At 37.2% G+C, this 144,179-nt stretch overlaps 2 protein-coding genes across 19 annotated transcripts; both read left to right on the top strand.

Annotated features, from left to right (window-relative positions):
• The first annotated feature begins 62,106 nt into the window (after positions 1 to 62,106).
• On the top strand, positions 62,107 to 99,132 carry FMR1 (fragile X messenger ribonucleoprotein 1). 18 transcript variants are annotated; one of them, XM_081126558.1, is made up of 17 exons: positions 62,107 to 62,473; positions 70,660 to 70,712; positions 73,961 to 74,054; positions 76,678 to 76,749; positions 77,027 to 77,175; positions 78,116 to 78,209; positions 78,295 to 78,411; positions 80,497 to 80,667; positions 80,762 to 80,840; positions 85,308 to 85,417; positions 86,092 to 86,226; positions 86,731 to 86,793; positions 89,103 to 89,189; positions 91,654 to 91,849; positions 93,372 to 93,554; positions 94,234 to 94,316; positions 96,342 to 99,132. In XM_081126558.1, the coding sequence occupies exons 1-17, from the start codon at positions 62,423 to 62,425 to the stop codon at positions 96,501 to 96,503; spliced, it is 1,899 nt and encodes a 632-aa protein (XP_080982684.1). In that variant the 5' UTR covers positions 62,107 to 62,422; the 3' UTR covers positions 96,504 to 99,132. The 18 variants fall into 18 exon arrangements, with proteins under 18 accessions (XP_080982684.1, XP_080982701.1, XP_080982698.1 ...); XM_081126575.1 differs by having other exon boundaries at positions 62,140 to 62,473; positions 93,447 to 93,554; positions 96,393 to 99,132; XM_081126572.1 differs by having other exon boundaries at positions 62,140 to 62,473; positions 93,408 to 93,554; positions 96,393 to 99,132.
• Positions 99,133 to 109,772: 10,640 nt separating this feature from the next.
• On the top strand, positions 109,773 to 128,698 carry FMR1NB (FMR1 neighbor; the record flags this gene model as incomplete). Its single annotated transcript, XM_081126344.1, has 5 exons — positions 109,773 to 110,094; positions 111,631 to 111,750; positions 115,462 to 115,602; positions 116,944 to 117,040; positions 128,527 to 128,698. The coding sequence occupies 5 exons, from the start codon at positions 109,773 to 109,775 to the stop codon at positions 128,696 to 128,698; spliced, it is 852 nt and encodes a 283-aa protein (XP_080982470.1).
• Between the last annotated feature and the right edge of the window lie 15,481 nt (positions 128,699 to 144,179).

Here is a 144,179-nt window from a genome sequence, read left to right as displayed (position 1 = left end):
CCCTCTAACTAATCTGGGTTATGTGGCTCTCCTATATGTTTTCTTAGCAACTTACTTCACCTATCATATTCCTTACCACTCTTTACTTTGTTTGTTTAATTTGCCTGTCTGTCTGTACCAGCTTGTAAGGTCCGTCTGGTTCACAGCTATATTCTTACCATCGAATATCAAGCCTGGTGTATAAAAGCCAGTACAGAAATAGTTTCTAAATGAATGAATAACATGCCTGGAACATTTTTTTCAATTTATAAATTACTTCATCTCATTTTTACTTCACCACCCTGTGAGAAAGATATTATCATTTTGAAGCAAAGTTCTGTGACTTTTACATTTAAGTTCAACATAGACTACATTGGTGAAGTTTTATTTAACTTAGGTAGTAATTATCTGAAATACTAACATCAGATTTTAGACAATTTTATAGGAAATTTGACTTCTATAAATCTTTCAAAAATAGTGTAATAATAACTAACAGCTAATAAAATGTCCCAAAGGAAAGGTCACCCTGTTAGATGCCCTTTAACAAATACAGGACACTCTGCTGTGCGTAGCAGAAAATTTTTGCATTCATAAATGTTGTGCTAAAGTCCCACAAAAAGCTTAATAGTCTTAAGTGGATTAAATACACCTCCTATGATCTGATTTATGTCATGAATGTGCCAAGTAAAACCTTTCTCCACAGAGAAATCAGATTGTAAACTTTAGCTGAACTCTGATAAAATTATCATAAACTCCAAAGTAGTAGAGCCCAAATTAATGAGATTTTGCTTTAAGCTCTTCTCATGAAAGGGCCAGCCAATGTTTTTTAAACATTTTAAATGTATCAAAATTGTTAAAATGTGACTACTAGAAAACTTAAAATTCCCTATTTGATTCCTATTACATATTTGGTGTAGTTCCCTGTTCTAAAACATACTCTACTGTTCAATTCAGATAGGACAAAGAATGTACAATTTATATAAAATTATATTTATGATTTTAAAATGTCTTATTTATCCCAAATAGTAAATTAAATTATTTGGGCTATATGGTTTCTGAATGCACACACACAATTCTAACATGGTTAGGTGTAATTTTTCAATGCACAGAATATCAGCTGTAGAAAATTAAAAGTTAGTCTTTTGGGTTGGGGCTGGGGTTGGGGGCTGGAATACAAGGGGGATTGTGCACCCAAAGAGAAGAGGAACAAGGGAAGAGATGATTGCAACTGGTATCTCTGAGTAATGAAAGCAAGCTAGAGAGAGAACTTTACAAAGCAGGTACCAGAATTCACATAGTGTGACAGGCTGGGGCCACTAAGTATAGGGATGAATTGTTCCACATGTCTTGATAGATCCTGAGGAGAGCTCTGTGTCACTGATGCTCATATTCACCCTCGTGCTTAAAAGAAAGAAACAGTGTGGTTTATTCTGTTCAATGTAGAAGGCAGAGGAATATACAATTCATTTAAGCAAACTTTGGTACTTAAAGGGTAGCTCATTTCCTACCAAAGTTTAACAAATGAGGTGTTACAAGGAAAAAAAGAAGCCTCCATGAATTACAACATATAACTAACATGCATCTCCCAACAGTCAACACAGGCTTGAAAGTATTCTGTGCCTATAGCCTGTGAACTTGGCAAGTGAACACAAGACTTGCTCCATAATTCATTCATTCCATACGGCTGTAAGTTGAGTCTGTGTTCTGACAAGTATTTCCTGAATCAAAGCAGCTGTCTAGAAACTAAGTCCAGATCGCTGTATAACTGTGGAATTGTATAATACAACAGACACATTTCAAGGCTAGAAGTTGCAGCAGGGAAGTGGGGAGGAAGGGGTGGGGCAATCATGGGAGGCCCAAAAGGGAGACCAATCGGGAATAGAAAAGTAGTAGCAGGGAATGTAGTAGCAGCTTCTTTGCCAAGAAGAAATCATTGTGGGTCCTCACTTTTGGCCCTGGAGCACACCAGACCACCACAGCTATTGGTGTAGAAGGAATGCGTTCAAGAAACAAAATTTCCTTCAGGCAGTGCTTATTATTCTTTCCCACTGGTAGTATTCTGAACATGTAGGCAATATTATGCAACCTTTAATATGAACCATATTAGAAGTGATTAAAAACAGACTTGGGCATTTCTCTTTCACTAGAGTTATAATTCAAAACCTCTCAGGTGGTACAATATAAACAGGAGAAAATGCATTTGGTAGAAGGATGTTGGCACATAATGAGCCCTGTCAATTGGTTTCCATAATAAAGCTACTGTTCTTTGGAGTATGACCACCAGAACAGCCTAAGAAAACTGTTATTATATGGCCACAGTGGTTGCATTGATTTTCCTTGCATATTAGTTTTCATAGTATATATTGAGCATAGGGTTAAAATACCTTACGTGGTATGTTTAAAGAATACATGCAAGGGCCACGGTGAACTATTTCTTATGGTAAGATCATGAGACTAAGAAAAAGATTTGTTGTACATCTTTGTGTAAGTTGGTTTGCCAGTATCCTCTTCTAAAATGACAAGATTCAACACAATGACCTCTAAGTATCTCCTGTTATGGCTCTAATAACACCTAAGATATGGTGCACAGAAACTTTTATGAATAGCATTAGGCAGAACTTATGCCATCATTGATCCCAATGACACACTTTCAGTCACTAACACTAACATTACTACATGGTGTTGCCTTAGAACAGAATGTCCTTTGTGACTGATGGCAATATGCTGTCTGGATATCTAGATGTGGCTGGTAACATGCCAACTTTTAATGGACTGTTCAATTTTTCTGATGCATTTTATGAAAAGATTAAGCATATCTTGTTTCAATGCCTTCCACATTCCTTTCCCTAGAAGCCCCCTGTTACCTCATTTAGGGACAGTCTTACTTCCCATGTGACTAATATCTCAATCATAAATTCAGACAGGTCTCTTCATATGTGAGTGGTGCTTGGTGACCATTTGAGAATGAACCAAGGATGGAGACAAAAGATACTTATGGCAGTCACCCTCTTTCTTATAAAAAGGCTGAGATTTCATTGCAGTTTAGGTGACAGGATACAACCATTGACTCATTTTTAACTCCCCTTTTCCTGACAGAATGTCCTGCCTCTGCCTTGAACCCTTCCTTCTCTAATTCTACCAAAATCATATTTATGTTTTTCAGTACATTACATTTTGGTTTGCAATAAAATTTTCTTATTGTCATCCCCAAATCTACTTTTCTTAATGTCCTCAAGTATATTTCTATGACTTCCATGAAATTTTTTTTTTGTTTGGCAAACATTTAGTTTATTATTAAGCAAGAAAACAGAAAATACAGAGAAATAAAATTAAAAATAACCCTAATCCTACCACCTCTGGAATTTCTACTGCTAACATTTGGAAAAGTTTCTGAGGATGATTTGAATCATTGTAAGGCTTTCCTCCAGTTAACAATGGCAGGACTCAATGTACGCTGCTCTATCTAAACATGGCACTTAACCAACCATCTTTCCAACAGTTGACAGCACCAAGTTTATCTCTGCGTCAGGACTTTTGCACTACCCATTTCCTGTGCTTCAAAGACCTGTCTTACACTTTCTCGATATAACACTTATCATCACCTGATATTTTCTTCTTTATTTCTTTAGTTTTTTATTGTCTGTCTCCTTAACTAAGCTCCATGAATACAGAGACTGTGTGTGTCTTGTTCCTCAGTAGACTCTCTAACACCTAGCATAATACTTGACATATATTAGGTGTTCAGTAATAGTTTGAAAGACACAGGACAAATCAGCCACAATACTGTTTCTCAAGGAGTTCACAAGCGTGCACTGTGGTTAAATGCTCTGAGTGAAGTTGTATGGGCTACAATTCTTCTGGCTGAAAGTGACAAAAACTGAACCCATACCAGCTTGAACATAAGAGTTATAGACTACCTCTCAGCTCTGGCTGGGTGGCTCAGTTGATTGGAGTGTTGTCTCGATATGCAAGGGTTGTGGGTTCGATCCCCAGTCTGGGCATATAGAAGAGGGAGTGCATGGATGGGTGGAATGAGTTGATGTTTCTCTTTCTTTTCTCTCTCTCTCTCTCTCTCTCTCTCTCTCTCTCCCCCCCCCCTTTTCTCCCCCTCTAAAATCAATAAGAGAAGAGAGAGGGGGGTAAAAAAGACTGCCTGTCAGAATCAAAGAATGATCTTCAGAGATTTGGACTGGAAGCTTCTTGCTGTTGAGTTTCCAAGTCTCTTTTCTTCTCCAATTCCTGCTATCAATCACTGATTTTTGCTTGACTCCATTCTGTTCTAACGCCAGTAGAATTCCTCCTTGTTATAAAAATTAGGGTTTAATTAACCCTCAATTCTAATCCTTCCAACTTACCTCTGGACCAATCAATGTGTCCAGAAGAATAGGGTATTATAATTGGCTTGGTTTCAATTATGTACCCACCTATGAACTGCAATGAAGGGAGAAAAAATTCCCCAAAGGAAGGTGAGGACAGGTTGCTGGAGAGGTATAAAGAACAAATATCCAAACAAAAGACAGCAGGTGTTGGTGATGCTAGAGAGAAATTGAATGCAAAATGGTGCAGCTGCCATGGAAAACAATATGAATGTTCCTAAATATTTAAAAATAACTACTATATAATCCAGAAAGCACACTTTGGGGTATTTATCCAAACTAAGTAAAATTAGGATCTCAAAGAAATAAAAGCAAGCACTCCCATATTCACTGCAGCACTATTCAAAATAGCTGAGATGCAGAAACAGTGTAAATGCCAATCAACAAATGAATGGATAAAGAAAATTTGGTATGTACATACAGTGAATATTATCCAGCCTTAAAAGTGAAGAATGAACCATCATAACATTATACTGTGACATAAGCAGTCACAGTAAGACAAATACTACATGGTTCTATTTATATGAAATGTCTAAAATAGTCCAATTCACAGAATCAAAAAGTAAAATGGTGGCTGCCAAAGGCTTGGGAGCTAATGTCCTCTAAAACAGTAATCTGATATTAGTCATATTACATTATGCTAAATAATCCAGTATTATTAATAGGAATATATTTTTATTATATCACTGGCAAATTTCTTAATATTGAAACAAGTGATATATTCCTCTTTCTGGCTTTCTCGTATAGTGTTTATATGGGAGAAGCTAGAGAGAAAGCCAGAATTTTTAAAATATCCTGGCTATAACAAAGTCAATATCAGATTTTTTATGATTTAGAAGTCAATTAAAAGGTATAAATGATTTTAAAAGGTAGAAATAGATAAAATTTCTCTTAAGAAACTTACTCATAGCTAAAATCAGAATAACTGGTTATTCTTTCCAAAATCAGTCATAAGCCATCCAGCTGATCATGAAGAATAATGTTGAAAAATGTTTATGCCCAAAAGGTGGAACAAACTTTACAAGTCCAAGAAATAGGAAAAACATCCCATCACCCTAGAGGCATTGTTGGAATTTGATAGAATCCATTATAGTTCTGACAAAGATTAATATAAAGCTTCATGTAAAACAACACTTAAATAAGGGAGAGCCCAGCCAGGTGTGGATCAGCGGTTGAGCAACAACCTAGGATCCAGGAGATCTCAGTTCGATTACTGGTTAGGGCACATGCCCGGGTTGCGGGCTCAATTCCCAGTCCAGGACATGCAGGAGGCAGGTGATCAATGACTCTCTCATCATTGATATTTCTATCTCTCTCTGTCCCTCTTCCTTCCTCACTCTGAAATCAATAAAGATATATTTAAAAAATTAAATTAAATTAAAAAATAAGGGAGAGACTACTTGCCTTCCTAATATTCATTCTCCCCTTCATTTTAATAAAAGAACCCTACATTTAAAAAATTTTATTGATTGATTTTAGAGAGACGGGGAGGGAGGAAGAGAGAGACAGAGAGAGATTTTAGTTGTTCCACTTATTTATGCATTCATTGGTTGATTTTTTTTTATGTCTTTATTGATTTCAGAGAGAGGAAGGGGGGGAGAGAGAGAGAGAGAGAGAGAGAGAGAGACATCAATAATGAGAGTCATTGATCAGCTGCCTCCTGCACACCCCCTACTGGGGATCAAGCCCACAACCCAGATATGTGCCCTGACCAGGAATCGAACCACGATCTCCTGGATCATAGGTTGATGCTCAACCGCTGAGCTATGTCAGCCAGGCCATTGGTTGATTCTTGTATGTGCCCTGACCAGGGACTGAACCACAATCTTGGCATATTGGGATAATGCTCTAACCAACTGAGCTACCTCACCAGGGGAAAATAATCCAAATTTTTAAGTTGGATACATTTTTCTTAGCTAAGAAAACTACATTTCCAAAAACTTGCTACAGCATGGAATGGCCATGTGACCCAGTTCAAGACAAGTGGAAGTCTGGTATGGTATTTTCAAGAAAAATGGAGGTGACACCCTCTTTGTTCCCTCCTCCCCTTTAATGCTGCAGGGAATATAGATGCAACTACTGGAACCATCTTCTCTGAGGGAACTTTGGGAATCTAAGCCAAGCATAGGTGAGCAACAAAGTAAGAAAAGCATCTTATGGTGGCAGCCTGGACAGGACTCTTTCACACTGGGTGCTGACCATGGGAAAGGCTGTCCCACAGTGTATGGCTCCCAAATAGAAAGGGGCCAGAGGGCTGCACTAAATAGCCACATACAGGGACCGTCTGCCTTCCTGTAAGGCACTGTGTAGAAACCCAGAAAGCATTTGATCTGTGTGGTGCAGGGAAGGAGAAGAGAGCTCTCCCACTGCCAAAGAGGGTCTGGAGCCACCAGCAGGGTGGATTGGGACTCAAGCCACCTGAGCTGCCTGTGAAGCAAATTGGGGATCTTAAACATGCTCTGAGGCAAGCCAGGATAGCATAAAAGGAGCTGCCCCAGCTTTACTGAGATCAGCTGTGCAGGTGAGCTGCGTGCAGCTGACTTCGTGACCCCTCCTGCTTGGTACTGAGGCACGGGGGCGAAGGGACCTTGCAGGGCGGGTTCTCTGCCTGTGTGTTGATTTGTGTGCTTTTGTGTTTTTGATAGCTGAACAGGCATCCACCTTCCTGGCTTGCACTGGGGAGACAGAGCAGTGAAAGCTGAGATTTGTGCCTGCATTGTGGAGAGTTTGAAATAAGTGCCCTGTGTGATCAGCCAACCAGATCTGGGAAAGAAGGGTCGGAGCACGTCTACCTCTCCTGCAGACTAGGAGCACCACCCCCAACAGGAAAGGGGCTGGTTCAGCTCACTGAAGCCCCAGACACACCCTCAGGGCACAGTCTTGAGGGGGAAGGGAGAACAGCTCAGAGGATGACAAGAATAAGACTGTCAGGGACTATTGTTTGGGAACTGGAGGAAAAGCTTAAAATCCCTTTGGAGACTGGGAAGGCAAAGGGCTCACCAGAATTCTTTTGTAACTGAACACACTGAGCCCAGGCTGCTGAAACTGCCCATACAGAAAAGGCAACAGACTGAATTCAACCTGAACCTACAGCAGGCCATTGTATGGGGAACTAGAATTAGAGGATAGGGTAGAGCCTGAGGAGTTGGCTTTGAAGCAGGCACTAACTTCTCCACAGTGAGTGCCTGAGCAAAACCTCTAATCAAGGGGAGCAATATCCGGAGCTACAGTAGCCATCCTGCACCCTAAAGACTCTAAAGAAGACTCTGGTGTAAGACCAGGCAACCACAAGGGGGAGGCAAAATAGCTGACAAGTGGATGTGATCCACAAAGAACCTCAGATTAGCCAACAACCTAAGGACACCAGAGACAAACCTAGACAGTTCCTGGCACTGGCTGATACACAAGTACCTCCCAGAAGAACTGAAATCAGCATACAAAACAGTGAGCCTCAGACAACATAAGCTGCCTAGATGAAACTCACTTGATTGACTTTTTCTTTTTCGAAAAAAGAGAGAAAAGAAAATAATTTTTCTTTTTAAATTTAAAATGTTTTTTTAATTTTTAAATTTTTAAATTATTTTTTAAATTTGTTTTGCTTTGCTTGTTTTGTTTTTTTTTCTGTTCTTTTTATCAAGATTTTCTTGAAATTCTCTGCTTAATTACTGGGATGTTATCATTATAACCAATAATTTACTACTTTTCTCTATTGCTTCCCCCATATCTCTTACTGAACTTCCTGCTTGCCCTTGCTTGATCTCTCTCTCTCTTTGTCCATTGGCATAACTTTTTTTTTCTTTTTTTCTCTTCTTTTTTTCCCTTTATTCCAAAAATTTATATAGAACCAAAAAAGACCCCTAATAACCACAGCTATCTTGAGAAAGAACAGAGTGGGAGCGATCACTTTACCGGATATCAAACTGTATTACAAAGCCATTGTCAACAAAATAGCCTGGTATTCGTATAACAACAGCATATATAGATCAATGGAACAGAACAGAGACTCCAGAAATCGACCCATGCTATTATGATCAGTTAATATTTGACAAAGGAGGCAAGAGCATACAATGGAGTAAAGACAGTCTCTTCAATAAGTGGTGCTGGGAAAATTAGACAGGTACACGCAAAAAAATGAAACTAGACCATCTACTTACACCACACAAAAATAAACTCAAAATGGATAAAAGACTGAAATGTAAGTCACAAAACCATAAAAATCCTGGAAGAAAACATAGGCAATAAAGTCACAGAAACCTCACATAGTGGAATTTTCACTGACACATCTCCTAGGGCAAGAGAAACAAAAGAAAAAATAAACATATGGGACTACATCAAACTAAAAAGCTTCTGCACAGTAAAAGAAATCGGCCTCAAAATCCAAAGGAAACCCACAGTATGGGAGACCATATTTGCCAAGGATGCATCTGATAAGGGGTTAATTTCCAAAGTGTACAAAGGACTCATACTACTCAGCAAGAGGAAGACAAACAATCCAATTAAAAAGTGGGTGAAGGACCTGAATAGACACTTCTCCGAAGAGGGCATACGGATGGCCAAGAGACATATGAAAAAATGCTCAAAGTCACTAATCATCAGAGAGATGCAAATTAAAACCACAATGAGGTGTCCCTTCATACCTGTCAGAATGGCTCCATCAACAAATCAACAAATGACACGTGCTGGCGAGGGTGTGGAGAAAGGGGACCCTGGCACACTGCTGGTGGGAATGCAGACTCCTGTAGCCACTATGGAAAGCAGTATGGAGGTTCCTGAAAAAATGGAGCTGCCTTTTGACCCAGTGATCCCACTCCTAGGAATATACCCTAAGAATCCTGAAACACTAATCAGAAAGAACTTATGCACCCCTATGTTCATAGCAGCACAATTTACAATAGCTAAGATCTAGAAACAGCCCAAGTGCCCATCAGTAGGTGAGTGGATAAAAAAGCTGTGGGACATTTACACCATGGAATACTACGCAGCTGTAAATAAGAAGGATCTCGTACCCTTTGGGACAGTATGGATGGACCTGGAGAAAATTCTGCTAAGTGAAATAAGTCAGGCAGAGAAAGACTAACATCACATGATCTCACTTACATGTGGAATCTAAAGAGCTTAAGAAACTGATGAACAAAATAGATTCAGTGACATGGAAGCATGGATCAGACTGATGAATCTCAGAGGGAAGGTTGGGTGGAGGGATTAACCAATGTATTTATATGCATATATGCATAAACCCAAGGGCACAGACAATGGTGTGGTGAGGGACTCAGGAGGAGTGTGTGTGTGGGGTGGAAGGGGTCAATGGGGAGAAAAGGGGACATCTGTAATATTTTGAAGAATAAAAAAGGAGAAATATAAAAATGAATCTAATATTTTATGTCAGCTCTTTATTGATTCATTGTATAATTGAATACTTTAACACCACTTTAGATGAGTCAGCTCCTAACAACCTAGCTCTAAGAGGTGAATTTATCTAATTGTTCTGTCAATGCTTATATATTTTATGTTAATGTTGGAAGGCTCTTTCATGAAAGTATTATGTTCTTATTTTTAATATGCTGGCAACCCTCCTGAGGAGGTAATATAGTTTGCACCAATGACAACAAATGAATGGAAAAACTGGAATTTTGGAATTTTTTATTGAAAAATAGTGATACTGCTAAGACTATGACCAAGTTAAACTTAGAAAAGTTACCTTCACTTTCTTCATAGATCAAGAAAACATATATAACAATTTCAGTGAAGGAGAGAGTATGTATCCTTCAACAGTGTAGATGGGTTTAACTTATGTCTGTACTAGATGGTCAAGTAAAGTTGACAAAACAATGATTTGACTGAATTCAGTGAACATTTTTAGTACATTGGTGACTCATTATTCATTTACAGTCACCCATCCAGTGTACTATGGGTACTTACTATGTGCCAGGCAAAATGATAGCAGTTAAGTGTGTAAGGATAATACATGAAGAAAGACAAATAATCCAGTGTGGCTGGAGGAGATTTTTCTATTCACTCATTCAGCACACCAGTTAATCAATCAACAATTATTGAATATCTACTGTGTAGCAAGAAAGCAGTTGTGGCTACAGAATCAAATTTAAACATAAATTTGTCCTACAAAGTATTTAATGGACTAGAAAGCTGAATATTATCTGTGTTGTAGCTAAAATATTGTCTATATATGAAGAGGACTTTTTCATACATCTAAGAAGGAAGGTTCTTGGCACTTATAGTATGTACAATAATGATAAAAAATAACTATTAATATCATTCCTCTCACATAAGGGCTAATTCTTCCTGCACAAATATGTATAGAGCATTATTCTCAAGAATACAGGCCATCGTGTCATTCATTCAATAAGTATTGATTATCAACTATGCAAGGGGCACTGTTTTACACACTTGGGGTGCAATGAATAGTGAACAAAACAGACAATGATCCCTTCCCTCAAGGAGCTTACATTATAGTGGGGAGAGAAGCAGGTAATGAATAATAAGCAACAAAGTATATAGTATATTTTAAAGTGATAAAATGTTATGGGAAAATAGAGAATAGATAGGGAGGTGGGGAGTGCCTGGGTGGAGGCTGATCACACTATTAAAAAGGATAATCAGAGAAAGCTTCACTAAGAAGGTGACATTTGAGCAAAGGTTTGAAGGAGTTAAGAAAGCTAACTATACAGATAAATGGTAGGAGAGCAAAGGCAGGAGTATTTGAAGAAGAGCTTGAGTGATTGGAAAGATGGAGTTGCTCTCAATGGAGAAAAGGAAGGATGAATGTTGAATTTCTGATGGCAATAGTCAACCATTTGGAAATATTAAATAGAAAACTGAGCCTGGAATTTGAGAGTTGTACAGGCTGCAGACTTTCCTCCAGTCTATGTTATTTTGTTATGGCAGACATAGCAAACTCATGTAGGGGGCTACCCATCTATCGGTCTTGTGGAAGATACTGGCTTGCCTGGTATTACATAGTTTACTTCCTTCTATTGCTAGATTAGAACTCGGTTAATGTCAGGTCTAGGTTTTCTTCTGCTGTTGGGTGAGGAAGCATCAGAGTCACTTGTGTCCACTGAAGCACCTTTTGTGGAGGCCTTCTGTAATCTCCTAGAACTGCACAAGAGTATTGGCTTTATTTGAGTGCTTGGCAAATAACCATTGGTGGAGCTCTGACAGGATTTGATGTTACCAAATATTGACATCTGTTCAAATGATGAGTATAAGTGATTCCTGAAAATTTCTCCTGTCTTTGCCCTTAACATAAATTGTTAAAGTGATATAATTAATTCTAGACCAGAGTCAACCTGAGGAGTGTGTCTGGGCTCAATTACATTCCAGCTTTATACTTTGAGCAAGTTCCTTATTTGTCTGAGCTTCAGCTCTCTCTGGTATTTAATGGAGGTGACACTGTATGGGGTTGCTGAGAACCACAAATGATATAAATGAATGTGTTTTATACTGGAAGAACATTCACTATAATATTAGCAGAGGTTATTTTTTATTTTCTTTACTATGTTCATCTATACTCAGATTTCAACAGAAAGCTAAAAGAAGAAAGAAAAAAAAAGATGTCCTAAATTATAATGCAAATATTAGAAGTTGTTTCTATTTAATGAATTGGGTTAGGGAATCTAATAAAATAGTATTTATACAGGGCTAATTTGGGTTTGGTACACCAGAGGGAGTAGGTATGGGGGTGAAGGCTTACTAATCATATATCATTGAATGAATCACTTAACCTCAGTGATCCTCAGTTTTATCATCTATAAAACAGTAATAAAAATTCCTATCTAAGAATACTTTGTGATGATTACGTGAATTTAAAAGCACCTAGTGCAGCACTTGACACATAGTAGGTACTCAATGTCTGTTCTCTGTACTCACTAGGAGGAAGGAAGGAAGGAAGGAAGGAAGGAGGGAGGGAGGGAGGGGAGGGGAGGGGAGGGGAGGGGAGGGGAGGGGAGGGGAGGGGAGGGGAGGGGAGGGGAGGGGAGGGGAGGGGAGGGGAGGGGAGGGGAGGGGAGGGGAGAAAGACAAAAGAAATTATAGCTCCATAAATCCACTCTCCCTAACTTAGTGTAAATACTTTTTAATTAACAGAGAGAGCTCTAATTGAGAATGTATAAAGCATTCTAAATCTGTCAGATAAAAACACGTGTCATCTATTTCATGGCTCTAGGAAAAGTAAAATCAATATTTGAATTAATGGAATAAATGAAATGGCTGCAGAAATAGTTTTTGAATTTAACAAGTTTTAACAAGAGAATACTTGGTAAATGATGATACAGAGAACACCAGAGCACTTGCCTTTAAAACATTCTTCACAGCCCTGGCCGGTGTGGTGTAGTGGTTAGAGTGTCGGCCCTTGAACTGAGGGGTCACAGGTTCGATTTCCAGTCAAGGGCATGTACCTGGGTTGCGGGTTCGATTCCCAGCCCCGGTTGGGGTGCATGTGGGAGGCAACCAATTTATGTCTCTCTCACTTCAATGTTTCTCTCTCTCTCTGTGTCTTTCTCTCTCTCTTAATTCCCCTCCCTCCCTCCTTGCCTCCCTCCCTCCCTCCTTCCCTCCCTCCCTTCCACTCTCTCTTAAAAACAAATCAATGGAAAAAATACCCTCAGGTGAGAATTGACAAACCAAAAAAAATCATTCTTCACAAAAGTTCAGAACGAAAAATCAATCAATCCCTTGCCTGGTAGGTACACAGATTAGCAAAGCTACTAGACCCAGGGGTAAAGCCAAGTGCCATTACTCACCTAAAAGTCAAGCCACCTAATAAAATGTAATTTAAAAAATACCTGCAGATCAGCACTTTAAATACCACTGAGCTGACTGGGTTTAGTCTTTTTGTCTGGCTAACACATAAAGTCCTAGCCAGTCATTGCTGAAAGAGCCCACAGAATAAATTCAATTTCCATAAGTTTGACATTAAAAGTCCACCATAAATCTATAGCCCATCACTTCTCAAAATACATCTTATTTTCTAAACAAACTGTAGATACACTGTAGCTATCTGAGCATGCTTTGTCAACTCCATGCCTTTTTCCATGCTGTCCTCTCTACCTGCAATGCTCTACCCTGCAGTCACTCTGTGTCTCAAGAGGCTTTGGAATGTCAGACATAAGATGTTCTGTCTGCTTCAAGAGCCAGAAATCAAAGCACACTAATAGATACATCATTTATGAAGTCCATGAGCCAGGCCCCTGTAGGTTGCTCACATTATAACACAAATTCAGCATTGTTGATGAACCCAAAATATTTGGCCTGATGATTTATCTCATATATCATAGAAATAAGAAGCCCAGCACTAATTTTCCCAACGTTGACATTGAGCCTAAGGAGGGTGTAATTGGCAAAGGGAGACGTTTTGCCTTCAGGTGAAATGTAATGTCTATATAATCTTCCCTGTGTTGTGAATTCCTTTTTTCCCCACCTGCTTATGTTTCCAATGTTCTCTCTTTTGCATGTGAATATATTGTTACTTATTCTAGGAATACCACAAATGTGTAGAAAACACTCCAAGATGATTGTGAATGACAAATATGGAAGGAAATAATTGTTCTTTGTATGCTTTCATGTATAATTTTGCCTGATGAACTTTCATAATTATAGTATTATCTATAAACAACAGAAGACTTACTTCCAGCTGGATATAATCTATTTATTTGAAGAGCAAAGAACCACTGCATCCACATTTCGTGCATACTAGAGATCCTCAAGTGGTCAAGTTCACAAAGAATACTCTTAGGGCTGGATTCTCTGATATACTTTGATATCTCTTTATCAAATTGGGAAGAACTATCCTACCTCTTAATATCTAATTCTCAATGGAAGTTGAATATCATTACTAAGTATTAGTTTGATTTTAATAATCATTTGCACCCAAAAGAAAGATCTTTCCCTTGGGGCAATCCTGTAGAAGACAAAATTGATTTTTATTTTAAGCATTTCAGAGACTTTTTAAGGTCTGCAAAACAAATACTAGAATGTATATGCCCTGTCAGTGTGGCTTAGTGGTTGAGCATCGACCTGTAAACCAGGACATCGAGTTTTGATTCCCGGTCAGGGCACATGCCGGGGTTGTGGGTTCAATCCCCAGTAGGGGGCATGCAGGAGGCAGTGGATCAATGACTCTGTCATCACTGATGTTTCTATCTCTCTCCCTCTCCCTTCCACTCTCTGAAATCAATAAAGATATATTTTTTAAAATACCAGAGTGGACTCAGTGCCCTTAAATTGAACTAATCTAAATGGCATGACAAGGAAAATATTGTCTGTTAAATTGATTAAAACTACATAAAACCCAGGATAATATCAGCAAAACTCTCTCAAGGTTTTTAAAAAAAAAAAAGTGGGAAGAACTGAGATATGGGGCCTAGCGCCAAAAGCATTATGATCAAACTTTGAGAGAGAATGCAGGACTGTCTGGCAGAAAAGCAGCACTGCTACCTGGAGGTTTCTCTGATCCAATTTTTCCAATTAATACTCTAAGCATAACCTTTAGAGAGGAAGAACAGAATTGCCTGGCCTAGAAATTAGGGTAGGAAATCCATTAGACCTTTATCAAGCATCCACACATTAAAATAAGCTGAGTTTCATATGTTATTTGGCGAAAAGTACCCCAAAGCCTGCTGCTGTATCGTAAAAACTCTAAAGGATATGACATCCTGTTGGCTTGCTACTAGCTTAGTCTTCCATCTAATTATTAACTTCACACTATGCTAAAGTGATTAGGAAATTTTGTGTATAGTGATGTGTTTTCATAGCAATTATTGCTATTTATCTTGGGCAGACCTTGGATATCATAAAGTGGAACTGATTTACAGAGCTAATAGTATTAGTTTTGCTTCAGTCTCTTCAAGGCAGTAGATTGCACTAATACAGACTTTTTTTTTTTCCTGCATTAAGGCAGTTTCTCAACTGGATATTTCCATTTTTATCTCTGGTGTATTTACCTTTATTAAGTGCTTTTAAGTAGAAATCCCTATTTTCTAATGGTGAACAGAATTATGGGAAAACTAATTAATAGATGAGATTTTTCAAAGTACACTCATTTTGAGAAATGCATTAGGAGAAACTACTCATTTGTCACAGACAGAGTGAAAATCAACTCTCACATTACAATCCTGAGACTTAGGCCCGGCTGGCGTAGCTCAGCAGTTGAGCATCGACCTAGGATCCAGGAGATAGAGGTTCGATTCCCAGTCAGGGCACATGCCCGGGTTGCGGGCTCGATCGCCAGTGGGTGGTGTACAGGAGGCAGCCGACCAATGACTCTCTCTCATGATTGACATTTCTATCTCTCTCCCTCTTCCTTTCTCTCTCTGAAATCAATAAAAAGATATTTAAAACAAAAAAAACAAAAAAAACTCCTGAGAGTTGATAATTGCCTCTCTGTTGCAGTTCAGAAATTCTGTGCAGAGGATGGTAACTCAAAAATTGCCAGAAATGGTTGGAAGAGCCCTAGGTAAATCCCATTCCAGCATCTTTTGGGAGAGGGTATCATGGTAGCCACCAGGAATCTACAACTAGGGAACAATAAAGATCGGAATAAGGTAGGAGGCAACCCCACTCTATGTAGAATGAAGAATTCTGTCACACTCTCACACCCCTACCAGTAGAGGGCATCACAGCATTGAGTGATTTAATGTAACCTTTCTAAGTAAGACTAAAGCAAAGAGTTAAGAAAAGCTAAAAGGAGGATGTGAAGGGTCATTTTCCCTCTTCTGTTTCTGAGCTTTGACCTTGGAGAGCTAAGAGAGAATGAGGTAGGGCCCAAATAAGAGATGGTAGAATTCCCCAAACTGGCTATAGGCTCTGAAAGATACACAGAGAGAAGACAAGGATGAGCTTTAGGTTGCCCATCTCAGATCATCAAAGAAAAGCAAGTCAAGTTTCAGAAAAAAAATATGGCTCAGTAATGAAAACATACTTTGCTAGCATGTCTTCTACATGTGCTCACTCTCCCAGAAGCCTTAAGTCTGTGAGTGCCAGATGGGGAGCACCATCAATAGAAAGAGGGCTCCCCTCCCCAACAGCCCCACATGCAGGTAACGCTCACCCTAAACTGTACCCTTGTGACCTAAAGCTCAACCTGGGGCTTGAACTAAGAAAACAATGCGAGCCTAGGAAGAACAGAGAGTACTTTTTAAAAAATATGTTTTTATTGATTTCAGAGAGAGGAAAAGAGAGGGAGAGACAGAGATAGAAACATCAATGATGAGAGTCATTGATCAGCTGCCTCCTGCACGCGCTCTGGCTGGGGATCGAGCCCGCAACCAGGGCAGGTGCCCTGACGGAAATGGAACTGTGACCTCCTGATTCATAGGTTGATGCTCAACCACTGAGCCACATCGGCCAGGCCTGCAGTATATTTATTTTGCTGCAACAATATAATTCCAAAACTAATTCAATAACCCTATACACAGCAATTATAGTTTTTGAAAAAAGCACAGGAATTTTTTAAAATAAGATTTTACTCAGTTTCAAAATAGCTGTTACTGTTACTAAACTGTTACTATTACCCATAATTCCTGGAATTTGCACACAGATTTTTTTCTGTAGAAAGTTTCCATTGTGCCTGATATGTCTAAAAACAAAGGGTTATTATGAGATTACAAAGAAAATTATTCATGATTGGTCACCAGCTCAATCTGAGACCTTGATCTAGTTGCTGAATTTGTCCTTCAACTTCACATTTTTAAGAAATGTAAAAAATGCAACACAAATTGAAGAGAGACTCTCACAAAATGTTGAGGTGGATACACATTAGGGTTCAAATTTGTTACAGCACTCCCCATATTTTTAAATCTATTTTTCTTGCCTGGTACTTTTATCTGAATAGTAATAAATGCAAGGTTATTGCAAATCATGTGTTCAGTTGCCATAGTGCTTTCTATTTTAAAGGAGTAAATGGAACTCCCTCTTTAACTAAAACGTTTTTCTCTAAGGAATTGGTAGATACATGAGGTACTACACATTGCACTGGGTAATTCTAGATGAACCAGAAGGAAGGGAAGGTTTGAATCTCATTGCCTCCCTTCTATTCCATCAGTTGCTACTGTCTTATACCTTTCTTAGAAACCACGATTAACATTTCTTTAATTTTCTGGCTTCATGTAAGTATCATGAAAGCTGTTTGTTTTTTAAAGAAAATATATGTGGACATACAGAGAAAAGTCAAAAACAAACTTGTGTGCTGATTCTTGACCTAGATTCTTTTTCTTAGTCACCTTGCCTGAACAAGGCACCATTAGTTGCCCTTGGTGGCAGGGTTTGCATGGCTCCTCTGCTTTGAACATACCAATGAAATCTACTAGTTGGCTAGGGAGATGGTGTCAAGGTAGTCAAAATCCCCAAGATGCCACACTTTAGTTGTCCACTCAGTCTGCTTTCAGCATTCTGAGCTATCCCTCCCAGACCCCCAACTCAATTTCTTTGAGGGAACAAGAGATGCAGAAGTCAGAAACAAAGTAAAAGTTTGTATTTTGGTTACACAAAGAAATTGAAGGGTTACTGGTTGGAAAGGAAGCAATCTCCACCTCATGCCATCATATTGGTGAATGAGTTCTTTGCATATACACAGGAATCGCTGAACCAGGTCAAGGCAGGCATCTAGAGTGTCTTCCTGAACCTTGACCGTGAGTATGTACATTAAGGCAAACTCCCTCTCCTTCAGCAGGGTGCAAACCCAACCAAGATGGGGAGGACTGAGTCTTTACTGTACACCCCCCAAAAATTAAAGATAAGCTTTCTACATGATCCATCTGCTGGGTCTTTGCTAACTCAGCTTGCTCTGCCCTTAATTTCTCTGGAAGATGATTTTGGAGACTCTCAAGGCACAAGATCATGACAGTCTTTCTTTTAAAGCCAAACATCTGGATATTTCTAGATGTTCAGAAAATGTTCTTGAAATTCCTGTGTTTTCAAAACTATTTTGAACCAAAACATGAGTAGAAATATGCCATCCCTGTCCTTTCCCAGCACTCTAGCCCTGAGACTTACTGGTCTTGATCCAGCTGTCCCTGCAGGGGAAAACATGTCTTTGGCTATAGTTGAAGAGTTGTCTCTCCCCAGCCCTACCGTGGGTCTGGAATGCAGGTCTCATCAAACCTATACCTTCTCTAAAGCATCTGTGGTAGGCAGAATAATAATATCTCCCTCCCAAAGATATCCATGCACTAATCCCCAAAACTTGTGATTATGTTAGGGTACGGGGAAAAAGGGACTTTGCAGATGTAATTAAGTTAAGAATCTTGACATGGGAGATTATCCTGGATATCTGAGTGAGCCCAATGAAATAATTACAAGTCCTTATTGAGTGAAAAAAGGTCAGAATTGGTGGAGATGTGAATTTCAGTGATCTGAGGAGGGGCCACAAATGTAGGCAGCCTCTAGAAGTTGGAAAAGATGAGAAAACAAATTTTCTCCTATATCCTCCAGAAGGAACCAGCCCTTGACTTTAATCCCGTAAAATCCAATCTGAATTTCTTACATTCAGAAATGTAAGAGAATAAATTTGCATTATTTTAAGCCACTCAATTTGTGGTAGTTTGTTACAGCAAGCAGCATTAGGAAATTAATGCATACCTAGGCAGGCAGGTGAACTTGGGAAACATACCTGCTAACAAAGGAACCAAGATAAAGGAAAATGCTTAATGCTCATTGAATACCAATTTTGTGCCAAGCATTTTACATGCACAATCTCATGGTCTTTTTGTAACTAATGAATTAACTCTATTACTCAGATGAAGAAACTGAGCTTTAAAAGTGAAAAAACTTGCTCACAATTTTATAGTTACTATGTAGTAGATCCAAAATTTCATCACCTCTGTCTGACTGCAAAGCCGGCTATACTATACTATGTTTCATCTTGAAAAATGAAAGAAACAACATTCGTACATTCCACAGATGTTTATTCAGTGTCTACTACATGGTAAGCTTTGCATTGCCCATTGGGAATGCTATAATGAACAAGACACAATGTAGTTCTTGCCTTTAGTGGAGCTTACAAACTAGGTTGTGGGGGACAGAGGAAGGCAATCAAATGCACATGTATATAATTGCAATGGTGAGAATGGCTATGATGGAAAGGAATAGCGTACTATGAGAATATGTAATAGGAACATAATTTCCTCTGGGTAGCAAGTGACTTGAAATCAGATCTGAAGGATGCATAGGAGTTATTCACTGTGATATTCCCTAGCTAATATTATTTTCATCCATCCACTTTCCACAGTTACATCATGGGATCTGGGAGGAGAGGGCATATAAGTTTTAGAACACAAAGCTAATGGTCCTATTTGGTAAGAAAAAATCCCACAGAGGTACACACTCCTTCCAAGGTCAGATAAGGTCAGGCATCAGCCCAGGCCCAGGTTGAAAGAACTCTGGTTTATGCTGGATGGCCAGTTGGTGATGCCCACCTCCTGAAGGCAGCTCACCTCAGTCTTACCCTCAGCCTCATGTAACTCTTGTTTACCCAATCATTTAGCAACCAGATAGGCATGCTGGCCTGTTTAGCCCAATCCCATCCTTTTCCACCAATGAATGATCCTCCTATATCTGGAATAAATGTCTTCACTAACCTATTGATGCAGCTTCCAGTGGGATCTAAATTGAGTGAAAAAGAACAAAAGCCAATGCCATGAGTGGATTCTCCTGCAGCAAAGTGAGGACCTGTCTTCACAATAACAAATGGGTGCCTCTAAAGAAAAGCACTGAATGTTTAAACCTAAGAATGAGTGTAGCTAGCAGTGTAGGTTGATATGAAGAGCTTGGGTTTCAGATCTAGGCTGACCTGGGTTCCAGTTCCCATTCTGCCACTAATTAGTGTACAGTCTTAAAGCCTAGATGGAGCCAACTGTCCTTTCTTTTACCCCCTTGGTCACCAGGATAAAGTAATCATTCATAACTGGCCAGACAGATCTAACTAGTTGGACATTGCATTCCCCTGTTTTTACCCCATTTGCGTCCTTCTGGAAACTCCACTAATATATCAAAGAAAACAATTTTCTCAGATATAAGACTCTTTATCAGTCAACAGTGGAAAATACTTTATTGGGCTACCTAAACTCGCTGAACTCTGGTTTCCAATTTATAAAATGAGAATAACACTGTCTGGCAGGCCTGGTATGAGGTTAAAATGAGAGGATATCTAAAGGGTCTTTTATCTAGGAAGTGCCCTTTATAGTCAGATCTTGTACTTACATTTCCAGCAGAACAAAGTGGATTCCATGGATCATTTTCTACTTCAAATACATACCACCACCCTGACAAGAGCTGCTCTTCTGGAATGCAGTAAATAGAGGAAACCTGGGAGGGTAGCTGTTGCTAGTAGGTAGAAAGGCAGTGGTATTTGCAGTGTTATACACAGGGAGTCACAGGAGGACAAGCCCCACCCTCTGAGGTTGAAGCTAGTACAGATCAGCATGTGGTAGAGGAGATAAGACTCAAGAAGAAACATCTTGCTTACAGCTTTAGGGATTTCTAAAGCATCCATTAAAAGCTCAGACTATCTTGTGGGAACTAGAATATAAATGTGAAGATGTAATTTACTCAACTGCATGATGACTGAACTGTCTGAAGCAACCATGTGGCAACAGATGGGTAAGGCCTGCTTGGAGTCAAGCCAAAGAAGCCAAAGAACCCAAAGAGTTGAACCAATTCTCAGGTCTGCAGCCTTGTGCAAGCCTGGGGGTTCTGGTCATTGACAAAATAATTCTCATCTCAGTACTAATATATCAGAAAATGACAGCTAATGATACTGAACCATGGAGGCCTCGGGTTCCCTCTCTTCTGAGTCTATGCACATCAAGTCACCTTCATATAGAAGCTTTGCTACCTTGTGTATAGTTTCCTAAATGACAGAGATTGGGGCTATATTTCCCAACTTAAATTACATTGTAGTAGGGGGATAAATGGTGATGGAAGGAGATTTGACTTGGAGTGGTGAACACACAATACAGATTATGTATTCTAGCATCACACATCTGACAGCTATGTAATTTTATTAACCAATGTCACCCCAATAAATTCAATTTAAAAATACATTGTTGCATTGCCATCTATACTGTTAGGGTCTCTTCAACAAGAATTATGTTTTTGTTTTGCGCTTCACATTTAATTCTTGAGTATCTTGGTTCAAAGCCACTCTAGTTACTATTTCTTCCCTGTTGTCCTCCTGGACTTCTGCATTTCTTTAATCAGGTGTCATTTGTTGACTATTTGTGGTTCTTTTATCCTAAAATACTTTCTATTCCATCTATTTGATACTCAGGAGTTCTGAAATTCTGAGAATTTGACTGATTTATTGATGAATGGTAGAGAAAGACCCATGTCAATCACCAAGGTGAATGAGAAAGCCCTATTCCTTACACAAAAGTAGTCTGAACAAACATCATGCAATTATTAAATGTGAGTATCATTTGGAGTTAGGTAGGAAACATTAACAGCTGAACTCCCATGGCACCAGAGGCACCAGTCATGAACTGGTTAACGTTGAGAACCAGACCTGGAGCTATGGTGACCCTACTAAGAAATAATACCCTGTGAGGCTGACTCTCTCTTAAATTTTATTCTTAACTACCACAGGAGAAATTTAGAAGGGAATCCTAGGACCCACAAAAGGGAACATTAGGGTTTCTATAACATTGAATGCAAATACTAGAAAGGATCTCACAGGAGTACTCATTCCAATTTCATACATATAGAATCTGTAACCCGGGAGTGATGTAACTTTCCCAGGGTCCTAGGGACTTAACAGCAAAGTTATCACTTAAACTCAGCTGTCCTGGATTTCCAGTGTGCTTTCCATATCATCACAGTGTCTCTTGTGCTCAAGTATCTCTGAGTGACCTAAGCCTGAACATATTCCAGAAAGAGGAAAGGAAGAAGTAACAGTAGGAGCCTGCAAACCTGGGGACCTTTTCAACCCCTGAAATAGGGTTTGCTTAAGCAGTGTCTTTTTTTTTTTTAATTTAATTTTATAGTATTCTACATTTTTTTAAAAATTATTTTTGTTTAAAATATTACAGATGTCCCTTTTTCTCCCCAATGACCCGTTCCACCCCGTCCCACACCCCTCCCCAGTCCCTCTCCCCACCACTGTCCATGTCCTTGGGTTGTGTATACATGCATATGAATTCTTTGGTTACTCTCTTCCCCTCCACCCACCCACCTTCCTCCATTTGAATGACAATCTCTTTCATATTGCTTCCTAGTCCCTGTGTCTCTCTTCTTGTTGAGACGGGGTCCTTGAACAGGCGACCACTAAGATGTAACTGGTCCTTCCTGGTCTTTTGTGTTTATATTCTCACCCCTGGAGCCCATTTGTCACAACCTTAACATCCCTACCTACAACCACCTCTTTGGCCTGACCACAGGCATCTGTTGATGTTCTCATGTGTAGGACAACTGGAAATTTCTGGATGTGCTGCATACCAGGTACAGGCCATTGACAGCCAAACTCATGAATCTAATCATATTCCTCCAACACTGCTGAGCTACCATATCACTTTCCCACTACCCCCAGGTTCTAAACAGGGAGTGAAAAAGTTTCTTTGCTTCTACCTTTCCCTATGTAATACCCTCCCAACCCCAGTACTTGAGCCTACAGAGAAGATGATCAGGGCTCATGTGCCTCACACTGCCTTCCTCTATATCAGTCCCCTTTCTCTTCCCAGAATCCACTTAGGTAACAGGGGTGATATTTCTTTCTTTTGTGGTAGAGACTTCCCTTATGTATAGTAGCTTCCCTTATATATAGTAGACTCCTTTTTCTGGGGCACTTAGGCTAACAACTAAGCCTTAATGATGGAAGGAATAACATTTACATATTATGAAAGAAGTCTCATCAAAGCTAGAAAATGGCCATGACTGGGCAACGGTGGGGAAGGAAGTCCCTCTCCTTTCTTGTACTTCAGTTTCCTCACTTGCAAAATAAGGAACATGAACTAAATAATTTTGTAATCTTGTCAAATGTTCTGTTTAATCACATTTTTTACATTTTTAAATTGTTTTCAATTACAGTTTACATTTAATATTATTTTGTATTATGTTAATCAGTTTTAAAAAAATATAGACCCAGAAAAAAAATCTGCTTAGCACTAAAGCTCCCCTAGGCAAAACTGTTCCTTTTCTGATGGGTCAGGAGACGCTGAGGATCTTCAGTGCCTCTGGGTCATCAATAGGAACATCAATCCTCACGTTCTAGAGCTGCACCAAAATGTTGACTTGTAGGAATTTCCAACTGATTACATGTCAGGCAAATCAGCTTTTGCAGCAATAACCTATTTACTTTATCCTGGGATTATTTTTAAAAGAAATTGATATGGTTTAAACTAATTTGCAAGTTATGCCCACAAAATTCATTTTCTTTTTCTTATCCTGTATCTTTTAAAATTTACATATGTAGTTATGATAACAAAATTAATATAAAATGAACTTTTCCTCTGAGAATGTTATATGTGAAACCCCTCTGTGGAAGAAAAGAAATACTTCAAATTGTCTTTGATTTGAATGTTCAAGAAGTAAAATCTTTCCACAATGAACACCTTATTTTTCACTTTGAGATTTTATTTTGCTAAGGCAAGATGGACCTCTGAAGTTGATTAGAATGTGTTTGTGGCCTCCTGTGGGGAATGAAACAAAGACACTTGCAGGAAAATAACAATTGAGAACCTTTTTCTCTGTAGCAAAAGTTAACCTTCATTCTAATCTGTAAAGGTCACTCCTTGTTGGAAACGGTGTATTCTTATCTACAGTGAGATAGCAGCTCCCCCATGAGGCCTCATCCAGAACTGAGAGAAGAAAAAAACATTAATAAAGATATAAGCAGGATTTTCTGCCTAAGATATCACGGTGAGTTTGTCCCTTGAACCTTGGAATAAATGTGAGTGTGGGGTGGTTAGAAGGGTGAGTGAGGGATCTGATCTAATGCTTCATTGGAAATAATGCTATTCTCTTTCTTGTTTCACTGTATGAATCTATGGTTGAAAAGAAACTTGTATTCTGGTAAAACAGTAATAAAAAACATATTCAAGCATTTTAAAATTTAGACTATCCATTAATTTTAGCAGTAATTTTTATAGGGAATTGTAATAAAGAAGGGAAAGAGATGGGGGAAGAGGCAATGAGTGGATGAGAGAAGAGCAAGAGGGGAAAAATAAGAGGAGAAAAAGTCAGAAGAGAGATTGAGAGAAAGTGGGAAGAGAAAAAAGAAAGGGAGAGAATAAAGGGGGAGAGGGAGTGAGGAGGGAAGGAGAGAGGGAAGAAGGAAGAGAGGAAGGAAAGTGGGGGGGAGACAGGGAGAGAGGGAGAGGGGGAGGGAAGGAGAGGGGAAGGGAGGAAATCCTTCCTGAGGTGGGCTGAGCTGCACAGAGTAATGAGCAGTCTGAGAAATCTAAATTGGATCTTGCCTTCAATACTATTATGAAAGTACATTTGTCAAAACAGAAGGATAGAACATATTTAATTTAATAGTCTGTTAGTGTGATTTACAACTTTTAAATGTTTAGATAAAATTACACATGGGCCTCCATTTGTAATCTTGTCCCAGTCTCTGCACATGTTAGGAGTGGGCCTTCCCTCATATGGTGAGTATAGGTGACTTTCAAAGAATGATATCTAAAAAGGATTTTTAAATTTTTTTATTGTTGACTCTATTACAGATATTCCCTATTCCCCCCTTTGCCTCCCTCTACCCTGCACCCACCCCACCTAGGCAGTATGTCTTTCTTCAATCTTTTTCATATTTGAAAACATCTTCACATCTAAGAACTCTATAGGGGCTCTATCATGGGCTGTTTTGGGGGCTTGGCTATAGCAGACCTCACAATCTAATACAGGCTCTTAAAGGAAGACATTAAATGTAGAAGTCTTCAGCATCCTGCCATTTATATACCCCACATGGAGAAAACCTGTCTCAGCCAAATGCAGCATAATTTTCTTCTTTTACTTTATCTGAATTTCCTGTAATGCCATTTTCTCTACATTCAGCTCCCTCCACTTGGGCCTTTACCACTGTCATTGACCTCCCTGCTTTGGACAAAAAACAGTGCATCTTTAGGGCATCCAATTGCTTCCTTGCTCCAGTGATGGCAAGTAGTTAGGTGTATGGTTGATCAACTTCTAGATTCTGTCCCATTAACCTAACCTAAAATGCTTCCCAATAGGAAGACTTGCAGCTTTTCAGATCAGGAAACTATTTGTTACTGGGAATCTTTTTGTAATTTAGGTCAAGGGGAAAGCTTTAGTCAGCTTTTTCTTCGCCTTCCCTCACTTCTGACACAGTTAAAGTTTCAAAACATGTCACTCAAATCTGGAAACAAGCTGCTGACCTGACTAGATGTATCTCTGTCTGAGTTTTCAAGAACAGAATATCCAAGAGAATTCATAATTTGTTTTGCCACTTTGTTGGTTTTCAGGTCTGAGTAGATTTTGTGTTAAAGTTTAAACTTTCAGGTGCCATTCTTTCTGCATTATTTGACAGTGCAATTCCTAATTAATGTTGTATCACCACTTGTCCTTTAATTCATTTTTCTGTCAAGTGATCCTCTTTGTGTGTGTGTGCATACACAGTTGTATACACATGCATACACACATGCACACACACATACCCCCTAAACAAAGCAAGTATATTCAGAAATAGAAGTGGAGGACTATGATATAAATGGTATTCCCTAGACTTGTTCAGTGTCCAACCTGCAACCCATATGAAGAGGCACTACAGGGGACAGAGTGATAGGGAGAGGAAAAAATGTTCAGGAGTTCAAGTTCAGGACTTCTGAGCTGCTGACAGGGTTACAACCTAGGACCAACCAGCCAATGCTAATATTAATTATATTTTTCACAAGCTTAAAATTTAACCAGTGGCAAAAAGATAATGTTAGCTTGAAAAACCATCTTTACTATAAAACTATATCTTTCAATTAAGTATGGGAATATATATACTCATATTCAGTAGGATTATACCATGTTGGACAATTATCTAGTCAATTTAACCAAAGAAAAAAATCAAATGTGGTGATTTAAATGCAAAATCACATTTGTTAGAACCATAATTAATTAATGCACAAACAATGGAGTGAAAAGACTGGTTTTGAAGCCAAAAAGACCAGGATTGAAATCTTAGATATTCTACTTAATATCTGTGTGTCCTTGAGCAAGTCACTTCCTTGTGCAACTTTATCCTCACACCTCCACTCAAGCTGATGGCAGGTGAGTCTTCACTAAGCTGTTGTGAGTAAGTAGAGAAGATTGCAATATAGGAGGGAAAACTGTTCTCTTCATATGATTATTCCCATGGCCTAGGAGAAAAGCACTCCAAAAAGTTAAACTCTTCACAGAGTTCCCCATCTTGGATATTCCCAGTTCCTAGCCTTTCTGCTTGCTCCACAGGTCTGTCCTCCTGGACTGTCAGCACAACAGCCTGCATGGCCTTTGACCTCTAAACCTGTCTCCCTTGCTCCAAAATCTTCGTGCAGATAGAAAGTGAAAAATGAGGAGTCATTCTGGTCATCAAGAAGGCAATAGAAAACCAAATATACACTACTTTCCTCCCTTACAAAAAACTCCCCCACATACTATACTCAAGTCATATTGAATTACTTGAAGTTGCTCTATATGTGTGTATATGTATATGTGTATATGTGTGTGTATATATATATATATATGCCTCTCCTGCAAATTTCCTGTCTTTAACCCCATCTTTACACTTGTGTTTACATATGCCTCCCTGCTCCCCCATACTATACTTCAACCATATTGAATTATTATACGCCCAGCGGGGCTTGGCTCAGCGGTTAAGCGTCGACCTAGGATCCAGGCGATCAGGGTTCGATTCCCGGTCAGGGCACAGGCCCAGGTTGTGGGCTCGATCAGTGACTCTCTCATCATTGATGTTTCTATCTCTCTCTCTCCCTCTCCCTTCCTCTCTCTGAAATCAATAAAGATATATTTAAAAAAATGAATTATTATACTATGCTTCCTATTGCTTATGAACCTTCTTAAATGCTGTTTTTTTCCCCACACAAAATCCTGATTGGAAAGAATTCAAGGGAGAATGAAGGGAAAGGCTGTAGGGAAAAGACACTGTCATACATTGCTAGAGGGATGCATGTAGTACAACCTCTACAAAGGGCTATCCTACAAAATTTCAGTGACTCTAGGACCTAATTTATTAGTTATACCCCCACATGTACAAATTACACACACACATACACAGAATACCTATACATATCTCTACATATATTCATATATCATATATACAATCAAGATACAATCTGAGCAGGAAGAAAATTTCCCTAAATTAAATATGGTCTGCACATATTTCTGTCAATACCAGGAAAAATCTGTGAAGGGAAAGGGGAACAATTTCAGAGTTATTATCCATCTAGCAATCACTCCACAAACAACTTCCACAAGCTTTGAAATTACCCCTTTCCTGTACCTAAATGTCACCAAGCTATTTTCTCTAATATGAAGGGGATTAAAATAAGAATTTATGATACTCCTGACTAAATGCACTCATCCAATTATATAAGTAAAGGAGCCACTATAGCATCAAGCTCATAGTAGCCATTCATTAATAGTAGCTATTATTATTGCAATGGCCTGACTATCACCATAAATTGAGAAATAAAAGAAACTTGTATAAATCTAAAAAATATAAAAATAGGCAAAAGACATGCACACACTGACAATGGTGGGGAGAGGGACTGGGGAGGGGGATGGGACAGGGTGGAACGGGTCATTGGGGAGAAAAAGGGACATCTGTAATATTTTAAACAAAAATAAAATTAAAAAAATAAACATGATTGTGGTCTAAAAAAAAAGACATGCACAGACATTGCACAGAAGTGGAAAAGAGAATGGCCAATAGAAGATACTCAATCAGATTAGTAACCAGGGTAATGCAAATTAAAATTACAATGACATACCATTCTTTCCCCATCAGAATGGCCAAAAGTAAAGTTTTTGCTGATGCTAAGATGATAACTAAGTGGAACCAATGGAATTCTCATACACTGCTAATAAGAGTAAAAATTACTACAATCACTTTAGGGCACAATGTGGTACTATCTAGCTAAATATTCACATATTCTATTAGTCAGCAATTATACTCCTAGATATATTGGTAGGTAACATTAAAACTGTTGAACAAGTGAGTCATGGATACCAACCAATCAGAACGAACACTGGTCTGTACCCAATACTAGTATGGACCTACTGACTATCAGTGTCAACATACCTGAGAGAAACTATTGCACATAGGTACTAGGAGACATATAGAAAAGTGTTTCCAGAAGCATTTTTTGTAACATCCACCAACAATTAAGTGAATGACAATATTGTGGTATTTTCACACCATGGAATACTTTGCAATTGTAAAAATGAATAAACTACAGCCACAAGCATCAATATGGATGAATCTCAAAAATCCAATATTAGATGAAATAAACCAATCTCAGAAGAACAGAAGAATAGATGTGGATAGAATGATTCTATTTATATAAAGATCAAAACCAGGAAAAATTTTATTTCCATCACTGCTTCCAGGAAAATAAGGCCTAGTCCCTGACCTATGGACCTAGAAGCTCCAAACTTAAAGAAGACTTTTGGAGTTATCCAGCTCACCCATGCCATTTTTTGGCATAGGAGGACAGGGGATGATGAAAGCATTCTGGTTTAAGGGAATAAGTACAAGACTTGAAGTCATAAAACTTGGATTACAGTCTTAGCCCTACACACAATAGCTGTGCAATAATAGCTTTGCGACAATGGAGAATTTACTTAAGCTCTCAGGGGATAATAATAGTTGTCTTCCTTATAACTACAATTACCAATATGGGATATTTCTACAGGGATAATAATGAGCATATAATTTTAAAAAGTTTATTAAATGTTTGGTAGTAACTGCCTTGACATTATAAAGATGTGCATATTTACATTAAATAGTATATTCTTCATACAGAACATTTCACCCCAAAGCTGCAGAATATACATTCCTCTCAAGTGCCCATGGGTCATGCTCAAAGATAGACCACATGTTAGGGCACAAAACAAGTCTCTATAAGTTCAGGAAGATTGAAATTATATCCAGTATCTCAGATCACAAGGGCACAAAATTAGAAATCAACTACAGTAAAAACACTCAAAAACATTCAAACACATGGAGGCTAAATAGTATGTTATTAAACAATGAATGGGTTGCCAATAAGATCAAGAAAGAAATAAAAAATTTCCTGGAAACAAATGAAAATGAACACATAACAACCAAAATCTATGGGACACAGGGAAAGCAGTCCTAAGAGGGAAGTTCATAGCACTGCAGGCCTACCTCAAAGAGCAAGAAAAAATTTTAGTAAACTATCTAACCCTACAACTTAAAGAATTAGAAAGCTCCCCTGTGAAGCCATCTGGACCAGGGCTTTGTTTGCTGGGAGTTTTTTTTTATTACTGCTTCGATTTCATCAGTTGTTATTGGCCTATTCAGGTTCTTCCTGATTCAGTTTTACATGATCTCACTCATATGTGGAATCTAATAAACAAAATAGACAGAGGAGCAAAATAGATCCAGAGACAAAGAAGCATGGAACAGACTGAGGGATCTCAGTGGGAAGGTGGGGGTGGGGAGTGGGTGGGGAGAGATTAATCAAAGAATTTACATGCATATGTGTATAACCCATGGACACAGACAATAGTATGGTGAAGGCCTGGGGGGGCGGATTTGGGGTGGAGGGGATCAATGGGGGGAAAAGGGGGGATATCTGTAATGCTCTCAACAATAAAGATATATATTTTAAAAATAATAAAAATAAATAAATAGTATACAATTTAGAGACTACTGCAAATCCAAATTGCACACATGACCAATTTTGAAGGCACATGCTATTATTCAATTAAGCAAATATCTTTGTAAATGACATAAAGTAACTTAATGGACATTCTGTAGTCAGAGCTCTTTTGGTCTCACAGCAAATTCTCGCTCATAGATGAGGAGGGGAAGCAAAAAGGTATGGCTCTGATAGAAATGAGAGCATAAACTACATAGTTAGAAGCCAAGGCAACTGGTCCTAGGACAGAAATAGGTACTTGCAGATAAGGAACTTGATTCCAATCTAAGTCTGGGAAGAGCAAGTATGGGCAGGAGCCAGGCAGGACTGGACCCCTTACACACATAATATAGTCACTTCCTGTTTGAATATACTACTGTATGTAAGTCTTCATGTAACTACTTATATAGAAGGAACATTACAAAATATGCTAAGATTAAAGCAAGGTTTTTCCTCTACCAAAGAAATGTTCTAAATCCTGAAAGGATTAAGAGCTTGTGAAAACTAGTAACCATGATAATAAATAGCATTTTGGAGTACTTGCTATGTAAACTATAAGTGCTTTACATGTGTTATCGCTTTTAATCCTCAAAAAAATTCTAGAATGTAGGTACTATAATTAGCTCTAATTTAGAATGAAGAAACTTGCCTGGGGTCATAAAGCTGGTATGGGAGCAAATCAGGATTTGAACCTGGCCTGTATGACTTCACACCCGTGTTCTGAACCATGATATACTACTGAAATGGTACTTTTGATAGTCTCAATTTACCATTTATAGCCCCCATATCATGTGCTATTTGAAAATTAGATTAAAATGGATTAACTTTTTAAATTTTAATAAAGGTAGGTGTGAGAATATTAATATTGATAGTGAGATGTTTTCCTAATTACATTTCTGTTTAATAACATAAACATAGCTAAAATTTGAGCAAACTTGTCTTTGCAGGTCCTCTTGTGGTGCAAGTTAACTACTACAGTTTAGATCTTTTAGATATCTTATAATGTTGGAGATTTTCCAAAGCTCTGGAAACTTTACTCTGAGAAATATATTTTTCAGAAGAGTATTTTTAACTCACTTTTTAAGTAATTATATTAATAGCTGAAAAATATCTCATAATGTATCTGTCTTCTGAATGACATTTATATCTTACTTTCAGTTATAGGCACCATCCTGCTAGAGCCACACTGTCCAACATGATGGAAATGTTCTAGATCTATGTTGTCCACAATGGTAGCCACTTGTCATATGTGGCTATTGAGCACTTTAAATGTAGCTAATGCAACTGAGAAATTGAATTTTTGTTTTATTTTAGTGTATTTGTTTGTAGTTAATTTAATTTTCTTAATATTTTTTCCATTATTATTTTTTTTTTTTACAGAGAATAGATGGGGAGAGAGAGAAAAAAAGAGAGAGAGAAACATTGAGGTGAGAGAGATGCAGTGATTGGCTGCCTCCCACATGAGCCCCAGCCGAGCCCAGGGATAGGACCTATAACAGAGGTACAATCTCTTGACTGGGAATGGAACCCACGACTCTCTGGTGTGCAGGCTGACAGTCTAACCACTGAGCCATGCTGGCCAGGGCAATTAATTTGATTTTAAAAGCTGAAGCAGTGTAAAATATTTTCCTGTTAAATTTTCATTATTTTGATAGAACTATATTTCACTTTAACCCTAAAATTTTAGCATCCAAATTGAGATGTGCTGTAAGTGTAAAATACATACCAGATTTCAAGTACTTAATATGAAGAAAAAAATGTTAAATATCTCATTAATAATTTTGTATTGACTACATGTTAATACATTTCAAATATATTGCTTAAAATATAATATTAAAATTAATTTCACCTCTTTGCTCTTTGTTAATGTGACTAGATCATTTAAAATTGTATATGTGACTTATATTTCCATTGAACCAGTGCTGCTCTAAAACATTTAAATGTTAATGAGTTCCAGCAGACACTATTTTAAGCAATAATATATGTCTAGGACATTATACATGTAGCAAGGGTGACAGGCAGGCCTAATTTTCATCATAGCCCAAGTAGCATCTCTCACAGTTCCGTGTTATAACTAGTGTGCAGGGTGGTGGGGTTGGGAGCAGAACAGCATCCAGGCAGAGGCTTCTGGTTGGCACATCTCCAAACATTGGCCCCAATCTCTGTCTTCACATGTATTGGACACTTCTGTCCATGTGTGGCTAACATGATCTTTTAGTGGTATCTAAGGTGGCTGCATGTTGATTGCTCCAAGAATGCACTGCTCTAAGATGTTCTGCATTACTTTTACTAACTTGATACAAAAATATTCAATTAAATTCAAAAATACATTTATAGCCCTGGCAGGGTAGCTCAGTTGGTGGGAGTGCCATCCAGGGTTGCTGGTTCTATCCCTGGTCAGGGCACATTCAGGAATAAACCAATGAATACATGGATGGGTGGAAAGTCAAATCAATGTCTGTCTCTCTCTGTCTCACTCTTCTTCTTCCCCTCTCTCTCTAATATCTATAAATTAAAAACAAATTTTAATACACTTATATTATTACAAAAAAATTCAGAATGACATTTGTCAAATAAAAGAGCTACTGAATTCTTTATATAGGGTATCCAAAAATGTATACACACACACTTTGAATAATTATAAAGGCAGTGTTTATAAAACACATTTCATTTTCAAAATTGAGCTACCAGCTGTTATAGTGTGTATACATTTTGGGGGATACCCTGTATAGTTTCAACAATCTTACATTTTGAATTGCAATAATGAATTTATATTTTGTAAAAACTTTCTCATCAATGGCAATTATCCAGAATTTGAAGGGATGATCTTTTAAAAAGTCTGGATCAGGGATTGCAAGGAGTCTTTCAAGCATAAATTCTTTTTTTATTCCTTCCTTGCTTTCACAAATATGCAATGAGTACCTACTCTGCCCAGAGCTGTTCTAATGCATGGAATATACCAGTAAACAAAACAAACAAAAAAACCCTGTCCTCGTAATGCCAGAGGTTGAGATAGGCACAAGGACTATTGGCCACCTCTACTTGTAAATACACTTCTGAAGAGGAAATTCATGTTCTTATGATCTATTTACTGTCTATTCATCCTAGAAACATGCCCTGTATATTGTTTGGTAGTGTACATTTCTTTCATTGGTCAGTTTAATGATTTATGTTTTATGCTTTCAGTATTGAAACATAAATTGGGATGTTTGCTTCATTGCTCACAGATCCACATCCAGAGATCTGTTTTTAACTCCACCCCCTCAAATCCTTTATTCATTGAGAATGGGACCAAATCTCATTAAACTGGGACTTCCCTAACCTGGATTAGGAAAAAGTAAAAAATGTCAAACTGTACCTATGTTATTATAAGATCCTAAGTCATGATGGCTAGTACTGAAAAATGTCAAACTGTACTTGGTTATTATAAGATCCTAAGTCATGATGGCTAGTATTCAAAAATGTCAAACTGTACCTGGTTATTATAAGACCCTAAGTCATGATGGCTAGTACTCCATCTTCCTGGGGCACCCTTTTCTAAAGGTTGTGTTGTTCTTATCTCTCTTATTTGCCTTGAGGATCAGAATAAGTCTGAGAATTATGTGTTTTAGCTTCTTTTTTTATCTTCCCATGTTTCTTTATAAAAAGAAAGCATTTATAAATACATAGTCTTCTCCTCTCCACCCTTTCTTATACCAGATGTAGCATGCACTATTCTGTATGTGGTTTTATATACACTTTATAGACCATATCCTACAGAGTTTCCAATATCATCACATAAAGATCATCCTCAGCACTTTTTTCAGCTGCACCCTATTCTACCTTGTGTAGGTTAAATAAAGTTAGCGGTAAAGTATATATACATACATATATAAATTTTGTACATGTGGCATGTGGAACTAATGAATAGAGTACTGAAATTTTGTAGGATAGCCCTTTGTAGAGGTTGTACTACATGCATCCCACTGGCAATGTATGACAGTGTCTTTTCCCTACAGCCTTTCCCTCCATTCTCCCTTGAAGTCCTTTCTATCAGGAGTTTGTGTGAAAGAAAGAGCATTTAAGAAGGTTCAAAGCCAATAGGAAGCATAGTATATTCAAGTCCTTCAAATAATTCAATGTGGTTGAAGTATAGTAAAGGAGGCAGGGAAACAGATGTAAAGCAGTGTAAACATAAGTTAAAGGCAAGAGATTAGGCAAGAGAGGTGCATATATATACATGTACATATAGAGCCACTTCAAATAATTCAATATGACTTGACTGCAGTATTGTGTATACAGGAGAGCAGGGAAATAGATGTAAACACAGGTGTAAGATGTGGGTGAAACCTGAATAATACATAATGTACATTTAAATAGAAGAATGAAACCAAAGCTAAAAGCTAAATGCTTACCTATAGAAAGAAAGAGAGAACATGGTGGAGAGGACAAGAATAGAAGCAACACTTCTTTGAATATGCCTTGTTTTATAGATTTGATATTGTATGGAAATATTTTACATAATTATAAGATAAAATTAGTTTTAAGAAAGAACCCATAAAAAAACAAAACAAAGCAAATGAACGTAATTGCATACTGAGTTGGTGGCATAACTTGATAGGGAGGAACTATGTATTCTATTTTTTTGTACATTTGAAATTTTCCATGGGTCTGGGAGAGGGAAGGAAGGAGGGAGGAAGGAAAGGTAAAAGAGAGGGAGAGGAAGGGAGGGGGGGAGAGAGAAAGAGACAGACAGACAGACAGACAGAGATAGGGAGGGGCTTAACAGAGAGATGGGAGGAAAAGATAAAGAACTTGGATTCACAGAAAAAGATAAAGAATGTGGATTAACAGAAACAATTCTTTAAGCAGAAGGGGATAATCAGAACATTGGAATGCTGCCCAAAGGTCAAACAAGAAATGTGAAGTGAGAGTATATTTAAAAACAAAACAACACAGTATATGTGGTTTGTAGAGAGCAAATCTGTTTAAAACAAAATAGAAAGTGAAATCAAGAATGACCTGCATAATCAAGGATGTGTAGATGTGGTTCTCTTACCTGTGGTCTTCCAAGCTTTCAGATTCAAATCCTAACACCATTTATCTTATCTTCTCATAAGGCAAGTTTGACTCCATCAAAATGAGGGCAATGCCTTCTCTGAGCCTTCGTTTTTGAAGGCCTCTTTAAGTCTCTGAAGACATCAGAAAGAATAAAATCCATAAGATTAGACCTGCTTGAGATGCAGCATGATATGTTGGTGGTGGTGGTAGTATTACTTAACAAATATTAATATCATGCTTCCTAAGTACCAAGCAATATTCTAAATGTTTTATAAATATTAATTCGTGTAATCCTCTTAATAGCCCTATGAGATGGACACTATTATTATGAGTTGTTGCTCTGGCTCAATTACTTTCTCACCATGTGACACTGACCAAGTCATTTCTGTTTTGTGCCTCAGTTTGCTCTTCTGTACAATGGACGTTTTTGGCTAGGAATTTCTAAAGTTCTTTTCAACCTTAACATTCTATGAGCTGTGGTGGTGATAAATCAGCATTGGCCACTGACCTAACATGGTGGGAAGGACAATAATGCTGATCTGCCCCCATTATTTCCTTCTTCTCCCAGCTTAGAGTTCTATTAGTTATATAATATTGTTCTCCCAACAGAAGGCAAGAAGTGTTAAATACAGTCATCCCTCAATATCAGTGGAGCATTGGTTCCAGAACCGCCCCCCACCCCGTGGATACCAAAATCCACATATGTTTAAGTAGTACTTTCATATAACCTACACACATTATCCTTTTAAACCATCAGATTTACTCTCTAGATTACTTGTAATACCTAATACAATGTAAATGCTATGTAAATAGTTGTTATACTGGATTGTTTATGGAATAATAACAAGAAAAAAGTCTGTACATGTTCAGTACAGATGCAGCTACCCTAGGCCTAACTCCATAGTACACCAGATCCTCATTTCACTCAGTGTTGTTTTGTTATAATGTTGATAAGAAACCACAGGAACTTAACTCTTGTTTATATCAATTAGCCAGTGTTAAAACTGGTTTCATTATACATCATTTTGCTTAAATTTACAGGCCCTATTGATGACGTGAGGACTTACTGTACATGTCAGCAACAATGTAACTTTTTTTCAAATTAGTTTTGATCCACAGTTGATGGAACACATGGATATGGAACCTAAGGATACAGAGGGCTGCCTGTAACTACAGTGCCTGGTTTTTAGTAAATATTTAACAAATATTTGTGGAATAAATTAATGAATAAAGAATTAAATTAATTATCCTAGCCCCTATTTCTTAGAGACCCAGCTATAACACTTCTCCATGCAGAGAAGTGCTGAAAATATGGCTAAGGATGTGTGCACATGTGTGTATACATATATATGTGCCCATATGTGTGTTTCAAAAGCCATGCTAAATTCCTGTCTGTATTCTTGTTACTTAAGAATAAGGACTTTTGTTGCCATTTAAAAGCTTTCGGTAAAGAATTTTTCTGCAGCAAAAAACAAAACAAAACCCAACAAGGTCAGATACTAAAGGAATAGGATTTTAGAAATAGTCAAAAGTGACTTGAGGCTCTTTAGAACGGTGACTAGTCTAAACTCTAAAGGGAAAGCTGCATGTCAAACTCTGCTATTGATGGATTCAATTGAACAGCTGTTCCTTCAGGCTATACACGAGTGTGTTAAAGCATTCTTATGAATGTTTGCTTCTGGATCAATCAACAAATAATTAAAACCATAATCTCTATTCTTTCAATGTTCTCTTATAAAATTATTGAGGTTAAAGAAAAGTATAGGAGCCCTATGACTTAAAAAAACTGAAACTTACAAAATAGATATATTAGGAGAATATTCATTTTACAAAAAAAAAAAAAAATGTTCACTGAACACTTAAAACAGTTCCTTTAAATAGCCTGCTCCCTCAGTGCCCTTAAGATGTGAGTGGATTTTCCAAAATTGTAGCCATACAAAGCTTCTCAGGAACACACATGTTTTGTAAAGTGAAGCTCCTATGTATTTAATACATCATTTTAAGCTGCCACTATGTGTTCAAAGTGAGTAAGCCAAAACAACAACAACAACAAAACAACCTCATAGATACAGACAAGAGTATGGTGATGACCAGAGGAAAGGGTGGTGGGGGCAGGTAGAAGAGGGTAAAGGGGGGTAAATGGTGATGGAAGGAGACTTGACTTGGGCTGGTGAATACACAATACAGTGTACAGATGGTGTATCATAGAATTCTACACCTGGAACTTATATAATTTTATTACCAATGTCACACCAATAAATTCAATGAAAAAAAGAAAAAAAATCTGATTTTGAATCAAAATATTTTAACATTTATTTGGACAAAAAAAACACAAGTTGGAGAAGTAAAAAGTAAAATTTTCCCAGTGGAAGGCTTCCTGTAAACACAAAACACAAAGTTCACATTATAGGGGGACTCTAAAGTTAATTTTAGTGAATACTTTGTCATCTCATGTTAGAAGCATTGCATTTTATTTCACAGTTGCAAATTAGTTTCTGGGTGATATTTTCCATGACTACATTTCAGAATAATTCCTAGGTCGGGCAGGTTGCAAAACTGAGATGTCCAGTGTCAGACTAAAACAGGGCAGGAGGCTACACTGCTCAGTCAGTGGCACCCAGGCAGGGCAGCATAGGGGTCAGGGCTCTCACTCAGACTAGAAGGCCATGTTCGCAGTGTGGGTGTAACCCTGTGGTCATGCAACAAAGGGTGGAGTTTATCAGGAGGATCATGAGACCTACAGCCTAGCTTTTGGGGTACAGAGCAGCACTGAGAGATGATAAACAGGCAAAAAAAAAAAAGGAACACAAGGAAACCTGAACCTAAAAGAGAACACAAGGAACAGATGTTCAATGGCTAAGAAAAAATGGTGCAAATGTCAGTTGTCACAAGCACAGCTAGAACAGCACCAGCAGAGAATTGAGACCCAGCCTACCATTTTAATATTTCTTGATGTGGTAGAGTAAGAAACAATTAAGTCCAGTGGAATCAGGTAGCACAGACAGAACCAGGACCTAGAGCAAGGTGTGCCTGAGATGGTATGGCATGAACTTGTAAAAAGTTTCTCAAGTGACCTTCCCAGTGAGAAATGCCCTCCTAACAGATTCTACTTCCTCAAACCAACCCCATCCAGATGGCTCTTTGGTAGGTCAAGATTTCAGGTACAGGGACCACTGCAGCCACCTCCTGCCTGCGGCTAAACTCACTCCAGGAAAACTAGTGCCAACAATTCACTCTATAGGTCATAGTTTCCCCCAAGGAATGTGAAACCTGCTTCTGCAGTTTCAGCAAGATCCCAGGCTAAGTTCTCTTGCATTCCACTGGCTTGTTTATTAAGCCCCACATCTAAAACTGTCAGAAAATGTTCAAGCTGGTTTCTCATGACCAAAAACATAATCTTATAATCCTTAAAAAATATTTTGAACAGATAAACAGTACAGTGTAATATCCAGCATAACCAGGCACCTGCATGCCATCCCTTCCACACAGCAGTTTCCCCTCCTTAGTGGGCCTCAGCCAGTGCAGCTAACCCTTTCATGCCCGTCAGGGTTGCAACTGTCCGTTGGAACGAGGGCAATGTTTAAAATCTTTTCTGGAAAGGGTATAGGCTACATGCAAAGAAAGAATAAATGAATAAGGTTGTATGGAATATGTGTTCATTTCAACCAAGAGCATTGTCGGTAGACTGAAGTGCCAACATGGGGTACTTTGAAGGTAATAGTTTCCTGTGGTAAGCTCAAAAACAGATGTTTTAGCTTTGGATAATTAAAAGTTGAATATAAGAGTGTGATTAAAAAAACTCTCCCACTAAATGAAAGGTTTGGGGTTCGTTTAGGTTCATTTTTTAAATTAAATATTACCTAAAATTTGATCCTAGGTGGTTTCGAATTTTGAAATTTCACACATATACCTGAAAGGATGTTGACAATTAAACACGAGACCTTATGAAATATGGAATGAGTACAATATTGCACTTGCCTAATAGTATAATTTCCAGCATAATTAACCCACTGAAGTTCAAACTGGACCTTGAAAGTAAATGAAAATGTACCTGAACCTTTAATGAAACAGCTGCAACAAAGGGCATGCCTTTTTTTTAATATTTTTTAAACCTCACCCAAGGATATGCTTTTATTGATTTTAGAGAGAGGATGGAGGAGGGGAGGGGAGGGGAGGGGAGGGGAGGGGAGGGGAGGGGAGGGGAGGGGAGGGGAGGGGAGGGGAGGGGAGGGAGGGGGGAGGGGGGGAGGGAGGGGGGAGGGGGGGAGGGGAGAGACAAAACATGGATTGCTTGCCTCTTGTACATGCCTTGATGGGGAATTGAAACCAGAACCTAGGTATGTGCTCTGACTGGGAATCGAACCCAGAAACTTTTATTGTTCAGGATGACACTCCAATCAATTGAGCCATCCAACCAGGGCTGTACTTTATTATGTGGTAGACAAGGAGGCTACCCTCTGCCTTTTGAACTAGGAACTAATATATTTGAATTACGTGTGATATTTAACCAGTTTCCTTATTTGGTTTCTCCTGATTACCTTCCATTCTTTCTAAAATTACAGTCAAATTAGAAACAATAAAGGGGTAAAAGAACACTGTGAGAAATAGGTTAACTAAAAAAATGAACCCCAAACAGATGAAAGAAGTCACTAGAAGAGCCACAAGAGCCTTAGCAAACAACCCTCCACAGCTTAGTGGCCCCTGTATTCCCTGATTAGGATACAAATAAATACAATACAGGATGTTCAAAGGAGTCATCAAGAAATAGTTAAATCAGGTTCTGTGCTCTTTGTTGCACAAAGTACAGAATGTACATAACTAAATTTAGAAATGTTTCAAATTCTGGCAAACAAATCGGTAAACTTCAGTTATGTGGAAAATGCAGTCACAGAGAATACCCTGTTCCTTCACAGAGAACATCCTATCCCTTATAGAGCTCTATGATAAGCAGTAAGACTGGTTATCACTTATTGAGCAGCTTCACTCAGTGCTGAGCTAAATTCAAATCCAGAATTGTCAGGTTCCAAATCCTTTCCATTACTCAACAACTCAAAATTTAAAAAAAATACCCAATTAAAACTGGGCAAAGGATTTGAACAATCATTTCTCCAAAGAAGATATTGAAATGATGAATGGGCACATTAAAAGGTGTTCAACATGAACAGGCATCACAAGAACACAGATCAAACCCACAATGAGATACCACTTCACATTCGCTAGAATGGATATAATAGAAAAGATGGATAATAACAAGTGTTGGATGAGGATGTACAGAAATGTAAAATGTTACAGAAATTTATACAGTCACTACATGACCTAAGATGAATGACAACAAATATACACAGAAAAACTTATACCTGAATGTTTATAGCAGATTTAGCCAAAAAACGGAAACAATCCAAATGTCCATCAACTAATGAATAAGCAAAATGTGGTCTATCCACTCAATGGAATATTGCTCAGCCATAAAAAGGAATGAAGTAGTGATACATACTATACCATGGATGAACATCAAAAACATCAGGCTAAATAAAAGAAGCCAGTTACATGTCAAGATAGAATTGCCTTTATATCTCAGTACAAATATATTATACCATTAAATATAGTTACTATTGCTCTATTATAAAGCAATACAGAATCAGCATAGAAAATATGGAAAAAATGCAGAAGAGATAAGAAAAAAAGCCAGTCAACTCTATTCCTACCCACGAGATAACAACTGTTAATATTCTGGTTTATTTTTTCCCCGTGTTTTGCAATGCTTTTTTCCCTCCACATAATTGTGATCACATGGTATACTTCAGCATTTATCTACTATCTGCTTTCAAGACAGCTTTGAGGAACAAATATACTGAAACTTGGATCATACTGCTGATCTCAAGCTTCCTCCTCCCTGCCATCTTACCTTCTTTTTCCAGAAGCTCACCAACAACAACCAAGCCTGAAGACATTGAAGCCGTTAAGAAGAAAAGACACCAAACAAGGCTTGAAGAGCCCATCATCTTAAACTGCCCATCCATTATCATGAAGCTTACTATCTCTCCCAGGCTTAGACAGAATAAATCAATATCACATCAACAGTTCAATTTCATCTTTGCAAAGGAGGTCATGAATACAAATGGAGGTTCTAAGGAGACTCAGCTCTCATCTAAACAAGTATGTGACCCCCTTACCATCTCACAGGAGATTTGCCACGCTGTCATCATCTCTTATACAAATCACCTCTTTAATGTTGTTAGCAGAACAACACACACAGTGGCCAGTTCTCCAGAAAATGGAAGGCTGCTTCTCCATTTTTAGGGCATGATCATTAATAGTGTAGGATTATTCCAGGCTAAACATTGTATTTTTAAAGCCAGTGATACAAATTGCAACTATAAGCAGTATGGAGCCTGCTCAAAGCATCAGGACACAGATCCAACAAAGCCAAAGCCTCACAATTGAAAATGCCTTATCAAGGTAAGATCCACATGTGCACTGCAAGATTTAACAAGGCAGCACCTGAAGAAATTGTTGAGTTATTTGGCAGAACCAGACAAAAAGAGACCTGTTGCTAATACCCTCATGAATCCCAAGTCCCAGTTTTCTCGATTATGTGCTCATTATTAAAGTGTTTTAGCCTTGCTTTAATGCAGATGGAAATAACATACTAAAAAAGAATAAGACATCTTAAGCCAGTTGTTTGGATCTAGCTATGATCAAAACAACTGTTAGGACAAAAGCAGAAATTATGCAAAGCCTGTAACATTTGAGTCAGTAATAGCATCCTGTGGGAGAACCAAATGTAATAAGATGGCTACATAGTATGCTAAATTAACCAATCTTTTCAAGGCCTATTGTATGAAAAAAAGCAAAGTGGAAATATAATTCTGAATCCAAAGGTTGAAACTTATGAACAAAGCTCTCAATTCATGCAGTTTCCAAAAATGACCTTCTGAAGTAGTCAGTCCAACAGATAGGAAAATATTTGGTTAAAACATGGGAAGAAGCCCAACTCAACTCTTGAGGAAATAAGTGTCATTAAATAAGAGCTGGGAAGGTATAATTACTTAAATGGATGCTTCTGTAGTGTTTTCTACCTTCTCCTTGATGAACAAACAGTTCTGAAGTGAACTGCAGTCTCAAATAACAGGGATCATGGGTCACAAATTCTGACCAGAGGCCAGTATACAAGTGATTGAACACAAAGGTCCCTAATGTTCATCAAATTTGTTAATTTCTATTATAGCAGCCATGAGTCGGAGCACCCAATTAACTATCCAACACAGAGAACACAAATAAACATGGAGAAATATTGCATCATCATACAATATTTTTTTCAAATTTAGTTTTACAGTTTCAAAATAATTGAAAAATACCATAATGCTATGGGTTTTGATGCCAGGGGGTGGGAATTTACAGATTATTCTTTAGGCCATTCTGTAGTTTCTATTTGGAGCAGAGAAAAATAATTTGGGAAATTTGTTGTTAATTTCAGTTTGTTGTCTTTATCAAAGACAGATGGGGTTAGATGCAAACATATGGGAAGATATTTTTTCTAAGTCTAAAGTGTCTTGTATATTTGTATATTTTCTCATGATTATACAGGGCTAGGCTTTCACATGGCTTTAACCTTAAAGTAATTTCATCTCCAATAAAGAGAGCGTCAAGCCCTCGGTTAAGGCAGAATATAGGAAACAGCTCTACTAAGCAAGCTTTTTTTCCCCTCTACCCTTCATAAAAACTACTTTTAATTATATGATTATCTAACCACTATGCTGTACACCTAAAACTAATACAAAATAACATTGAATGTCAACTATAATTGAAAAATTAAATTTAAAAAAACCCTACTTTTGACCACTGAGCTAAAGGCAGTTCCAGTTATACTTCTCTGATGCCCCTCAGCAAATTTTGGACTTTATATCAGGATAACTGGAATTTCATACCACAGCTGCTTGCAGTACTGATCTCTGTGTTGTCTTCCCATTTGTATATTCACACTCACCTCTTATTTCTGAAATTCAGCCAGTATCTTTGTTTCATATTCTTCTCTCTAGTCAACATTTCTTGCCTTTCAATAGGCCCCTAAGAGTCTACTTTATCCACTATCTACCACTGATCATTTTAACATGAGATACTTTCTTGAAGAGTTGGCAGGACTGGGTTGTTTTCCCCATGTTCAGTGGTAGTAGATTAAATTTGTTTCCTGTTCCTCTGCACCCACCTCCATGAATCACTCCCTCCCTGGTCTCAGGTAAGAAGTCAAACAGGATAACATTCCAAGTTTTAAAATTAAAATGAAACCATGAAAGATCAAGAAGAAAGTATGAAGGAATATTCATTTTTTTCTCAGAATGGACCAGGCTTTTGTGTGCATAAGAACAAAAGAAGAAACCATAAAATGAAAGATGGAGGGCCCGAACAATAAAAAATATCAATCTCTGTATGTTGAAACAAAATTAAAGTGCAAACAAAAAAATTTGCTAAACAATGGGACAAAAAGGATTAATGTTGTTAATATTCAAAGAACTTTTACAAATCAACAAGAAAAAGGCAAACATTCTAATAGATAAATAGACAAAGAACCATGCACTGTTGATTATCTCACTCAGCAAGCATTCCCCCTTCTCTTTTGTCTGCCTCACTGGCAACTAGGGGTACTAATGTGAAACAATCTTGCTAATGTCTATTGGAGGAGAAGGGTATTTCTAGGAAAATTTATGTTCTCTTGATTTAAAGTACAGATTTCATACATGTTCCTTACCTCATTCTTCCTGCCTTGGACAAGGATGGCATTGCTGAAGCTAGGGCAGTCATCTTGCAAATATGGTATCATTGAGCTGCTGAACCAATACCACCAGCAGCTGGTTACTTCCAGACTCCTATTTGTCTGAAGAAAAAATGAACCCATATTAGTTTAAGCCACTGTTAAGGAGGGTTTTGGATACTTTGAGCCAAAAATATTCCTCATGGACGTTCCTCATATGATTAAGCAATTCATACACAAAAAGTGAGATGCAGGTAGATAAGTAAGCATATACATTGTTTCACATCACAAATAATAAAATATATTTAAAACAAAATAACAACATTGAAGACATTATGCTAAGTGAAATAAGCCAATCACAGAAGGACATATCTCATGATTATTCTGTATAAATGAGATATCTAGAATAGCCAAATTCATACACAAAGTAAAATGATGGTTGGTAGGGGGCAGGGAGAAGTGGTGTGGGAAATGAAGAGTTAATGTTGAATGGACAGTTTCAGATGGGGAAGATACAAAGTTCTAGAAATTAGATGTTGGTGATAGTTGCCCAATGACATGAATGTACTTAATGCCACTGAACTGTACACTTAAAATGATTATTGGTAAATATCGTTATATATACTTTACAACAATAAAATACAATATAATCAGAAAAAAATAAAATTGCAATGAAATACTATTTTTTCCTTTTTAAAAAGTGACATTTTTAAAATTTTTAAACTTTGTTAATGATGATACACAGGGTTTCTGAGTGTGGGGAAACAAAGAGTCTTACATGCTACCAGTGGGAGTATGAATTCGCCAAACCACTTTAGAGGAACGATGGTAAATTGTACCCAAAATCTTATTAACATTCATATCCTTTGGCAGAGTGATTATATTTCTAGGAATTTAGCCAATAAAATAATCAGAAATATGGAGAATGTTCTATGCCCAAAGTTGTTTATAACAGCATTGTTTATGATACCAAACAATCTGAAACACCCTGTGTGTCCAGAAAGGAATTTATTTAAACACACTGATGTCCATCCAATACTATATTAGCATGATGAACAATGGTGTAGATCAGTGGCTCTTAAACTTTACTGCATATTTGCATCGCCTGGGTAGGTTTTAGTTCCTAGTGCCACAATACCTCATATACATTCAATCAGGATTTCTAGAGGTGGGACCCAGACATCAGTACCTTTTAAAGTTCCCCCCACTGAATGCCCAGTGATTCCAACATGCAGCCCAGCTTAAGAACCACTGATTTCAATTTCTATTTATTGAAATGGAAACAACATAAATATGTACTAGAATTTGTTTTATGATAAAAGCAAATTATAGAACAGTCTGTATAGCATGAGCTCATTTAAAAATATAGATGTGTGGGATTTCTGAGTAAAGATGATGACTTAAACACCCACATCACATTTTCTCTTACTTCTTCCTGAAACTCTATTAAAATAACAATAAGATTTTTAAAAGGTACAAATTGACAAGGAAAAAATAGTGGTAGAAAACAGCAATACAATGTTGTAAGCTAGAAAGCATTTGAGTGGTGACTTCTTAGAACCATGAAAGCTGGATCCTGAACTCATAAGAAGAAAAGCTGAGAAATATAACACAGTTTATAATGCAGAACTCTCACCCCTGATGCTAACATAATTGGTCATAGCAAGTACCTGTGGCAGGTACTCAGCATTAACTGAATCTCTGCTTTCAGTTACAGTATCCCCTACTTAGTTCTCAGAGCTGTGGTAGCCAGGTTTATACATTCAAGCGGAGGTTTGGAAGAAAGCTGATCATCACAAAATGAGAGACCTAAAGGTACTTGTTATGTGTTCCCCTCAAAATTCATATGTTGAAGTACTACCCCAGCACCTCAGAATGTGATTATATTTGGAGACATGGTCTTAAAGAGGTAGTTAAGTTAAAATGAAGTCATTAGCATGGGCCCTAATCCATCCAACGATTGATGTTCTTATAGGAGTAAATTTGGATACAGACACACACAAAGGGAAAAGTATGTGAAGACACAGGGAGAAAATGATCATCTACAAGCCAACAAGGGAGGCCTCAGAAAAAAACATCCCTGCTGAGAAGTTGTCTTAAACTTTTAGCTTTCTCAATTTGGGGACAATACATTTCTGTTGTTTAAACCATCCAGTCCATGGTACTGTCTCACAGCAGCCCTAGCTAACTAGCACAGTACTAAACCAGACATCCAAAGATTATTAAACATCTATGGAACACTTTCAACATTTAAGACAGAATCCAAAACAAACAAATAGAAAACAAACAATATAGATGAGCCTTGAAAACATTATGCTGAGTGAAAAGAGCCAGACTCAAAAGGCCATATATTGTATGGGGCTGTTTATATACAATGTCCAGAATAGGCAAATGCATAGAGACAGAAAGCAGATTAGTGGCTGCCAGGGGGTGGAGGGAGAGGCAAAAGGGAGAGACTACTAATGTGAATATACTAAAAAAACACTGAATTTTATACTTTCAAAGGTTGAATTTTATGGGATGTGAATTATATCTCAGTAACCTTTAAAATTATATAATAATCTCTAAAATATATGAAAAGATGGGATGTATATGAAATACAAATAGGATACTATAAATAAGGAACATTAAAAAAAACATAAAAAGAGGTCCTTCAAATTAAATTACATTATGGTAAAAAAAAAAAATAATTCAATAGAAGGACTGGAATATAAAATTGAGAAAATCTCCCAGAAAGTGGAGCAAAAAGAGGAAAGAAAATAACAGAGGAAAAATACAAGAAAATTAGAGGACCGGTCCAAGAGATACAGCCCACAAATGATGGCAGTACAAGAGAGAATAGAGAGAAAACAGGGAAAGTATATTATCTACTGCTACAAAACAAATTTCCCAAAATATGGTAGTTTAAACAACAATAATCAGTATCTCTTCTAGTTTCTGTGGGACAGGAATTCAGACAGGGCACACTGTGGACTGTTTGTGCTCCACAATGTCTGGGTCTCCACTTGAAGGCTTCAAGGCAGGAGACTGGAATCATCTGATTGTTCATCCATATGTCTAGTGGTTGATGCTGGCTGTGGGATGAAGGTCTAGCTGGCACTTTCAACTGGTACATCCATGTGGCCTGGGCTTTCTCACAATGGCAGCTTGATTCTAAGAATAAATGCTCTGAGAGAGAAGAGAGAGATCCAGGCAGAAATCATATTTCCTTTATGACCTAGCCTTGGAAGAGGCACTGTGTCGCTTCTGACACATTCTATTGATTGAGGCAGTTACAAAAGCCCACTCCTGCTCTAGGGGAGGAAACATAGACTCTACCACTCCTTGGAGGAATGCCAAGATCACATTGTAAGAAGACTATGTAGGATGGGAGATATATTGGCATCATCATCTTTGGAAAATACAATTGGCCACAGGAAAAAATTTCAGAGAAACATGAAAATACAAGAAAAATTTCCAGAACTGAAGGATATGAGTTTCCAACTTGAAAGGATCCATTAGGTACCCAATCCAATGGATGAAAACAGAACCACACTAAGTCATCTTAAAGAGAAATTTCAGAACACTGAGGTAGAAAAAAAAAAAATCCTTCAATCTTTGGTTAGTTTTTTGACTCTCCTATGCCTTTTCTTTTTGGAACCTTTCACTGCTCTACTGGGGAGACTGCATCATCATATACCCTGCTTCCCCTACCTCAGGAGAATACACTTACTTGCCCCAAGTCAATCAATGTACCTGATACTCTTAAGCATGCTGGTTGGTTCAGGGATGGACACATTTCACAAATAAAGCTAAGTCTGGCTTTTTTTCAGGGACTGATATAGACATTGGTTATAAAAGGGCCTCTTCGGAGATTGCAAAGCACCAGAGACAATGTAAGCCTGGAGTTGCCAGGGGCTGTCTTTTCAGCCAAGTGTGAAAGGCCTGCTTGAGAATGAAGCCAATACTAATGGAAGCCAAGAGATGGAAAGAGAAAGAATTAAAGTGATATTGTTAGAATGCCTGGAACTAGCAGTACCCTTGGCCATCCATGGTTAAGTAAGCTAAGCAATCCCCCCCTTTTTCTTGCTTAAGCTGATTTGACATAAGTTTCTGTCATTTAAAACCACAAGTCCTGACTAATGCAGTAACTCATTGCATCAGTGTTTCAAAGAAAAATAACCACATGAGATAGTAATCACCAGAATATCCAAACTTTGTCAATTCCCAAGGGTAGATCCCAAAAATAGCAAGCATTCCTAGGACACTCAAAAATTCAAGTAACAACTATAAAAGTTTTTGGTCCCAGGATTTACTCACATTTCAATGAGCTATTTTAAGGAAACAGAGAAAGATCTGGCCCTGGACAGGTAGGTCAGTTGGTTAGAGCATCATCCAGATACACCAAGGTTTTGGGTTGGATTTCTAGTCAGGGCACATACAAGAACTCACCAATGAATGCATTGATAAGTGGAACAACAAACTGATCTCTCTCTCTCTCAAATTAATGAGTAAAATTGTTTTAAAAATAGAGAAAGGTTCTATTGGCCTATCAAGAAAATTTTATTTATAATTCAGCATTAATGATGTGTGTGCAAAAGTTAATTTTAAAACAGCAGTGCCATTATTTTCAGAAATGGCATATATCCTAAATGTGAGTTCTAAGATATATGATACAGCTAAAAACATGCTAAAAGGAGTTTATAATTCTGATTGCTATTTCATAAATCCTTTGGAATCTCTTTAATTTTCCAAACATTATTTTATAATCATTATAATTTACTACTCATAGTTCATATATCTGTATTCTCCTCAGGGTATATTTTCAGAATTAAAAGAGAAAAATATTTTCAAACACTGTTAATAATCAGATTAGTGCGAGGTTCTACTTTGGTGTTTTTCTTTTGGAAACTGAACATATTCATTTGTTAATGATAAGCATACTTTCAAATTTTCAGGTACAAAAATACAAGGCAGAGATTTTTGCTTCATTATAATTCTATCAAGCCTAGGTCCCAAATGGATGTGTTCTAAACTTGCTATAAACAATTAGAAACTCAGGGGAATGTATTTCCCCATGACAGTACCTCAGAAGAAAGAAACTTTCAAACTCAGTTACCTTTATCTTTGCAGCTTAATGTCATACAGTTTCTTGTTTATAACAAGTTTAGAACCTATCCATTTGGGACCTAGGCTTGATAGAACTATAATTAAGCAAAAGTCTCTGCCTTGTATTTTTGTAACTTTCAGAAAAGTTAAAATACATGAAATTATTGGCTTTTGTCACCACTTCTTAGATTTAAAAAAAAGGTATTTTAAGGCACATTTTCCCTATGATGCATAAGAACTAGACAGTTGCTCTTTGTCTCAGACACTGCTTAAGTATTTTACATATTTTAACATTTAATTGTCAGGAAATTCTATGTGATGAGTACTATAATTGTTTACATTTTAGAATGGAAGAAACAGAGGCATAGATTTATTAAACAACTTGCTACAGGCCTGACAGGTAGTAAGTAGGGGAACCAGGATCTGAACTTTCAGCATTATGGTCCCACAATCTTAACCCTCTCTCTAGTGCCTACAATTCAGAACTGGTTTGAACATGCCCCCTGGAAATAGATGAGCAGCCTGAAAAAAAATCTTAGTACATCCTGTCGGACAGAGAGCCACACTAAATATAAAAGTTGGAAATACCAGCCACTTAATAAAGTTTACTTCTATTCAATGAACATCTACTCAGAGTAAACCATTTATTTTTATTTTTTTAATATATCTTTATTGATTTCAGAGAGAGGAAAGGAGAGGGAGAGACAGAAACATCAATGATGAGAGAGTCCTTGATCAGCTGCCTCCTGCATGCCCCCTACTGGGGATCAAAACTACAACCCAGGCATGTGCACTAACTGGGAATTGAACCAAGATCTCCTGGATCCTAGGTCGATGCTCAACTGCTGAACCATACCAACTGGGCCAAAGCAAACCATTTTTAATTAAATTTATTGGGGTGACACTGGTCAATAGGGTCACGTAGTTCACTAGTGCATATCTCTGAGATACATGATTTGTTCATTGTTTTGTGTGCTCACCACCCAAAATCAAATCATCTTCTCTCACCACACAAACCATTTTTAAGCATACAAAATATAAGGAAATTTCATTGTTATTAATATCCAATTTATGAAAATAAGAAAACATTTGGGTCTAATTAATCATTATAATGTACTCTATCCACAATCAGCTAAGAATGAATTATGGTAATTCATGCATATTAGCTTATCACAACACAAAACAAAAAAGCAGCTTTCCCTGTCTCTATTTTTATTTTCTCAAAGTAATGAATGTAAATGGTAACAAACCAAAGGGTACAGAAAATCCTAGGACAAAAAGGCCGTAGACCTTCTCCCACCTCAACTTTCCTCAACCTTAACCCCACTTATCAAAAGCAATCCATTTTTACTATTTCTCCTTTTGGATCTCTGGAAATATGGATGATATTTTTAGACATCTATTTCTTGATTTGTATCTGTTGATGCCCTAATATCCCTGATACGAAAGAAACACTTAATTCACAAGATCCCTCTGGCCCTCTCTCATCTTCCTGATTGTTGATCTTTGTTATTTATAGTTCTCTCCCTCTGGTTACCTTGGTAACTTTAAATACTGTACTTAAAGCTCTTTTTCTAGTTCTAGCAACTTTTGATAGTATCTGATGGACAAAATGTAAATACAAGTAATAATAGCAATATAGAAGGTGGAATGTGGACAGGGCCTGTTTCCTAGAAGAGCTAAGTGCTTGGTTTAATGATCAACTGTCTGTGTCTTGAAATCCTCAAGATCTTAAAAAATAGAAAGGGATACCTTTTTCATGGTCAAGTGATACATAATTCAGTGTAATTCCAGCTGAAATACCAACATATTTTTTAAAGGAACTCAGTGGGGGCATTCTCAAATTTATATGCTCCAGGATATCCAAGGTACACCTTTGCTATATCAGATGTCAAAAGTTATTATAAAGCAACATTAATGTGATGTTGGTATAGGGATAAATAACTGAAAAATGAAACAGAATAAAGTGTGGAGAAATAGACCCATGGATATAAAGAAATGATATATACCAGGAGTGGTAATGAGAGATAGGATAGATTATTCAAACAATGATGCTGGACAATTGGATATCCCACCACATAACATACTCAAAAACCAGTTGCTGGTAGATTAAAACTTTACTAAGGAAAAACAAATTTTTTTCTATTATAAAACATAGTATAGGAAGATATCTTTAAAAACTCAAAGGAAGTAATTATTTTATTTTATTACTTTTTAAATGTATCTTTATTGATTTCAGAGAGAGGAAAGGAGAGGAAGAGAGAGAGATAGAAACATCAATGATGAGAAAGTCATTGATCGGCTGCCTCTTGCATGCCCCCCACCGAGGATCAAGCCCGAGACCTGGGCATGTGCCCTGACCGGGAATTGAACCGCGATCGCCTGGATCCTAGGTCAATGCTCAGCCGCTGAGCCACGCCCAGCCGGGCTCTTTTTTTTTTTTATCTTTTATTTTTTTTTTAATTTATTTTATTTTTACTTTATCTTTATTGTTGAGACCATTATAGATATCCCCCTTTTAACCCTACCGATCCCCTCCACCCCACATCCATCCCACCCCCAGGCCCTCCCCATACCAATGTCCACGTCCATAGGCCATGCCCATAAACATACAAGTTCCCTGATTAAATTTTTAAATAAGATGCTTGAAGCAATGACAAAGTTTGACTCAAAAAAATATTAATTCCTGTTCATCCAAAAGGAAAGTGAGAAGATAAGTGATAAACTGGAAGAAGATATATGCAACAAACATGCCTGATAAAATTTCTGTAAGAGAAGATAAATCACCAAACAGAAAATTGGGCCAAAGACATGAACAGACATTACACAGAAGAAAAATGAGTGACACATAACCATGTAAAAAGAGTTCAGCCTCATTAATTATCAGAGAAATATATATTATACCACAATTAGATCTCATTTCATATCCACTAGTTTGTCAAAAATTAAGAAATATGGTAACACCAAATATTTGTCAGGATGCAAGTCACTGGGAACTATTGATAGGAGTAGAAACAGGTATAAACACTTTGGACAACAATTTGGCACTATTTTATAAAGTTTAAAATTCACATGCTGTGAAGTAGCAATCACTCCTAGACATATATATACATATACGTTTTTGCATATGTACATCATGCTCATACCTATACAGGTCATAATGGCAAAAAATAAAAATGGAAAAAATCAAATGTCCAACAACAGGTGAATATAGACAAATGGTGGTAAATTCAGACAATGAAATATTATACAGCAAAATGAATTCACAATAACTACATGCAACAACATGAATGAATCTTATAAACACCATATTGAGTGGGAAAAAAACACAAGTGACAAGACTATCTTAGTATTTCATTTTTATAAAGCTCAAAATAAGCAGAGATTTATGTGAAAACAAACACAGAATTCAGGATAATAGCTACTTCTGGGGGAAGGCTTAAAAGATGGAAGAGGGAAGAAGCATACTGGTGGATACACCATCCAGAGCCCTGGATGAAACAACTTTTCTTGTTGCCTCCATTTCCTGGAACATGAAATTTCTAGATCACTTTTCATTTAGAATGCCTCAACTTTATGTGGATGTCTCAGTTCAACTGTCTACATTCTGCAGTCCCATGGTCTTATCTCCTGTTCTGCCAGAGTCATTGTATTCTAAATTTTGGTTTATCCTGTGGGAATTGCCCTTATTTTCTTTTGAGTTCTTATATGCTTCTGAGATAATGTTTATGATATTTATCCAACATCTTAAATCACTTTTCCAATCTCTCCCTTGAAATTGATCATTTCCAGTTTTCCAATTTTACTTTGGTCAATTTTTGTCATCATATACCAAAAAGAAATTATCAATTCTTCTGTTTTCAGATTTGCTGGCAAACACATGTATATAATACTGACATAATTTGATCTGTAGATGTTAGCTATGAATTTATGTCTCCTTTCTGCTTATGAATTTTACCAATTTTGGGGTTTTTTCCTACTTTTTTTCCTTGATCACTCTACCAAAGGGTTTATCTAATTTATAGGTATTTTCTAAATACAAGCTTTTGGATTTTTGTCCTATTACCATTTCTATTTCCTAATTTATGAAATTTAGCTTTTATTTTTCTTAATTGCTTTTCCTAGTTCCTTCTGGTTTCTTTAATTGTTCTCTTTCTAATATTTTTAAATGAGTACTTACTTAGCTTCTTTATTTTTCATCATTCTTTTAAAAACAGGATATTGAAGGCTATAGATTTCCCCTGAGAATACATATTTTAGTATGAATTACTTTCATTGCTTTCCAAATAGTTTTCAATTTTCTCTTTTCTTTGATCCAGAGATTACTTATGTGTTTTTAAATATCTAAGGACATAACAATCAATGTTATATTACTTATTTCATATTTTATTTAAACTGGATTCGTGAATATAATCTCTAAAGGAACTACTTTTAAAATTGTGTTTCAACTTTCTTTTTGGACAGATAGTATTAAATCTCCCATTACTTCCCACTTTATCTCTACAAAATAGTATGCTTACCAATCCACACATAGCTATTAACTCAAGTCTATTTATTGTTATTTAAGTATTCTATGCATCAGACAGGAATTGTGGTCATCTACTAGAAAGAGAACTAATACAACAATAACTTAAACATGATAAAGGTTTATTTTTTCTCACACAATAAAGCAAATTTTGCAATAGATAGCCCAGGACTGGCAGCCCTATGATATTATTAATGCACCATTTAAATATAATGTATAGTCTGATATGCTTGATTTTGTGTTGTGCATCTTGCTTTATATTTACTATTTTGTATTTCTGTTTGTTATATTTCCTTTCTTCTAATATAGATATTACTTTACTATGTATTTAAAATAAGATATCAAATGTTACCTCCATACAAATGCACATTTCCTTCCCTATTTCCTCCATGCCAGTAAGATTAAATATTTACAATACTTTCACTCTACCTTCTTCTCCATATCCTTTGAAAGGCCTTTATTTCTTCTCAACTCCCATCTTCCAGATTGACCCCTACATTTGGTGCTAGAACAATTCGATATCCATTTGAAAACAAACTGAAACTCAACCCATACCTCCCAGTTTATACAAAAGTTGTAAATTGAAGTGGATGATACACCTAAATCTAAAAGTTAAAACTATGAAACCTCTAAATGATAATATAAAAAAAAATGCCCCCTTGGTGTAAGCAAATATTTTTTTGGGTAGGAAACACAAAGCACAAGCTATAAAGAATAAATAAATAAATAAATAAATAAATAAATAAATAAATAAATAAATAAGTTTATCTTCATCAAAATTAAAAACTACCATTCTTCAAGAGACATATTAAAATAATGAAAAGACAAGCTACATACAGACTGGGAGAAAATATTTGCAAAACACATTTCTAGCAAAGGATATATATTCAGAATAATAAAAGAAACAAACAAACAACAATTTTAAAAATTGGCAAAAGATATTTGGGCAGTTTTCCAAAAAAGATATACAAATAGATAATAAGCACATGAACTCAATGTGCTATCATTACTTACCTATTACAATGGGTATCTTTACAAATACCAATACCAAATGCTGGCAAAAATATGTATTGCTGGTGGAAATGCAAAATAGTACAGCCACTTTCAAAAATAGGCTGGCAATTTCTTATAAAGTTAAGTACACATTTACTATATGATCCAGCAATCCCACTCCTGGGCCTTTACTTGAGAAAAATAAAAACTTGCATTCACACAAAATATCTCCACGCAAATGTTTACACCAGGTTTACTTATAATCTCCCCAAACAGAAAAACCACCTAATGACCTCCAAATGGCAAATGGATAAATAAACTGTGGTATGTGTACATACACACATAATATACTACTATTTAGCAATGTAAAGTAATAAAGCACTAATACATGCAACAACATAGGTGATTTTCAAGTGCATTTTGCTAAGTGCAAAAATTCAGACTCAAAAGGCTACTTATTATATGATTCCATTAACATGATGTTCTGGAAAGGGTAAAACCCCAGGGAAAGAAAACAGATCGGAGTGGTTTGGAGGAACTGGCTGTGAGGCAGCTAGGTTGTGGTTATACAACTTATGCCATTAGTCAAAACACATATACTGAAAAAAGTACATTGCACTTTATGTAAACTACACTTCAATAATAAAAACCAAAAGAAACAATTCAATTTTGCACACTGTGGTTATCTCATGATCAACACAGTGATAAAGCACAAAGTCCATTCCTTCCAAATCGTCTAGTAAATACAACTTATAAGAGACTCAAGTATGGGATATAGCTTTGCCAGAACAGTAAGAGGCCAACCATTCACAAAGCTCCAATGAGGTGCATACTATTGGACTTCCTCCCCCTAGTAAGCCCCATTTTAGAGATAAGGAAACTGAAGCACAGAGAGAGTGAATAACTTGCGCAATAAGACTGGCTAAGGGAGAGCCTCTTTTTCCTAATTCAGAAAACTTTAGAAATCTGTCCTTTGATCAGTTCACTCTTTGCCGCACTGGGACAATGCTACAGACCCCACCTCTTTGAAAATTGCCCTTTTCTCATTTAGTCACTGGCAGTTTGAAGTTACACAGAACCAACATTCCCTCCACATCTCATGTAACATATGTGTGTAACAAATGGCAATCAGCAAAGTTCTGGTCCTTGGTATTTCAACATTAAGACTCATGAACTTTGCTTTATTCTTTGAATAGGGGGGTGTCAGCATTACTCTTTCATTGTAGCAAAACTTATTCCTGCTCTTCCTAGTGTTTGTTTATTAGACTGATACCTTGGTTTTGTACCTCAGATTCCAAATAGGTTATAGAAAAGGCACCTTAGAAAGGCTTAATCAAATAGAGGTTATTTTTCTCACACAAGAAGTCTGGTGGTAGGTAGCTGGTAGCAATCATCACTGATGCCACTGTGATTCTCTTGGGCACCCTTGTCATTGTTTCTCTAGCTTTAGGTATCACATCCACAATCAAGGCAGGCATTAGAGAGGAAGAGGATATATCAGACAAATTTGTCGACTTTTCTCAGAAAAGCTTTTCCAGAACTTCCAATAAATTTGTGTTTATATCTTATTTGCAAGGGGAAAAAAGTCACAGAGGCCACTGTAGCTGCTGGGTGGCTGGAAACATGCATATTTTGGTTTTCCAAACTCTAGGGTAAGGCAAGCAAGGGACAATGAGGCTGAAATGGAAGCAGAGTTAGCCAACTCATTGCCTGCCACAGAATGCATGCTCATTTGTTCTTAATGAATAAATAGGAAATAATGTGATTATCTCATAATGAAGTAGATACTGAACTAATCATGATAGTTAGTACTTCTACTTGTGCAGGCTTATAGGTGATTTGGGGGCTCTGAATATGAGTCCTGACATTCAACCCCAAGGTACAAGAGAAATTCCAACTCTAACGTCTAATATCGAATGTCTACAGAGCTTAGAAGTTGTCTCTCCTAGTCTCACAATAAAAAAAAAAAATGTTGAAAAAACAGAAAAGCTATATATTTTTTTAGACACACAGAGCAAACTGCCAGCCAAAAATGTGGAGCAGAGTCAGGTGAATACAGAAGCTGCTGGAGCCAATTATTGGTAGGAACACTTAAAGGGTGGTTTTGATGAATTGCTTGAGGGTAGGCATGACCTAGGCTGAGGGTTCAAAATTCTTGGAGGACCAATGTTGGAGTGAGGCCTACACTTTCTTGGGTTTTGCCTGCAGGAAGCCCACCAGGTTCTCACAGTGAAGATCAGGGAAAAATTCCCTCATGTTTCCTCTAGGAGGTGGGCCAAACCAACTATTTTTAAAATATACCCAGTGTTTTCCATAATAAAGACTTGCTTTCCAAAGGAAATACCTTACCAGAGTCCTTCCAAAGCGAATTTGTAACCAGTAGACCTACCTTGCAAGAAATGTTCAAAGTTCTTTAGAGAGAAGTAAGATGACATAGGTCAGAAACTCAAATCTACATAAAGAAAAAGGGATAAATTTTTTTAAAAGTATAATTGATATCCTAAGAAAGGAGAGAACATACAATCATATAAGATCCTTATTAAAACCAGAGGAGGCAGAAAAAGAGAGGAAGATTTACAAAAAAAAAAAAAAAAAAGAACGAGTACAATAAACATAAAACAGTTACAAACATGTAAAGAAGAAAGAGGGAGGATGGGTAGGAGAGAACTGAGACGGGTACACAGCCTAAGGCTAACAAGCAATTCAAAGCTCCAACCAACAATATCAATAATCACTTTAAATGTGAATGGTCTCAACATATGAAATAAAAGATGGATACTGACAAAATGCATTAAAAAAGAAGACAAAAGTATATTTTGTCTCTAAGAAACCCACTATGAATATAAAGACACAACTAAATTAAAAATTAAAGGATGGAGAGATATAAAGCATGCTAACACCAATCAAAAGAAAGCTGGAGTAGCTATATTTATTTCAGCAGATTTATTAAAGCAGACTTCAGAGCAAGGAAAATTATCAGGTATTAAAGAAGGGCATTATATACTGATAAAGATGTAAATTGTCCAAGAAAATATAAAAAGTCTTACTGTATATGTGGTCAACAATAGTATGAAATACATAAGGCAAAAGCTCATAGAACTACAAGGAGAAATAGACAAACCCATTGTTATATTTGGAGACTTCAATACCCCCTTTTCAGTAATTGATAGATTGAGTAGGCAGAAAATCAGTATGAATATAGTTAAACTGTACAGTTCCATAAATCGACTTGATCTAAGTGACACCTATAGAGTACTTCTTCCCAAATTCACATGGAACATTCACCCAGAGAGACCACACTCTGATGCATAAAACATACCTTAAATTTGAGAGAATAGACATCATACAATGTCTGCTCTCAGAACACTATGAAATTAAATGAAAAATCAGTAACAGAAAGATAATTGGGAAATTCCTCAAATATTTGGAGATTACACAATGCATTTCTAAATGACACATGTATCAAAGAAGTTTCCCCCCCCAAATTAAAATATTTTGAACCAAATAAAAAAAATAGAACTTATCAAAATTTATAGGATGCAGCAAAAGCAGTGGTTAAAAGAGTATTTATATATCATTAGCAATGAACAATTAAAATTTGAAATTAAGAACACAATACCTTTCCCACCAGCACCAAGGAAACCATCAATGAAATCAAAAGACTACCCACCGACTGGGAGAACATATTTGCCAATGATACATATGATAAGGGTTAATATCCAAAATATATAAAGAACTTATACACCTCAACACCAGGAAGACCAACAACCCAATTAAAAAATGGGCAAAGGACCTAAATAGACACTTCTCCAAAGACGGCATATGGATGGCCACGAGACATATGAAAAAATTCTCAATGTCACTAATCATCAGAGATGCAAATTAAAACCACAATGAGGTGTCACCTCACACCTGTCAGAATGGCTCCATCAACAAATCAACAAATGACACGTGCTGGCGAGGGTGTGGAGAAAGGATACCCTAGTTCACTGCTGGTGGGAATGCAGACTGGGGCAGCCAGTATGGAAAACCATACAGAGGTTCCTCAAAAAATTAAAAATGGAGCTGCCTTATGCCCCCGCAATTCTTCTTCTGGGTACATAGGATTTCTAGAGTTAGGAAGGATAGGGAATTTCTGCTGGGATTGAAGCATGAAAAAGACTTGGAGGGCTCAACTTGAGAAAGAGCAGGAAATAGAACACAGAATAAATCAATACAAAGACAAGAGGCAGCAAATTGATGAAAGCTAGGAGCCAAGGCAAGGCTAGAAGTGCTGAAGCATCCTTTCAATATAGATAATTACAGGCATTGAAGTGGATTTGACCAGGGATGTGTCCTCAACACATATTCATTCAATAAATATTGAGTAAGTACCTACTATGTTCCAAGCACTGTGCTATAGCAGGCACTGGGGACAAGTAGTGAACAAAAGCAACAAAAATCTCTGCTCTCACTAAACTTACATTCTAGTGAGAGAAGACAGACAGAACCTGCTTGGTCTTTTCAAGAAACAGCAAAGAAGCCAGTGTGGCTGGAATGGAATGGAGGGAGGTAAAAGGTGAAATAGATGAGATTAATAGAGGTCAGTATGTGAAGGGCACTGAGGCCAGAATAAATAAGGACTTTGAGTTTTACCCTAAGGCATTTAAGGAACAATTGGAGAGTTTTGAGTGGCCAAGTGACTTGATTGATACCTGAATAAAGTTACCCTCTATTCTGTGTTAAGAAGATAAGAGTGGCTGCTGAGAAACCAAAGCAGTTGGTGCAATAATTCAGGTAAGAGATGATGGGGGCTTAAACCATGGTTTTAGCAGTTCAACTCGTGAGAAATATACTGTGGATTCTGAAAGGATTTGCTGATGGATTAGATGAGAAAGAGATGGTCAAAATGAGAGTTTTAGGCCTGATCAACTAATTTGAAGAGGGGGTTGCCAGTCACTGAGAGAGAGAATATGGAAGGAGCAGGCTCACAAGCATGGCTGAGCCCACCTCTGAATTCAGTAAAGCTGTCTTGAAAGGGGGCATTTCAAGAGCTGGAGATCAGAAAGAGGCTGAGATGCAGAGTTAAGTGGACAACACTGAGTCACGGTACATATAGGTAGCAAGGATAGGCATGTTGATTCACTGAACATTTCCTAAAATCAACCCCTTTGTAGGTGCCAGAGACACAAAGGTGAAGAAGATATCTTTCCTGACTAGAACGGGCCAATGAGGGAAACAGAAATATAAGTGATTCTAGTACATTAAGCATCATAGTAGAGGTATTCAACGTTTACTGAGTCCCTGCTATATGCCAAGAAGTACGGTGAAAAAGCAGAGGGTATGAATAAAGTTCTATAAGAGCATAAAAGAAACTCTTATAAAGGTTTGTAAAGACATTCACAAGGATTTTCATCACAGTGTGACATCAGGGAGTTAGCAGTAACCGAGACATCCATTACTAGGGAAATATATCAGTAAAGCTGTGGAATACTAAGCAGCAGTTAGAAGCAAAAAACAAGTGTACACACAGCAATGTGGATTAGCTCAAGAACATAGTGTTGAGTCGAAACAGTGGAAAACAGATTTACAGTCCAATATCATCTTTGTAAATGTAAAAGGCATACACAAATCAGTGCATGTCTTAAATTATCAAGGACCTATATCAAACACGTTGCAGTTGGTGTCTAGAAAAAGAAAGGGTGGGATTGGATAAGTCGAGGAAAAATAATATTAACAATATAAAATAATATCAATAAGAGAGAGACCTTGCAGTGACTGATGATAATGTGCTGAGAATTGAAGAGCAAAGTAACCTCAAGTCTCTGCACCTGAGGTAAAATAACTAGCTAATAGAAAGCCAGCTGATAACCCTATGGAGAAGGGTATTTCTGGGGGCCAGGGCAGCTATGAAGAGACATGAAGGCATGCAAGTGCATCAAAGGTTCAGGGAACAGCACCAGGTTTAGTGTGGCTTGCAGTGGTTGTGAAGAGCTCATAATAACTGAAAGCCCTAGGTAAAGGGAATAAAATCCTACACATGGAAGGTATTATTCTCATCAATCCATTCCGTTTTACAACATGGGGTTTAAAGATCATGATGTGCTCCCACTAAGTTTCTAGTGAGCTTTTATTTCAGTCCTACTGTGGCCTTTGGTACTTGTGACTACTGCAGAAACCCTAGTCCAATGAGCCATTCCTGTTTAATGTGGCCTCAAGGAATGTGACTCTTTTTTTGTTGCTTTTTCAAGTAATGGTGATGCTCTGGCTAGGAATGGGATAGGAAGGGAATTGGAGGCCCAAGGATGCCTCTCATTCTGGGGCACTTGCCTGGGAAAGTTCACCTTGCCTCCACCAACTCAGTGGTGCCAGTAAACTCTCACTGGTCATACTCCAGGTGGAGTCATTTTTCAGGTCAGACCACCGCTACCAGACTGGGTCCTTTTCCACTATCATAGGTGCAACTATCCTTCATAGATCTTATCACAGTTGCAACTCTACACTAACTTTTCTGATCATTTGATTTATGTTCATCTAGGCCTCTGGGGTCCAAGTTGAACGGTGATGATATTTTTCCTTTTTTCTTCACCAATGTTTCATTAGCACTTAGCATAATGCCTGGCATAGGGTAGAGTCTTAATAAGCTTCTCAGTTGGATACAAGACTTACAAAAGAAACTTACGTTAAGGTTGATCCAATTACAGTTGCAGACGCAGGAATGAGAAAGTTGGGGTTTGTTCTGTGGAGGGTAGGGAAAGAGCTGCAAGGTAACAGGGGCATGGGCTCCAATCCATGAGTCGCCTGACTGCTGCTATACACATGACCACCCCACCCTTTGGTACAGGGTAGGCATAAGTGAAATAGTAGGGACATAAGCTGTAAGTAAATGAACAACCGTTTAACACTTTTGTTTTTTGTATGTCAAGTAAAACTATGAAACTAAATCGAGGGTAGGGAAATATATGGGTGTTGGGTGTGTGGAAGGACTAACATTTCACGAGGTCCAGACACAATCCATTGCACCTCAGGAGATACAGGATGTATCCAAAGGACAGCCTAAAGTATATTACTGAGGGGGCGGCGTTACTCTCACCTTCCTACTATAAGGGTGACACAAGCCTGGGTCACCGTCGTTGCCCCTGTTCCTAGTTCAAAGTCTTCTTCAATCTAATTCTTCACCTTTATTCTTGCCCACCCCCACTCCAACTCCACCTCAATCAGGCTCTGACCCACTTTAAATAAAACAAACCTCCAAAGCAAGCCAGCCAGGACACTGTATGTGAACGCACTTTATCGGGAGGGCAGGCCCTTTCCCACGACTCCGTTTGCCCTTGTACAGGAATGGGCACTGGAGCTGTCGACAGAGGACGCCGAGCGCCTGACCTCAGTCAGCCTCACGACCTGTCGCCGACCTTTACACCTTCCGGTGTTCCTCAGAGTTCGCGCACCCCGAGCCCGCGCGCCTAGCGTTGGGCCCGGTCCCCGAGCCCCAGGAGGTTTCTGGTAGGGCGCATGCGCGCGCTCCAAGGCCCGCGCGGAGACCGAGGGCGGGGCTGAGGGGGCCGAACCCTTGGGGGGAGGGGCGGCGCCGGTCACGTGACATGGTTTCACTGTTTACACGCGGAACGGCCGGAGCGTTTGGCCTCAGTCAGGCGTTCGGCTCCGTTTCGGTTTCACTTCCGGTGAGGGGCAGCCTTAGACTGGCGGGGAGCCTACGGTGAGAGCCGGCGGTGGTGACGGCGGCGCCTCTGCTGGGGGGCGTGAGGTAGCGCGGCGGCGGCAGCAGCTGGGCCTTGAGCGCCCGCAGTCCACCTCTCCGCGACGGGCTCCCGGTGCCAGCAGGGCCGTCGAGAAGATGGAGGAGCTGGTGGTGGAAGTGCGGGGCTCCAATGGCGCTTTCTACAAGGTACTTGACTCCAAGGCAGGCCCCATCTTCGACCTTCTTTCCCTCCCTTTTCTTGTCGGCCTCGGCGGGAGGCAGGCCTGGGGCCCTCTACCCTAGCGCTGCGCCGTGGGGGCCAGGAGGCGGGATGTCGTTTGGGAGGGAAGGACCGGACTTGGGGCCTGTAGGAAGCCCCTGGAGCCCCGCTTCCTCTCCTGCTAGCGGCCCTGGCGCCTGCCAGAATGAGAAACGAACAAGGAGGAGAGAGTGCCCTTTTGGGGACCGAGCCCCGCCTGGGAAAGCTGGGAATGGGCGAGGGCCAGCGGCAGGTAGGAGATCCCTGCGGGAAGGGCTGATATCTGCGGGAAGTGACTGCACGGCTTATTTCTTTTTTACTAAATATCTTTTTCCAGTGGGATCCGGGCCTGACGTGAGGGTAGTTGCTGAAGAGCGGCGGGCGCTTCTATCGAGCTGCCTCCAGCCTTGCAAAGAGGGTTGGAGATCTCCTTTCGCCTCTCTTTTCCGGTCCAACATTGGGACTTCGGAGAGCTCCACAGTTCTGGGCAAGGGGTGTGAAGAAAAGAGTAGTAAGAAGCTGTAGTCAGTACCAAATCACAATGGCAACTGATTTTTAGTGGCTTCTCTTTGTACGTTTCAGAAGAGATTTTTAGATCCAAAACTTTCAGGAACACACTGAAATATCCGAGTAATGCATTAAACAAGTTACTAATCTTGAATATTCGCAGCCCCCCCTCCCTTGTAATAAATTTGGGCAAATTCAGAAATAAAGAGACTTAAGCATCTAAAAACATTAGCAACTCTTTCTACTACTTAAAAAACAATTTTTTAGCTCTCCAAAGACTTGAATATATGCCATGAAACTTCAGGAAATTAACTGAATGTTATTACTAGGGAATTTTTTTAAATGAGTGAAAATAATTGTTTTGTACTTAACTGCTCTGATTGTGCAGTGTTGCAGTGCAGTTTGTTGAGGTTTTAAATAGGCTTGATCGTTTTACTGTGTGTTTTTCTTCTTTAACCTATACCACTTCAACTAATATTTTACATTTTCAAAAGGAGAATTAAAAATATTTTGGCGTGTTAGTAGTGCATCTGTTGGTACATACTAACTCTAGATCTTGTAATCTGTAAATTCTAGTTTCCTCTTCAGTGTGCCTCTATAACTTCTGCAGGTAATATCTCACCTTACTACAGTTTTGGCTATAGAAGGTGTGTATGACAGGAAACATGGAAGTTAGCTGTTACCATTGTCCAACAAGATTCTTAAATTTATTGTACAACAACTTAAATGTTTCAAATGAGATTTGGTTGACTGAAGGAAAATAAACAATTGACTCAATTATATATATGTTTACCAATTTTATGGAGATATTTGGAGATCAGAATATTTCATAAGTGAGTAAAGTATGTAAATTATTCCATGCTTTTAGCAAAAAAATAAAACATTTTGTTGTAAAAGGAGCAATAACCCAACATTTATGTTCCTAGCCTCACCAATATAAAATTGTTTCTGTTGACTGCAGTCAAATTTTTTATTGCATTTATTTCAGTGATCTATAATTTCTGCTAGTTTCTGTAAACTTGTTCTGGTTCCAGGATTGGCAGTTTTGCTTATTCCATTTGTGGTGCTAAGTATTAAATAAATATAAGCAAGGACTAATGGTCGAACAGTATTCTAATCTGTGATATTACCTTAGATTGGTGCTACTCTTATTTTCTTTTAGCAGAGTTTGCTTATTTTCTTATTATAGAGGGCAAGTAGTGCATCCTGGTCTTGAAGGATTTATCGTCATCTTCCAGCAACCTATGATTTGTTCCCATAATTTTGCTTGCAGACTGATTGGAATATAAGAAATGCCCTTTATCTTTGCTATCAGTCCCCTACTTTTTATTTTACTTAAAAAAAACCACAAAGTTGCTTAATTTGAAGGTGAAAAAAAAGAATGGGTTGTCCTGTAGTTTCTTGAGGGGAAATGGGAAATTTGAACAAATGTGTGTAAAGAAATTGCTGTTATATTTATTTAATTAGGTTTATTTTAAAGAAAACCTCAAATGATCTGTATTGGTGGAAAAGTACTTTCTATAATGAAAAACATTTAAACTTTTATAGGATTCATTGCAGTGAGTTATACAAGTAAAGCAAAAGTAAACTAAGTTGCTTGTCCAGTGGGATTGGCAGAAAAGATGTTCCCAATAAAAAATGAACTGTTGCGGAGAAATGTTACATTTATGAAAAAAGGAACCTGGTTCATCAAATTGATAGAAAAGCCTTTAAAAACAACACAACTCAAAGGACTTCAGTATAATTGAACTCAGACTTTGATTTGCCTAACAAAACCACCTTATTGCAAGGGACAATTCTTCATCCTCTGAGCACATGATACAGCCTTGCAATACAAACTGGGTATATCATGGGAACAGTTGAATTCTTTTAAAAAAAAAGTAACTCATGCTCAGGATGCAGAATTAACAGACCCATGAAACCTAAACCCTAAGATTGTAACAGCTCACTTTTTTCTCTCTGGTGTTTATTCTTAAAAACTTGAAAGTTAGATTTGTTAATTGTAAAGCCACTACTATTATGCTTAGGTATTTTTGTTTGTTTGTTTTACTTAGAAAATGTTAGTCACATGTACAACTTATAGAGCCTTACGTTATCTGAGACATGAAGACACTTGCTTTATACCTCATAAAAATCTTTACAAAGCAGTTTTTAAACTAATAATGTTGAAATACAGACTTTATTCTAGGGGTATCTGCCTAAAATAGTGTAGTGGGGGTTTTGTTGCTGTTTGGGGTGGTTTTTTTTTTACTGAATTATATATTGAGAATGATAATGAATTAACTCCCATTTTGGATGTGGAATGTATGTCATTCCAATATGAATGTACTAATATACCCCAAGATATCTAGGTTTTGTATACTAGTATGGAAGTGATTAAAGATGGATAAGTCATATGTTGGAAACATAACGTACAACACCTTTTCATTTTCTGAAAATACAGGGTATCCCCAAAAATGTATACACATTGAGTAATTATAAAGGTAGTGTTTATTAAAATACATTTTATTCTCAAAATTGAGCTATCAGCTGTTAACATGTGTATACATTTTTTGGGATACCCTATATATTGACTGATATGTAATATGGTGTAAATATAATAAACTGCATTCTTATTGTTAGATTATGTTTTAATATATTTTATGTTTTTAAGTTTTGTATCTGAGGATAGACTTTAATTTGGTAAATAGTAATATGGAGTTAGCAGCTAAATATGACAAAATCTACAATGGAGGAAATTTTTTTAATGAAGACATAAGTGGTCCAACATGTCGTATCACTTACATAGCCTGCTAGAAATCACTGTTTTACTAAACTTGCATAAGGCACTGTTCATGTTTCCTCTGAACTCTCTAGACTTAACTTTGCATACAGGTGATATTCTGTACTTTGAGGAAATGAATTATTCAATTCAACCACTTTTTTTTCTTCCCAGAGTCTAAATAACCTTTTTAGTGTGCAGTATCTTTGTGGAAGCATTGTTTTCCCCCGTTAAACTGTGTTTTCCAGCTTCATACTCAGACATTCTGAAAACCTCCAAATAATGAATTAAATACAAAATTCAGTGATGTAATAATTGGATTTCTGATTCCTGTCCACTGTGGAAATGTACTTCCTGAGATGATTGCTATCGCGATTATGATAGCTGTCAACAGATGCTGACCTTTCTAGGTGCCAGGCACTGTTCTAGGTGCTTTCTCTCTGTTAATTTATTTAATCCTCTCCCACAATCCTGAGGTACTGTCTTTATTCCCATTTTATAGATGAGGATGTAGATGTACAGACAGATTAGGTAAGTGAGTTACTAGTATGTGTCAGAGCTAGTAAGAGTCAGATCTGGGATTTGAGATCAGGTAGTCTGACTTCCTGAAATGATGAAATTTAGCTTGAAGAAATTAATTGAATTTTATTTCCTGCCCATTTTTTACTTCATTGTATTCTTTGATTGCATTTACTACTGTAACATGGCTTTAGCATTCTATAAGTACAGTTGCAAGGTTATGTTGCCATTTTTTACTGTTGATACAAAGATGTCTTGAAATGTCGTAAAATGTTCAATTGATGTATCAGCTTCCTTTTCATTAACTCTTGCAACTTGAAATATTACACTGTAATTCTTTGTATGAATGCCTTTAAGTAAAGTTAGAAATCTTTGACCTTGCTATGAAATTGGCTTTTGTTATTTCTAGAGCACATAAGAACTGAACTATTCAAAAGTTAGAGTACACTCCCTGCCTTTGAAAGCTTTTGTTTTAAATAGTCACCAGTTGCAGATTTTCCTCCCTTTAGAGAATGTTTCATTTAGGAAATAGACAAATGTGGTGAATGAGTGTGATTAAACTGTGCAATATGTTTTTGGCAAATAGAAAAAAATATAGCAGTGCAGTAAGTGATTTTCAGAGTGCTTCAAGGTGGTTTGGAAAACAATCCCCAACATTTGTAAATGTTTTAAGTCAGTGTCGTCCATTGGAACTTCATGTGATGATGGAAATGGTTTCTACTTGCGTTGTCCACTACAGTAAGCACTAAGCCATGTGTGGCTATTGAGCAATTTAAATATGGCAAGTATGAGTGGGAGACTGATTTTTAATTTTATTTCATTGTAATTAATTTAAATATAAAAAAGTCACATATGACCAGTGGCTTTTATGATGGACAGCACAGTTTTACATAGCAGCAATAGTATTGGAAAGACACCTGATTTAATGACAACAGTTCTTCACCCAGCTGTAACAGGGTTCTCTTAGCTAACTAAAGGACTTAACATTTTCAGCATCTAATATACTGTAAGGAATTGATATTAATTACAGTTGACTTTTGAACAACCCTGGGGTTAAGGAGCAAACCCCCATGCATTTGAACTCCCCCAAAACTTAGTTTTCCCTTAGTATTCGTGGGAGATTGGTTCCAGAATTCCCCTCGAATACCCAAATCCTTGGATGCTCAAGTCCACTATATAAAATTGTTTAGATGAATGTGTAGTCAGTCCTCTACATCTGCAGTCTGTCAAGTGTGGATCGAAAACATACAGGTATTTATTGAAGAAAAAAATCACTGTAAGTAGACCTATGCCATTCAAACCCATGTTGTTCAAGTGTCAACTGTACTGCCAAGACATGCAAACATAAAACTTTTGACAATGATGAAGACAGAAGCAATGGCCTTCTTGGTAAATAAGAGATCACCTTCTAATAAGAGTGTTTATTTTAGTCCCTAATCTAATCCCACCCCCCAAAAGTAGAGTGTTAATTTGGTATTAACTTCATGTGAAGAGAGAAATGTGTGTGGGAGAAGTCTGTTCTCCCCATTCTCCATAATTTTGGGGACTGACTTTGTAAAAGTAAGAGTGACTAATTCCTACAGTTTTAACTCAAAATCAAGCCTTTCTGCTCCTGAAGTAATACTGGGAAAACAACCCCTTTGAGCACTGGGGGCATGTACCCTTATAAAATCTAATATATTCTGAAACATCATGATCAGTATTAAACTAGAGTTCTCAAAAATATGCTGTAGAAATTGCTTATGATTTAAATGTAGCTGAGTAAATATAAGCCAGATCAAAATAATAGGAAGAAAATGTGGATACTCCCCCAAACCAGCAACTATAAAGATATATACACATGTTTAACTTAGAAATAATAATTTAGCCATGTTGGGTATTGCAGAACATCTAGATTCCATTTTAGTCCACCTTTGTCTTATAAGGAAACTTCATTTAGCATAGCTTTACTTTTATTTTTAAAACATAATTGCAAAAGTTTGGTGTCTCTGTTTATGTATCTTCAATATAAATGTTTTCCAGGGCGTTGCCTCACCTACCATTGTTTGTTTTTTTTTTTGTTGTTGTTTTTTTTTTAATATATCTTTATTGATTTCATAGAGAGGAAAGGAGAGGGAGAGAGAGAGACAGAAACATCATTGATGAGAGAGTCATTGGTCGGCTGCCTCCTGCACGCCCCCAACTGGAAATTGAGCCTGCAACCCGGGCATGTGCCCTGACTGAGAATCGAACCAAGATCTGGATCCTAGGTCGATGCTCAACCGCTGAGCCATGCCCAGCCAGGCTGCCATTGCTTTTGTTAGGAGCAGCTAATTAGTACTTGACTTAAATGTTTTAATTTTGTATTTGGGTTAGTTTCAGTTTTTTAAAAATTCTTTAACTTTGCGCCTTTGAAGACATACTTATTTACCAAGACATTTGCATTGAATCATTTGTTTAACACATTTATTGGACTCCTATTATATACCAGATATCGTGCCAGTTAGTGAGGATAAAGACGTTAAAGAATGGTCTTAATCCAAACTAGTTATCTTCCCAGTATCCAAAATCACCAGGGTTTTCTTTAAGAGTTCTAGCTAGTTCATAGTTCTAGCTCTTACATTTAGGTCTCTGATTCATTTTTTTAGTTCATTTCTGTATATGTTATGAGGTGAGCGTCAAAGTTTATTCTTTTGCATGTGGATATCCTATTGTCCAGTAACTTATTGAAAACAGTATTATTTTTCCCATTGAATCCCCTTGGCTTTTTTTCCCCACAAAAGATTTATTTCTACCACACCCTTTTCTCCAATTCTAAATCTTTGTTCCTGCTACCCCTTAGGTCTAGGTTGTCTTCCTAACCTCTACTCCCTTTTGTTGAGCTAACTCTTCCTTTAAAGTTCAATAGGAACCTCACCTTCTTGTATCTTCCCTGATCCATACATCTATACACCTTCCCTCTAATACACATACCTTTCCTCCAAGACTAGCATAGGAACCCCTTAGGCAATGACCCACTTAATAACCATTCAGTTTTTAGTAGACACTGAAGTCAAACAGTAAATAAGACCTGCTACCTCTCCTCCAGGAAGTTTGCTGTTAGTAGGAAAATGGGTAATAGCAATAAAATGGGATGAGTTTATACTAGGGATAAGCACAGGATGCTATAAGAATGCAGAGGACAGAATTTAACCTAGTCTTCAGGGTTTTCTCTTAGTAGGTGAGATCTGAACTGAAACCTAAAAGACCAATAAGAGATAGCTAGGTTAAAAGAAGGGAAGGACAGTTGGCAAGAAGGAACAGCATTTACAAAGAGAGGCCCAAGTAGTTTAGCACTGCTGGGTCACAACTTCCAAGGATGTGAAAGATGAAGCTTGGAGAGATGAGCCAGGTCATGAAGGGCCTTTTATAGCCAGAGGAATTTGGCTATAATCATTGCAGGTAGGGAGAAACCACGGAAAAAGAGAAATGTACAGAACAAATTTGAGTAAGAAGCTTAAATCTCTCAAGCCACTATAAAATGAATTAAGATATAAAGCTCCTTAGGTCTCCTTATGCTTTGTCCTACTCCTTTAATTGTCAAAACAAAAACGGAACTTCCCACACCTGTTAAAAACTTAATTCTACAGAATTATGGACAGCATGCTGATTAACAAATTCTTAATAATTGGTTAGCTATTACTTTTGTTATGTCATTTTATAGAATTACGGACAGCATGCTGGTTAACGAATTCCCTGTAATTAGCTGTTACTTTTGTTATGTCTTTCTGCAGATTGCTAGCAATTATGTCATAAGATTTTAAAGATTTAAACCTCTGTACTTTATTACTATTTTTTTCTCCAAGCGCCTGTGAGATTGAGAATTTAATTAAACTCTGGTAATTGGACTTTTTAGTGGTATTAGCAGCATATTCTTTAAAAAAATTCAGTGTACTTGTGTATACATATATTTGAGGTTACATTTAGTCATTTACTAGCATATACTAAAATTTTATTAAGGAGAAAAAAATAGGTTACAACAGATCTATACTGGCTGGCATACGGCTCTGGAACAAGTTTTATAGTTTCCAATAATTGTAGCCTGAAGTATACCTCCAGCTTAGCACTCACTACCTCTCCTATTAGATGCTCAACTCTGGAACAGTCTTTTCATGTTTTGTTTTAACTAATCAGTATTCCTAGGGCCTAGCACATAGTAGATGGCTGTATACAGATGTGATTCATGAATGAGTTATCCTCACAAAATGACAAACTTTCATTTGAACCTCCATTTTATTCTTAAACGTAAAGTGTTTGGTAACTGTGAAATTTAACTAAAAGCAAATCATCTTCAAGTTTAGAAGTTAATTTAACTCTTTGTTTTTACAGGCATTTGTAAAGGATGTTCATGAAGATTCAATAACAGTTGCATTTGAAAACAAGTAAGTGTCTTGATATACATCAAGACACTTGATGTATATCAAGTGTTCAGGTTCTTTAATATTTTATGCTAATTATTCCTTTTACTCATTTAAAAAATTCAAGTCTAGTTTGAGTGTTTTTCAGGAATGGATCTTTGTGTTACTGACCAGTAAGTTCCTGAAAAATTCAATATTAAGCCAATGGAAAAACTGTTCCTGCTAATGACCTCAGAGATCCCTTTTGTATAATCTTGATCCTTACATCTCAGTTTCCTTGAATGTGAAGAAAGAAGCCACATCCTTCTGTATTAGTAACTGAGAGTTTGGATAGGAATATTTATAATTGTTAAAAAATGAAAATGGATTCACAGGTATTGGTAAAATTGATGTGAGTTTTGTAACGTTAAATCTAAAATCAGGGGTTTTAGTTTTCTGGTATATTTTATTGGAACTAATGTTTACCCTTTAACTTATTTTTTATCTGTTTCATATATTTATAATCAATAATAGCAGCAACTGATCTTTTATGCTTTCTTGTGCTAGATGTATAAACATACTTATAAGTATAAACATGCTTATAGGCCTAGGAACATTAGGTATATGAAAGCGTCAATAATGTAGATGTTAACATTTTATTGGGGGAGACCAGTCTCTTGATTAAAATTTGTTTTCAATTACAGTTTACATTCAGTATTATTCTGTATCAGTTTCAGATGTACAGCAAAGTAGCCAGAAAAATCATGTACTTTACAGAGTGGTACCCCTGGTTCCCCAAGCACCCACCTGGCCCCACACATAGTCATCATGACACTATTGACTATATTCCCTATGCTGCAATCCACATCTCTGTGACTATTCTGTAACTACCAATTTATATTGTTTAATTCCTTCACCCTTTTCACCCAGTCCCCCAATCCAGTTGCATCTGACAACTGTCAGTCTGTTGTCTGTATCTATGTTTACTAAATTTTTTTATTGCTAATAAAGGCTATTTTCAGAGGAGCCATTCAAGATTCTAAAGTACGAGTAAACTCCTTAGCTACAGTGTAGATATGGTCATTATCTAAGGATTTTATTGAACTCTGAAGAATTGTCAACAAAGATAACATTTTGGCTTTTATATACCAAGAGAGTTAATAGTATATCAAAATCAAATTACAGATTTATAGAGAGAAGAAATAGATTAGTGGTTGCTTAGGACTGGGGGTGATAGGGAGCCACAGCTAAAGAGTATAGGATTTCTTTTTGAGGTGATGAAAATGTTCTCAAATTGACTGGTAATGATTGTAAATATAAGTGAATATACTTAAAACCATTACATTAAGTGGATATGATATGTGAATTCTATATCTCAATAAATCTGTTAAAATATAGTATCTGACCCAGATATATTGTAATTAGATTGCTCATAGATTATTGCTACCAGCAGAAAAAAGTAGTATTCTCTGATGCCTAAAACACATTTAGGGGGACAGAGATAAAATGATTTTAGTGTATTGAACCCTATTCTTAGCTCTAGACTAATAATTTCAGTCCAGATTATAGTTTGCATGATAGAATACCTTTCTCTAATACATAGAGCCAAAAGTTCTAGAATCTGTCTCTTTGCTGTTTCTAGTATCCATGGTTATAAACTAGACAACAGCATCACACCTCTAATGGAGGGATCTTTGATAACTTGGAGAGTAATTTTTTCTTGTAATTATACTCTTTACCGCTTGCTCCCATCACTAGGTAAACACCGTTTCCCATAAAAGGAGAGTTATCTTTATTTGCCACTCTTAGTTTCTCCTGTAGTCCTTAATCTAGAGTATTAAGCAGTCATTTTCTCTGCATTTAAGAATGTATCTAGTTTACACACTGATTTATCAGATCAGTTCTCTTTTGTTTTCAATCAGATTTCTACTATAAACTTAAAATTATTATATCTTTGGACCTACTACTTCTCTCGTGTACCGTGCCAGGATTTGATAGGTCCCTTCTTTATTTCCTTTTTGTTTTTCTGTTAGAAAAACCACCCTAATATTTTATAGAACTTCAGACTATACCCTTTCTTTAAATCATAACCTCCTATTACTGTAGTACTAAATTATTTTACATGCTTTTTATTACCTTCCTTATTTCACATATTTTGACTGAAGAATTTGAATTTTTATACACTTAAAACAATTTTTCCTTATTTGGAAACAAAATTATGTTAGCAGTGAATTTGTAACATGTTAAAAATCACTGCTTTCCCGTAAGTTTAAAAAGGCTTTTCTGAAGTAAAAACAATTTTTGTTTGTTTTATAGTTTTCAAGTTTGAATAATATCAGAGAAAGGGTTCAGTCTGATATAGGCTCTAATCAGATTTCCACAAATTTTGACTTAATTACCTACCCTCCTGTCTTATATAATAGTTCTTTAAAATAATTTTTTGGGTACTTTTATCAATAGGATTTTACTAAGAAAGCTCTTTAGTAAGAAAATCAAAATGATCGCTCTGTTATGGCCTCCAGTGTTTTTTAAAAGTTTTTCTTTTAGTATTGTATATCATTGTGGATATAAAAGAATAATTTGGTTTTTTTCAAAATTGTTCCATATCACTTTAAATTAAAAAACATAGGCAACTTACCGAACTCCTATAGGCTGTCTCCATTGGGTTTCTGTGGTTTAGGAGACCCACCAGGCCAGTGCATGCTGGTACGTCATACTGATCAGCAGCCAGCTATCCATGGCAAGAATTGACCACCTCGTGGGCTCTAAAATTTAAATGGGGAAAAGTGAGTTCTGAATTGCTAATGTGCTGACTGCCCTATTTTGCTTGGGAATTAGATGGCATTTAGTACCAGTTTCTGTGGTAATTGGAATGTGGTTAAAATTCCTTTGCAAGTAGAAGTATAGTGATGGTATTACTAACACTTACTGATACTAACATATTTAATTTAAGCATCAATGGAAATTGCTGTTATGGCCTTAGTTTTAGAATTCTTAGAGGTTGGAATTAATGAAAAAAAGACTCATTTGGGAAATTATAATGTTGATCTGTTGTGTTTAAAGAAACATTCCAAATAGAACTACAAGGCTGCTGTGCTGCATGCAGACTTTGTTGAAATGTCTCTATATTGCCCTTATGCTCCACTTAGCAAAACACTGACAGTTTTAAAGCATTTGTTTCTTTAAATTAGAAAAACAGAGGGTCACACTTAACCAAAGTTGATGGCATTGTGGTCATTGTTTCTGTCAAACCAAGAACCTTGTTAAATAATTGTGTGTTTGCTTACTTGCAGCTGGCAGCCAGAGAGGCAGATTCCATTCCATGATGTGAGATTCCCGCCACCTGTAGGTTATAATAAAGATATTAATGAAAGTGATGAAGTTGAGGTGAGTTTCCCATATCATCAAGTTATTAAGCACTAAAGGAGTGGGGGCATTTAAATTCCCTGTGCTTTTTGTACCCCTTGTCTTTAACACTGTTTAAACTACCTTCAGAATTTTAGCTGTGATGGACATTTGCTTTTGACTGAGCTATCTTAATAATGGTTTGAAATAATGCATGATGCTTAAATGTGGCTGCCCAAGTAGCAGTCTGGGCACATCTTTGAAAGTCACCTCTGATTTCCTTTGCCCACTAGTACTCGTTTCTTGCTTCCCTCAATCTCTGAATCTTTGGATGAGGAAAATTAGTTTTACAAAGGAAAAAAATTATAACTTTATCATAGGGCATCATCCTAGAATTTCTTTAAGTAGTGGTAAATCCTCCTGCTATATATTTTAAAAACCATCTATGAGTTTTAGTGTGTGTGTGTATGTGTGTGTGTGTGTAAAACCGCTTTTCACAAGGCATGCTGTGAACCACCAGCTCATGCACCATTGATGTCTTTGACCAAAAGGTGCTGTGGAGATGTAGCACATTATGTTTGTGTTTTCTCTAGTTACTGAAAATTGGGGGGGCAGGAGTGGCTTAAGGTACTTGGAGTCTGGTTTATGTTACGGTTGGTCTGTGTAGCATCCTCTCTTTCCTCCCCTTTCACACACTCCATTTTAAGCTTCTTTTTTCTCCATAATGCCTTGTTAGTAGTTGCAACTTCATGAATATGTGTGTATTAAGGAAGCAGCAAAGTAGACATTTGTACAGGTAATGTGAACTGTACTAGGTCTTTGAATTCTTACTTTTTTGTTAGGTACAGATGGTGCATTGAAACAAAAGAGTCCCTGCCTTTGATGCGGTCACATTCTAGTGAGGATTGCTAACATGGCAGGTGTAAGTCCTAGGAAGAAAAACAAGTCAGAGGGTGGAAGGTGATGTAGGGGTAGGAGTGCTGTTTTAGAGAGCGCTCAGAGAAGGTCTCTGGATGTTCAGGTCTGTGTTCTTTTCTCTACAATTTTAAATTAGAGATAGAATAAAATATTTATTTACCAAAAATATACTCAGTACCTACTAAGTGTAAAGAACTGGGCTTAGTTTTCTGAGGGGCCCCAGTAGGGAACTAAACACTGTTTAAACTTGAGGACCTTTAGCGGTTCATTTTCCCTCGGAGACGACAACCTTCCTGAAGACACAAATCAGGACTTTTAGTCTGTGTATATTAGGTGTGCTCATAATACTGTTTAGGTGGATAAAGGGGACTTTTTTCTTTTTCAAATCCGTGGCATGGCAGGTGGTGACCAATGAGACACTGTTGCTAGGGTGACCTCTCTGTATTGCCTAACAATAATATGTAACCAAGGTTACTGCTCTGGCTAGAGCAGAGTTGAAAGGGATTGATGGTGGCAAGAGGAAAAGGTAGGTTAAATTAAGTTGTATTTAGTCACTGTATTGTATAACCATTAACTTAAGTTATAAAAGGGAGGTAAGATACCAGGTCTTTTGGCTTGTCTGTATCAGAAATGCTAAGTAGTGATGGGTAGAGGGGATCCCCCCCCAACTTAGTCACATGATGGGTGGGGACCAATGAGACACTGTTGCCATGACGACCTCTTTGTTTTACATAACAATTACCAGGTTATTTCTCTGGCTAGAGTAGAGTTAATGGGAAGTCATGGAGGCTAGAGTGAAAGGTAGGTTAAGTTAAGTTGTATTTAGTCACTATATAGCATGACTATTAATTTCATTTGTAAAAGAAAGACAAGAGTTGATTGGAGCTTTGAGTAGCTTGTTGGCCTTATGCTGTGTACCTCTCTCAGTTCTCTCCTCTTCCTCCCTCCTCCTCCTTTCTGCTTCTGAGTATTTCTGCTTCTCCCTCCATGTATACTGTATTGTCTCTTTTCCTATTAACTTTGATTTGTTAGTGTCTTCACAAAAGGTTCTGTGCAGCACACCGTAAGTGAATTTTGAAGTGTTCATGAGAAAAATTGATTAGAAGAACTGATTGACCGTGTGTGAGAGCAGGAAGGTGGTATCCAGAGGATTGCCAGCATGGAGTTGTCCATTTTAGTGGAGAAGCGACAGGAGACCAGAGGGTGACCAAAGACCTGTTCATTTAGTCCCTAGGAGACATGAATGCCAGGGTGGTGTAAATTTTAGTGGGCTGTGAGTGGTCAGCGGCATTACACATTTAGTGATCATGCAGCCAGGCATAGGCCAGGATCAGTGACTTCCAGTTATTTGCTTATTAGAATAAAACAAAGGGGGAGTAGGTGGGGAGAGATTAATTAAAGTTTATATATTTTAGATACATTTTTTTAGCTTTCAAAGTACCCAAGGAAAGTATTCCTAGGTTTATGAACAGTCAGCTTTTCTTGAGCATTCATATTCAGAGTACTAATTATTACTGAATTAGAACAGAGACATAGGAAAGCTCTTTTTACAGGGCTCTCCCAGGTAGTCAGGCAGTTCCTGGTTATGTATCTATGTCTCCTTGTAGGGGTACAATCTGGTTTAAGGATGCAACATATAGGTTTAAAAGACCTAGGGTCATTTTAAGAAATTTTCCTCAATGTCTGATAATCTATAAATTTCTGAATGATGCTAATCATGAAATATTCTGTTGTAATTTTTGTGTAGGTTTATTCAAGAGCAAATGAAAAAGAGCCTTGCTGTTGGTGGTTAGCTAAAGTGAGGATGATAAAGGGTGAGGTAGGAAAATGCATATTTAAAATTTTTTCTTATACTATTTCCCTTTTCTAAACCCAGGTACTACATTTCAGTCTGGATTTTTATTTTAAAATAATAAATAACTTGAGTTCATTTTATGAAAATGTTTTCTCTATATGTTCAGTATGTTTCATGTGTTTCAGTTAGTTGATCCAATACAGATTTTTTACCCTCTAGAGAATTTACAATTGCTGAATAGGTATAGCTTATTGCTCTTACTTTAGATACTATGACCAGTAATAAATTTTATTTCTCTCAGTTTTACGTGATAGAATATGCAGCATGTGATGCTACCTACAATGAAATTGTCACAATTGACCGTCTACGATCAGTTAATCCCAACAAACCTGCCACAAAAGACACTTTCCATAAAATCAAACTGGATGTGCCAGAAGACTTACGACAAATGTAAGTTGATGTGCAAGAAATGTTGAGAAATTACAGGTGATATGCAATTAGTTTAAAAGAATATAAATTTTAAAATAATAAAAATCAATTTTTAAATTCAGTGAAAATGCTTTGTAAAAAGTAGTGAAAAAAACATACTTAGCTTCTTCAAGTTATATTACTAAGCCAGTATTGCACTTGTTTCAATTTACTTGGCTAGATACCTGGCTAATGTTCTTTGTTTTCTAAAATTAACTTTGTCCACAGACTTTTAAGGTTTTGAGACTGATTAATACAGATTGTCATAATTCTAAACAACGAAGATTACCCTAGGCTTTTTCCCTTTTAGCTAATATTTTCAGATAAATATGTAAATAGAGCTAGCTAATGAAGCTTCAGTAGGTCATCTTTATCTTTATCTGGAGTAATGCTTAAAGACTTTTTAGTTAGATTTCTTTTTAAAGATTTCATCAAAGGGATATAGTAAGTTTGATTTGATCATGTACTTTAGATAAACATTAACTTGCAGTTCAAAATACATGGGAATCTTACACTTTGATTATAGAGATTGAATAGGCATATACAAAGTTGAGTACCCTGTAGCTCTCTCCAACAGTTTTCAACAGTTAATTCAAGAAAATTACTTTCTTATATGTAACTGAAATGAGGAAGCCTGCAGAGGAAAAATGGCTTCCCTAAATATGTCACCTCTGGTAATCCAAGACCATTCATAATCCCTTAAGAACATAACTTTTTTTCCTTTCTCTATAATCTCAAATGCTTGATTAAGCTGAGTATTTCAGAGGTGCACAGCAAAGAACTAAACCTTTAAATGGATGTATCTTGCATAAATCAAATTTAATATGAATCCACAATTCTAAGTGCAAATCACTCTGCATATATTTATGCCAGTAGTTGGTAATTATTCATCTTAACTTCACAATGGATATTTTATTTCTAGGTGTGCCAAAGAATCGGCACATAAGGACTTTAAAAAGGCAGTTGGCGCCTTTTCTGTAACTTACGATCCTGAAAATTATCAGCTTGTCATTTTGGTGAGTGTTTTTGAGTTGTTTATTTTGGTGTATATCATTTGGGGCATTTGCTTTGATAATAATGTTGTTAATTTATATCTTTTAGTCTATCAATGAAGTCACCTCAAAGCGAGCACACATGCTGATTGACATGCACTTTCGGAGTCTGCGCACTAAGCTGTCTCTGATACTGAGAAATGAAGAAGCCAGTAAGCAGCTAGAGGTATGTGGCTTTCCCAAGTGCTGCTTGTAAGGCTATCTAGAAATGATTGGATACAAAACTTGAATGTGGACAGATTGTTCTTAATTATTGTTTCTTATCAATTCCTTATATCCTATATTTAAAAAATTAAATTGTACAAAGCATAATCATACTAAAGTTTTTGTGCCTGAGGTTTTAGAATTAAGTGGCATTTATATATATTAAGGAACTTCTGGAACTCGCTTTTACTAGAAGTTCATCAAAGCTGCCAATAAAATGAGGCAGTGCTTCTTCCATATAACATGTTATCATTACAATTGTAGAGAGTATTTAGATACCTAATCATATTCCTTTCATTATGTATGTTTATCTCTGTTTAAAGAGGTGTAGGTATTCTTCATTCTAATTGGTTGTCGTTCTTCAAAACTCCTGTCTTCAGATTCCTGCCAGAGGCTATTTCCCTAACTTACTATTTAGTCTTTTAAGTTGCATTTTATCTACTTTTATTAATCCTCCAATAATTTCAATCACCATTTATTTTCATTGATAACTATCTGGTGCTTTTATCCATTACCATAGAAACTAAGAAACAAAGGAGTTCCAAACTGCATTTTAAGAAAGTAGTCAAAGTTGTATTCTTGTAAAATGCTGTGAAACTTGGCCACCTTCTAACTTGATGTGCTCTTGCTGAACTCTTAGTAGGAGAGAAGACATGCTGATCTTCCTTTGCTGTATCTCCTTTTGCTACTTTGTTTTCCTTATGGCCATGGGGGTCTGTTGAATTGGTTTTTGCTCTGGTTCTTTCTTGATACCCCTGTGTTCACAAGTTTGTGGTTTCTTTAGTGATTCTCTTAAAGTTTCAGGTTAGAACATCCTCCTTTTCATTGTATTATGGAAATACATTCATATGCCTCTTCTTAAACATCTGTTTCTTAAATGGTTTGATATACCTTTGGCTTACCATATATCAGTGAATTATCAATGAAGAGACTAAACCAGGTGAGTGAACCAGGACTCAAAAAAACATGATTTCTTGAGAAATCCTATGAATATTTGATATATTACTCTAATCTACGAAAAGAATATTATACTTTTAAAATCGTTTACCATAGTTATATTCATTTATTCAAATTATCAGGTATGTTGAAAAACGAGAAACTAGTATACATGCCTATCTTTCCTCACTAATATTAAAGAGATACACATATTCAGATAAGAAATTTCCATTTTTCAACATGAGCTACTAATATGCTTGGGTTTCATTAATGGCATGCTAGAACTAAATATGAAATTGTGATAATACTATTTAAAGAGAGCACTTATCTACAACTTTTGAGTGTCGTTTTAACTTAATTTAGTCATCACTGAATATTTGAAATAATTCATCATACTTGTGGATCCAGATCACAAGGCCTTACAGACTCTGAATTCATTTTAGGTTGTAGGCACATATATAAGATAAATTGTAAATCTTTGACATTTTGTCATCATTCAATTTAATTATTATACCAACAGTTATTATGAATCCCTTTCTCCAGGTTGAGGGATGAGGTGGAATAATGTCATTTCAGTGTCATCCATCACTTCATCAAAGGACTGTCTAGACCACAGTATCTAGTGATGTTATATAAATGGCACTGTTTTCAGAATATATAAACCAATATCCATTAATAAAAATGAAGTTAATACAATTTTCTTTGGAGATGGCGTTTAATTTTTATTTTTTTATTTATAAAACATTGAGTCTGACAGGCCCAGTCAGCTGGTATTTATTTGGGAACATTTGATCTGCTTCTTAATCACTACATTGTTGATGTCATTGGTTAACTAACACAGCCTTGCAAATAGGTTTTCAAAAGTTACCTTGGAAAATGGTCAACAAGCCCTTTCCTATTAACAAAAATATCTCATATAGCATAGACCTTCAGTAACCTAAAAAGAACTTACGCTGTGGCTGGGTGTTATTTTAAAAAACCTGTTAATTTCCAACTTAAACTATTTTATAGGCCCCTGGTATACAGGGTCAAGATAATTTACATGATTGACCCAAATACAGTTGTCTCAATAGTTGAAAAGCATATTAATCAGATATACATTTCTCTTCAGAGTTCAAGGCAGCTTGCCTCAAGATTTCATGAACAATTTATCGTACGAGAAGATCTGATGGGCCTAGCTATTGGTACTCATGGTGCTAATATTCAGCAAGCTAGAAAAGTACCTGGGGTCACTGCTATCGATCTAGATGAAGATACCTGCACATTTCATATTTATGGAGAGGTAAATATTTGACTAAATAGTTTTTTCTAAAATAAAAGCCATTATTTTCAGATGGCTCATCTTTTGGTTTAAATCTTTTCCCCCTTTTTATTAGGATCAGGATGCAGTGAAAAAGGCTAGAAGCTTTCTTGAATTTGCTGAAGATGTCATACAAGTTCCAAGGAACTTAGTAGGTGAGTCAGAAATTGCTGTTGACATACACTACAAAAACAAAAGTTCAGTAAATCATTTACACCAATAGAATTTCATTTTAACTCATTTAATTGAAATGTAATCTTTGAACTATGATACTACTTTGTTAGTTCAAACCTACTAGTGCCAAGAAAGATAAATTTTACACAGCCTTTTCACAGTATATTTTACATATATTAAAATTAATTTTTTTTGGAAATGAATGACATTTGCCCTAGCTGGTTTTCCCCAGTGGTTAGCGTCAGCCAATGGACTGAAGGGTCCCAGGGTCAATTCTGGTCCCAGGTTTGAGTCCTCGGTTGTAGGCTCAGTCCCTGGCCTTGGTCAGAGCTCGTGCAGGAGGCAACCAATCAGTGTGCCTCTCTCACATCCATGTTTCTCTCCCTCCCTGCCTCTCTTCCTGCCTCCCTCTTCCTCTCCCTGCCCCCCTTTCCCCCTCCCCCCTTCCACTCTCTCTGAAAAGCAATGGAAAAAAAGTCATTGGGTGAGGATTAACAAAAAGTGATTATTTTTGGGGGTTTATAATTTGAAATAGATTGATATTTGATCCCTCTAATGGGCCTATAAAATGATAACATTCTTAATTATCTCAGAGTTAAAAATCTGAATATAGGTTACTTTAATAAGTTTGAAAGCTATAAGTTACTCCAAATGTCTCCGGGGCATTCTGCAACATCAGTGGTAATTCTTTTTCTTTTCTACCCATTTGCCCCCATCCTCCCTCCCATTTGGCAACCATTAGCTTGTTCTCTGTGTCTATGGGTCTGTATATGTTTTGTTTTCTTTAGATTCCGCATATAAGTGAAATCATGCAGTATTTGTCTTTCTCTAACTTATTTCACTTAGCATAATACCCTCTGGGTTCATACATTCTGTCACAAATAGCAAGGTATCATTCTTTTTAATGACTGAGCAATATTCCATTGTGTATGTATGTATAGCACATATTTATCCTTTTATCTATCAATGGGCACCTAGATTGCTTTCATATCTTAGCTATTGTAAATATTGCTGCAGTGAACATAGGGTTGCATATATCATTTTGAATTAGTGTTTTTTTTTTGTTGTTGTTAGTGTTGTTTTCAGATAAGTACCCAGAAGTGGTATTGCTGGGCTGTATGGCAGCTCTATTTTTAATTTTTTGAGGACCCTTCATACTGTTTTCGACAGTGGCTGCACCAGTCTGCATTCCCAGCAACAGTGCACAAGGGTTCCCTTTTCTCCACATCCTCACTAATCTGTATGTCCTCTTTAGAGAAATCTGTAGAGGTCTTCTGCTCATTTTTTGGATTTTTCGTTTTCTTTTTCTTTTTCTTTTTTTTTTTTTTTTTGGTGTTAAGTTGGATGAGTTCCTAATATATTTTGGATATTAACCCCTTATCAGATACATCATTTGAAAATATCTTCTCCCGTTCAGTAGGTTGTGTTCGTTTTCTTGATGGTTTCATTTGCCATCAATGGTAATTCTTCATTTTGACCTATTTACTGTTGTTTCATGATCTCATGAGCAATACTCTCAAATGCTGCAGATATCTTTAGTAGAATGTATCAAGGTGCAGTTTTATTAAGAATAGTACCTATGTTTTTTTAAAATATGTTTTTATTAATTTCAGAGAGAGGGAGGGAGGGAAAGAGAGAGAGAAACATTAATGATGAGAGAGTCATTGATCGGCTGCCTCCTGCACACGCTGTACTTTGGATGGAGCCCACAACCTGGGCATGTGCCTAGACCAGGAATCAAACCTCAATCTCCTGTGTCCTAGGTCGATGCTCAGCCACTGAGCCAAACCAGCCGGGCAAGAACACTACATATGTTTTTAATGTATAAATGGGACATACTGCCTATGCATTTTTTAAAACTTTATAGCATGACTAATTATAAAAAGTAATTCATGCCTTTTGGAAAGTTTAAAGAATGAGAAAATAAGGACTTCCATACATTTCATTCACAGTTTCAGTCCTGCCTAGCTGGCTTTTTGTCAGCATGGAATTATGAGCATCTTCCCATGCCATTTAAAAAACACTTGGAATAATATTTTTCTCCAAAGAAAATTAGTTTGACTGAAGATAAAGTATAAGTACTAGTGAAATAATGCAGAATTATTCACTCAGCTGTATACTACAAACAACTAAAGAACGTAACTATGTAATGTTATTGAGGTAACTTGCACACCAGTTCTGCACACCGACTGATTACCTCAGATTAAGTGGTGTTATGTTTATTTTTCTCTTATTTACAGTTAGTCAAGCTAAATTTACCAAATAGAAACTTAATGTGTCAGGTTAATTAAAGTTCATTTTGGAGATGTCATGATGATCAGGGAAAGTTCTTGGGTATTGTAGTTGGATCTAGATTTCAGCACTTCACTTTTTGATAGGTATTTGACCTTAAGCAACTGACTTAGCCCCCCTGAGTCTTTCCTCACCTCTAAAACAAATATGATAATAGTGTCCACTTCACAGAGTTGTTGTGATGATTAAATAGGAATATGTAGATATCTAGGTATAAGTATATAGATATATATTACCTAACCTGTGGCCAAAATAGGGGACTCTCTGAATCTTAGTTCTCTTTCCTTCCCCTTATTCAGAACAGTTCCATCCACTTCAGTAGAGCAGAATTGTTCTAAACTATTAGTTGGGACTTTGAAATAACTGTGTAAGGCAAAATTGCATTATTTGCTATTACAAGTACATGAGGTCCTATCTGGAGAGAAGAGGGTTCCAGAAGTGACCTTTCACTGGAAAACCTGCTGAAGTACAGTCAGCCTGATTTTTGTTTTGCTTCTAGTTAGTAAAATAAAACATTTCTGTTTTAGAGATTGTCTACTTTGACACTGGCAATGCTGGGAGTTTTCAGAAAGCATTTTTGTATAATAAGATTTGGCAAGGTAGATCTTTAGGGAGATGTCCAATCAGTACTTAGAATATGTGCCAAAATTTCAATTTTCTTTTCTGCTAACTCATTTAGACCTTTATTAAAATCATCATTAATTTATAAAAATATATGGTATAGATTAAAAACAAACTGTAGGAGGACTCCATATAACATCTCCCCCCATTACTTTTCATTTGAAGAGAAGAGCAGAAATAATTGACAAAAGCACCTAGATTAGGACTCCTGATTTAGTGGTGTCAGTTCTATTCTTTGACCACTGCCCAGTCAAAATTATCAGAGTGAATGAGGCTACCACACCCAGCATGAGTGCTAAGGCAGTGCTGATTAGAAGAACCATTAGATCCTCTTTTGAAAAGGCTTTCCCTGGGGCCTTATCTAAGATTGTCTCAACACAAATTTTAGCTTCTAGTTTTTCCTCCATCCCTTCCTTAGATGAAGGTGGCCATTGCAAGGGTGCTTTAGGTACTTTTGGTGAGCCCTTGGAATTAGATGTAATTTGCACATAAAATTTCTAAAATCAGTAGTTCTTACATTTGTAACATGTTACTTTACACTAATGCATGATGATGTCTATGGAAGCAGTCACTTCCCAGTTAATTATGTGACTGAATTTTATAAAATGAGGGAAAGAATTGAGTACCTGAAATCTTTGCAGTTTTAACAGATGTATTGAATAATACTTAATCTTCAACTGGTTTTGAGTTTTTTCATTGTGGTTCTGAGTTATTTTAAAGTGTAATTTCTTAATATTTTATTCTGTGACTTATCCCTTCACCTTTTTTTATCCCTTCACCCTTTTTTATCCCTTCACCTTTTAATATATTGATATAATTTGTAAGTAATATAAAGGAGTAATATTGTTAACACATTGACCCGAAGAGTGTGCACTTCTTTTAGATGTATGTACAGCTGCTTAAGCCACTTTAAAACTTAGAGGATCTTTTATAAATGTGTCATATAAAATTCTGAAAATATAGTAATATGCTGCATGTGCCATTTCAGTCAACAACAGACCACATATATTTTGGTGGTCCTGTAAGATTACAATGGAGCTGAAAAATTTTTATTACCTGGTGACACTGTAGCCACTGTAACATCATAGTGGTGCATGACTATATTTACCATGGGCAAAGAAGTGGATTTAAATCAGGTACAGATAGGATTGAAATTGTCTAATAAATATGCAAATATATTATTTATTTTCTCTCCTTTTTCTTAATTTTTAATAGAATTTTGAAGAATAATACACACCACTATACTTGAAACTTTAAACTCTACCCTCTTGTGCAAAATAAGAGCCTGCCTTTGAACTGCCTTAAAAATTCAAAATTATCCAATCAGTCCACAAGCATTAATCAACTCTGATACCTAACCAGTGGAGTTTAAACAATGATGACCTAGTAAAATGGAAAGCCACTTTAACCCTATCTTTTCATTTGAAGAGTCTCTGTTTTGGTCTTATAATTTTATATAAAATAATGTGATGGTTTACAGTGGGGTTTAGGTATGTTCTTAAAACCAAACATGAATTATTCATTTCTTAACTTAGGCAAAGTAATAGGAAAAAATGGAAAACTGATTCAGGAGATTGTGGACAAGTCAGGAGTTGTGAGGGTGAGAATTGAGGCCGAAAATGAAAAAAATGTTCCACAGGAAGAGGTATGTTCTAATGCATATGTTTCTGGTTTGGCTAAGAAAAGTAAAAGTTTTTATTGTTCTATTTAACATTAATTTAGAGGCCTCTGTGATACGCACATAATGTACAAATTCTGATTATCAGGAATGCCAGTTAATGGCATAGTTGTAGACATGGCCTCTGTCAATTCTGTAATGCCATGACTTTGGTTTAGTCACTTTAACCCCTTTAAATCCTACTTCTTGATCTGTAAAATGGATTGTTGTAATTGTAAAAAATGTGCAAAGCACTTTTCAAATATCACTTGTTACTGATTGACTCACAGTCAGGACACTGCTTAGGTTTCCTGGCTTTTATCCTTTGGCTTTTGTAGTTTGTGTGTATGTACAAGTATTTGTATTGGGAGGGAGAGGTGATGGCATGCTCTTCTGTACAGTGGTACTGTGTTTAAAATAAAATCCACCCAAATTGACATAATTTTCACCTATTGTCTAGCCTTCTTTTGTGAAAGGTTCTTTTGCTGAAATTAAATCTTTTGGGGTTTTTGCTGCATGATTTTTGCATTCTATTTTGTTTACCAAACTGTTTATAGTAACTTATATTCTTAAAATATGATCATTCATACAATAACGGAACTAAATAAAGTCTTAAAAAATGGTTCTTTTTCTCTCTTTTGTGTATTGTGTGTTTTACCAAGGAAATTATGCCACCAAATTCCCTACCTTCCAGTAACTCAAGGGTCGGAGCTACTCCCTCGGAAGAAAAAAAACATATAGACATAAAGGAAAACAGCGCTCATTTTTCTCAACCTAACAGTACAAAAGTCCAGAGGGTAAGAAATATTTGTCACTTTGAATTACACTGAAAGTAATTTCTTCGACCCAGATGTTACAGTTGGTGTTTTGGGTATTTTCTCTGGTTAGGCTTATAGGCTACTCATGTTATATTTTTTTCAAATCTGATTGCTAGCTTATGAGATATTACAAACCAAAGTGATACCTACTTTTCAGTTTATTCACAGTGACAAATCTTATGTTGTAAATATAAAAATGGGGTTGTAATTAATGGTCACATTTTTCTTTTGAGGGTGGACTTTAATTTTTTCATGTTTTATCTCTTGAAATTTTGCAGGTTGTAATAGCTCAAAATGTACCGTCTGCTAGAGGCATTAGTTACTACTTAAAGTCATATATTAGAAACTGATTTTCAATATTTGAACTAACCTAACTGTTTAGAAATGAGTTTAGAAGTCCTACAGTGAAAGTCCTGCGTTCAGGCTTCTGTGTATCATTTGTTATAGTTAATGACATCACTTGCATTCCTTATACTGCTTTAGGTGTTAGTGGTTTCATCAATTGTAGCAGGGGAATCCCAGAAACCTGAACTCAAGGCTTGGCAGGTAGGAAAACATTCCTTGAAAAATACATTTTAATTTTATATTTTAATGTTTATCCTCCTTGTTACGAGAGACTACAAATGATCACCAGGGTTGGAGGCTGGTGGAGGAGTGTTTGTGGGTATGTGGATTCATTGCCCTGGGGAGAATGCTCAGATTTCTTCCTGTTGCTTGTAAGGCCTTTCTTTCATGGTAACCTGTCCAGTATCGTCTGTTACAACTCCTCCCCCCTATACTCTAGAGAGGCTTGAGCCATACTATAGTCCTTAGAGGTCTCTGAACAGTTATACTATCTGTTGTCTCTAGTTGGATGCTATGTTTTCTCCGCCTAGAGCACTTTTCCTCCAGCCACCTTGCTTTGACCTTTCTCCTTATGCAGCTTTCTGTGTGTACTTGCCACAGGGCCCCTTCCCCTGACTGGCTGCATGGCCTTTCTCCCTTCCATGCTCCAGTGAATGTGTTGCCCATATCGTAACACTTAGTATTTAGACATTTACTTGTCGATCCCTCAGCCACATGTGAGTTCCTGAGTGCAGGAATCCCTACATGGCTCGTGAAAACTGTTTATGGGGAAAATGTTGTGACTCACAGGAGATTCAAAGAAAAATGCCATTTTATAAAGAGAAATAAAACCTCAAGTGGATTGGATATTCCTCTCTGTTGGGCAGCTCAGTTCTCATCCCAGAATAGGGAATCACTTTTTCTTGATGTTAGTATAGAAGGCCACCATTCTACTCTCACCTTTTTAATATAACTTTTTAAATTTACTATTCTGGTCCACTAGTGATATGCTTAAATTACAGTGGCACTTGGGTACACTAACAGTTTGGACATGCTGAAAGAGAAAATGTTTTAAAATTATTTGTCCCAAAATCAATCAAAGTAAATCAGTGACATAGAGTTTCAAAGCTTTTTTTGGTTGCATATGATCCATAGGGAAGGGCATAGCATTTCATCATATGACATTTTGGAAAATAGTATGGTAAACTGCTTTGTAACAGAGTCAGTTACGGAAAAAACTCAACAGTCAAGGATGTTTTTGAGAAGAAGACCTGATCCATGGGCTTGATAACTTCCATAGTTCATATATTATTTGATGCAAAAAAATCCATTATGAAGTCCATGGGTTTTCAATCGCACCTGATTCTTCAGGTGGTCATTGCTACTAGGAAGCAGTGCCTTTTCTACCAGATAAAGGTCAGTCTGCAAGCTGTATTTCCTAATTGTTCAGTTTTGTTCCCCATTAACAGCCATGTTCATGTGGAAGGAAAAAGAAAAAAAACCTGTTCCAGCCCCACATCTGTTTAAGATGCTGTGTACTGAATGAAAGCAAATAAAAGCAGCCCAGGAGTAGCCACACCTATCAAATGAATGCTCTTTTTAAAAGAGTAATACTTTCTAAAGAGACAGCTTCTAACACCTAGAAACTTCGCCTAGAAAATTATAATATTATATCCACATCAGAGCCATTGTATGCTTTTTTTAGTTGCTTGTGAATATCAGTAACCATGTGTATTTCTTCAACGAAATATTGAACTGTTCTCAACTTTGAATGTCATAATTGCCAGCTGTTTGTACAACTAGCCTAGGCTTCCCTTTAAACTGCGACAAGAAATAGTGTTTTATCTCATTTGTACTGATGGGCTGGAAGTATAAATTTTTTAGTATAATACTTTTAAAAATCTATCCTTATATTAAAGTAGTACCGTAGAGAGAAGGTGAAACTTTCCTTATGGTTTAGCCTTTTATAATTTTCAGGCACATTATTGAAATGTATTGAAATGTTAAATTTTATACTCATGGATATGCCAGATTTTTTTTCCCCTCACAGAATAATTAGTGCATTTTAATGTATCCTAATTTTGTTTGTTTTGTTTGTACTCTATTGACTTGGTTAGCAAAATTGATTTAATTTTTAATTTGGTACCCTAGTATCTAATTTTTAATTATTTTTAAAAATAATTTTATTTTGATAAAAAATTCTAGATGAATTAGAGTATTTTGTTTATGCAGCTCATGTTAAAGCCTGTATAATTTTGATTACATAACTTGTGACTTTGCCAACATTTCATTGTAGTGTTTAAAACGTAATAATGACCCGATGCATTGAAGGGGCTGCTGTATTGATCTGTCCTCATTCACAGATGTGTAAAACATGCTACTTTTGTTTTCACGCACTGATTTATATTTTCAACAAACATTTGTGTACTTACTGTTTGTCAGACCCTGTACAGGGATTTAGTGATTATTTGTATTTTTCAGATTAATCCATTATTAATTTTGGGGGATCATTGTTGCCATTTCTTTTCCAGGGTATGGTACCATTTGTTTTTGTGGGAACAAAGGACAGCATCGCTAACGCCACTGTTCTTTTGGATTATCACCTGAACTATTTAAAGGTGAGAACAGGAAGAACTTTAATTTCAAAATTTTTTTGCACTGAAATATAAAAACTCCATAGTAAACCTTTCAGTAGTTAAGATTCATTCTGTACATTACAATGAATGACCTGTAGAAAGTAATAGAGAAAATACTCACTTTGTTTTGCTTATTATATTCTTTTTGAAAACACAAGTCAATTTTCATCATCATGAATTTAAGGACCAGTATCCCAGTTCTCAATAAATTCCCCTATTTCCCATTGTTCTTCTTTTAAACCCTTGCACTCAATTTAGGTAAATCCTGTACATAGCTTTTTCATTAAGTTTATCCTTTCTAGCCTTTGTGAGTTTTCCACTTGCCTTTGTTGTCTCTTTTATGTCATTTATTAAGGAAATCCCAGTGTTTCATGAAGTCTTTTTAAATGTATACCCTTCATTTTTCTCTATACTCTGTTATACAAAATAGAAATGATTTGTGTCTTCTTTAATGCTTGTTTTAGATAGTGTTTGTAGCATTTATGCCTCCTCTAGATTGCAAACTAGAAAGCAGGAACCAGGGGGCTACAGGGTATAAATGGAAAGATCACTGAATTGGCAGTCCAGCAGTTTGCTTCTAGATTCTCTCCTGCCATGGACTAGCCGTGTGACTTTAGGCAAGTCACTTCTCTAGACTAAATGCTTTTTAAAATTTCTTTTGGCCAAAATGTTCTATAAGTCAATGAAATGGAGTCTTATCCATGTCACTTTTATAATTTCTTCTTTCTATCCATATGTATCAAAATGATAATGTAACTGGTAATAAGTAATATTTTAAAAGTAGTCCAACTTCCTATTTTATTTATAATGCTATCTTAAGAATTTGTTGCCAATTTTTTAGAGAAATAAAAGTAAACAATTTCTACTTGTATGCAAATAAGGAAGAAAACCATCAATAGTTAGCCATTTAATTCATTTTTATGGTGGTTAGTTAATAATTAAAAGTGGCAAAGTTTTATCCAGCAAGGCTTGCATGGGTAGGATTCCCCATTCATTTGCTTATTTGTTTCTGTTTTAAATCACGTTTATGTGTAATGTGTGGTATGTGTTTTTCTTTGTGTTCTTAGCTTATGATAATTATGAGGACCTGGAGAGTTAGTGTTGCACTGTATCCATCCCTTACTCTTTTCATTAATCTTCTTAAGTCTTTTGATTTATTCTTCACAATCAAATATCTTTTTCAGTTATTGGCAGCTGTCCTATTGCCATTCTTTCCATCACCAGATCTTCACTTGATTGGGCCTGGCTTTCACCAAAAGGTGACCACTTTGCCCCAGTGAGATAACATGGACTACCATTCTGTTTTGCAGGATATACTCATTCCATGAGCTATAACTCTACTTTTGGAGTAAGCCACTCACTTAGCTATAGTCTATTCTTTGATCAAGTCCTTTGTAAAACAAATTCTAGTTCAGAGCTCAGATCAAACTCACCCAAATCCTTACCTGCCCTTTTTTTTCTAGAAACTGTCACAACCAAGATTTTAGGAGCTTAGATTTTCAGGGGCTTCTCCAGTGACTGTTTATGTAGACAGTCTCTTTGATGGCTTCTGTTTGACTGAAACACCCAGTACTACTATATTTATAGGGATCTAGCTCCCTATAGCCCATAAATGAGATGTTTATGGGTAGATTGGAAGGATGAGGGTTATAATTGAGACTATATATGGATTTGACAGAACCCAACATATTGGAAGCACTGTGTGTAAGGATCTGTGGACCCCGGGTGTATATTTTGATCAACTAAATTTATACTGTTTGTTATGCTTGGTCTAGCAGAGTTATAGTCTTTAAGAGGTTTGCAAGGCATGATGTAAGACCTAATTTTTTTGGTCAGCTATTAAGTAGTTTTCTGCCCTATATAAGGAATACGAGCATTTTCAGTTTATTGAAAATAATTGTTCCTTAATTGTATAATCACATCCAAAGACCTATTGTAGTATATGTTCTTTGCAAACAAGATGGCCCAAACTCAGTGCTTTGTAAATTAAAATATTAACTGGCATATCTATTTTGATTCAGATTATTTACAATGTGTGATTTTTAGGGTTAGCTGGTTACACCTTAAATGTCTATTTTCTGTATTCATACATTTTAGAGTTGTTTTATTCAATATCCTGTCATTAAGAAGTCCCACAACTAGCATATCTGTGCCTTAGCAGATTGCATTGGATAATAGTGCCAAATCAAACAACTTTAAATTCTATTAATGCTGAATATTTTGTTATATCTCTAATTCTGGACATCAGTAATCTATTGTTTATAGTCATTTTCTTTTTTAAGGAGATCATTCAGTTTCCTGATAATTCTGTGTAACAGTGTTTACTATAAATTAAGAACTGAAATTGAAATATTTCCAGTATACTTTTTATCTGATGAAAAGGAGAAAGGTATTATTAAGTAAAATGTCAAATTATTTTTACTGTTATCTTGTATATTTTAAATAGGAAGTAGACCAGTTGCGTTTGGAGAGATTACAAATTGATGAGCAATTGCGACAGATTGGAGCTAGTTCTAGACCACCACCAAATCGTACAGATAAGGAAAAAAGCTATGTGACTGATGATGGTCAAGGAATGGGTCGAGGTAGTAGACCTTACAGAAATAGGGGGCACGGCAGACGCGGTCCTGGATATACTTCAGGTACAAACTAAGCATTTTACTCAGTAACTTTATCTGTTCCTACACTTAATAGCTGCTAACCTCTAATATTCATTAGAACCCCATTATAACAATTTCTCACTACATGGTTTCCGATTCACAGTGGGTCAAATTGTGTTGCAAGAGACATAGAGTAAAAACCTGGTAATAACACATAGAGTTCACAGGGCAGGTGTGAGTTCTGTCCACACTCTGGGGATAAATCTGCTTAAGCCCTTGTGTGTTGATGACTTTCTTAAGGCCTTTGCTGATTTTATTACTGTATAGCCAAAACTTTTTACATTTGTGTACTGTGGCTCATTTTTTGTCAGGCATGTGCTGGTCATACTTGCTGGATGGACTGTGTAAATCAGGGGTCTACATCCTGTGGCTCATAAGATGATTTTATATGGCCAGAGTCAGCCCTAGGCACAGTCAAGAAGTTGGCGAAGTTTCTCTTTGCCTTCCCAGCTCTTCTGTCAGTGCTTCTTTCTTCTCTCCCAGTACCTTTCCTAACGTTGTCCCCACCTGCCAGTGCCTACTGTCTTTCTTGCTCAACTGTGTAACTACTATGTAACTTGATGATGGTATAAGGTATAATCCATCTCACAAATATTTGCATTTCAAAAAGGAACTCTTTAAGATGGAAAGCCTTCAAGATCCACAGGAATGAAGCTATAATGGTGAAGCTATAATTGGTCATTAGCTCCAACAAAGGAAGAGAGAGAGGTAGTAGAGTTGATATTCTGGAGTGGGGGAGAGACATACCTACTCCTATGGCCAACCTTGATCCTAACCCTTAACCTGTCTTTCAAAAGTCCATTATTTTTTATGTTGAAGTCCCATCTCACTATGGAGCTCTTTTCTTCTATTCCCATCCCTTAAGTCATTAAACCACCCCTCAGGCATAATGAGTTTATTATAATAAATCTTCTATTAATAATAAATTATTCTAGTGGGAATGGGAGGGAAGGTTGCGGACCAAGCATCAGGCAAGCTTATCTCCATTTAGCTGGGTCCAATCCCTGCTCCCACAAGAGAATCTTCCCTGAGACAGTTGCCCTGGTGGCTGCCTTTGCTACCTTCTCAGAGGTAAATGAGTCCTGCATTCCCCTCTGTTCCTTAGCCAAACCTTATTAAAAGGAACCCTGTAGAGGTTTTGTTTCTCAAGGTATTGCATTTAACTGTTGTAGACAACTTTTCCTCCAGAGAGCGCAGATGGTTAAAGGAGCACAGCTGTTTAATGATGTGGCATACTCAGGTTTGAACTTAGATGGCTAATAAAATACCCTTTTTTTAAAATGAGAACCAAAAATGTTTTCCAAAATTACCTCAAAAATTGTAAAACCCTTCATTTTGAATTTAAGATAATTTGTTTTACAAAATGGAAGGTGATAATACCCTTTGGTGGGCTCAACTTGGGAGGAAGAGTATTGGATTACCCCTGAAACGTCTCTGGAAGCTTCTGTTAACCTAACTTTTTTTTAAAGTCGGACAATGGTATATAACTTTTAACTCTCGATAGGAACTAATTCTGAAGCATCAAATGCTTCTGAAACAGAATCTGACCACAGAGACGAACTCAGTGATTGGTCATTAGCTCCAACAGAGGAAGAGAGGGAGAACTTTCTGCGCAGAGGAGACGGACGACGACGTGGCGGTGGAGGAAGAGGACAGGGAGGAAGAGGACGTGGAGGCGGCTTCAAAGGTAGAGAGGTTTTCATTAAGAAATAAAGGTGCGCCCGGTGGGCGTTGCTCAGTGGTTGGGTGTTGACCTAGGATCCAGGACATCGTGGTTCGGTTCCCAGTTGGGGCACACGCCCAGGTTGCAGGCCCGGTCCCCAGTTGGGGGCGTGTGGGGGACAACCGATTAATGACGACTCTCTCATCATTGATGTTTCTATCTCTCTCTCTCACCCTCTCCCTTCCTCTCTCTGAAATCAATAAAGACATTATTTTTTTTAAAAAATGTGAATTGTAACAACTTCCTGAAGTTCTATGAAAAATCTTGGTGATTTAATGCCGTATTACCAAGATCCTATTTCTCCTTTCCTACAGTAATTAACAGAATATTAGCCTTCCTTAAGGTTCATGTAGAATATGCAAATAAACACTGATAATTTGTTCACCTTCTTTGGAGATTCTAAACATAACATCTGATCATTAGCTTAGATTGACCTGTGACAGTTGCACAATTGTAATGCCTTCAAAATATTTTGTTCTTTGGTAGAATGCTACATTATTAACCATTATGTAACTGTAATCACTAGGTTGCTGACTATAAGATTTTTTGGTTGGTCTAAGTAAATTGAAGATATGGGAGTAAAGAGCTTCCAATAAGCATGTTAGAATGAGTAATTGTTGAACCTTTTAAAATGTCCCTATAGGAAACGACGATCACGCCAGAACAGATAATCGTCCACGTAATCCGAGAGAGGCTAAAGGAAGAACAGCAGATGGATCCCTCCAGGTAAACCCATGTGCCTCTTTTCACCTAAATTGTTTGAATTAGGGTAGTTTGAAATTTAATGAGTTATTTTACTTTATTTGTAAACATATTCAAAGATTGTAAATTTGATATCTGAAATAATTTCCTTTCAGCATTATAGTTGTGACAGTCTTAAACTTGTGCAAGCATATAAGGATTTCTCTAGAGGATATGCAAAGTATTTGTGAACACTTTGCCACATTATGACTTCAATACCACATTGGTGGTCCCTCCGATTCCCCCAAGGAAAGAACATCCCAGAATGTACTGAGAGAGTGAGACCTGAGTAAGCCCTGTGGGTCCATCTTCCCCTGAGTAGCAGGAGTAGGGTGTCCCCTTTAAGTGGAAAGTAAGGAAAGGAAGGCATCTATTTCAAAGGTAATAATCATGATAGGCAGAGCTAATGATACTCAGCTAAAACCTGCCGAATCAGTCAGCTGCTTGTTTACAGGCAGCCTCTATTCTGAAACTCCCATATCAGTTGGTCATCACCTGTGCTGTACCCATTGTTAAATAATTTTAATTACCACGAAGCATGTCCAGATACCTTTGTTAAAGTGTTTCGTGGGTGTTTTATCTAACTTAATCTTACAACAGCTACCTAAGGTAAGTTGATTTGTTCTGTTTTATAGGTGAGTAAACCGAAATTTAGAAAGATTCAGTCCTTTGCCCAAGGTCACATAGTTAGCATATGGTGCAGAGATATTCGAACCCTGGTGTCTGATTCCAAGAACCCATGTTCTCTTCTACTTCTTTGAGTCTTAATTCTTAACCCAACTAGTTAGAGTTCCTTCTTGACTGGATTGGTTTGGGACCAACACCCAAGATAAGTAAGAAAGAACTTTTTAAAAGCAGAACCTTTATGACAGAATGTACGTACATGTGTTTTACAAAGATGTAAAGCATTTAATGTACCAGTTTTGTAATTCCTTTCTCAAATGGACATATTTGATGAACTAGGCTTTCTGATCACATTGGTTAAAAGGATGCATATTTGTAATTAAAATGGCTTATCAAAAGAAAGGCTGTGTTTTCTATGTAAGTATGAGAATAAATCTAGATCAGAGCACCAAGTTACTTATTTCGCTTAGCATAATATTCTCCAGGTCCCTCCGTGTACGCAAAAATAAAATAAAGCACTGAACCTTTGACAACAAAACATTTAAAACACACACTCAGAGACAACACTTAAACACACTTTGAAATTACAGTGAACAATTTTGGGATATATGTAGCATTTGCACTTGAAGCAGATCAGTATTTGTTATTATTTTAGACTCATTTGTAAATATTATCTTCCCTTTGTACAGCATCTAGAATTTTGTTAGCAGTGTTCAGTGTTGGTACTTAAAATTTTGTATAAATCTTAGAATATTATTTTTGTAATTGCATTCATCTTTACGCTCTTCCTGGGGTTTCAGACCCTCTACATATTGGTGTCTTCAAATTTTTATTCTTCAGAGTTCAAGTTATATGATCATCTGGCTTGCCTTAGTGAAATACAAGCTGCTAGAAACCAGTGTTTGTATTCCTGTACGAAGGCTAGTTAATAAGAGAATTAGTTATTATCCTGGTAAAGTCAGAATAGGAAGACATCAATTTGTCTCTTTCTCCTGCGTTTCATAATCGTTGAAGAATAACACATTCTTTTGAACTCTAATATTATAGCCATGTATATTTTGTAATCAATAAGTCATTCATTTTAATTATTTGTTTCTCACTGTTTTATTCTGCTTAGAAGAAGACACGGTAGGATTGTGAGTTTTTATCTAACTTTGGATGCAGTGAGATGACCAGTGTGTTCCAGTTAAAGAAGAAGAGTGTCTTAAAATCATAACCCAAATAAAGATCCTACCTGACCTAATTTCTTGCACTTTTTCTATTCTCATCCCCCATTTCCCTTTTTAACATGTGGAATTTACACTTCAGGCTTAAATTTCTTGTCAGGCCAGTTACAGATTACAATAGGATATGGTCTGTGTATATAACAACTATAACTTGTTTTAGATCAGAGTTGACTGCAATAATGAAAGGAGTGTCCACACTAAAACATTACAGAATACCTCCAGTGAAGGTAATCGGCTGCGCACGGGTAAAGATCGAAACCAGAAGAAGGAAAAGCCAGACAGCATGGATGGTCAGCAACCACTTGTCAATGGAGTACCCTAAACTGCAAAATTCTGAAGTTATATTTCCATTATCATTTCCATAATTCTTATTCCATATTAGAAAACTTTGTTAGGCCAAAGACAAATGGTAGGCAAGATGGCACAGGGCATGAAATGAACACAAATTCTGTTTAAGAGTTTTATTTTTCTGGTATTGGCCATAACCTACAATTTTCAGATTTGCACAAAAAGATAATCTTGAAATTTTGAAGCACTGCTTTTAAGTATACTTAGCACTTCAGGACAGGATTTTAGTTTGGTTTATTTTTTAAAGTACTAAGAAGTGATATTCTTTGTTAATTTGGATCATTTTCCTACATAGGGTGATAACTTACTGGTACATTTCAGTTTTTCTGAATAAATAGCACTTATGGTAATCATATTAGACTTCTGTTTTCAATCTCATATAGAAGTCAATGAAATACTATGTCATTTCATGTCCTGTGTCAATTTATGTTTTGGTCCACTTTTCCAGTATTTTAGTGGACCCTGAGATGTGTGTGATGTGACGTTTGTCATTTCATTAGCAAAAAAAAGTTGTATGATCTGTGCCTTTTTTATATCTTGGCAGGTAGGGATATTATATTTGGATGCAGAGTTCAGGGACGATAAGTTGGAACACTAAATATTAAAGATGTTGCAAACCCTGTCAAACATTAGTACTTTATAGAAGAATGCATGCTTTCCACATTTTGTTCCTTGCATAAACATCAGGTTAGGCAGTATAAAGAATAAGACTTGTTTTTGTTTATGTTTTGTTGCACTGAAGTTTGACAAATAGTGTTATTGAGAGGGATGTGTAATTTTTTCTGTATAGACCGGAGAAGAAATAACTATCTTTTCATTTGAGAGAGGCTAAAATCTTTTTGGTTGAAAGTTAGTAGGATATGCCTGCTCTTTGGCCTGATGACCAGTTTTAACTTAGAATCTTTTTTATTTTGTCTTCCCCTTGTTTTTGTGAAGTTTTTCATATTTTAATTTCAGGTTTATTTGGGGGAGATAGGAGGGTCATTTCCATATGTGCATAATAACCCTGTGAAGTACAGGTACTTTGTCTAAGAAATATTGGAAGCAGGTTAAATGTTTTGTAAACTTTGAAGTATTAGATCTAATGTATAAGCAGAATTGGAAAGCAGACTAAGATTGGTTAACAAATAACTGTTTTTCTTTAGTTTTTCTTTCTTTTGTTTTTTGACGTTTTGGGTTTGGTTTTGTTTTTGAGTCTTTTTTTTTTTTAATGGGTGAAATTTAGTGAGGAAAATTATGTGAAGGACCTTCACTCTAAGATGTTATATTTTTCTTAAAAAATAACTCCTAGTCGGGGTACCACTGAATCTGTACAGAGCCGTACAAACAGAAGTTCTGCCTCTGATGTATTTTGTGAGTTTGTTTCTTTGAATTTTCATTTTACAGTTACTTTTCCTTGCATACAAATAAACATATAAAAAATGGCAACAAACTGCACATGATTTCAAGAATATTAAAAAGTCTTTTAAAAGAAGTATTGCCAAAACATTAATGTTGATTTCTAGTTATTTATTCTGGGAATGTATATTATTTGAAAACAGAAATTGGTACCTTGCACACAACATCTGTAACCTGTTTGGTTTAAAATACTGTAGATAATTAACCAAGGTAGAATGACCTTGTAATGTAACTGCTCTTGGGCAATATTCTCTGTACATATTAGCAACAACAGATTGGATTTTATGTTGACATTTGTTTGGTTATAGTGCAATATATTTTGTATGCAAGCAGTTTCAATAAAGTTTGATCTTCCTCTGCTAAATTGATGTTGACGCAATCCTTACAAATGATTGCCTTTTAAATTTTAAGATAGGAAAAGAAATCTATAGAAAGTTTTCTGTTATAAAATGTAACTGTTACCATTGGAAATTTCACGTCATAGAAAGTTAGCCGTTATCTATCAACTTTCAAGAACTTGATCTTGTTTAATAAGGTGAAAAAAAATCAACAAAATGGTACAGAAGCACATTGTGCCATTACAATATGCACTAAGTCTCTTTTTTACAAAGGCTGAATTCAGCAGGGCGCTAACTTGCTTAAATGTGAATTATTAACTTCTAAAACTGTAATTTGATTCACGTTTTCAAATGGAGTTGGAGTTGATTCATATTACAATATTTGTGTGCTAAATGTGTATGTTTTTCAGTTCAAAGTTATGATGTTTTTAAAATCTTATTAAAGTTTCAAAAATCTGAAGATTGTTTATCTAGATGTAAATTTTTATTAAAAAGTTGCACTTATGAAAAAGCAAAAAATTAGTCTGACAGATGTTTGCTCCTGGTCTTAAATTTCTAAATATATTGAGAAAAAATTAACGATATTGGGGGGAGGAGTTATTTATCATGCAAAGCTTATATGCATTGCAAATCTTTTATGTGCCCTTTAAAATGCAAAAATGTTGCTATTTGAAAGTATAATTCTTCATATTCCCAGTTATGAGATTTCAACACATTAATTTCATAGAATGCCACTAAACTATACATACTTCTGTCTGTGTAACCGTAAACATACCCTGCCATTTGGAAAATATTAAATGTGTCTATGTAGCTAAAAATGAAAACAACTTTGATGTCAATATCTCAGTAATAAAATAAATGACAAGATTGAGGTAGAATGTGCCTGAATTGGCTATTGTGGTCACTTCAAAGAACTCTGGCACAGCCTGGAAAAGAAGGGTAGAAATGGAGAGCCAACAGTGTCAAAGTTCTACCTGACGTCCTAGCCAGTATGGCTCAGTGGTTAGAGTGTTAGACTGCACATGGAAGGGCCCTGGGTTCATTTCTGGACAAGGGCACATACCTCAGTTGCAGGCTTGATCCTTCCCTCCCGTTTCTTTCTCTTTCCCTTTCCCTTTCCCTCCCCTTTCTCTTTGTTCTCCCCTCCCCTCCCCTCCCCTCCCCTCCCCTCCCCTCCCCTCCCCTCCCCTCCCCTCCCCTCCCCTCCCCTCCCCTCTCTCTGAAAAACAATGGAAAAAATATCCTCAGGTGAGGGTTTAAAAAAAGTTCTGACTGGTATTAGAGTCTAAAATGATTCTAAGATGCAGGACAGTCTCCTCTACGTTGATGCTTTTTGTTTTGCTTTTCAGAAAATGTCATCTTTGTTTTCTGCTTGTCTAGTTTTTCGTTATGGTACTTTTCTGGTTCTTTGACACCTATTCTGCCTAGTTCTGGGCTTTTCCAGAGCCAAAAGAGTTGATCACAGTCTGTTAGAAGTGGTAGGTAGAAACAACCTTCAAGTAACTTGATTGGGTTTTCTTGGTTTCACAGTGGTTTTCAGTGCTACACATGGACAGCCTGTTGGGAGCAGCGGGCTTGAGACTCAACTGGGCTCACTCAGGCATTTTTCTCATCTGATCATGATCTTAGAGGTCCTGATGCCCTTTTAGAGTCAGTATTCTGATTTGATCCCTGTTGAACCAGTTTGTTCCATGACTGTAAACAACATCTTTCCCTCATAACCCTCTGATCCCTCTGATAACCAGTTATTCTGAAATAGCCATTACCAGATGCTCATCTTGATTGCTTAGAAGGCTTAATGGGTACCAGCATTTAAATCTTGAGCATCTTTTCCTTTGTGTATTTGTTTAAGGCTGTTTAAAATTTTTATTTGGGACTCCATAAAATTTACTTCTATTTCTTAGAACTTTAAGAAACAGGGAAATCTACTTTTTATGCTAAGGAGTTTTATTGTTAGTAGGAGAGGCATTTTAAAAAGTCTTGGCAAGTTGTAGGTGGTAAATGCTTAAAAACGAGCCTTCAAGATCAATTGCTTAAAGTTCTTGCCACCATATACTTGATCACAAGGATAGGTAGTTACAAGGAATCCTGGGAATTAGGGTCTATTTTCATTCAGGGTCTATTCAGTATCATACTGAACTTGGATTGCTTATGCTAAGAGAGGAAAAAATATTCTGGTGTTATTTCAAGTATAAAGGTTTTTTTTTTGGTAAATACTAAGACATCTTTATCAGATATCTCCAGAGATCAAAACTAAGATAATTGCATCAAAACACTTGACCGGGACATAGAAGAGCCTTGGGATAACTGGATAAGTAATTTCACCTCTAGTTTTTTATTTCTTCTTGGGTGAAATGAATGGTTGCTAAGGTATCTGAACTCCAAAGTTGTGTACACGTAAATAAAGTATTCATGTTTTATATGGAGAAAGCTACAGAAAGTGTTAACAGACCACCCAGCTGATTCCTCTCATTCTCATTAAATATTTACCAAACATTTACTGAATAGCAAGAACTTCACAAGCTTTTTAGGAATACAGAGATCCTATTTCATGCCTTCTGAAAGTTCATTGTTTTTTTAATTGAATTTATTGGGTTGACATTGGTTCACAAAACCATAAACGTTTCAAGTGTACAAGTCAACAAAACATCATCTGCAGACTGCATCATGCACCTATCACACCAAGTAGTCTTTTTCCATCTTCATTTTCTCCCCATTTACCCACGTCCACCTAGACCCCACCCCCATTTCCCCCTGGCTATCACCACACTGTTGTCTGTGTCCCTGGGCTATGCATATATGTTTTTAGCTAATTTCTTTACCTTCTTTCAACTAGCCCCCCACCCCCACCTTCCCTTTGAGATTCATCAGTCTGTTCCATGCTTCTATGTCTCTGGATCTGTTTTGTTCATCAGTTTATTTTGTTTATTTAGATTCCACACATGAGTAAGATCATGTGATACTTGTCTTTCTCTGGCTTATTTCACTTAGCATAATGCTCTCTAAGTTCATCCATGCTGTCCCAAAGGGTAAGATTTCCTTTTACTTTATGGCCATGCAGTATTCCATTGTGTAAATGGACCACAGATACTTTTATCCACACACCGAGGTCAGGGGTTTCATTGAGTCAGGAAAGGACTTTTCACGTGAAGTGAAATCTTACCTATGAGAGAGGACAGATTGGAAGAGTTAGCCAGGAGAAAAAATGCTGGGGGCATTGATCTAGGCATGAAAAAGTACTATTCAGGAAGCTTCCAAGATTTCAGTGTGGCTTGGACATAGAATTTGAGGCAGGGAGTAAGAGAGGTGAGCTAGAGATACTTGTCAAGGAGGGCTGATGATGCCACGTTAGAGGTTAGACTTTAGGAAGCCTTTGAAAGGTTAGAAACAAATTTACAGTTTATGTGTGGAGGGACAGACAGGATTGCCCTACAACTCGAATCCTCTGTCCAGTTGCCTAGTTACCAGCTAACAGGAGGGACTGGGCCTAAATCCTCTGCCCCACAGTCTAAATCCAGCTTCCCACAAGGTCACAGCTGCTAGCAGTCTGTGTTCCCAGACAGCTCCCCTGACAGATGGTATTTAAGTCCTGATTTGATCTTCTGCATGCAACGCTGTTGTCAGGGTTGCCCTGTGGGAAGGTAGACTCAGATTTTTTAGTACAGCCCCAAGGTGCAGCCAGCAGTGCCCCAGCCTTTGCATGTCTGCATGAGCGAATAGGTGTCCATATGCCACTTCTTTCTGGTATTTCCCCCTCATTAAAACCTTTTCCTTTTACATGGTGGTATGTTGTTTGCCTTCATCCACTGCTTCACAGATGGTGACCAATAGGCAAACTCCACTTATTCCAGCTCTGGCCTTTTGGAAACTGCAAAAGGGATCAAATAATCCATACCAGGGATGGATGACATCCCTTCTAGGGCTGGTAGTAGGAAACCTAGCAGAGCTGACATCACTGGTGAACATGTTATTGCAGTGTGTATGTATGGCCATGCCATCTGCCACAATGGCACTTGGGACCAAGGGCTATTTTCTCCCACTTTCTTCTGCCTTAGGGCTCACATGACTAGAAAAGTTGATGAGATCTTACATAAGGACATCCCTAACTTCACTCTGCCAGGGAGTAAGGAATGGGATAATACTTTAGGGCTGATTTAAGTCCCACCCAAAAGTGGCATATGCTATAAGGGGCCCTGTGAGGTTTCCCAGGTCTCAGCAGAAATTAAAAGGCAGGAGAAGATCACCACTTCAAACTTCTGTGGCTCTCTCAGGCACCACACTGTGAGCTCTGTGTCTTGAGCAAAGGGATTGCTAGGTATGGAGATAGATGGGAAAAACAGAGATGCTGGTGTGCTGATAAACAACCTGTCATGCCAAGGAGATTTCTGGGAGAACAGGGGAAAAGTTGACACCTATGGAGAACTGAAGCAAGGAGGTCCTAGGTAGGGGAACATTCCCATTGGAGATGCAGGCCATTAGTTTTCCCCACTGCATGGCCAGCAAATCTCCAAAGGTTCCTCTGTCCTTGGGAGAAGGGTTCAGAGGAGGACACTAAGCAGTGAACCACATCTTAATGTTGCTGAAACAAGACAGACACTACCCATCCCCACAGGCCTCCGCGACAACCAGGAGTATGCTTTTCTAGTCGACAGAGGGCCCTTCAAGAGTTTCTTCAAAAACAAAACTGGCCTGGGGCACAGTCCCCTGCCCTCTTCCAGTGCATTGCTGACTTTCTGCCCTAGTCCATGTGGCCTGGAACATAGGTGCAGGGAGCATTCAGCAGACCTGGACCTATCAGACACTGGAGCCTGAAGAATTGTTCTTGGACCTGTGAAGTCCACAGGAAATTCATTTTCTTAACAGGATTTGGGACTAGTTTTACTTACAGCCAAGAGACTTGGCTCAATTACTGCAGATTCCCTTGGCCCCTTTAATGAGACTGTTCTCATGGTCCCTTTGCCCAACTTTATAATTGATACAGACACGCTAGGCTTAGTGAGCCTAGCACATTACACTGCCTGCTGGGTGGGTGTGGGCATTGCCACCCTGCCTGGTAAATGCAGAGCCTCATATTTCCAAGTCTTCCAGGACTGTGCATTTGAAATAGTACCACAGACCACTATGCAAGAAAGAAAAGATACAAATCACATTCCAGTACTATGGGCAAATGGTAGGTCACACTATCTTCCAATTCCCAGCCCTGTTTAGCCAATGAGTAATTTCAGTGTCCAAGTCCACTAATAACATTATTGTGTTTTCAATAGTGGCCATGATGGAACTCAAAGCACCTGATATACCAACAGGTGACTAAACTGCAGCCATTACTGGCAGTCGTTGGCCTTAGAGCTATACTGTCCAGTTCCAGCTAGTAGCCACATGTGGCTGTTGAGTGCTTGAAACATGGCTGGTCTGAACTGAGACATGCTGCAAGTACAATACATAACAGGTTTTGAAGACTTAATTTGAAAAACAACGAAAATACCTTACTAATTATTTCTTATATTTAAATGCTAAAATGTTAATATTTTGGATCTACTGGGTTAACTATGTATGTCACTAAGATTAGTTATATCTCTTTTTATGTTTCTTTTTAAATGACAACTAGAAAACTTAAAATTATATTACTCTTGTTTTCTTTAGATTTTTCTAGGAAGAAAAAAAAAGCATTTTATTTTCACATGACAGCATGAAGTTCACTTTGACTGTCCTGCCTCAGGCAGTATATCAGTAATAAGTTAGGCAAGCCCATTCTGTTATATTGATGACATTTTGCTAGCAACTCTCCCAGAGGAAAGTGTTCTCACTATAGTGCATGCTTTCTAAGCATAGTTATCCATTTGTGGCAGGGCCTTGAATGAGAATAGAGACCAGGGCCAGGCCACTTGAGTGCCTACCTTGGGGGCTATATGAGCAGCAGCCCAAAGAAATATTCCACAGTCTAATAAGGAAAGACTACAGGCCTTATAGACACTAACTACACAAAAGGAGCCCTTGTCACCTGTTTGGCTTCTTGGGTGTTAGAGGCAGCACATCCTGCACCCAAGAATGTTTTTTAAGAGTCAACAGATAACCAAATTTGATTGGGAAGCCCTGCAGTAAAAAGCCACAGAAGCAATACAGGCAGCAATAAAAATACCTGCCTTCCCCACTCTCAACCCATTCTGATCCCAGTCTCACATATGATACCTCTGGTGTTGAGATTCTATCCAATACTGGGTGTGAGTCCTCTCTCCACTTGTGAATGTTACATCCCTCTTGAATGACAATTATTGGCCCTATTGGGGACAGATAGTGTCACTGAAGGAAGAGTTTAACTCTGAAATCTAGTATTTACATCCTGCAATAGGTTGTCCCTAATCCAAATTTCATCAGATTGGTGTATCAGATTGATGGTTCAGTTAGGAAAACAGAAATCACACTAGTAATTTTAACTGAGAATTTAATACAGAGATTGCTTAAATAGATATTAAAGGACTGAAAATACAAAACAGGAACATTACCAGACGTGGGGTCTGCAGGATGCATCTACCATCCTGATGCCTGGCTAAATGAAGGGATGAGGCTGGGATGGTAAGAACCTAAAAGCTCAAAGGAGAGACCCTCAGAATTAAAACGCAGAGCCCTAGGAAAATGGCACTTCCAATTGGTACTGGCACCTTGGTAACTCACGCTGGAAATTAGATCGCTAAGGAGGTGGTGCCAACAACTGGCTGATACTGGTGTTGCTGAGGACACTGGTTCTGAGAGGAGGGCTGGGAGCGAATCTGCAAATTGGATTCAGTTGCTGCTACTGAACCATTTCTGCCAGAGTGAAGAACCATGGTCTTTCAATCTCCCTCTACAGCAGGGGTGGGGAATGTCTGGCCTGTGGGCCATATACGGCCTGCAAAATCACTGGATCTGGCCCTGCCTAGGCAACCACAGGCGGGACTCGAAATTCAGTAGTCTGGGAGCTGTTTTCATAGCTAATTTTTAAGTTGATCATTTTGTTTGGCCCATGAATGATTTATAAATATCCAAATGGCCCTTGGCAGTAAAAAGATTCCCCACCTCTGCTTTAGAGCCTCTTATCGGCAGAACCTAATAGGCAGGGCTAAGGAGAAATGTGGTGTGCAAGAGTCCCAGACCAGCCTCACAAAGCAGATTCTAGAAAGAAGGATGATGTGGAACTGAGGGACAATAGCTTAATAATTGACAAAGTGCAAGAAGCCAAAAAACTGTGAAATGGAAATGGTACATCCAATTGGGGGTCAAGTCAACTGCAAGAAAAGGTAGCTGCCCACCCAGTAGGTACTGAGATGGCCCCGTTGCCTGCTTTGCCTGAGCTACTGGCTCGATGGGTGTTTCAATTTTGAGACTAGGTGCCATACAAGGAAGCCTGTTTCACTGATGGGTGAGCAAGTTCAGTGGAATACTAAGCCATCTGTTATAATAATGGTACAACCAGTGGCATTGGCTACTCTGCACTCTGGGTGGAAATTAAAGTGGTGCATGTAATTCAGGGTGAATTTGGCCTTACCACAGAAGAAAGGACTGGTTTATACTGGCACATACACTTCATAGGTCCCTCGCCTCTACATAGTTTGGACACACTTTCTAGGTATAGGGTTTCTGTCCACCTCCCCCAGATTGCACACATATATTTAAGGCTCTGATGGACTACATTTTCCACTGCCAGAGAAGGTGAAGAGAGACTTTTAGACTGTGATGCAGATCTGACATTTATGAAGGAAAAGTAAGGAAGAGGTATCGAGTATGCAGGATTTTGGACTACAGTGCAATTCCAAGTAAGTTTTGATTAGGGTGATTGGGAGTTCTTGAACCAAAGTCACCTGTTAAGGGAGTTCTGCTCACAAGAACAGATCTACATTAGTACTCTCACTGTGCTCAAATATTGGCTGGAAGTAGTCTACAGGAAACAGGACTTTTTGCACAAGCAGTGTTAAATCCAGAAGGGCATCAATTGGAGCTGTCAGGCAATTATGCTCTTCACAACAGGTTGGAGTGCCACACTAGTGTGGCTGTCACGCCACGCTAGATAATTATAATCCTATTCCTTTTTTGGACCTGCACTGGACATTGTGAGTTTCTGGGAAGTTTTTACTGCATGGATCACAGAAATGCGGATGAACACAAATTCTAAATGGCATCTGGTGTACTTTCCCACTGGGCAGACAACTCTGATGTTGGGTTTTCCATACACTTCCTCTGCAAGTTGGAGACACTCCTGTGGTTCTTGTGCTCATGCAATGTGCATTGTGGCCAACACCTCTTGCTGCTTCTGGCTAAATACCTCACTGCAAGTGGAGCTATCAAACAGCAACTATAAGAGCTAGCCACATGGCTCTAAACCACCCCTATTTAAACCCTGGGATCTTTTTCTCATGGCTTGACCTGGAGTCCATGACTAGAGATTTCAGAGAACTCTACAGTTTTCATGATGAACTTTGGACTCATACACAGGACCTTTCTCATCTTACAATGTCTTTTTGGCCATAGTTACCAACTCCAGAAACCCCACTGAAAAATCCAATTTCTGGCCCCAGTGCTGGTCTCACTGTAGGATAATGACAGAACATGAGACCATGTCCCTCATCTTATTAACACTTGGGCTTGTAAGTTACCCCAAGTTAACCTATTCTTGTGCCCATTCTACATGATATGATGATGTTTTCTTTCACTACCCTTTCAAAGACAGAGTAAAGGGGGCAAGACAAAAGGCAGGTAGGCCAGATTGTTGGAATAATGAGCCAATGCATTGGCAGTGAAAATGGAGAAGATGGGTGGGATTACTACGATATTTAAGAGACAGAATCAGTGAGAATCGGTGATTGTTACAAGTGAGGAAAAGGAGAGGGAAAAACTAGGGTTATAATTCATAGAGTTTTGGATTGAGTAATATTTTTCTTTTTTCGAGGAATGGAGATTTATTCACTCAACTAATGTTTATTAAACATGTACTAGGAGTCAGGCAGTATATTTGATGCTGCAGATGCAGAAGAGAAAGACACTGGGAGACAGAAAAATTAGCATAAAAGATAATTACAGGGCTTCCAGTCAAGATGGTGGCGTAGGTAAATGCAGTTCTCGCATCCTCCCATAACCACATCAAAATTACAACTAAACTACAGAACAACCATCGTGCAGAACTGCCTGATCTAGCTGAACAGAAGTCCTACAACTAAGGATACAAAGAAGCCACATCGAGACTGGTAGGAGGGGTGGAGACACAGAAGGGCTGGTCCCGCACCCACGTGTGGTGGTTAAAAAATGGGAGTGATATCTCAGCTTCAAATGTCTTCCCTGAGGAGTGAGGGATCCCAGCCCAACACCAGGCTCCCCAGCCCAGATTTCCAGCGCCAGAAAGAGAAGTCCCACAACTCCTGGCTATGAAAACAAGCAAGATTGTGGCTGAGTGACACCGAGGCTGCTGGCCCCAGGCAGTTCCTCTGAGAGGGTCCAGGCACGGACTTACACAGACTCAATCTCTCTGAGTTCCAATGCTGGGGCAGCATCTTGAAAGACACCAGGGGTGGATGGGGAGGAACTGTAGTGTCTGGCATTAGGACTAGAGCTGGAGGCAGCTTTCTCCCAGAGAGAAGTGCTGGCAGAGGCCATTGTTCCTTTTCTGAGTCCCCTCTCCCCCCACAGAGCCGGCAGGTGGGTACCATATCTGAGTCTCCAACAATCTGGCTCACACTGTTAGCCCAGTCCTGGTGATTTCCTGAGACCCTGCCCTTCCCTACTTGCAGGCCCACCCAAGCCATTTGCTGTGGCTTTTCCATACAAGTGGCCTGTCTTGGTTCATGATGCAGACTTTCCTAAAATCTTTCAAACAAGCAGCATCTGGCCTCAGCATGTCCTGTAAATCCTCATAAGTGGTCCCAGGTCCAGCACTAGTGGCAGCTGGCCTTGATTGAGAGCTTAGCCTTGCCTGGACACCTCCAAGGCCAGCACAAGGAATAGCAATCTGCAGATCAGTTTTTAACTCATGCTAGGTGGCCTTGGGCAGGACACAGGTGGTGGGTGGCTTTGGCCTGCACCTATCAGGAGGCCCTAGATTGAGCACATCTTGTGGACAGCTTTAGATTATGCCAAAGCACCACCCAACCACCTTCACAAGCAACACACTCAAGGGGTGGACTCAGCGGGCACCAGAGCCTGAATGACATGAAGAAGGCTGCTGTTGGGTGGCAAATGTTCATGAGTCTTCCAAGTTTCTGCATGTGTCTGGAGAGCTTTTGTTCTTTGTCTCTGACCCAATAGTCTTGCATCCTTTGCAAGAATCTATGAAACTCTGTCAGGCTACCTTGTAACTCATGAATAGAGTAAAACGTCAGACATTTCACAAGTTCCAAGCAGTAGTTTCAAGAAGCTGTTAATAGTGTTTTGTGGTACAGGCATCTTCTGGTCCAATTAGTTTGTGAAAAGTGGAGGCAAAAAAACATTTAAAATATAAAAAAAAGTAAAGGAGTTTAATTTATTAAAGGATGTGACTAAAAAATAAAGAGCATTATGAATTGCTCCTATATGTGAAGATGGGGTTGGGTGGAGTGTGCTAAGCTTCAAGAATTATTTTCATATGAAATCTTCTGTCCTCCTTTCCCCTGTGGAATGCCTATTTATATTGGAAAGAACATTCGAATAAAATTCAAGTAGCAAGTATGCCAGCATTACCTACACATCCCCTTTGCAGGCATGCCCAAGCTAAGCAATTTAATTGGATTTTCCTTAAGGATCAGATTTTAGAGGAAGAAAGGGTGTTAGAGACAATGCTAACTCCCTCATTTTATACATGCAGCATGGAGTCCCAGCAAGAGGAATGCAGTTAGGGTCATCCAATTCATTAGTAGCAAATGATGGGAATACATGTAAGTGTTCTAAATCACTGAGTATTTGTAACATGCTCTCATGTTTCCTATAGTTTCATAAATTTGTAACTCAATCTTAAGGTCTCTCAAGGCAAATACCATTTTGTTCCAGTTAAAAGGTCCTACTGAAGTGTAAGAAGCTGTTGAATATCTACCATATTCAGTATAGTTACTGTGAGTAAGGAACTGATTTCTTAATTATATGAACTTTTTATTAATCAAAATTTACATTTAAATAGACATATTTGGCTAGTCGATACAGTAATGAGTAACTGTAGTGACTATAGGCACTACAGTGCCTGTAATAGGACCAAATCTGAGTAAGAGTTAGCAGTCAAAGCTGGAGTCTGAATAACATAGAGGCCATTTTGTTGATCTGTGACAAACCGCCATGATCCTGGAGCGGACCTCAGGCTCCATTTATTCATTCAGTAATTAACAAGTAGTAGAAACGGTAGGCCTAGAGTGGGGGAAAGGGCACAAGATATCCAGCCGGCTGTTAAAAAGGAGCAGGGCCTGAGGACGAGGTCTGGCACGTGGTGCCCAGGGGTAGCACGCATGCGTCAGCACCCAGGGGCTTGTGGGTGAAGGGCTGTCGGCCGGGAGGCATCTTGTCGGCTAGTCAGAAGTAGAGCCATGCCTTCGGAAGGGAGATGCTCGAAAGGGAAGACCAGGGGAACGACCAGGCCTTTAAGAGGGGCGCGCGTAAGGCTGGTCAGATGTGATGCCCCCTATGCTGCCGAGAACCCGGCGGTGGCGTCGCACCTAAGCGGCAGCAGTAATCTTGGACGCCATCCCATCATGGCTGCTACGCCTCAGCCTGGCTGGCAGGCGTCTGTGCGCGGCCTCCAAGCCGAGAGGCGCACGTCTCTGGAGAAGATGTGGGGCCACAATCGCTTGGTCCTGTTCCTGCTCATCATCTCTGTCGTGATGCTGCTGTGCTACTACTTTGTTTTGCGTGAGTATTCTCTCTGGACCCACCGAGAGGCCACCCACGAGCCTGCCCTCCCCTCTCCTCCGCCCTACGGGCCTCTCTCACCCAATCTCCCTTCATAACCAACCTTACTCCCCGCAGAAAGGCCTTCTGTCTCTGACTTTACCTCACCAAACACTAACCTACCTCACCGCCCCACCTGTCTTCAGCAGATGGCATGCTCTCTGGAGTTGCTCCAGGATATTGATCCCCCAACTCCAAGTACTCTAGCCCCTGCCTGACAGAGTTGACCACAGCCTGAGGTGAAACACAAGTTGCTGCAACTTCTCTAAGTCGTGTCTAACCTGGCCTATCTTTCATAAAGCCCTCCAAATTTCTGGTATATCAATGGCAGATGGCATCCTTCTTGGTTCTCTGGGTTTACAAGCATTATAGATCTTTTGGTCATTTCAATGGGCATTTGAAATGGAGGAGGCAATTAAATATTTACTTACACAGGTGTAATCAGTGAAGGCCTGAACCAAAAGTCTCAAACATGTTTACCCTGCCCTCTACCCCTAGTTTCTTACCTACACAGAAATAGAATTATTTACAAATTAACTGGAACAGTATTCTCCAAACTGTGCTGTGAGTACCATGAGCATTACATGAGTTGATTATAGGTGGTACATAGTTAAATATCTTTGGATGTGTTTAACTTTTGCTATTTATGTATTTTAAAAGTATACAAAAAAATATACATGACTAGCATATCAAAGCTATCATGACACCAAACAAGGTTGATATCACTCACCATATGGCAAACTTTATAAAATCCCCTTTAACATCCCTGTTCTCTCATCCTTGGGAACAACCCCTTCACCCATTACTCTCCCCACTACCCCCCACCCCTGGCAAACACCAATCTGTTCTTTGTATTTATGAGTTCTCTGCACTATTATTTATAATACCAATGAATTTTAAACAACCTAAGTGCTTTTCTTTGCCGCAACGGTTTACTCAGTTGTAATAGAGCCGTATAATAAAATACTGTGAAGTTATTAAACATAGTGTTGGAGAATATTTAATGATATTGACATGTCATGGAAACAAAGGTGCATATCATTTCCCCTAATATGAGAGGGAATTATGCCAATGAAACTAAAAGCAGATTGTTTGAAGTAGTAAGGAAGGATACGAAGGTTTTGCAGTGTCTCCTAAGGCCTTGATTTTTATCAGTAAATAAAGAAGCCAACATGTTTTCCAAAAGTTTCTGTGATGGAGTCTGATTTAGTTAGAGTATATACTGTTTCCAGATAGTTACTTGATTGGGCCTCTGAATGGCAGTGCTGTTTGTGAGTCAAGTTCACTATTGTAAGTCACTTTACAGCACAACAATGACATGTACTGGCCTATAGTTTAAGCATTGTGACATTCTCAGTATTAATGGGACCTAATCTGTTATGAGATGCAAGTACAATATCTGTTAGCTCTTAGACTTTCCATTATTAACTTTGGGAGTCATAGAGAGTTTATAAATGTTTTATAAATTGGGATTAATAATTTCACTTTTTTATTAAGGGTCCTCGAATTCTGTGTCCAAAAGCGAATATATTCCATGGAGCAGTGAAAATCCTAATGGACAATCTCTGGAAAAAACTTCTGCGTGGGGAGCTCTGTTAAGTTTCTTCTTTCCGACAAGTAAGTTCTTGGTTGATTTTTTCCCCCCTCCTAATGTCCATGTTTTGAAAATAGTATTTAAATGTTTAGGAGGCAGTGTGATCTATTGGCATTGCAGTAAGATAGACCTGAGTTTTCATCCTGACTCTGCCCGTTGTCTTAGGCAAGATTACCTCTCTGAACCTCAATGTCCTCATCTTTAAAATGAAAATATTTACCACAAAGAATTGCAAGGAAGAACTGAGATAGCATTTTAAAGGAACTCCATATATGTCTGTTATATATTTGTTACTCTTTATAAAATACCTTTCTTTCACAAATATCTAAACCTTTCACAATTTACCTTAATGGCATTGCCTGAAATTTAGTTCCTGACCCAATTTTGTGAAATCAGTCTTTTGTGGCATTAAGGTGCTGTGTGGCTCTGATATACAGAACATATCTGATGTTTTCCCATCTATTTTAATGATAAAAATTTCAGGTTTCAAGTCACATCATCTTTTTGTGATTCTGTATATAATGTGTTTATCAAGCACATGATGATCCTTGAGAATTATTAACCACAAATAAACAATGTTTCATTTTGTATAGCACATGGTGCCCTTTCAAGGAGAAACTTTAAAATAAATTGACTTATATGAATTACAAAGATGAAGCTTTCATTAAAAATGATGCAGAATTTATTCTTACAATATTTGAAGTTCATATATAAGAAAAAATTATATTCATCGTTTAATCACAGACTCTAGCACTGAATTCTTCTGTGACCTTGCATAATTCTCTTCATGTTTCTCTATACTGGTTTCATGAAATACAAAACAGCCATTATAATACCTACTACCAATGAGAATAGCAAAATAAATGAGCTCCTTAAATAAATTAAAAATATTATCATGGTCAAATTGAGTGGAGAAAGAGAAATCTGAGAAGGTGGTATGTTGTGAAGCTAAAAGAATGGTTTAATTAGTGCAAAAGTTGGTCATAAACAACAACAAATGATAATTTAAGTGTTAGAGCTTATGAAGAGAGCAAATGGAAACTGTCCCATAGTTACCTATAACTACATTATACAAACACTGAAGTCACCTTTAAAAAATCTGAATAAGATACCTATCTGCATTTCCAAAATACTCCTCCAACCTGGCACAGTAAGTTGAGTCAAAACCAATTTTATGAGATGTTTTTGCCCAACAAAATCAAACTTCCATTTTAAGGGAAACATCTGACCTAAGTTAATTCAAATATTTCAAAACAGTAATTAAATATTTATGAATATATATATATATATATTGCTTTCTTTGAAAAGAATAACAAGTTCATAAAATGTGAGATAATTTTAACAAATTTATTCCCTCCCTTGTATAATTGAATATGAACACTCTTGTCATTTAAGCACTAAAACAAAAGTCTGTCTGTCATTAGGCTGTTGTTTGTAATGTAAAAGATTCATCTCTTATAGATTAAAGTAATAACCTTGAGACAGACTGGCATAGAAGCTTGAGAGGTCACATGATTCTTCCCCCTTTGGAGAAAATTATATACTTAAACCTGATAAAAATTATTCTACCCTTTCATTTTTCAAACTTACAAGTGTCTCTTAGTAATTTAAGTCTGGAAGTTAAATTTAGTATCTGCCATAAAGTTCATCAGATGCAATTTAAGTATAAAATAACAGAAACTCAGCATTAGAAGGACCTTAGAGATCATCTAGTCCTGTCTCTTCTATGACTTAAAATTTCTTCTATGGCCTGGCAGGCATGGCTCAGAGGTTGAGCATCAACCTATGATCCAGAAGGTCACTGTTCAATTACCTGTCAGGGTACATGCCAGGGTTTCGGACTCAATCCCCAATAGGGGGCGTGCAGGAGTCGGCTGATCAATGACTCTCTCATCATTGATGTTTCTCTCTCTCTCTCTTTCTCTCCCTTCCTCTCTCTGAAATCAATAAAGACATATTTGAAAAATATATATCTTCTGTGATTTCCATTCCTGGAAAGTGATCTTTCAACAGTGCCGATAGTGAGGAACTCAGCACACAGGAAGTCCATCCCATCTCTGACCAGACCCTGACTATTGTCACTCTTTTCTGGGTATGTGATGGCAAGCCTGAACATGGTATTTCATGAGCAGTCCTGAACATGGTATTTCATAGAGAGTCACTATGGCCCTGACAGATTTGAAGAACTGATAGCTTAGAGTATATAACAACAAAGTAAGCAAACTCTCACTCTGAAATGCTTGGGAAATGAATATCCAGGCCAACTGGTAATGCATTAGATTTGTGGTCTTGCACAAGTTACTGTGATCCTTTATGTGTTTTATTTATTATTTATTTATTTAAATCCTCACCCAAGAATATGTTTTTGTTGATTTTGGCGGGGGTGGGGGGAGAAGAGAGATTGATGTGAGAAACACCGATCGGTTGCTTCCCATATGCCCTTGACCAGGGATTAAACCTCGTTATGTGCCCTGACCAGGAATGGAATCTGCATCCTTTTGGTGTATGGTCAACGCTCCAACCAACTGAACCACTTGGTCAGGGCTATCTGTTTATTTTTTAAATGGAAGTTATAAAGCTCCTTTTTAGAATTTCTTGTGAAAATTAGGAGTACTGTTTGCAAAGCAAGGTAACTGGCCCAAATAGGTGGCCTAGTGAATAGTTGGCTCAGTTTTACCTTAGCATCAGGAATTGCCACTCTTTAAAGAAGAAGAATATAATAAAATAAACCATGAGGTAAAAATATGCTTATAACCATTATGTTGTTATTTGCTGATGTTGAGGAACTTTAAAGTCATCATAAAACGTCAGTGTGTAGTTGTCGACGGTACTGGAGATTGAACCTAATCTATACTGGCCATACTGTAGAGGTTTTATTTTTGAATAACAATCTGTTATCTGCCTTCTAGTTGTCAATTGTTTCCCTTCTAAAGTAGTTAAAAAATTAGCTCTTTGAACTTGCGAGTCTTACAGATTCGTATATGTATGACTTTATTGCAGTTGCAGGAATCTTGACATTCATGCCATAAATCATTGAATATTCAAAATTATAGAGTCATAACTTAAGTTCTAAAGGAAGAATCTTAAAATATATTGTAGTGCCAGTGTGACAAGTGTTCACAGAAAGTAGGTCATCTCAATAGTATCACTTACCTTACCTCTCTAGCAGTAAACTGTGTGCATTGTACGTTCCTTCTCATTGATGCATTCAATAAGCTTAGTAAAACTGAGTGAAAGAGGGGAGGGCAGGGTTTGGGTGGAGGGGAGCAAAGGGGGAGAAATGGGAGATATCTGGGATAATATCAAAAATAAAATATAATTTAAATATAAATAAAATAAAATAAATGAGTGAGAAGATATCTGTTGCACTTTTTTTTTAAAGGGGTTAGTTTTAAGGGCATTTTGGCCTATTCTTGTTATTTAGCTCCTTCTGTGTTATATTTATGTCACTACTACTTGGCTTACAATTTATAGCCCTTTTAACCACCTTACCAATGAGCTGTTAATTTATGTTTTTCTGCAGTTCATTTAGAATAGAAAATGTGATGCTAAATAATTTTGTGGTAATTTTTAGTTTAACTCTTATTTTTTCAGCATTCATCGCTATTTGTATGTCATTCAATCTTTTCTTTAAATGTACCAGCTTAAATGTTTGTTTTTTGTCTTGCAGTAGTTATTTTAATTAGGAAAAATGGTTATTAATCACGCTGAATTTTTTTGTTTGTTTTTAAAAGCATGTGTTGTAAAGGAGAATCAGGAGGTGAAGGCTTGCAATAATCTGCAAAATCTTAACAAGAGTGAGTGTTTGGAAAACAAATGCTGTTATTCATCATTTGGGACCAATAACTTCCGCTGTTTTGCCCCACTAAGTAATAGTAAGTTCATCCTCTTACATTTATTGTATTTCTATTTTAAAAAATTAAATAACCAGGTCACAATGGCATAAATTTAAATTTGGCTCTCCCAGCTTCACACTTAAATGGGGCTCCCAGCACTAGAGCAATACTGTCTATAGAATGTCCTGCGGTGGCCAGGCCTCTATTCATGAGCAAATTTTGCTTAGCCATTAAATGTGACTATGGCGGTTCGAAGTCAGTCTCTTCTTTTGCTATAGCCACTATCTGTCTTGTTCCAAGGATTCTGGGCTCTATGACATGTAACTGTCAATGCCTGGGAGAATATACCAATCAGACATGCCTTAGCTTACTTTTCTCTTCCCACTTACTCTTCCTTGGTAGACTTCTTCCCATTTATCTTATTTTCTGCATCTCATTACGTGACAGTAGACTTAAATGTTTCTTGTTAAGGTCTGTGTATTAGTTTCTCTTGGTTTTACTGTTTTTGAATTAGGTTCTTCTATTAAAATTTTTATTCTTTTCAAAGTTTTGAGAACTAGACAATCTGTTTTTGCTCCTTCATTTGGATAGTAGGGACATATTACCAGTGAGTCCCATGATGGACATATTTGATATGATTAAACACTAACAAATACTACAAAAGGATGCATGAAAAGCAATGTCTTGAGTTAATATAGTCACTATTTAATTTACAGTTCTTTGTTGAGCATCTAGTATTAATAATGGAAACTGAAATCTGATCATGAATATAGAATTGCAGTTTTAACACTGTTACATGGTGTTTATAATTTATTCATCAGTTTAGTCTTTATATTATGTGAGAAGAGACACTTGGTTCTTGTAGAGGGAAAAATTGAACCATGACTTATAATTCCCCAATCATATTAGAATGCATTTCAGGATAAAATATACTTATTCATCTGCACATTCTTGATATTTGTTTAATTTAATGTTTCATAATTTAGAAATAAACATTTAAGACACCATTCCTTTATCAAGTTAACTATTCATCGATTAATTCACTCTTTGAGTGCTCTAGGATGTATAACATATGGTCAAAGAAAGACACACTTAGCCCATAGGAAGAAATATGAATCATAATAATCTGTTAACAGAAACAAGATCATTTTGTTAAGGCTTCCACTGGGAGGCACATATTTAAGTGTAGACTTTAGTTGTGTTTCAAGAAAATTTCATAAACTCCTGCTATTAAAAGTAGCAAGTATATTTACCTATCACATGAATACCTCCTTATTTTATCTTATTAACTGAAAATTTTTATAAAGACTTTATGAAAGAGCTCAGATTTGCTTCTCTTGCTTAAGTCATAAAAATAACAGGATATAATTAAACCAACAGAGCCTTTGCAGATATTCCGGATGTTTGGGTTTGGTGTGTTCAGCATGATCATCCTGGGATGTTTGCCCATTTATTGCTTTTCTCTTCGCTGGAGAAGGTAGGCAAACATAAACTTTCATTTGCTGAATGCTGAGTATACTTGGATATTTCTGTGTAGATTCATTTATTCATACATTCCAGAAACACAGGGATTATGTTTGGGTCCCTTTTGTTTAAAAGAAGGTAGCTCAGTAAAAACCTAAAAGTAGAATTACCATCACATTTTAAAATACATGTTATTTTATTTTTCCATAAATTTAAGACATTTTACATAGTCTGTACATTGACTCATCAAACAAAATACCAATTGGATGAAAACTTAAATCTGTGAGCTGGTGAGAGTCGTGTGTGGAGTGGAGATGGTTTTAAACTGCAGATCAGAAGGATTCCCACAAATGCTAGTCTCCATGCAGTAGATGGTCATCTACCTTTGGGTCTTAAAGCCTTGGTCTGTCTTCAAGCCAATTTGTATCACATTTTCTCTTAGCATCTTATATAAAATCCCAGTGCACTATTAGCATGATACTTTTAGTTTATTTTTTTTTAATAGCTCCCCAGCTACTGGAACAGAGTGGGTGTGGAAGGACAGAGAAGGGCTGGGACTAGGTAGAGTGAGTGAGTGAGGTACTTGGAGCACAAAATTTAAGGAGGCACTCTCAGGTTTGTGCAAATGCAAGGTTGGCACTAACATGACTCTAAGAGTAAGTACCTCTGTATATTTTCTGGTAAAGTAAAGGTGCCTGTTGAGGATTAAACATGTTTAATGTTTTTATTCATGTTAATGAGGGAGTGGTATTTGAGTTACCAAAAATTGTTTAGATTTCACTGGAAGATTTAGACTTATACACATTACCTTATTTTCTGTAAAAATCATTGTCTTTTTTTCTTGTCTGTATCTTTTCCTTGAGTCTGATGAATGTGTCATTGTATTTTCAGTTCATAGCAAGGTGCCTCATATATAGTGGAAGCATAATATATTTTATTGAATAAATGAATGGCTCAACAAATAAGGAAATATAGTGGATGGAGTTGGCTAGCCTGGAAGGCAGTCCTATAGTAATTCAAACTTTCTCATTGCTCACAGCACTTTCTCAGAGCACTGTGAAGACACTGTTGAGTCACAGCCTTTCAGCTCTTCCAGTTTTCATATGACAATAGATTATTTTCTCAGTTTTTACTTGTTTTCCTATACTGAGTTGGTAATCTCTATTCCTAGGCTGCTCTCATTTTCTTTCTTTTCCCAGGTGTTTGGGAATAGGAGTGGACTTTTTGACACCTCCTTTCTTCCCTCCAAACCTTCATTTCATACAAAGATAACCCATAAATAAAAATGAAATGATATTTGCTAGAAACTGGTGGCTAAGATAATGTCTTACAATTTAGTCTGTTATATAATAGGGCTGGTATAATAATTTCATTATGACATCTTTATTGTTTCTTTGCCAAGGAGTTTTATGAGGATGTTCAGGTACACTAGATTTTTCTCTAAAATGAATTCCAAAGGATTATTTCTGACAAGAATATATTTTCTTCCTTTTTGTACAGTATGAACTGGTTAAGAGACTGGAACAATGTGAAAAGTGTGTGTGTGTGTGTGTGTGTGCGTGTGCATATATTGAACACCATAAATTTTGGTTTACTATGATTAATTAATTAATTAATTAATTTTACTATTTTGTACAGCAGTCATATATTCCTTCAGTCATCCTGAGCTGCTTGTTGCATCCTCAGAGCAGGTGTCAGTTTCAGCTTGCTGCTTAGCTGAATTTCCAAAAACAGTGGCTGATTGAGGGTGCCTGGGGCACTGTCAGCTTTTCTTAGTAAGCTGATTTCTATTCTATTCTATTCTATTCTATTCTATTCTATTCTATTCTATTCTATTCTATTCTATTCTATTCTATTCTAAATTATTTTTCTATTCTATTCTATTCTATTCTATTCTATTCTATTCTATTCTATTCTATTCTATTCTATTCTATTCTATTCTATTCTATTCTATTCTATTCTATTCTATTCTATTCTATTCTATTCTATTCTATTCTATTCTATTCTTCTATTCTATTCATTTTATTATTTTTAATCCTTGCCTGACAATATTTTTTCCATTGCTTTTCAGAGAGTAGAAGGGGGAGAGAGAGAGAGACAGAGAGACAGAGAGACAGAGAGAGACATCGATGTGAGAGACACATCGATTGGTTGCCTCCCTCACACACCTGGACCAGGGCCAGGTAATCAAGTCTGCAACCCAGGTATGTGCCCTTAACCAGGACGAATCCGGGACCCTTCAGTCCTCGAGCAGACTCTCTGACCACTGAGCCAAACTGGCTAGGACCTAGTAAGCTGATTTTAGAGGCAAGGGAAAGAATTGTGTTAGAACAAGGATCCTGTCCTTGATAGCAAACAAGGAGCTAAAATGGAGTCCAAAGCCTGCTAAAACTCCCCTTTTGTGGGGAAAGATACCTCTTTAGAACTATCCCCTTAACTCCCTGTTTTTCATTTCAAAGAACAAAGAGATAGTTAAAATATTGCAGTAGGTAAAATAAATGATCCCATGAAAGGAAAATAGATGCAGCAGTAAAATCAATATGTAGTGGTTTAAAAAAGAAAAAGGAAGAAGCCAATCACAGTTTTTTGTCTAAATCAGAAGGGCTAAAAGCTAAATCCAGATCTACAGTAACATGATCTGGGCCTTTTTGTTGGAAGAACACTTGAGAAATTGGAAGATACTCTTAAGCTCGTCCTCCTCCTGGATCCAGTCCTATAAGTCAAGTATACATTTCTTCAGGAGAAAGCTGTTGTAGCTCTCCTCTCTTGACCTTCAGTGGTAAGCCAAAGTAAATGATGTTTTGACATTCCCCAGCTTCTGCCATTTGGACAGTGCTTCTTATTTATAGATCACCTAAGGAGCTAACAACTGGCAAGAGTTGGAGAAATGAGAAATGAGAAGTAATATGAGAAGGTAGGAGAAGTGAAAGCAGTTTAGATGAAGAGGATAATCACTTTCCAGTGTCAAATGTATCTCATTCTTTTGGTGCCTAATTCATGCTTTCCACAATTTGACCATGTCCAGTCACTGTTTGCTTGTGTTAGGTATTGTGGAGGGTACAGAAATCTCTAAGGCATAGGCCCTACTTTTAAGAAGCTTAAACCTACCTTAAAATAGTCCCAAGCATGACATGTTAAATAACAATATAAAATGGAATATAATGAAGAACTAAAATGAGTGGTGGCAATGACTTTTAAAAGTTCAGAGGCAGTGAGAATCAGGATGAGTCAGAGAGGGCAGGGTGAACTCCAGGGTGGAAGTACTATTTGAGCTGAATTTTGAAGAGAGGACCAGATTTAGGTTAAGTGGGGAGGGGACCCTCCCACGTAATTCATTACATCCAGAAGAAGTGTCCTCTCTATAGACCCCTTAACTGCTTGTCATTTCTAAGTAGAGGTGGCTGAACTTTGCCACTAGAATAATCTATAACTGAATCTCTAGTTTACTTCCAGTTGACTTGAGTTCAGGTGCTCAGGCACAGAGAGAGCTCAAACCAGCTTGAACTCGTTATACATTATAAAAATGGGAGCAGAGCACATTAGTAAAAAGCTTTCTAAGAATTTGCTGAAAATAGCCTTATTAAACTCCCATATAAGATGTGTTTTGAAATTGATTACATCCTCAAGGTTACTTAAGGTCTATTTTTATTCTCATTAATAAGGATCAGAAGCCTCATTAGGTTTGTCACTGGCAGGCTTAAAATTTATGTAGATATGAAGGAAGGAAAAGATCAGGTGGATGGGGGTAAAAGGAAGCAGAGGAGGGTGGCTTCTAGGGGGAGAGAGGAGTAGGGGTTGGCCAAATTGTTCCCATTATAGTTATAAAGTGCCAGTGACATTAGTCTGAGTGGCAAATTCAGTTTCTAATCTTTATCCAGTTTTAGATAAAGTTTAATTTGTACGCATATGCCAGTTAAGCATCTGTATAATGTGTGTACATAGCTTTGGTAAGATGAAAAATTAAAAGGTTATAATACCATGCCTATTAAACTTAGATAACTGCATTTTCATATTCTTTTTCTTCCTATCAGATTGAATTTGTAACTCTGAATTAAGAAAAAAATTCAAAACTCATCCTGAAAATGACAAAACTGTTTTCTTTCAGTTAATAAAAAATCCCATGCTTTTTAAGATTGTAGATCATCTGATATACAGATGATGTAAATAGCACATCTCCCTTACACTTTCAATGCTGCTATTTGCCAGATGGCTATTACTGAAAGTTTCTACATTTAGACAAATCCTGCTGTGTGATTCTCTGTATTATATTGTTGTTTTCATTATGCAGATAGTCTTAATACCACTTACTTTCTTAGAATGGGAGGTAAAGAATTGGGAGTAAGTGTGTTGAAAACTGCCTAAAAATGATCACCCACTGAATTTTTAAAATAGGCATTTACATTTTCAAATTCCCATGTTTGTGTGTTTCATTATACTATACAATATAATTAGTAATCTTATTTTGGAAAGCTTTTTGCAGTAATTAGCCAACTGCTGAAAGGTTTCAAGTTCCTAAGATTATATACATATGAATTCAGAGAAAGGAAATAAAGCCTATAAATTTTAAAAGTATGACTAGGCTCTAAGAACTCTGATAAAATATGATCAGATGAGAATATGAGCAAACTGGAACCCTGCTCCTAACATGAGTCACTATAGATTTGAAATTTACATGAAGCTGGTTCTTCTTCTTAGACCCTGTTCAAGGTAATTTAGTTACTGAAATAATAAGAGAACCTCATTATATGTGGATTATATATCTGAGGTGTTCCCATTGCAAGGACTCCAAGGGCAGCATTTGAGAATTCTGGAGTAGTAGTTACTATTAAAAAGAACAGTTTGTTCCTAAGTAACTAATAACCTCATTGTCAAATGTAGTGGCCTTTTCTCAATTCCCATTTAACTTCACTTTTTTTTTTTTTGTCACTGTTGACTGCTCCCTTCTTGAAACTTTCCTTCCTTGGATTTCATTGTTCTTATTGTTCTGATCCATCTCAATTTTCTTTTCTTTGTTCTCCCAACTGTAGTTGTTTCCCAAAGCCTTAGTCTCATCTACCAAGAATTTTATAAGTATGTAGCAGAAAATACATTTAAAAAGATCTGTGCTATAGTTATAGTTCTGTATTTACTACCAGTTTTATTTTGAGTTTAACTTCTTTTGGTATTGGTTTTCTCATAAAACTAGAGTAGAGAATTGAGTAAGGTAATTGCTAAGGTCTTTTCTGACCATAATATTCTGTGCTTTTCTGGATGAATGACTCTTAAATCTGAATCCTGAAATTTTCAACTCTACCTGTTCCATATTTCCACCTGCCTTCGAGAATTAGATATTCTGTTAGCACTTTAAGTGCAACATGTGCAAAACTGAAGTTATCTTCTTTTTCTTCCAAATCATATCCCCTTGACACCTATGAATTTATGTCAGTGATTTCTTTAGTCTCCCAGGCTAGAAATCTTGGAGTCATCTGTCACTATTTACTTTATCCTTAATATGTAATATGTTCTCTTAGTCTCCCCATTATTATTATTTTTTTTAGTTTTTAATTACCATTTTTATTACCTATTTAAAATTTTTTGGTAATTATTTTTGTTTGTTTCCTTTGGAATGAACCTGGGATTTGCCTCTTATCCCATTTTATTGTCACAGCTTAGTTCAGGCCTTGTTATGCTTTCAACTGCTATTCTCGGTAAGTGGTTTCAGGAGAGGAGTGAAAGGGAAACAAGGTGTATTAGTCTTCCAGGGTTGCTATGACAAAATACCACAGAAAGGGGAGCTTAAACTATAGACATTTATTTTCTCACTAATCTTCAGGCTAAAAGTCCATGATCAAGGTGCCAGCTGGTTTGGTTTCCTGTGAGGGCTCTCTTCCTGGCTTGCAGATGGCCACCTTCTTGCTCTGTGCTCACATGACCTTTCCTTGATGTATGCAAGAATGGGGAGAGAGAGAAAGAACAAGCTCTTTGGGTTTAGTAAAAAAAACCTAAAATTTTAGCTTTTATAATGACACTAATTTTACCAATTGGAACCCCACCCTCATGACCTTATTTAACCTTAATCACTTTTTTGGAGGCCCCATGTTCAAATACAACCAAACTTGGAGTTAGGGCTTCAAATATGAATTTTAGGGACACAACCAATCAGTTCAAAACACAAGGCTAGTTAGTGTCTAAGGTCAAAGGCAGGATTGGGGACTGAGGAGGGTATCAGAATGACAATACCTGGGATGGGGCTGCCAATGGGGTTTGGGAGATGGCTAAGAGTTGAGTCTTGGAGAAGTTTCCTGGCACTTCAGTGAGAATGTATGGCTGATCTTAAGAAGGAGGTAGTGAGTAAGGATGCTTGTCAACCCAGTTTGGACATATACTTGGACTCCTAATCTACTTTCCTTCTAATCCAACATGTAAGGCTCTGCCAGACTACATGTGTAGTTTCATTTCTATATATCATTCAAGAACTTCTAATGCATCCAAGAATATTCGAAGCCTTGTGTTAGGTGCTATGAAGGATAAAAGGGTGAATCAGATCATGTTCTGTGCTCTCAAAGGACACATAGTCTAATAAAGGATATATACAAGTATCTAAGGTAGAAAGTCACACCCCATAAAAAGGTATAGATAAAAGCAATTAGTGTGTTTGGCGGTTTCCAGTTTATATAAAGTTTCATACACATTGTCTTATGTGACTTTCAAAACAGAGGTTCAGGGCCTTGGCTGGTGTGGCTCATTTGGTTGGAATGCATCCCATGCACCAGAAGGTGGCAGATTCAATTCCCATTCAAGGTACATGACTAGGTTGCAGGTTCCATCCTTGGTCAGGGCACATTCAGGAGGCAACCTAGCAATGTATCTCTCTCACATTGATGCCCCTCTCCCTCTCCCTCTCCCTCTCCCTCTCCCTCTCCCTCTCCCTCTCCCTCTCCCTCTCCCTCTCCCTCTCCCTCTCCCTCTCCCTCTCCCTCTCCCTCTCCCTCTCCCTCTCCCTCTCCCTCTCCCTCTCCCTCTCCCTCTCCCTCTCCCTCTCCCTCTCTTTCTCTCTCTCCCTCTCTTTCTCTCTCTCTCTCTCTCTCTCTCTCCCCTCCCTCCCTCCCCCCTTCCCCTCTCTCTCTTCTCTTTCTCCCCCTCCTTCCTCCCTCTATGGAATCAATAAAATAAAATTTTAAAAATATTAAAAACAAACAGAGCTGCAGGGAGATTTGTCCTCTTGCTCAAGATTACATAGTGATACAACAAGGCTTCATTCTGTCTCCTGAGTTTGTTGCTTTTTCTACTATAGGAAATAACAAGAATAGAAATGTAGATAAAATAACACAATGGAATCTAATTGCTTCAGATTTACTCAAAGCACTTTAGCTTTCAAAGTTATCTATGTTGGACTCATCCTATAGCTCCAATAATATTTCTTAGAAGACCCCATGTATCATTTGCTGTACCAGTATCCTCCTCCTCCTCTAGGAACATGTAAGAAATACATGTTCTCAGGTCTCACCCCAGACCTACAGAATCAGAAACTTTGGGTTTAAAGCCAGAAATTTGTGTTTTAACAAGCCTAACTAGTGATTCTCATGTACATCCTGGTTTGAGAACCACTGGTCTCTAGACCATGTGGTAGGAAACTCAGTAAATAATGATTGGAATAATCTAGTTATTCATTTCTGTGGATTTTCTATCTATGTGATGTTGCAAGTGATAAATTAAACTTATAAAGTTTCCCGTCTATAAAATTGATGCTATGTTTTTAACTGCCTTAAAGAATATATATTTATGTAATGAATTAGAGTTTATTAAGAAACATGGGAAAATCTACCTACTAGACCAGTGTTTCTCAAACTCTGGTCTTTAGTTGACTTCTATGGAAGTAACCTCAGGAATATTTAGTAATACAGATTCCCAGGCTTTACCTAAGAGATTCTGACATAAGAAGTCTGTGGTTTGGTCCTTAAATTTGTATTTTTTAAAGCACTCCACCTGAATCTAGTATGCAGGCCATTTGGAACTACATTAGACTTCCCAGTTCAGCCATTTTATTTACTGTTTCTTTCTATAAATACTTATTGGGCTTCTACTTTGGTCAAGGCACTTGACAGGTCTTGTATTCCTCTCCATTGGATCATCTTTCTGGGCAGTCTCATTGACCAAGTTATGAGCCATTTAACCCCATAACCTCAAAGTTCCCTAATGTACTCAGTTCTGAGGAATCTCTACTGTATTCTGCATTGGCCACTCACTTTTCATGCCCATATCCTGAACCTTGACATTTGTCAAAAATTAAACCTCTGAGGCTATGAAATGTAAACTTCAAAATACTACTCTTTAGCCAAAGATGCCTTGTCCTCTAGGTATTTCTTGTCTTTATTCTTGCTATACCTGTACTCATTGAGACCCCTAGTCTCTCTAACTTTATGTTTTCCCCTAGTTTTCTATATTTTTAATATAATCTGATTTTTTTAGCCTAGATCTTATTACCCCATACATTAATTAATCCATTCTTTCCAGCTCCTTTGTTTCATTGCAACTGAATCCATACACCACTTCTCTGTTTCTAGATTTAGGCTCCTAGGAATTCCTAGAGAAAGGAATTCTTACAACTGTACATATCTGTATCACTAGAAATTCCCAATGGGCCTACTTAGTGTTTTTAGGTACACCAATCCACTTAATGTTAACAAACAACATGCTGCCTCACCACTCTGAACTTTCCACAGTGTACTTACTCACTGATTGAAATGCTCTTATACATCTCCCTTTCTCCACTCTCCTTTACGTGGCTCAATCCACTTAGAATGCAGACTTCAGCTTAGTTGTCACCTCACCTAGAAAGCTTACCCCAAACCTCCTGCCCAGACTAGGTCAGGCTTCTTCCCGTTTATCTCCTACAGGTTTTTGCTTACCTCTACTTGGGCTATCTCAGTGTGACATATTTATCAGCCTATATATGTCTTCCCTTCTAAATTTTATGCTCCTTGAAGGCAGGTCCCATGCCTTATTTATCTTTATCTCTAGTTTTTAAAATAATGTTTATTTCATAAATGAGCAAATGTGTCTGTGAGTGAATGGATCTGGGATAAGTTAATTTGTACATTTCAAGTGTGAGTATGTTGACCACAATATATGACATTTTACATAAAAAGAAGAAAATCTCTAAGACACTTAACAAATAATTTCACCCCTAGTTTCCACCTTAGGCATTATCATTACATTTTGGCTAGAATATCTAGCTTTGGACCTCAGTAATGCATGTTAGAAGGCTGAATCTAAAACCAAATCTTCTGCTCTTAGACCAGTGAAATGGGTTCTGAAATAATAACACTGTTACATTTTTTTGTTAATTAACGTGAAATACAAACCATTAAATTTAAAATAAAAGTTACGGCCCAGCCGACATGGCTCAGTGGTTGAGCATCGACCTATGATCCTATGATCTGGGAGGTCACGGTTCGATTCCTGGTCAGGGCACATGCCCAGGTTGTGGGGGTGTGGAGGAAGCAGCCAATCAATGACTCTCTCTCATCATCAGTGTTTCTATATCTCTTTCCGTCTCTCTTCCTCTCTCTGAAATCAATAAAGATATATTAAAAAAAACCCCACATAGTCATTTTAAACATGTGAAGTAAGACATATTAAAGTCAGAGCATTAGAAAAAAGTGTAAGTCCCCAATTTTGTATATAAATTTCTGAAATTCAAATAGTTCTGCAAACCTAAAACTTTTTTCCTAACTCACTTGGCAGGAAAACTTCATCTGACTTAACCTGATATACTTCCCAGTTGTTATTTAATGCTTAGAGTAAATTCATATATTTTGTTGTAGAAATATTACTTCGTTAGATCATGAGATGCTGCCCAATACCCCATGGGAATGTCATGTAATATTCAGTATGTCATGTCATATTGCCTTTCTAAAATCCAAAATATTCTGTCAGGTGGGCACTAGACTATTAGGGGGAACACTTCGTAAGTTATATAAATGTCTAACCACTGTTCTGTACACCTGAAACGAACATGATGTTGAATATCAACTGTAATTGAAAAATAAAAAATAGAAAATAAAATTCAAAATATTCTGCATTCTGAAACACATATGGCCCCAAGGGGCTGAGAACTATATGGTTGCTTCAATTATTATTTTTTTGAGACTGTAGTTTACAGCTGTACAATATAAAGAGGCCATATCATATAAATATAAATTTGGTCTTCACCTAGTATTTCATTTATGCCTGGAGACTGTTTTGATGATTATTTGAGAAAAATATATTTATTTGTTTCATATCAGTCTTACTTAGTGGAGCTCAGTGACACCCAGTAATGCAGTTTTAGTGAAGAAAAGTGAGTATTACCTTCAAAGTCATCATTTCAAAGGCAGTCTTATCTATCTCTGGGCCCCACATGGTCAGAACCTGGTTATGCTGTATAGCTAAGCTCAGGACTAGATGTCCTATTCTGTACATTGAGCTAAGGATAGGGCTGTATTTGTAATTGCCTCTTCATAATCTTACATGCAAATATTTTTTCTTTTCTTTCTCTTGCGGGTTCCCATCCTTACCTCTTCTTTGAGCATTCCTATTTTTTCTCCTTGGCTTGTGTTTAGAGATTGTGCTTTAGATCGAAGCAGGTCTGGATTTGAATCCTGGCTGCACTATTGAGTAGTCTGGTGTTCTTGGGCAAGTTACTTTCCTTCTTTGTGCCTCAGTTTCTTCATCTGACAATGGAAATTATGAAAACAGTACCTGCCTCATTAAGTCTTCATGAAGATTAAGATCATGCACATGTAGTGCTTATACATAAGCCTTGGCACACACTTGTTATTACTAGTTATTATTTGCTAATGTTGCAGTGTGACCTTGGGTAAGTTATCCAAGCTCTTTAAGCCGCAGTTTAATCACTTGCAAAATAGAAAACACAATATTTGCTTTCTAGTGTTGTTGTGAGAATTAAATGAGATAAATTATATTAAGCCTCTGGCCAAGTTCTTGGCCTATGATAGGCTCTCAAGGCACTCCCCTCCACCCACTGTCCACACAAATGCAAGGAAGTACAGAACTGAATATCAAAGATAGCAATAGTTAGTGAAAGTGAAAAATTATAAAATTATAGGTGATAATGTAATGTGAACTATGACTATTTAGTACTGACGTTCATAGAAGGAAAGGATCCCTATAGGCTAGGAGTGAAAGGGAAAACTTCTTAGACAAATAATATATAAGCTGAGCCTTGAATTGTGGTTGATATTGTCAGCAGAGGGAAGTAGGACAGCATTCCTGTTGTAGAAGATGCAATGATCAAAATGATACTAAATAGACTACTAATAATGGTTATAATGATAAATGTGAGTGGGTCAAGTGTAATACTTTCTATTAGATTTATTAAATTCGGTGAGTTAAGCAATCAGGTCAGAATGTGTAGAGAGCTATGTGGGCAAATAGCCTTTTCCTTATAACCTGCCATTGTTATTGTTCTATCACTTTTGAGAAATAAAGTTTCCCTTTGAACTTTTAATATTGCAGCAAATGGGCTAATCCTTTACGAAGGAAAGCTAACAGGATTTTAAAGGGGTTGAAGAAGCAAAGAAACAAACTAAAGAGGGATGCTGAAATGCTAAGGGCAGCAATGGAAAATGAGGAAGTATTAAGTGATGAAAAGGAGCAAGAGAATAAAGGTAATGATAATAGAATATAAAGTTGAAGTACTTAATATTTTATTCTTGTTACCATCATCATGATTTGTTTAATGCTTATTTTTTACCACAAATGTTAGGACCACAGGAGTATCAACTTATGAAATGATAATGTCACTAGGGATATTTAGATGGACCAGAAATGTACAAAGTTATTTGGGTGCCACATTATTTGGTATACATAGTTCAGAATTTCAAGGAAACAATCAAATGACATCTGCCCTCACTGACTCTGAGACTCCATGATAGACACTCTTGCAAAATAATAATGGCCATAATCCCCCACATATCTAGAGGACCAAGCATATAGCCTCAAGAATATGACAGATCTGGGATTGAATCAGCTATCTACTCCCCAAATTTATCCAATGCAGTATTAGAAGAGATTGAGAGAGGGGATTCCAAAATCATACACCAAGGATGACCTGGGCCTCACTTGCACATGCTTGCATCTCCCCTAGCTTTGACCTGGGTCGTCTTCTCCTACAATAATTGTGAAGGGCCAAGTAAGAATAAAATGTTTGGTGAGAAAAGAGGTATACTTCAGGGAATAGAATACTGGGACTGGGAGTCAGGAAACTCAGGCCATTAACTAGTGGCGTTTCAATAGGCAAGTAACTTAACCCTTTACCTCCTTAATACCATCACTTGAGATTTTTCTGTAGCTTAAACAATATAATGTGTGCACACATGCTTTGAAAATTGCAACATGTAACTCAAATGTAAGGTGTTCATTTTTAGCCCCAGTTACAAAGAAGTAGAGGAGTGGAATAACAGACCATTGAATTTAGTGTCAGGAGACTCTGGCTCTAGTCTCAGTTATACCATTAAGTCTCTTAACTTTCTTGGGCCTCAGTTTACCAAGATGTACAATGAGAGGTTTGGACTAGATGAGCAGGAAAATTGACTTATCTCAAAAGAAACAAAAGAAAATCCTTATACAAAGTATTATGTATATGTATATGATATTATTCATATAAGGTAATATAATAAGCATATGTAATAGTCATACATATATATTACTACACATACCTATATATTACTTTGTATAAAGTTTAATGAAATACATATATGCATATATGTATGTACACACATGCACACACATATATGACATTATAGGTAGATTAACAATATGAACTCTGGCTATTCACTGGAGTTTGGAAATTAACTTTGTTATTACAAAATTGTCATTGTGATGGTATTTGCTATAGCGTATTTTGTCTGTATGTCTCACAGTAATATAAGATGATATATTGGTAAACTGAAAATACATAAGTTAATCGTAACATTCAATATATGGAGTTTGAGAACTTTGTTGTAGTCATTTCCTTTTATAACAAAGTGTGATGTATATATGGTAGTCCTTTCAAGTTGTTTAACCCTCCTTTACTTTTCTCCTGTAGCGTTATTTTTCCATTGAGAACAATGCAAACCATTCAGACCAGAGGATACTTAAGCTGATGGAGCATTTTGTCATGTTTACTTTTTAAAATAAAGTTGACCTGTTTTTGTGCATCAAACCAGAATCCAAGTTCTTTGTTAAAAATAATTTCAACAGACTTTTAAAAGACACATGAAAAACACTTGTAGGATTTGAGGTCCTAGATAGTGATGTGATTTTTGCGCTTTGGGCTCTGTTATCAATGTATACTTCTGTTGGTGTTAAGTAAGACAGAGATTTCATGTTGTCATTCACCTTCCAGGAAAGTGGGCCAACACTCTAACCACTGACTCAAACTGGCTAGGGTGAGAGGGTTTGTATTTTAAATACTTCTGACCTATAGCTCTTTCTCTTCTTTCAAATTGTATGACTCTTTTCTCATCACATTGGAGAGAGAAAGTGATTGAATATTATTCCTTAGAGCCCTGGATCCAGATTGCATTGTCTTATAGAGCATGTAACTAGGTCATTGGAACAGGCATTTTAAACAATTGCTTATTAAGGTTTTTTAAAAAAATACATGCTTCAACCAGGATAAGAATAAAATAAGTTAACTAAAACATATTTGATATTCCTGGAAACAGAGCTTTGATGCATTGTCAGAAATTTCTTGGTCATGAAAATTATGGAGGTCTGTCCTTGGAATTTTTAGGTATATATACGTCACAACAGTTAAATTCCACCTGAGGCAGTATATTCCTTAAATAGTTAAAAATAGGTTAGGTAGAGAAGAGGGCATGGGTCTAACTATAATAGAATAGCACTAAGGAGATCCTTGTGGTGAAGGAATAATTCTGTATCTGGATTGCAGTAATGGTAACAATGAACCTGCACATGTGATGAAATGACATAGAATATACACACACATTGTACCAGTGTCATATAGTTACAGTACAATATCAAAAACAAGAAATTGACATAGACTAGCTTCTCCCAGGAAAAGCCAGCATGACTCCCAATTATTCTGTTTACTTTACTTAGTTGAGCACCAAGGCTGGGAGACAAGGTTTATGCTGACACCTGTGTGCCTTGCCAAATAATGCGTTAGACAACAAAAATCTAAATATAGCCTTAAGAGCCTTGTTCATTTTCACTTTTATATTGGCCATATTGTTTTGCTGTAGTTAGAGAAATGGCCTTCCAAAACATCCATCTACAACTGGTTTATTTAGACAGTTCAAATGACCAGTTGATATACTGGGGGGTAAAAAAAATCACCTAAATGTATTAAATGATCAATCAGAATGTCAAGCCCTTTACCAAATATAGACTGACAAAGGACACATGTTCATGATACAATAGCTCACAGAACAGCTTTTATGCAATTTGACTTACAACTTTTTTTAAAGTAAATGATCGTACTTAGAATAAGCATTAAAAACAGTACATTGAAAATGGATCTTAACTGTTTAAACTACATTTAAATGTAATAAGAACTAGAAAAGACGAAATATTGTCTAATCCAATCACCTCATCTTATATGTAACAGAAGTTTATATCTGAGTAAGAACTCAGATTCAGACTATCTGGGTATTCATTTTCATAGGTTCCTTACATGAGGCCTGGGGCCTAGTTTGGTTTGTATCTGGCTCCTAGGGGACTTGGGTTCATGTCTGGCCCTTGAGGGCAGAATCTTGGTAATGGACGGGTGATCAGAGTGCCAGTTTCTCTGATTTGCCCCATAGACAAGTTCAGATCCTCTGGAGAGAAGAGCATTCTTTCTATTTCTCCTTGTAACATCATGCAATAAGGACTGAATGAAAGCTGCAGGTTGGGAGCATTGGGAGACAGCATCCTTAGCAGAGAAGTTTCTCAAGGAGGACAGCAGCAGTGACAGTGACTTTTTCTGGAAGAGCAAGAACAGATTTGTTCATTCATTCAATGAATATTTATTGAGCACCTATTAATTCTTGTCACTCTTCTGGGTGCTTGCAATACCTTATAGGACAAAATAAAGAGCTCTGCCCTCAAGGAGTTTGCATTCTAATGAGGAGTGGGGTAAGTTAGAGAAGAAACAATAGGCATAATAAGTAAATTATGTGATATGTTAGAATGTCAAATACTATGGAAAAAGTAAAAGTGGAACAGGAAGGAGGAGTGTTCAGAATGGCATTCAGGGAAGGCACAGGCTGAACTAATGAATAGTCAGGATAGAATAGATTAAGCAGGGAAGATTTGAGGAAACATTTGAAGGATGTAAAGGAGTTAACTGAGCTGATATATAAGGGAAGTACATTCCAGCAGAGGGGACAGCTAGATCAAAGGCCCCAAGGCAGGAATGTGCCTCGCATATTTGCAGAACAACAGAGAGGACTGTATGGTTGATTCAGAGAGCAAGTGGAAGGGTATGAGGCAAAGAGGTGAGAGTAATGGTTAGGGACAGAAGATGGATAGGGCCTTGTAGACCATGGGGAGGACTTGGGCTCTCACTCTGTGTGAGATGGGGGCTGGTGCAGGATTTTGAGCTGAGGAGGGATAGGACCTGGCTTGTGTTTTAATAAAATTGCTTAGATTGTCGTGTTGAGAATAGACTGTAGAAAGTCAAGAGGAGAAGCAGAGTCACCAGGGAAGAGCCTGTTGCAGCAATGTAGGTAGCTCAGACAAGAGCAGAGCAGATGAGAGGTAGTGTTAAGAACGTCTGATTCTAAGGATATTTTGAAGGAAATGTTGATAGGATTTCCTGACAGATTGGATGTGAGGTTTAAGAGAATGAGAGTAATCCAGGAAGAACTGGAAGGATGGAGTTGCTATCAGTGCTGATATGGGGAAGGCTGCAGGAAGAACAGGTTTAAGGGGATGATGAGGAATTAGCCATGTTGAATTTTAGATGATTATTAGATATTCAGATGAAGATATTGAGTAGGTTGTTGGGTAGATAAGTCAGAAGTTCAAGGCTGGATAAAAGCTTTTGGGAATTGTCAGCCTATAGATGATATTTAAAGCCACAGGGTAGATTGAATAAGATAGTTTAAGAAGAGGACCAAGGACTAATGCCTGGGGCATGCCAAAATTGATGTAAGGGGAAAACTAGAAAAGAAAATTGGGAGTGTCAAGGGAGGTAGGAGGCCACCCAAAGTGTAGGGTGTTCTGGAAGTCAGGGAGGAAAGGAGAAAGTTGTCATCAATGGCGAAACACTGATGATAGGTTAATAAGATGAGAGCTTAGACTTGAAGGCTTATTAATATGGAGGTCATTGTAGACTTTGATGAGAGCAGTGTGATGGAGTGGAAGTAGTGAAAGCCTGCTTCTAATGAGTTTAAGAAAGTCTTAGAGGAATTGGAGACAGCAGATACAGGCAACTCTTTTGAGAGATTTTGCTTCAGAGAGGAACAAAGAAAGCAAGCAGTTGTCGGTAGGTGGAGGGGACTAAGTTCAAGAGAAGTGTTCTTTTTTGTTTTTTAACCTAGGGTATATTATAATTGTAAAAAAAGAACATTTCCCCATTTGAAGTTTATTGACAAATGCACAATTAATGCAGATTGTGTTGGATTAAGAGATGATGTGTCAAATGGAGAAAGAGGGTGTAGAGCAGTGGTTATCCAAGTGACTTCCCCAGAACAGCAAGATCAGTATTACTTGGGGAAATGTTAGAAATGCAGATCCTAGGGCCCCACTCAGACCTACTGATTTAGAAACTCGGTGCTTTAAGTAGCCCTTCAGGTGATTCTACTGCACACTAAAATTTCAGAGCTACTGGTCTAGAGTACTGTTATCAGGTGAGCTTACTTCAAAATCATTAACAGAGAATGTCTCCATTTCTTCATTAAGAGCAGAAGGTAAGATTTCCCCTCTCTCCCTTCCTATTTCTATGTTGTTCAAGTATTTCCACGCTAAAGAAAGTCTGTCTTTGTTTCTGTTATGTGAAAAATAACATCATATTTGTATGCTGATGGGAAGGATCTAGTAGAGAGCAAAACAATTATATAAGAGAGAGGCTATAAAATTGTTGGAGTCATATGCTTCAATAGGTGAGAATGAAGGGATCTAATGCATAACTGGCATTAGATAGGGGCAAGGAAAATTGATCTATGGTAATAGTCAAGAAAGCAGAGATCATGGGCACAAAGGCTGTGGCAATGGGAATCTATGGATGTTCTCATTGCTTCAATTTTCTTAATTAAGTAGGAAGCAAAATCATCAGCTGTAAGTGAGGATGGAAGAGTTTTGGCACAGTTGGCAAGGCATTCTGTGGGCAATACTTTGAAAACAGTCACTCTCAAACATTGCTAGTGGCAGTGTGAAATTATAAGGATTCCTATGGAGAGAGATTGAGCGGTATGTTTATCCTTTGACACAGCAATCTCACTTTTAGTAATTTAACCAGAAGAAACCTCTCCAGAAATATGTACACGGTGATTTATTGCAGCATTATTTGTAATAGTAAAATATTGGAAATAACCCTAGTGACCATGCATAGGGAACTGGTTGATGAGTACCATGCAGCTGTAGAAAGAATACAGAAAATCTCTACAAGCTAACATAGAGTGATTTCCTGGCTATATTATTAAGTGAAAAATGCAAAATACAAGAGAGTTGATATAGTATGTTACCTTTGGTGTAAGAAAGAAAAGGGAATGTGAGTATATACTTGTTTTTATAAAAAGACACAGAAAAATAAACTAGAAACTAAGAAAAATGATTCCACAGAGGGGGTAGGTAGAAACAGGGTAAAGGGAACAGAGATGGGGACACGACTTCTCTGAGTACCTCTTAGTATAGTACTTTAAAAAAAAAAAATGTTTCTATTGATTTCACAGAGAGGGAGGGAGAGGGAGAGAGAAAAACATCAATGATGATAGAGAGTCATTGATCGGCTGCCTCTTGCCTGCTCCCTACTCGGGATGGAGCCCACAACCCTGGTCTGTGCCCGACTGGGAATCGAACCATGACCTCTTTCATAGGCCGATGCTCAATCACTGAGCCACGTTGGCTGGACAGTATAGTACTTTTAAATAGCCTTATTGAGATATAATGTAATACATAAAGTTCACCCTTTTAAAGTATATAATTAAATGGTTTTTAGTATAGTCGCTGAGTTTTGTATCAATGACCACCATCTAATTCCAGAATATTTTCATCAATCCCAAAAGAAACCCTACATCTATTATCAGTCACCCGCCTTTCAGACTTCTCTTGCCCCAGCTCCTCCAGCACCTAGTAACCGCTAATATACTTTCTGTCACTATGGATTTGCCTATTCTTAATACTTCATATAAATGGAGTCATATGATATGTGGTCTTTTGTGTCTCACTTCTTTCACTTAGGATAATATATTCAAGGTTCATCCAAGTATCCAAGTTGTAGTTATGCATTACTAATTTTAATAGTTCAATAATATTCCATTGTATGGATAATACCTTTTGTTTATCCATTCATTAGTTTAATGGACATTTGGATTGCTTCCAGTTTTTGGCTATTATGAATAATACTGCTATGAACATTCATGTATAAGTTTTTGCTTGGACATATGTTTTTATATCTCTTGATTATATACCTAGTATATACCTGGAATTGCTGGGTCATATGGTACTAATATGTTTAACATATTGAAGAACAGCCAAACTAGCAATATAATTTCTCCAAATCCTCATAATATTTGTCACATTCTACCTTTTGACTAGCTATTCTAATGAGTGTGAAGTGGCATTACATTGTGGTTTTGATTTGCATTTCCTTGATGGTGGTTGTGGTTGAGCATCTTCTTAGGTGTTTATTGTTCAATTCTACATCCTCTTTGGAGAGAAGGTTGTTCAGATTCTCTGCCCAGTTTTTAAAAAAAATAATGATAGCATCTTTGATTTATTGAACATTTACTATGTACCAATATGTTTTAAGAGCATATATATATCTCCTAATTCGTAAAGGTAGATAGTTGTTTTGTTTTGTGTGTGTTTTAAAAATTTATCTTTATTGTTGAAAGTATTACATGTCCCGTCTTTTTCCCCCATTGACTCCCTCCTCCTGCTCCTACCCCCTCCCCAGGCCTTCCCCACACTATTGTCTAGCGATGGGATATGCATATATGCATATAAGCTCTTAGGTTAATCTCTCCCCACCCCTGCCTTCCATCTGAGATCTCTCAGTCTGTTCCATGCTTCCATTTCTCTGGATCTATTTTGTTTGTCAGTTTATTTTGTTTATTAGATTCCACATATGAGTGAGATCATGTGATACTTGTCATTCTCTGACTGGCTTATTTCACTTAGCATAATACTCTCTCTTTGTTTCTTCATGAGTCTGGATATCCACAGATTACTTTTAATAAAAGGAAAAGTGTGCTCTTACAATGGAAAAGTCCAGTGGTAACCACCTTAGCCAGGTGGTCAAGCTTGGCAGCGCCAACTGTGGTTTGACCTGATACTGTGGAAGCCCACAGTGTCATTTCTGTGAGGTTCTTGCTGGAAATGTTTAACCTAAATCTTATCATGAAGAACCAGACAATTCTACAATACAGGGTGTGATGAAGGACAACTGACCTGGACTCTTCAAAGGATTTGATGTCATGAAGAACAGAGGGAGGCAGGGGATTTTGTTCTGGATTTCAGGAGACTAAAGAGACAACAGACAACTGCTCTGAGTGAATATTGAATGAATTCTAGATTGAAAAAACAGAAGCTATAAAGGACATTTTAGGGACAATAGAAAAAAACTTGGTATGGACTGGATAATGGATATTAAATTTATTGTGATTTTTTTTTTTTAAGTATGCTGATGTTTCAGTTAAACAGGGAGATCTTTTCTTGGGAAATGCATGCTGAAATATTTCGTGGTGAAGTGTTATGATGAAAATAGCCTACTATTCTATGATTTGGAAATAAGGAAGTGTGAGTATGGGCGTGTGGGTGTGTTGGTGAATATAGGTGAAGGATATATAGGTTTTGAAAATTAAAAGATAAAAACCCCTGTAGCCTTTTACTGTTTTTTTTTTTTTTTTCCAACAAGGAATCCACAAGAGGGCAGTAGAGGAACATTCTTAGCATGCGTTTCTTTCCAGCCTTTTATAAGGTGACCTTATTTTCTGATTTGAAAAGAAGGTTGTGAGATCCAATAAAGGATTGTATTTGCTTTGTGAATACATTTATGTGAAGAGATATACAAAAGTATGAACACAAAATGCCATTTGGCTGTATCATTCTATGGATTGTTTTTATTGAAATAAATCCGTTTTGTTAAATTTGGTCCAAAAAACTCCTGAAGTGTATCTAAAACGTTGCCTCTATGAGCATTTTTCTTGTGAGAATATCTACAACTTTCGCCATGTCTCAGAGTAGTTGGTTATCACCCCCAAAACTGAGAATCTTGAGGGCTTCAAAAAAGTAGCACTAAGTCAATGATTTAACCACATTCTAGTTGGTAGTAGTTTAAGCCATTTCCCTTAAATAAGTTCTCTGAAAGTGTTTGAGATTAGTGAAGCCCCCCTGGCAATGAATATTTGTTTATTGGATTGATGTAGAAATGAATGGATGTGCATGGATGGGAGTAAAAAGACATGGGTGTGAATGTGACATTTATGTGTCCCTACTCCCTACATCACTCCTCAAATCCTGCACACCAAGATAAAATGTATTTAGCAAAACATTTGTGGTTACATAAACCAAGTCCCTACCAAACAAAATTAGTTGTTTGCCTCTGTTTATTTTTTCTTTATTCCCCATAGAAAAATAGTTTATTGGTCAATGGAGATTCTAGCCATATAAGACTTTCTCGTTATAATTATCGAAAGAGTTCATATTTTAGGGTAACATGAATCAAGCTTCTTGTGATTAAGCAAGCGTCTTGTCTCCTGTGAGTGTCACCTGTACATCTTGTTTTCCTCCAAGAGTTCCTGGTTTGTATCAGGACCAGGTTTGTGCAATTTGTAATGTGAGTAGCTTGCAATGTGAGAGCCAAGCCACACACCACCCTTCTCCTTTTGATGCATTACCCAAAGAGTGGGCTTTATTTTCTGTGGAATTGAAAACAGCTTTGCAGATAGCAGTCTTATAAACTTGTATACTGACTTGATTGTAAAAGAAAATCCCTGTGAAGTGCCTTGATCTGGCTATTTGAGTGGTACGGATTTTTTTTTTTTTAAAGAATCATGTATTAGAATCAACCAAGGGAAAATAAAATGCCCATTTAAGATGTGCTGGCAGTGTGTAGTTGTTTTAAAGTATTATTTACTAGGTTATTACCATTTTTTGCTCTCTCAATTTCATTAGCGTTAGAGAATTTCTTATTGTGGGACTATGAGCTACTAGTATTTAGCAATGTGACTGGAAATGAAAGGTATCCAAACTGAATAAGAGAAACAGAGCAAGTTACAAAACAATATATACAGTAAATGGACTTACATTTTCTACTTTACATATTTTTCTGTTGTCTGGATTTTTTATGAGAAGGCAACCTGAATAAGTAATGATATAAAGGGAGCATATGTTGACACAATCCTCTGAGACCTTTATATGCTAAATATAATTGTTGCTCAGCATAATCAGTTCTGTCATTCATCTTGAACAGGCCAAAACCAAAGAAAGCCAATTAATTAACTTATAAATTATATCCTTTGTAGATTTGAAGATTTTTATCATAGTAAAAGACCTGAAATGGAACAATAAAAATAAATGTATAAACTAAAAAGGACAAATTGTTTAGAAAAAATGAGATAACCATTTAGAAAGAACGAAATAACTATATGCCAGGGATATGGAATGACTTTTTTACTGAATAGAGCATAAAATTTAGCTCTGAGATTTCTATTTCCCTAGCAAAAAAGGTGAACACATTGGCTCTATTGTTTGTACTTATGTTTGTGTTTATACTAAAGGAAGAATATTACCAGAAATGTATTGTATGGCATCTTAATAGGCAACATTGAGTGACATATTGGGCAATGCTTTTATTATATGTGATTAAAAAGACACAAAAACCTTTGAATATTTTCTCCATTTACCCTCTATAAAAACACAGCCAAAATATCAACTCACAACTCAATCACTGAAAAAAATTTTGAGGGAAACTGAGGGAATATAGTCCATGTACATATTTTCCAGATGATCAGAACAAATAATTTTCCAATCTCGTTACACATCAGAATGAGGGGCTTTTGGAAATTTAGATTCTATGGTCCAGCATGCATCTTCAGAAATTCTCATTCCAAATATCTAGCCTTGGGCTTGAGAACCTGTAGCTATTCATGCTCTGTGCATATTCTGATGCAAATTCTAGTTTGAGAACCACTGATCTGTGATACACAATATGCGTAGCATGTTTTCCTCTAGAATATATTTTATTTGAAAATAAATAAATTTAAAACACTTATTAAAATGAATGAATTATGAAACAATTCTAATTTTGCATAAATTTATGAAATAAAATATGAGCCTTAGACATTTAATGTATGCAAGGGCTCATTTGAGGCTATGTTCCCAGGCCCCCAGGAGGTATAGTTCATGCCTCACTACTGTTAAAATATTTTGATGGAAAGGTTTTCAAAGTACAAGGGAATTGTATTGGTTAGGGTTCAGTGCTTTAAAAATACTTGGAAGGACTAGAAGATTGGGACCAGGAGGCACCACTGTAACTAGCTAGGACCCAGAGACTGGGAAAGTGCTGCTCCAGCCCATGTCACCACTGCTATTGCTTTGACTATCTCTCTGCCCCACAGAGCTCGTGGGTGACCAGTGATACTTGACCAACAGTGATGACAACAGCAGTAAGATGGCCTTTGCCTCACTCCCATCTGCCAAATCTTGTGCAAGTGCATGTCATTAACGAACTGGCATTCACAACCAGAATCCTAGCTGCGAGAGAGCCTGGGAAATAGAGTTTTTAATTTTTCCATCCTCATAGTACACAGGCAGGTGCATGGAAGAGGGTAGAAATGGATACTGAGTGTCAAAGGATGCTGTCAAGGACAATAATGAATCAAAAGTGCTAAGCAGCTAACTGGCTAGGGAAAGCCCTGAAATTCACAAAACATGGAGATACTGCTGTTCGCTTGTAAATATGAGATACTCTTTCCAAACACTGGCTAAAATGGAAATCAGTATTACCCCTTTTATAGAAGACATTCTATACATAGCTGTGTCCCCAAAATGGCATTTGTTACTGGCATTGACATCTGAGCCAAATACCTTTAACTGCGAATTTGTGAATTACATTTTTCCTAAATAATAAATTGCTTATGAAAAATATTTTCTTTATGTATGTGACTGAATCTGGATTCTATGTGATCTCCTATAGTTTTGTTTGGAATGTGTATATGTGAGTGTGCGTGCATGTGCTTTCTAGAAGGCTTTACTGAGCTATGAGATAGATGGGCCATTCTTCTGATTGTCTAGACATGGGTTATTCAAACTTGTGTTTGTGTCAGAGGGGATCCTTCTCTTAGAAGATCACAGTAATAATAGACATTTATTGAGCAATTGTTCTCCACCTAACATTGTGCTAAGTGCTTTACATATATTATTTCTCTAATACTTATGATAACTCTTTAGGGTATGTGTTACTACCTCCATTTTAAAAATAAGGAAATAGATACAAAGAGGTTAATAACTTTAAGGTAACAGAGCCAAAATTTGAACCCAGGTGTCTGATGCCAAAGCTTCCACTCCCTTACATGACATTGAAGAAAAACTCAGAAATTATTCACAAAACTGCTATGCTGTGGGCCATTTCTCTGGGGAAAACTGCCTGAAACACAGTCAAGTGTTTTGCAACAGATAAAATATAGAGCACTTAGTTAAATGTTCATTTCAGATAAAAAATGAATAATTTTTGTGTAAGTATGTCCTCTACAATTTAACTGGGTGTCATGTATTTTTATATGCTGAATATGGCCAATAATCGGGCAACTCGAACCCAAGGTTAGTTGGCACACCCATGACTCTATAGTAAGTGGTAGATCTACACCTTGAATGCAGGGCTATTGAGTGTGGCTTCAGACTGCATGCTTGCCACAGCTCTGTCCAGCTTTCCACATTCGTTGAGCAGCATCTATGTGCAAAAAGCCATGTCCTGCAGGATGCAAAAATAGAGTTATAATTCCTGCCTGCAAATTGTTTGGCTTCTGCATAATGAGAGAACAGAGTTGGAAGAACTGTGTATTCTGGCTATCTTCTTGAGGCCCCACTATTTGATGAAAGATAAATCAGTTTATTTGCTAGAGGAATTTTGAAAGTTTAAGCAAGGAACTTATGCATATCTCTGAGGAGTCTTGTAGAAACATTCAAGTTATTTTATAGAGTGAAATTTCTGTGTAGAGGCAGCAACATGAAAAGCTGAGAAGTCTTTCCTAGGAGAGACTTCCTCCTCTTCTTTAGTTCAAGGGGTAGCTGATTAGGAGGCTTGACCAAGATCAGAGGTGTATGTTGATTAATGGGTTTCACATATTGGGTAGATGGTCCTACAGATGAGACTACAACCCTTCCAAGTAGATGTTTCAAGCTAATGAAGTCTTTACTAAAAATTCTTAGGACTCCAAAAACTGAAGAAGCACATTTTAACATTAGCACATTTGTCTTCCCATTTTTTTTTTTTTTTAATTAATGAGACTGTATATGGAAGTGCTTCACAAACTGGAAAATATATTTAAATTAAATAACAAGTACTATTTTGTGATTTGTGTTTTAAATATGAAGAAACAGACAGACATTAGGAAACTTAGAGTTATGGATGATTTAAATAGATAAGTAAGTTGTATCATCTTGAGCATATGTTTGTACAACTTGCTTTATTAACTCAACATTGTTTTGGATTTATTTCTGTTAATATATTTAATCCATATGCTTAGTCTAATTATTTTAAATGTGGTATAGTATTCCCCTGTATGAATAAAGCACTACTTTTTCTTTTGTCTTTTCATTATTGCCACATTTTCTTTTTTCTTCTTTTTGGGTAAGTTTTGCATTTATTTATTTATTTATTTATTTATTTAATTTTATTTATTTTATTGTTGAAACTATTACAAATGTCCTCTTTTTCCCCCATTGACCCCTTACACCGTGGAATACTATGCAGCTGTATAGAAGAAGGATCTCATACTCTTTGGGACAGTGTGGATGGACCTGGAGAGTATTATGCTAAGCGAAATAAGCCAGAGAAAGACATCATCACATGATCTCACTTATATGTGGAATCTAATGTACATCACAATCTGATGAAAAAATGCACTGTTTTATTTATCCATTCCCCTGCTCATGGATGCTTAGTTTGTATTCACCTTCCTTTTTCCTATTGCAAATAGTGGTACAATGAATATACTATGCATGAAAGTTTCCCTAGGATAACAACCTAGGCATGGTCAGTTTAATGCTAGTTTTGCAAGTTAAAAATTGCCCAAAACAATATTATATATTTCTTATGAATACATACATATAGGGAGAGAAAGAAGAACATTCATGGGAAATATACACACCAACTACAGGAGACTGGTTACTCTGTGGAGGGAGAAGAAGAAATATGGGAAGGACTTGGAGCTTGAACTCTAAGATTTTATTTGTTTAAAAATGGAAAAAGTTCAGGAGCATATATGGCAAAATTTTAGCTTGTTAAATCTGTGTGGTGAATACATGGGTGATGTTACTTTCTGTATAATATAAATATTTCATAAGTGATAATGAAAATATAATAAGTTATATAACTAAAAAGACAAGTCAAGACAAGTCAGAGGGATTTAGAACACTAGTTCACAGATAAAAGTTGAAGAGTACAGAATTCTCGTTCCCTTTAGCCCAGCTCAGAGTCACTTCCTGAAGTGCCGGACTCCCAGAAACAGGGACATACTTGTTCAAACCAAACAAAATATACCAAAAGAAAACAGATATGCAGAAACTTCAAAACAATAGGTAACTAACGCCCAAATACTAAATTTTGAGAAAAGACATTTTCCTCTGTAATTAAATAAAAGGGTATATCACTATTTGATGTTACTGATAGGGTGAATTACTGAATTCTGACATAACTATTTGATTAACAAACATAATAATGTTAAAATACAAGAATAGAAACCCAAAAACTCTATAAGAAGGAACAAAAAATTTGTGCCTAATCAGAAAGTTATTTAATATTAATGAGCACTTCATAGTTTGCAAGTATTACTTAATCATTAATTAATGTAATCTAACAAACCAGCAAGTAGTTTATTATGGTTTGCTGACCAGAGCTTAATCAATGCAGAAGCCATTTATTTCACTTTAGATAAAATAATATTTATGTGGAAATTTTCTGCTTTATATTTCAGTGCCACATAAATTGTTGCATTTCACAGATCAGACTAATCTACCAATGGAGGGAAAATGAGGGATATCTGTAATAGTGTCAACTACAGGTAGCAGATAGCAATTTGAATCCAGATCTTGCTGAGTGCAAGGGCTGAACCCTTTCCTTGCCATCACACTGGTCCTTGTTACCAGCTAGCAAGGCCTAGAGGTCTCCAAGATGTGGGTAAGTGAAGCTGTATGGAGAACCTGGATGCACTGGACAGAACACCCCCCACACTCTCCCCTGTCCCAGATGTCCATGTCCTAATCCCCAGAACCTGTGAATGTGTTACCTTATATGGTAATAGAAGTTATATGGTGTCATCCCTGAAGATATACTGGTGTCTTAATTCAAGATACTTCAGAATGTGACTTATTTGAGAATAGGATTATTGCATATGTAGTTAGGTAAGATGAAGTCATATTGGAGCAGGGTGGGCCCTTAAGCCAAAATGGCTGGCATCCTTACAAGAAGAGAGAAATTTGGACACAGGGACAGCTAGAAAGGAGTAGTTCACATGACTATGGAGGCAGAGATTAGAGAGCTACAGCTGCAAGCCAAGGAACACCTGTGACTTTCAAACACTGGAAGAGGCAGGAAGGTGCCTCCTTTAAAGCCTTCAGAAGGTGAGTGTCCTGCCAACACATTGATTTCACTTTTGTCAACCTCCAGAAATGTGAATGAATAATTTTCTATTGCCTTAAACTACCCAGTTTGGGGTACTTTGTTATGGCAGTCCCAGAAAACACATGGCAAAAGGGACTTTGCTGATGTGATGAATGGTACAAACCTTGAGATG

This window comes from Miniopterus schreibersii (genome assembly GCF_964146895.1).
Source record: "Miniopterus schreibersii genome assembly, chromosome: X".
NCBI classification, from domain to species: domain Eukaryota; kingdom Metazoa; phylum Chordata; class Mammalia; order Chiroptera; family Miniopteridae; genus Miniopterus; species Miniopterus schreibersii.
This window is presented reverse-complemented; position numbering and strand designations above follow the sequence as displayed.

Bases quoted from the DNA above. Each gene is read 5' to 3' on its own strand.
- FMR1 (XM_081126558.1), top strand. From the start codon at position 62,423: ATGGAGGAGCTGGTGGTGGAAGTGCGGGGCTCCAATGGCGCTTTCTAC. The intron at 77,176-78,115 runs GTAAGTTGATGT...TTTTATTTCTAG, and splicing joins CCAGAAGACTTACGACAAAT to GTGTGCCAAAGAATCGGCAC. The intron at 89,190-91,653 runs GTGAGAACAGGA...TATTTTAAATAG, and splicing joins ATCACCTGAACTATTTAAAG to GAAGTAGACCAGTTGCGTTT.